We start from the raw sequence: 144,179 nt of genomic DNA, 5'->3' as shown, positions 1-144,179 counted from the left end.
TGTTGGATGTGTTCTTCCAGGTGGCGGGAGTAAATGAGGATGTCATCCAGGTAGACGAACACCCATCGTCCTAGGATGTCTTGGAGGACGTCATTAATTTTTTGTTGGAAGGCCGAGGATGCGTTGCAGAGTCCGAATGGTATGACCAGGCTCTCATAATGTCCGGTGGGTGTGATGAATGCAGTCTTCCACTCATCACCCTTTCTGATGCGCACCAAGTTGTAGGCGCTCCGGAGGTCCAACTTGGTGAACACGGTGGCACCAGAGAGGGTGTCCAGGGCTGAGTTGGTGAGTGGTAGTGGATGTCTGTTCTTAATTGTGATGTTGTTTAGCCTCCGATAGTCGACACATGGGCGAAGTTCGCCCCCCCTTTCTTCTTGACAAAGAAGAACCGTGCGGCGGCAGGCGAGGTGGAGGGCCGAATGGTCCCCTGACGGAGGACATTGGTGACGTATTCCTCCATCGCCTGCTTCTCCGAGGTGGATAACGAGTAGAGATGGCCGCGGGGAGGGACGGAACCCGGCTGAAGTTCTATCGCCAGGTCGTATAGGTGATGAGGTGTGAGGTGGGTAGCTCGTCTCTTACAAAAAACTTCAGCCAAGTCCCGATAGGCAACAGGGATGGCGTTGGTGTCGACGTCGGGGGCCTCGGACTCCCTGGAACACGTCCCAGTCCGTGCCTGTAGGCAGAGTTCGGTGCAGGTCGGCCCCCACTGGAGGATCCGGTTCCGGGTCCACGAAATGATCGGATCGTGCTGCAACAGCCAGGGATAGCCGAGGATGATGGGCGGTGATGAGATGGACGTGAGGTGGAATTGGACCTGCTCCTGGTGCTGGTCTATGGCAAGCGTGATGGGTTGGGTCTGATGGGTGATAGGGCTGGATGATAAGGGCTGACCGTCGACCGAAGTGATTTTTACCGGCTGGGATAATGCCTCAATTTTCACCTCCAAATCTTTGGCATAATTAGAGTCAATGATGTTACCAGCAGAGTCAATGAACGAGGTGCTTCGAACTCGTTTGTGGCCAATTTGGAGGTTTACCTGCACTGTGAAACGTGAGATGGTGGTGTCGGTTGTGGTGGAGAGGTGGAGGGGGCCCGGTGAGTCTTTCCTTGCACTCACCGGGGCTGCGCGTTTCCCGGGCGAATTGGGCAGATTGCCCGGTGGTGCGCCGCCGACCCACAGTAGGCACACAGACCCCCTCGATACCGTCGTTCGCGTTCCGCCACGGTCAGGGAGGCGCGTCCTAATTGCATGGGTTCCCCGGCTCCGGTGTCAACCACGGCAGGAGGTGGAGATCCGACAGATCCAGTAGTTGGGGTGGTCGTAGGTGTGGTGTAGGAGAAGGTGGGTGCAGGCGGCAGGGTCCTAGGGGCTGGCTTCGGGCGAGAGAGGATGCGCTGATGGATACGGAGGGCGAGCTGGATCATTCCCTCCAGGGTAGCAGGAAGCTCTCGCCCGGCAAGCTCGTCTTTGATTCGTGGAGCCAGTGCCTTGTAGAAGGATGTCCGGAGCGCGGCATCTCCCCAGTCAGTCTGCACAGCGAGGGTCCGGAACTTAGCAGCGTACTGGCTCACGGACGATCCTCCCTGCCGCAGATGGTAGAGTTTGGTGTCGGCCGAGACGGGAGACCGGCTAGCCGCGCCATCCACAGCCGCCCGGAGATCCGCGTACTCCTGCTGGAGCTCCGCAACCTCGTGGCGCAAGGCCGCGACATCTTGGAGGTCCCGGCGCAGATTAGCTATCTCCCCAGTTAGCGTGTTGATAAGCTTGGCGTGCTGATCTACCACATCGCAGAGGTGCGTGTAATCCGCTGGGTTTACCGCGGATGGCTCAGTCATTCTGTCAAGAACTAACCTGGGATGACCAGAAGACATAGCTTTAGCGGTTAGCCCTTTGTAGCGTGAATGGTAAACCCAAACGCAGAAGAACACGAGTAGGCAGGATAATCACGCTTTTTGGTCTAAGGACTCTCACAAATGGGGAGTAAGGGAAAGACACAATCTAACCCGAGTCCTATAAATACACACTCGATCAGGAAATTAAACCAAGAAGGTGAGTACTCACAGTTCGGTGAAGGATTCCGACGTAGCATGACTGAGCGAGGTGCTATGGTTTGTTTACCTCTTTTATACTTCCTGGTTCGCGACCGCTTAACTTCCGGGTCCTAGTGCCGGTCGCGTTCCGAGTGTGCATGACAATTTTTGACCTCTTTCAGTGCAGTTTTGACAATGAGGTTTAACATATGAGCAAAGCATGGTATGTGGTCCCAGAGGAGGTGTTCTCTCAGAGCTGAAACAATATTGCTGGCATTGTCAGTTACACAAGCTACAATTTTGTTATTCACATCCCATTCATTAGTAACTCTGGACAGCTCTCTTGCCAGGTGAGAGGCAGTGTGTCTTTCTGTCAAAACAAAGCAGTCATAAAGATAGGATGTCATCTGAAAATCTTCTATGAAATGACAAGTCACAGCCATATAACTTGTGGCATTCACAGAAGTCCAGCAGTCTGTTGTGAGACATACAGCAGAAAACCCTTGATTTTATCCTTTATTTCTGCCCTTAGCTTGTTATAGGCATAGGCAGTATGGTTTTTGACAAAGTTTTTCTACTTGGTAGAATGTATGATGGGTCCAAAAGATTAAAAAATTCTTTAAAGCCCTTATCCTCAACAACTGAAAATGGTAAAAAGTCACGAGCAATCATTTTGACCAAGGCCTCATCAAGTTTGCTCTTAATGGGTTCATCAGTCTCGTTATAAAACTGCCCATTAAGGTTTGATGATGTGGTCTCCGTGCCCGAACTGATTCTCGGATGGTGGTGGGTGCTGCGGGTAAATTGACAGGTGTGGACGCGGTCGATAAGTCAGTTGAGGGTCTGGCTGAGGTAATGCTGCTGGAAACCGTTCCAGCTGTAAAAGGACCACTCTCTGTTCTTACTTGTGCTAACAGCACAGTTGGGTGAATAGATTTCAGGTGTCTCCTCAAATTGGAAGTCCTTCCTCCTTTTGTGGAAAAAGTTTTCTTGCATAAATTACACTTTCCCTCTGTGGCTGAAGTTGCCAGAAAATGTGTCCAAATGTCACTCCTTTTTCTTCTGGCCAATATTTAGGTGACATTTGTTTGACCCAATCATTTCTAGTATTCAAATCTATGTTATTTAATTTTATATGACGGTGTCCCTTACAATTTTTTTTACAAAATTCAAATTCAAAAATATGAAGCAAACGTTATAAAGCAAATGTTTAGTTATTTGTAACGGTTAACCCCTAGAGGGCGCCAAAGCGCCTGGGTTTGTTTTGTTTTATGTTAGTTAGTGTTTTAGTTGGACTGCATGTCCCAGACTGCACCTCGGTCAGGTGACGTGGGAATTCACCTGAACCGAGGTGAGATAATTAAGTTGATTATAAAGAGCCTGACTGGAGCACAGTCAGGCGTCTAGCTTTTGTTGTCCTTATAGTTATTTTCCTTTGAGGTAACTTATGCCTGTGTTTATTTTATGTGCTTTATAAATAAAAGCCAATTACTAAACCGCCAGCTCGCCTCCTGCACATTATGCCACGCACACACAGACATCAGAGGAAGGTTCGTGACATTATTAATAGTATTATTATTTGCAACTAATTACTGTTTTCACCTAATACTATAACAAAGCACGTTTACACATTTTCCAAAATAAATAAATAAATAAATAAATAAATACTTTCTGGGTACATTGTATTTGTATAATATTTTTTAATAAATGCAAAAGTATACATCATTGACATCATTGACAAGAACATACACTCGATACACTTACTGTCATTTTTTTTGTGTGCTTTTTTTATTAGATCATGATAAACAATAATATCAATATTTGGAAAAAACCTGGGGCGTGTTTCAGAAAGGAGGTTAAGTAAAAACTCAGAGTTTGGTAACCCTGAGATAAGAGAAAGTCTGAGTTTTCCGTTTCAAAAAGGCAGGTTTGTCAAACCTGCGAAAGCAGGGTAACTCAAGCCTGTTTCTGAAAGAGAGGTTACTATTACTCAGAGTCAGTTACCATGGTAACTTACTCTGTGAACCTAACCTGGTTGGGATCAGGTTTTATTCTCTGAACTCGGAGTTTCTGTCGGTCTCCTCCCCTTTTTTAAAGACGCAGCGGTATTTCTCGCCGTAGCCTTAGTCATTCCTTGACCACATTTCGGACACAAACCGAGAAGACAGTCAGGAGAATGGCTTGTCCTTTTTTGGAGGATCCCATAGATAAGGAGGCTGCATTAATTTGAAGAGAATTACATTTACGTCGGGCAAGGATTTTGAGACCCAGAGTGGATTTTTTGTCTTTTCCCCATACATTTTGGTTTGAGCGTTACTGTTTTTGACCACCACAAAAAAAAATAAAAAATAAATGAAATAAACACAAGTCACAACACTTTATTTGGTCTTCTTTATTTCCTAAAAATTAAAAAGCAACTGGTAAATTGTTATATTCTTTAAAAACTTTTATATAATCCACAAATCACAATACACACCTTACCTGTAGCTTGTGTTTCAGGATCTCTATCTCTATATCGGACTTTAGGATCTGTCGATCCAAGTATATAATTTCTTTATTGTTTTTTTTAATCTGCTTAAGTAGATGCAGTCTATATAACTCCTTTACGGGTAACTGAAAATACAGTAGTTTAGGGTTACATCATGTTTTACATTAAATAAAACTCTGGCATTTACTGTACATCACTGAACTGTGTTCATCTGTGCAGAAGAAGTTGATGGACCCTCCTCCTCCACACTCTGGAGGGTGGTGATGGGGGAAGACAAGAATACGTTTATACTTGGATATACTTACATTCTATAGGTTACTGGACACAAAAATGTAAGGATTGCTTTATGTCTACAGACATAACATTAACTCTATAGGCCTCTCTGTATCAGCAGAAATAGTGTCATCATCCCCTACATCCTGAGAAGAAGAGCATTTGGTTGAGCACACTTTATAATATTACTTAGCCTACTCAATAGACCAGAAATTAGGACACTTACAACTGCCGGGGGTTCTGATAAGACAGGATGCTCCAAAACGCAGATATTGCCATCAGAATCTATTGACACCAATTTAAAAATAAAAGATATATATATATATATATATATATATATATATATATATATATATGTGTGTGTGTAGCCCTCATACAGTTTATGTAGTATGTAGGCACTTGTGTCCTGTGGAGTGACTGGCTCTGATGAACACCCTGCAGGAATTCCCTCAGCCACTGGCCTTCCAGTGTTCAAATTCAGGGCAATCTCCTCAGCATTTGTGAGTGGTGGTGGTGCAGGGCCTCCCCCGGTCTTGCGAGACTCTGCCTTCTTTCTGTTGGCTGAAGAGACGTCAAATAAAACAAAAAAGAGCACTGTAAAACAGCATTACACATGTATTGTCATGTACATACTAAATGTCATTTGTAAAGAAAAACTACATTAATCACATGCTCAAACCTTACCTGATTGAATTATGTTTTTATATTTCATTTTCAGCTGCTGCCATGTTCTTTTAATATCTGCAGGATTGCACCTACATGACAATTACAATTAGATTCAATAACAGTTTAGGTTGTACCTTTGATATAACTGAAAAAAAAAAATCTAAATTCACTGACCTTCAACAGGAACATGTACTGTAACTAGAGTAATAGGATTATTACTTGTTCTAAAAACTATTTTTTAGAACTGCTAATATTTTAAAGGTTATATGTTATATGCAGTCATATGCTATTTGTTTTTTCAAATTTGTTGTAGAAACTATGTAGTACCCTATTTTATGTAATTTAATGCAATTTCATCTGAAATTACTTTACAGTTATGGCCAGTTCCCAACATTTTCAAGTGAAAAGTCAATAAACATCACACATTACTTATTATCTATTATACTGAAATATTTAAATACTTTAAATGTAAACCTACGCATTAACTTTTTTCTGCTGTTGCCATGGTGACTCGTAATATCTGCGCTCCACTAATAATGGCTTTTTATAGTCGCGGTGTACACGCTTAACTCTGAGTTAGTCCACTCAGAGTTGATGACCTTACTCAGATCAGCTGTTCTGAAACCGAAAAGTTTTTAATCTCTGAGTCAATTAACTCAGAGTTCAAGTTTAAACTCCGAGTCGTTTGAACCTCCTTTCTGAAACAGGCCCCTGATATATTTCACTGCATAGAGCCTATGGGAGTCACGTGACAAAAGAACGAACGGTTCGGATCGGAAGATATGAGAGATGAGCTGCTTATTCTGTTTATCACATGTTTTTAGCTGCATTGTAATATTTTAATTACTGAGACTATAGCCAAATTGTGTGTACGTAGTTGTGTTCGGGGTCTGTTTATTGAAAATTTACCATGTTATATTTTGTTTTCTGATCAAAAGAACGAAATTAACTAAATGACTCAAAAAAAGATTCGTTCATTTTGATGAACGAGATTCAAAGAACCGAACTTCCCATCACTAGTACAAATAGTGCTTTTCTCCTTGAGGTGGTGGGCGTGACTAAACACATGACTAAACAGTAGTAATGGGAAGTTTAAATCATTTTAGTGACTCAGTTCTTTGAATCTCATTTATCAAAATGAACGAATCTTTTTTGAGTCATTTAGTTCATTTCGCTCTATATATTAATAATATAAAATGTTGCATTTTCAATAAACAGATCCCTAAAATGTCTACATACACAAATTTAGTCTATAGTTCCAATAATGAAAATATTACAATGTAGCTACTCTACCGTTTAAAAGTTTGGGGTCAATTGCAAATTTCTTTTTGTTTAGTGATTTATTTTCTACATTCTACAACAATACTAGGGATTTCAAAACTAAAAAATAACACATATGGGATTGTTGTGTAACAACAAGAAAAACAACAGTTAGTTGTTATTTTAAGACACAGAGGTCAGCCTTTCTGTAATAGTTCTTGCAAGAACAGTATTGTCAAGTGCATTTGCAAAGTCTGTCAAGCAATCAACCAATCAACATTTATTTATATAGCACTTTACAGCAACCTAAGTTGAACCAAAGTGCTTCACAGCACTAAAAATGACAATAAAATAGCAATAAAAATAGAAATAAAAATACAGGACCAAAAAAATACATATAGTTATAAATAAATAACTATATGTTGTAACACCTGTACCACCACGGTCCCGGGGAATAAGATCAGGTTCTCCGGATTACTGAGCCGCCGCTTTGTCTCCCCCTAATGTGTCTACATTGTTATATGTCTCACGAAAACACTAAATCAAGTTTACCTGTGTCATTCCCTGTGTGTCTATTTAAACCAGCCGAACCCATAGCTGCCTGTCCGTGCACTGTGATTTTCGTTGGTTTGAAAGGTGTTCTAATCCCCACTCTCTCTTTGTTTTGCTCAGGACTGAACGGTGTCTGCAGGGGTGAGGTCGGAATAGTATCCCATCCGTAAAGGTTGGAGTTCATTGCTGAGGAGTCCTCAGCTCGTTTGTTGCTGAGGCGCTGTTTGTAATTCTTTCGTTAAGCTCGCTTTTTTGTTTGTTACACCGACCACCTGCAGACCTAGTCTGAACACCTTTTTAAGTTGTGTTATTTTAAATAAAGCCTTGTTTAAAGCACCTCCTGCATCTGCGTCTGTCTCCTAGCACAGGAAATCATGACATATGTTATTTATTTTACTATAAATAAATTTATAGTAAAAGTAATAACAATAATAATAAAAATAAATAAAACAAAATGATAAAATTACAAAAAAGCATAAAATTATAAAATATTAAAAGCCATTTTAGATAAGTGGGTCTTTAGTTGTGCTTTAAACAAAGGGAGGTTCGTAATTTTGCGTAACTCCGGTGGAATGAAGTTCCAGAGTTTAGGACCAGCGACTGCAAAGGAGCGATCACCCCATTGTTTGCTGAGAAAAAGCGCCCCTGAGTGCAGCCAAATAGCCCGTCATGTACTGTTGCTAGGGTAAATTAATAAATATGCGGCCAATCAGGTTCTCAGAATTTTATGGTCTTGGGGCGCTGAAAATTCTGCCCCAAGCAGCAGAAAATACCGCGAGATTTAAGTTTTTTTTCTTTTAAAGCGCGGTCAATCAGAGTAATGATGGCGAACTTAACGAGCGAAGAGCAGTTTCCACCAAATTCGGTGAGATCCTTAATATACCCGTTTTAGACTGTTGTGTTAAATTGCATTTTTAAAACTGTTTTTCTTTGTGTGAACCACTTTGAGATGCAACTTTGCTTGAAAGGTGATCCAGCTGATCATACCCTTTGATGTTGATTATTGTATTTGATACTCTCTTAAGCATGCATGGCGTATTATACAATGGAAATTTGTTCATTTACTTTATCTGTGAAACTGGTGATTTTGAGAAGGAGATTAAATCATTACTGTTAATTGTAATCATCGTCTGACTGTTGATTTTAATTCTTATATTGGACTAAGCAAAGAAATATTTTGTCACATCAGCCCCACCAGGAAAAATTTTCACCAGCCGCCACTGACTAGCAGGTTTTGGTTTGCAGAACGTAAGGCTCTACTTTGGTGATAAAAGCTTATTGTCTCACACAAGTAGGACGGAGCCAGACCATTAATCACATTAAAAACAAACATCAAAAGTTTAAACTGAATCCGGAACTGTACCGGAAGCCAGTGAAGGGAATACAAGATTGGTGTGATGTGATCATTTTTACGATTATTGGTCAGCATACGAGCCGCAGCATTCTGCATAAGTTGCAGATGATGTAAACGAGCTTGAGTGATTCCCACATAAAGTGCGTTGCAGTAGTCTACCCGTGAATTAATGAAAGCATAAATGGCTTTCTCCAGGTCCCTCCGATTCAGAAAGGGTTTGACCTTTGCAATGAGACGAAGATGAAAAAATCCTGCCCTGACAACAGAGTCAATGTGAGTCTGAAAGTTTAAACTGCTGTCTAAAGTAACCCCCAAATTTTTGACTGCATGGCTCAAATGAGGAACTGGAGAATCGAGACCAGCAGTGATAAAACTAGAAAAATTTGGGGTCCCAAACATAATACATTCTGTTTTACTCTCATTCACATAGAGATAGTTTTGTGACAGCCAGAGTTTGTTGTCGTACTGTCACGAACTAGGTGTAGTGGCAGGTGTTGATCGCCGTGGGCAGAGAAAGCAGGCATAGAGGCAGGGGCAACAAACTCAAACAATACTTAATAGCTTGGTGCTAACAGGGGCTCTCTGGCAGGACACAGGCAGAGGGACACACGACACGCCCTGTGGCGAGACACAGGCAGAGGGACACACGACACGCCCTGTGGCAATACACAGGCAGAGGGACACATGACACGCCCTGTGGCGAGACACAGGCAGAGGGACACACGACACGCCCTGTGACGAGACACAGGCAGAAGGAGGACAAACACATAACAGGACACACAACCTATGCGTGGAGCTGAAACTGGACACTAGACGAAGACAGGAGACAGGAGACACTAGAGGGCGACAGGAGACACTAGAGGGCGACAGGAGACACTAGAGGGCGACAGGAGACACTAGAGGGCGACAGGAGACACTAGAGGGAGACACGAGACACTAGAGGGAGACACGTGACACTAGAGGGAGACACGTGACACTAGAGGGAGACACGTAACGACTAGACACCGGAGAGGGACGGGACTAGGGCTAAAGACATGGCAATCAGCTAGGCATGGCTTTTAGCTAAACATGGTTAAGCTGGACTTAACCATGGCAGCTAGCTACACATACACCTAGCTAAGCATGTCTTTAGCCCCAACATGCACTAAGCTACACTTACCTAATAGCTCGACACACATTAGGGAATGGGGGCACAGAAACACAGACAGAGGATACCCAGTGGTTAGGCGAGGCGGCCCTCCCAGGCTAGGCGAGGCGGCACTCTAATGCTAAGCGAGGCGGCACTAACAAGTTAGGCGGCACTCCAAAGCTAGGAGAGGCGGCACTCTAAGGCTAGGCGAGGCGGCACTCTACAGCTAATCGCACTGGGACACTAGGGGGATGGGAAACACAGAACAGCTAGAGACAGAAAGGGGCTATGGCTAGAAGCATGCTAGTTACTGTAACTCAACATAGATTTTAGCTAAACAGGCTCCTAGCCAAACACACACCTAACTACTTACCTGTCTCTAGCTAAACACACCAGAACACGGGAGGACAACAACCACAGTACTTACATAAATTTAGGACAGGACTGAATCAGCTCCACTAACACAGACACGGAACATACACAGAAACATTGCCAATAAGAGAGCCCAAGTCAACACAACTAAAATCAAAATACAAAAAAAACAAAGAACAAAACAGAAGAAAATGCCCACACAACTGACAGTGGTAAAACCAAAAATGCTCGACCCAGTTTCCCAGTCTAAACAGCTACTTATAGATGGATTGATGGCTACCTCGGTTCAGGTGTGCACTCGCATCACCTGACCGAGGTGCCTGCTGGGAAACTGAGTCAGCCAACAAAAACTACAAATAAAAAATAGTGACCTCTGGTAGTGGGCCCTTACACATACAGACAACTGTGAATTGATTTAAGTGCTTCATAAGAATTTGGCATACTTGGCAGATAGATTTGTAAATCGTCTGCATATAGATGAAAAGAAACATTGTGCTTTGAAATGATCGACTCTAATGGCAGCATGTACAAGGAAAATAAAGAAGCGCCCAAAATGGAACCCTGTGAAACACCAAAGGTCAAAGGGGCTGAGGAGGAAGAGAGATCATCAATCATGACTGAGAAAGTCCTATTTGTTAAATATAACCTAAACCATTGTAGTACAGAACCTTGAAGGCCAACTTCTTGAGCCAGACGTGTCAGGAGAGTTGAGTGATCAACAGTGTCAAAGGCTGCAGTGAGGTCCAACATCACAAGCAGCACAGGCTTTTTGGAATCAAGGGATAGGAGAATATCATTCTCTACCTTCAGGAAAGCGGATTCAGTGCTGTGACGAGTTCTAAAACCGGATTGACATTTCTCAAGAACATGATTTTTTTCTAGAAAGGACCGCAATGGATACAGACAACTTTTTCTAAGACCTCAGATAAAAAGGATAAATGAGATACAGATGTGGCCATTAAGACTGTGTGTGTTTTCCCGCGAGATGCCGCAATTTAGCATGCGGCGTGCCGCAACTTGCCGTAAGCAACATTCGGGAATTTAAATAAATGTGTTGTGCTTCACTGAATGTCCGCCGGATGGCGCATGGAAGAACTTTATCTAAAAGCCGGACCAAGTACTGTACAACAAAGAACTGTGTATAATTACTTATATACTTATTTATATATACTTTATGTATACTTATATACTTATTTATATATACTTTATGTATAATTACTTACTTACTTATTATAGCCTAAAACAATATTGTTTCCAATGCTGAAGCAAACATTAATTTTATTTTGTTTTACAACAGATCTTTTATGATGAATGTGTATATGTGCTTCATATTATTTTCACAATGATGAAATGAGATGCCCAAATTCGTGCTTTAAAAGTTTCTTATATAGTTTTTGTAATGTCTTAACAGGGACAAAACAGTAAAAAACATGGCAATGCCTTGGTTTAGATGGTGTTGAAATTAATTTAATTTCCTGATAGTGTTAACTATGCGAATGTCCTGATTCGTGAATATGCCAACATATCTTATTTGAAACGTAAAAATGTGTCGACATCATTAGAAAACATGACTAAACATATATATATATATATATATATATATATATATATTATCATAGTATGTAAATATTATTTTATGAATGTCACATCTGTGCCACCACAGTCCGGGGGAGTGAGATCCGGTTCCCCGGACTATTGAGCTGAAGCTTTCTCTCCCCCTAGTGTGTCTACGTTGGTATGTCTTCACTTAATCACAAATCATGTGCACCTGTGTCTCTCCCCTGTGTGTCCTTATTTAAGCCAGCCGAACCCGTAGTGTCTTGTCCGTTCACTGTTGTTCACGTTTATTTTTGTACGTGTTGTTCCCACCTCACCGCTTTCTCCTATCTCCTCCTCAGGAATAGACCGAGTCTGCAGGATCGGGGTAAGGCCTGTAGTGAACAGGCAGCAGGGCCAAGGTCACGGTTAAGTCGCCAGCCAAGCGCAGCACAGGACCCACGTGACAGTGCTATTAGTTTATAAATCTCAGTTTTGGTGTGTTCGTGCCCGCCTGCAGACCCAGCCTGAGGAGGCTGTCTTTTGTTGGTTTGTGTTTTATGTTTACTTTGTTTTGTTTCTATCTTCCTCACATAAGAAGAGATCGACATAAGTGGGAAAACTTTACCCCCAAAAGATAAAAATAAAAGACTCACGTGTGTTTTTAACTTATACCTGCATTTGCGTCCAATTCCTTGTCTAGAGATCATGACAGATGAACGGACCCGTCAGGACGCAGCAGGAGTTCCCCTGCCCGACGAAAACGCTCATCTGCATAGCTACCTGCGAGACCAGCAGCAGGAAATCGGGAGCCTGGCACGTGCCGTCCATGACCTCGCGTGCAGCGTTAGCCAGCTTGCAACGGCGAGAGTGCCCCCAGCTGCTCCCCAGCCACCTGTGGCATCATTGCTCCCGCGCCCCGCTCCTCCGGAGAGGTATGGAGGAGATCCGGAGGGCTGCCGACGGTTTCTGCTCGCCTGCGAGTTGTACTTAGCGGACTTTCCAAACATGACGGATCCGCAAAAGGTGAGCTTCGTCACTCAGCATCTCACAGGGCGCGCACTCGACTGGGCTACAGCCATATGGAGCACCAGGGGCACCATCACCACTCGCTACCGCCGCTACATCGAGGCCCTTCGCGCCGTCTTTGATCACCCCGACCAGGGAAGAACTGGTGAGCAGCAGCTGTTGAGGCTCAGGCAGGGAAACACACCGGTGGCGGAATATGCGGTGAAGTTTCAGGTGTTAGCGGCTGAAAGCGGTTGGTGTAAAAAAAAAAGGCTGCTGGCAAGATTTCGAGATGAACTCGCCCCGGACATCCAACTGGAGCTGGCGTGCCGAGACGCTGATTTGTCGCTCGAGGAATGCATCGCGCTAGCTGTCAAGCTGGACCAACACCTGCGCAGCCAGCAGCGCCGGCCGCTACTCCGACTGCCGAAACGTCCAGAGCCGCGCCGCAAAATGAGCCCTCATCAGCTGCAGCCAGCCGAGCATGAGGGGTCCTCCACCGAGGCCATTAACGTGGATTCATCACGTCTCCCCGCATCCGAGAAAACCCGGCGACTGACTGCGGGGCTGTGTTTGTACTGTGGGGGGGAAAAACATCGAGTCAGCTCCTGCCCTCTGCTGAAAGTAACTTGCCGCACCCCTCCACACACACACACACCTTTTTGTTTGCCAGCACAAATTTCATTTAATAATAACACTTTGTCTGTTTTACCCCTAATAGATTCCGGGTCGGCTGGTAATTTCATCTCAGCCTCTGTCCTTTCCATGCTGCAAGCTCCCGTGTCGAAGCTTCCGTGCCCGATATCTATTAAAGCTCTGGACGGTCATGCCCTCACCCACTCGCCACTTAAACTAATTACAGCGCCCCTCTGTTTAACTTTCCCCGGTCACTCTGAGGAGATAAAATTTTTTGTGCTTCCTCAGACAACCCATTCCATCGTACTGGGTCTGCCCTGGCTCAGTTTTCACAATCCTAATTTTGATTGGGCGAATGCGCGCATCCTCTCTTGGTCCCCACGATGCACCACACATTGTAAAACATTAGCTTTAACGGTCCAAACCACTACTATTGAGAGCCTGAGTCATAAAGTGTCCTGTAGTGTGCCGCCAGAGTACGCGGAATTTAAGGATGTGTTTAGTGTTAGGGCAGCAGCGAGACTTCCTCCCCATCGTCCGTGGGACTGTGCGATAGAGTTATTGCCGGGGAAAACACCGCCTTACTCACGTATTTATCCGTTGTCCCTGGAAGAAACCAGGGCAATGGAAGAATACGTGGATGAGGCTCTCAAGCAGGGACTTATCAGCAGGTCCATGTCGCCAGCTTCGGGCAGGTTTCTTTTTTATTGAAAAAAAAGGCGGAGGCTTAAGACCCTGTATTGATTATAGGGGACTCAATGCAGTCACAATAAAGTATAAGCACCCCCTGCCACTGGTTCCGGCCGCTATCGACCAACTCCGAGGTGCCTCCATCTTTACAAAACTCGACCTCCGCAGCGCTTACAACCTCGTTCGTGTGCGCAAGGGCGATGAGTGGAAGACGGCGTTTAGCACCTCATCTGGTCATTATCAGTACAACGTAATGTCATATGGGCTGGTAAACGCACATGCGGTGTTTCAGGGATTCATGAATGACGTGTTTCGGAAAATGTTTAACCGTTGTGTCATAGTATATTTAGATGACATTCTGATATACTCAAGGTCATATTCTGAGCATGTTAAGCATGTAATCGCCGTCCTGCATCGCCTGCGCGCACACAGGCTCTATGCGAAGGCTGAGAAATGCAAATTTCACCAACGTGAGATCGCATTCCTGGGCTATCGCATAGGGCCACAGGGGGTCGAGATGGAGAAGGCCAAGGTGGAGGCGGTAACTCAATGGCCAGTACCGAGGTCAGTGAAGGCACTACAAAGTTTTCTTGGGTTCGCCAACTTTTACCGCCGTTTCATTAGAAACTTTAGTGCGGTGGCGGCGCCTCTCACTTCGTTGCTGAAAGGCAAACCAAAGAGACTCAGCTAAAACTCAAAACAGCTTTCACCACAGCTCCTGTCTTACGGCTTCCCGATCCAGAGAAGCCGTTTGTAGTCGAAGTGGACGCTTCCGAGGTAGGGATAGGGGCGGTGCTGTCGCAGCGCCACGGTCAACCTGAGAAGCTCCATCCTTGCGCGGTTTTTTCACGTAAACTGACACCTGCCGAACAAAATTATGATATTGGCAATAGGGAGCTGCTGGCAGTTAAAGCGGCGTTAGGGGAGTGGAGACACTGGCTAGAGGGAGCCAAGCACCCTTTCGTAGTTCTTACCGATCACAAAAATTTAGAATACATCCAACAGGCGAAGAGGTTAAACACTAGACAAGCCCGATGGGCACTGTTTTTTACACGGTTCGCTTTCATATCACGTATCGGCCGGGATCTAAGAATAAAAAAGCAGATGCGTTGTCTCGGTTCTATCCGGCATCGATTCCCATTGAGAACCCTGAGCCCATTTTACCCGCGCCGCTCGTAGTCGCTCCGGTGATGTGGGACGTTGACACGGAGATCACTCAGTGGGCGCGACACAACTCCGTGCCCGGTGAGTGCCCTCCGGGGCAAACTTATGTCCCCGAAGCATTACGCAAACGGCTCACGATTGAAGCTCACACTAATCGGTCCTCAGGGCATCTGGGCGTGGCCCGCACGTATAAAATACTCGTGGCCGCGTATGAAGGAAACCGTAAAGACAGTAGTTTTATCTTGTGCCGTCTGCGCGAGTACGAAAAATCTGCGCAGTCTACCGGTTGGTAAATTAATGCCCCTACCGACGCCGAACAGACCGTGGTCACACATAGCAGTGGACTTCGTTACGGACCTGCCGGTGTCAAACGGGTACACTACTATTCTGGTCGTAGTAGATCGGTTCTCGAAGGGGTGTCGTTTCCTTCTGTTTGGCTCTCTCCCGTCAGCATTTCAAGTGGCCGAAGCCCTTTTTGAATCTGTGTTCCGATACTACGGCATACCCGAAGATATAGTTTCTGATCGTGGTCCCCAATTTATCGCCAAAGTCTGGAAAGCGTTCTTCCAGAAATCAGGAACCACTGTGAGCCTAACGTCGGGCTACCACCCCGAGTCTAATGGGCAGGCAGAGCGGACTGTCCAAGAACTCGGCAGATATCTTCGAGCATATTGTAGCAGTCAACAGCACGACTGGGCTCTCTGCCTACTATGGGCAGAATATGCCCAAAATTTATTAACCCAGTGTGTGCTAGGTTGTCAACCTCCGCTTTGTCCCTGGGATGACATGTTTTTCACCTTTCTCTGCTAAGGCCGGTGGTCCGGGGACCCCTTGACGAGGGCACGAGCGAACCCTCGCTCCCTGGGGCTGTGGAGATAGAGGGCGCCCCAGCGTTTAAGGTAACCAGGTTATTGGACTCACGGAGGAGAGGGGGGTCTCTCCAATATCTGGTCGACTGGGAGGGATACGGCCCAGAGGAAAGGAGTTGGGTGCCAGCTAAAGACATCTTAAGCCCCGAACTCGTCACAACTTTCCACAGGGAGCGGCCGGATCGCCCAGCGCCCCGACCTCCGGGCCGCCCCGCTCAGCGACCAACCCACCCAGGCCACAGGGCCCCCCTCCAGACTAATGACTAGTATACTTGAAGTTTGCTACTAATTTTGTACTAAGTTTATTTAAGTTGTAATTAAGTTGTACAAAAGTACAATTTTAAGTATATTAAGTATACTTTTTGTCACATCTGTGCCACCACAGTCCGGGGGAGTGAGATCCGGTTCCCCGGACTATTGAGCCGAAGCTTTGTCTCCCCCTAGTGTGTCTACGTTGGTATGTCTTCACTTAATCACAAATCATGTACACCTGTGTCTCTCCCCTGTGTGTCGTTATTTAAGCCAGCCGAACCCGTAGTGTCTTGTCCGTTCACTGTTGTTCACATGTTTATTTTTGTATGTGTTGTTCCCACCTCACCGCTTTCTCCTATCTCCTCCTCAGGAATAGACCGAGTCTGCAGGATCGGGGTAAGGCCTGTAGTGAACAGGCAGCAGGGCCAAGGTCACAGTTAAGTCGCCAGCCAAGCGCAACGCAGGACCCACGTGACAGTGCTATTAGTTTATAAATCTCAGTTTTGGTGTGTTCGTGCCCGCCTGCAGACCCAGCCTGAGAAGGCTGTCTTTTGTTGGTTTGTGTTTTATGTTTACTTTGTTTTGTTTCTATCTTCCTCACATAAGAAGAGATCGACATAAGTGGGAAAACTTTACCCCCAAAAGATAAAAATAAAAGACTCACGTGTGTTTTCAACTTATACCTGCATTTGCGTCTAATTCCTTGTCTAGAGATCATGACACTTTTGTGTGCTAAAGTGGAACAACTTTAAGTATACTTAGTACACTTAAAGTATATGCCTGTGTGTGTACTAATGTACATACCTGACAGTAATTAATACTATTTAAGTATATATTTAATATATTATAAGTACATTACAGCTATTTTACTGTGTTACAATACATGATTAATATACTATGAGTATATATTTTTATTACAGCAGTAGCTGTTATACTTCTGGTCAATTACAAATACTAAAAAAGTACACTTTGCGGTTAATACAAATATACTTTATTGTATCATACAGTACATAAAACCTTCTATATTACAGTATTGCAAATGTATTACCAGTACACTAAAGGTGTTTAGGATAATTTACAAATGCTGAATGTATTTTCTACACTATAACAGGTTTTTGAAACACATTACATTAGTACAGTAATTATGAGGGAGATTTGATTTATGAGTTCAACAGATTTAATTTGCACAAGGTTACAAAAAACAGTCCTATAGTTTATTTGTATTTAACAAACACACAAACTAAAAATTAAACTGTAGTCTGCAGACAGACATTAGTATTAGAGTATGCAGGTACAGTATTAGTTTAAACCTGGTGTGTGGACACAGACAGACATTAGTATTAGAGTATACAGGTACAGTATTGGTTTAAACCTGGTGTGTTGATTCTAGCTGTTACACGGAGACTGAAAACAGGCCAAGAGCTACGGAGCCATTATACCACAAGCAAAGTACATGAGATTTAGCAACAACACATTAGACAATACATTCCATAATTTAAAGTATGTACTTAATTACAAATTACCTAACAAAAAACGTTAAATTTACCTTATGCCAATGAAAATAAAATAATAACGATACGAACTAACGCACGCGATGATGCAGCTTTCAGCCGTTAATTCAAACTAGAAGTGGAGGACTGGGGAGCCAATGGTGGGGCGCCGAGTACTAGTCTATGGTTGGCTGGAATAGATACAAAGATATGTGTCACTATATCTGTGTGTGTCACTTCATTCTGTGAGCGCACAGAAGTGTGAGAGAGTGCAAACAAATTATCTTGAACAGGAAAAATTTTTTTTCAGCGCACAAAAACAAGTTTAACATCGCGCGCGCGAGAGAGAGATTCAGCGTGCAAAAATGAGTCTAAAAGCACGAGAGAGTAGTGCACTAAATATAAGTACATTTAAATTTAACTGATAATATACTGAGACTACCGAATATTAAAAATTGTATTCTAATGTATACTTTCTGTACATTTGTACAATGATTATTTCGAGCATATTTTTTAAAAATATACCAAAAATACATTGAAAAACAAGTTTAAATAAGTATACTTTGGAAATTAGACCAACATTTCACTTATATACAAGTATATTTTCCAATAATATATATTTTTGAAAAGTGTACTATAATACAATTATTTTTAAGTATATTAAAAATTTAATTACAAAATTTGGTAAAAGCATGATGTTAGTATACTTTTTATATATTAACTGATGGTACAATTTTTTGTTAGTATATTTGCTATACTTATATGTATATTTATATTTTAGTATATATGTACTATAGAGGATTTCAATATATTTGTAATAGACTAAAGTGTATTTTTTTTTCACTGGGGAAGTTGAAGGAAATAGGTGTCACATCTGGGCCACCTCAGTCCTGGGGAGTAAGATCGGGCTCACCGGATTACTGAGCCGTGGCTTTTGTCTCCCCCTAATGTGTCTGTGGCGGTATTGTTCCCCCATTGAGTTAATCAAACACTAAACAGATATCACCTGTGTCTACCTCCTGTGTCACAATATTTAACCCAGCCGAACCCATACCACCTCGTCTGGTCACTGATGTGCACGTTAAGTTTGTTTCTCACCCCGTTGTGTGTTTTCGCTCTCTCTCCCAGGACTGAGTGGCGTCTGCAGGAGGTGGCGGTGGAAAAGAAAGGACCTGCATTAAGGTTATACGTATGTTTTTGGAAAGTGATTCCGCTTTGTGGTTTATCTCCCGTGAAAGAAGGGAGTACACGCATTCTCAAGTGCGCTTTACACAGCCCCCTGCAGACCCAGCCTGGGAAAACGGTTGCTGAGCCGTTCAGATTTTCATTTTGTTTGGTTCTGTTTTAGTTTGTGCTTTTGTGTTCTTTTTTCCTCAAATAAACATCTGTTCTTCCTTAAACCTGCACCTGTGTTCGTCTCCTCCCTATGGAAGTCATGACAGATGACCAGACCTTTCAGAACGCAGCAGGGACCCCCCTCCCAGAAGATGAAGTCCCTATCCTTGATTACATCCGCCGGCAACAGGGGCAGATGGACAGTTTGGCCAGGGCAGTAAGCGACTTGGCTTGCAGCGTGCGAGACATCGCTGTCAACCGCCTTGCCCCTGCCTCTCCTCCACGGCGCTCCACACCATCACCACCTAGAGACACCCCCCTGGAACGATACGCCGGAGACCTGGAGGGATGCAAAAAGTTCCTCATGGCCTGTGAGCTGTACCTCGCTGACTACCCCGACCCATCAGATCAGAAAAAAATCAGCTTCATTATACAACAGCTCACCGGGCCAGCGATGGACTGGGCCACCACTGTGTGGAGCGCAGGTGGGATGGTGACGTCCCACTACGGCCCGTTCCTCCCCTTTCTAAAGGCGTAGGGGGAAATCCGACTTTTCACACAGGGACAGCCTCAATAAAACCCCCGTCGAACCGCGTGAGGGGAACGCGGTCGAAGCCATGGACATCAGCACCTCTCGCCTGTCGGCCCAGGAGAGACGCCGGAGGATTTCGTCAGGACTTTGTCTTTACTGCGGAGGGGGCACGCACCTCCTTAAGAACTGTCCCCTAATTCGAGTAACTGCACAAACACCCCCACGCACACATCATGCTTTTTGTTTACGTGCATCACTCTCATATCATAACCACTCTGTTTCTGTTTTCCCTTTAATAGATTCCGGTTCGGCTGGGAATTTCATTTCTTCTTCTCTCCTTTCCACGCTGCGAGCTCCTTTGTTGAAGCTTCCAAACCTGATTCAAATCAAAGCTCTAGATGGCAAACCATTAAAACAATCGCCAGTTAAACTTCTGTCCGTGCCCCTGCGGTTAACCTTCCCCGGTCACTCTGAGGAATTAAAATTCTTTGTAATTTCGCGGATGGACCAAGCCGTCGTGCTGGGTCTCCCAGGGCTCCCACAATCTAAATTTTGATTGGGCAGGTTCACGCATCATTTCTTGGTCCCCCAGGTGCGCAAAATTCTGTAAACCTTCCACGTTGAAGGTCCAAACTACCACCATTGAAAGCCCTATCGCCCTAATGTCTACCACGGTGCCATCTGAGTACGATAGTTTCAGTGACGTGTTTAGTATTAGGGCAGCTGCACGACTTCCTCCTCACCGTCCGTGGCACTGCGCGATTGAGCTCCTGCCGGGGAAAACACCACATTTATCCATTGTCTGTAGCAGAAACACGGGCAATGGAGGAATTTGTGAGTGAAGCTCTCTGGCAGGGACTCATCAGCAAGTTCATGTCTCCGGCGTTGGCAGGTTTTTTTTTTATCGAGAAAAAAGGGGGGGTCTTCGACCTTGTATTGATTATAGGGGACTCAATACTATTACAGTAAAATATAAGCACCCACTGCCCTTGGTACCGGCCGCTATTGACCAGCTCTGCGGCGCGTCCATCTTCACGAAACTCGACATCTGCAGCGCTTATAACCTCGTTCGTGTTCGCAAGGGCGTTGAGTGGAAGACTGCGTTTAGCACGACATCAGGTCATTACCAATATAACGTAATGGCTTATGGACTGGTAAACGCACCTGCGGTGTTTCAGGGGTTCATGAATGACGTGTTTCGTCATTTGTTAAACCGGTTTGTCATAGTATACTTAGATGATATCTTAGTATACTTTCGGTCATATAATGAGCACGTCCATCATGTAACCGCCGTTCTACGTCGACTGCGCGAACATGGGCTCTATGCGAAGGCAGAGAAATGTGAGTTCCATAAAACGGAGATCGCATTTCTCGGCTATCGCATAGGACCACAGGGGGTCGAAATGGACGTCGCCAAGGTAACTGCGGTGCAGTCATGGCCGGAACCCACATCAGTGAAGGCGCTACAGAGCTTCCTTGGGTTTGCTAACTTTTATCGGCGCTTCATTCTGGGCTTTAGTATGCTGGCAGCGCCGCTCACTAACTTGCTAAAGGGAAAACCCCAAAGGCTAGGTGCGCTCACGCTGGAAGCGCGCACCGCATTCCAGCGCCTAAAACGAGCTTTTACCTCCGCGCCTATCTTAAAACTGCCCGACCCCACCAAGCCTTTCGTAGTGGAGGTCGATGCGTCGGAGGTAGGACTTGGAGCGGTGCTGTCACAGCGCCATGGCCACCCAGAGAAACTCCACCCCTGCGCCTTCTTTTCTCGTAAACTAACACCTGCCGAGTGCAATTATGATATCGGTAATCGTGAACTGTTAGCAATAAAAGCGGCGTTAGAGGAGTGGAGGCATTGGTTGGAGGGAGCCGAACACCCTTTCACGGTGCTAACAGATCACCGGAACCTAGAGTACCTCCAACAAGCAAAAAGACTAAACTCTCGTCAAGCCCGATGGGCGCTGTTTTTCACGCGTTTCCACTTCATCATCACTTATCGTCCCGGTTCGAAGAATAAAAAAGCGGACGCGCTTTCCTGCTGCTTTCCCACACCGGACCGAGACCATGATCCGAAGCCGATACTGCCCTCGTCACTCGTAGTGTCTCCGATCGTATGGGACATCGACTCAGAGATCGCGCAGGCTACATGGTCCCAACTCGTGCCGCCTGGCTGCCCTCCGGGCCGAACATACGTACCGGAGACATTACGAGAACTTGGCTTCGGGTCACCCCGGTATATTAAAAACAGGGAAATTGCTAAAATCAAATAGGAGGAAAAGAGCTGTTCCATGGTGGAACGATGAATGTAGTAATTCAATTAAAAACAGAAATAAAGCATTTAGAGTGCCGAAAAAAACATTGACACCAGAAGCTGTAATAGGATATCAGAGGAAGAGAGCAAAAGCTAGAAGAACAATTAAGCAGGCAAAAAAATAAATATTGGAGAGATTATTATGATTCCATAGGGAAGGAAACTGAATTAGGGGAGGTATGGAGTATGTTGAAGAAGATGATTGGAATATATAAAACCAGAAACATGCCAGTAATCTTAGGAGAAGGGAGGAAATATAAGGCAGATATAATAAAGGCAGAAATATAAGTTAAAACCTTTCAGAAAGCTCATAGTAAAGAAAACCTACAGAATGAAAAGACAGAAAATTTTAAATCAAAATCAGGATATTTATCCTAAACGACCTGATGGAAAAGGAGCTTAAGATGCGGACTTTGAAATGTGGGAACTTAAAAGAGTACTACACAGGATAAAACAAACAGCACCTGGACAAGATAGAATTTGTTATATTATGCTTAAAAATGCAAATGATAGAATACTCAAAGTAGTATTAGATTTGTATAATAAGATATGGGTAGAGGGAACAATGCCAAAGTCATGGAAACATGCAATAGTAGTTGCGCTTACATCAAATTTATGTAAGCTGATGGAAAAAATGATTGTAAATAGATTAAATTATGTACTTGAGAGTAAGGGAGTGCTGGCACCTAATCAGTATGGTTTTAGAAAAGGCCGTTCAACATTGGATGCATTAGTAAAAATGGAAACAGATGTAAAGAAAGCTATAGCCGTTAAAGCGGGATTAGTGGCAGTTTATTTTGATATGGAGAAGGCATATGACATGCTATGGAAAGAAGGATTACTTATTAAAATGAAAGGAATTGGGATAGAAGGAAGAATGTTTAATTGGGTTTTAAGTTTTTATTTGACAGAACAATTCAAGTTCAAGTGGGTGGTGTAATGTCTCAAATTTTAAGTGTGGTAAATGGAACGCCTCAGGGAAGCGTGTTTAGTCCTATATTATTTAACATTATGATTAATGATATTTTTAAAGGAGTAGCCCTAGGAATTAACACTGGTTTATATACAGATGATGGAATAATGTGGAAAAGAGGAAGGAATATAACTTTTAATATGGATAAAATTCAAGAAGCTATAGAAGTGGTTGAAAAGTGGTCATTAGAATGGGGATTTAAATTTTCAATATCCAAAACATGTTACCAGATTTTCACGAGAAAAAAAATTAAAGAGAATAAAATGCTAAAATTAAATGGGTCTTCTTTAGAGAAAGTAACAAAATTTAAGTATCCAGGATTGTGGTTTGATGATAAATTAACCTGGAAGGACCATATAGAATATATATTAAAGAAATGTGGAAATTTTTTAAATTTAGGTAGAGCAGTAGCAGGACAAGATTGGGGAGCTGACAAACAGTCTTTAAAGGGCATTTATGTTTATGTTATGAGTCAGCATCATCAACTTTGTTAAAGAAACTAGATGTCATGCAAGCTAAGGCATTAAGACTTATTTCAGGAGCAGTTAGAAATACATCCATTGCAGCTTTGCAAGTGGAAACATCAGAAATGCCATTATTTGGATGGAAACTTATATGGAAACTAGCTATGGCATACTGGATAAACTTAAAGGGACAGAGAGATGATCATCCGGTAAGGGAAGTCTTGAATGACTGCTGGGAAATTTTAAATATACAACAGGTAAAGGCTTTGCATGGGAAATAAAGGGATGGGTTAATGAAGACGGACTAGATTCAATATCATTTATCCCAATAGTGGTATTATCCCCAATTCCACCTTGGATAATAGCTCATCCTGAAATAGACTTAAAATTGCACGAGAACAGAAGGGAAATGGGTGAAGCTGTTAGTTTAATTACATATGTAAACGATTATATTAAAAACTCACATTATTCATTTCTTCAAATATACACAGACGGGTCAAAGAATACAGATACTGGAAGGACAGGGGCTGCATTTTATGTTCCAGAGTTTATGGTGAGAAAGGCTGGAAGGATAACAGATGGTACATCAGTATATACAGGTGAGATGACAGCAATTCTAATCGCACTAGAGTGGGTTTATGAAATTAGACCTGATAAAGTGGTAATATGTTCTGACTCTATGGCAGCCCTTAGAAGTTTACAGTCAATGGAAACAAATAGAACTGATATTTTAACAGAAATCATGATCAGATTATTGTCATGATCGGGGTGTTGTGGCAGGTGTTGAACGCCGTGGGCGGAAGGAGCAGGCATCGAGGCAGAGGGGTTATGTAATCCAAAAGAGTCTATTTAATAATAGTTAAACTAAGTATAAATAAAGACACAAACAAAGGAACAAACAAACTCAAACAATACTTAACTCTGTGCTAACAGGGGCTCTCTGGCAAGACACACGCAGAGGGAGACACATAACACGCCCTGTGGCGAGACACAGGCAGGGGGAGACACATAGCACACCCTGTGGCGAGACACAGGCAGAGGGACAAACACAACAGGAAACACAATCTATGCGTGGAGCTGAGACTGGACACCAGAGGGAGACACCAGAGGGAGACACGTAGAGACACCAGAGGGAGACACGTAGAGACACCAGAGGGAGACACGTAGAGACACCAGAGGGAGACACGTAGAGACACCAGAGGGAGACGCGACGAGGACTAAAGACATGGCAATCAGCTAGGCATGGCTTTTAGCTAAACATGGTTAAGCTGTGCTTAACCATGGCAGTCAGCTACACATACACCTAGCTAAGCATGTCTTTAGTCCCAACATGCACTAAGCTACACTTACCTAATAGCTTAAACACACACTAGGGAATGGGGGCACAGAAACACAGACGAGGGATACCCAGTGGCTAGGCTAGGGGACACTCAAAGGCTAGGCTCACTGGGATCTAGGGAGGCAGGAAACACAGAAAAGCTAGCGAAACAGAGGGGCTATGGCTAGAAGCATGCTAGTTACTATAACTTAACATAGATTTTAGCTAAACAAGCTCCTAGCCAAACACACACCTAACTACTTACCTGCTCTAGCTAAACACAAGAACACAGGAGGACAGGACTGAATCAGCTCCACTAACACAGACACACACAAGATACACAGAAACATTGCCAATAAGAGAGCCCAAGTCAACACAACTAAAATCAAAGTACAAACTAAACAAATAAAACAGAGCAGAACAAAAAGCCCACACAAATGACAGTGGTGTTACCAAAAATGCTCGACCCAGTTTCCCAGTCTAAATAGCTATTTATAGATTGATTGATGGCTACCTCGGTTCAGGTGTGCACTCGCATCACCTGACCGAGGTGCCTGCTGGGAAACTGAGTCGGCCAACAAAAACTACAAAATAAAAACAGTGCCCTCTAGTGGCGGACCCTTACAATTATACAGTTTACAACAAGTGGGAATTATAATTAGATTTATGTGGGTCCTAGCACACGTGGGAATTCAAGGTAATGAGGAAGCAGATAAAATAGCCAAAGAATCATTAAAAATGGAAGAACCAAATATAAACCTTTTACTTAGTAGATTAGAGGGAAAACAGTTAATTTTAAAGGCATATAATAGGAAATGGCAGACATTTTGGGATTCATGTCATACAGGTCGGCACTTTTACAAGGTTAAAAAAACCATAAAGAAAAGCAAAATAGTTCACAACTTAAGTAGAAGAGAACAAGTTATCTTTACACGGTTATGAACTGGACATTCAAATCTAAATATTACTTTACACTTAATAGGGAAGCATAGTACAGGTTTATGTGAAGTCTGCTTGACAGAAGGGTCTATAGAACATGTGTTGAAGGAATGTAAGATATATGAAAAAGAAAGGAGGATTCTTAAGAAAGAATTACAAGCAGTAGGGTGCCAGGAATTCACCATAAACAGTTTTTTAAATGATGGTCTAAATTCTGGAAAACAAATAAATGCAGTCAGGAGATTTATTAAGAATAGTGGGTTATATAATAGGATTTAGAAGGAAGTAGCTCATTCTCTTCACACTCCATCACAGTAGGTGGCGGTATGCACCTTAAAGTTGGTTTGCAGCCCGCCATAAAACCAAAAGAAGAAGAAGAAAAAGAAGGAACTGGGTCAAGCATTATTGGTTTAACCAGTCATTTGTGTGGACATTTTGTTTTGTTCTTTGTTTAATTTATATTTTGATTTAAGTTGTGTTGAGTTGGGTTCTCAGTTTGGCAATGTTTTCTGTAGATGTTCTGTGTGTGTGTGTCATGTTCAGTCATGTCATAGGTGTAGGTATGTATTGTGGTTCTTGTCCCCTTGTTTTCATGTGTGTTTAGCTAGAACAGGTAAGTAGATAGGTGTGTGTTTGGCTAGGAGTGTGTTTAGCTAATACCTATGTTAAACTAACTAACATGCTTCTAGCCATAGCCCCTTTGTGTCTTTAGCTATTCTGTGTTTCCTGCTTCTCTAGTGTCCCAGTGAGCCCAGCCTTTGAGTGTCCCCTAGCCTAGCCACTGGGTATCCCTTGTCTCTGTGTTTCTGTGCCCCAATTCCCTAGTGTGTGTTGAGCTATTAGGTAAGTGTAGCTCAGTGCATGTTGGGGCTAGAGACATGCTTAGCTAGGTGAATGTGTAGCTAACTGCCATGGTTAAGTACAGCTTAACCATGTTTAGCTAAAAGCCATGCCTAGCTGATTGCCATGTCTTTAGCCCTAGTCCTGTGTCTCTCTGTGTCTCTCCGGTCTCTTGTCCCTCTGGTCTCTAGTCTCTTGTCCCTCTGGTCTCTTGTCCCTCCGGTCTCTGGTCTCTTGTCCCTCCGGTCTCTTTTGTTTGTTGAGTCTTTACTTATACTTTTGTGTTTACTGTCATTAAAAGACCTTTTTTTTGGTTACACAACCCCTCTGCCTCTATGCCTGCCCTCTACGCCCACGGCGATCAACACCAGCCATTACACCCCGATCGTGACACCGGGCCAACTCATGTCAGAAAGAATTTATAAACGGTTTCTTTTTTTTTTTTTTTCCCCGGCCTGTCAGTATCACAGATAACACATAGCAGAGAGTATGTGTAGCTGTTCTATCATCATTCACAGCCATTTAAAAAAAAATATATATTTATTTATTTATTTATTTATTTATTTTGTTTGTTTCCCATATTATAACAGACAAGACCGGGGACCAAAAAAAGAGAAGAGAGAGTAAAAAAAATTAAAAAAAAGAATAAAAATAAATAAACAAACACACATTTAAGGGAAAAAAAAAGGAGGGGGGAGAGAATATAGTCAAAATTCGCTTCCGCCCCTCCCGAAGAAAAAGAGAAAAAACAACAGCAGAGAAACCGCAGCCACAACCAACACCTGCACGACTCGCGGCAAACCACAAATCCCAAAACCTGTTGAGCCGCGCACATAATAAAATATTTTGAAATAAACATTTTGTTTTGAAGCAACAGCAAAGACAGTGTGTGTGTGAGCACCTGTTTGTACACCAGTGTGAACGTTTGTGCACACCTGTGTGTGTGAGCACGCTTGTTTTCATAGGGCTCCTCCATGTAAATGTTTAATAGTGTGTGTGGGGGACCACAGTCCCATCCCGCAAAGGCATGGAGCAGATACGGCGGAGACACGGGTCCTAGACATCCAGAGGCCCCCCAGAGCACAGGAGTCTCAGGAGAACCACCGCAGGGACAGCCCCCCCACCCCGAAAGGGGCAGCGGAGAGCCCAGAGGGGGGTCATCTAGCAGCCCCAGTGCAGACGCCCCAGGGGACCGTGGTGACATGACCGCAGGCTCCGCCGGTGGTCGTCCACTCCGAGGCAGTCCGGTCCCTGGGTCCAGATATCCCAGGGCCCCCCCCATCCACCAGCCGGTGCCCCGCCAAGCCAGGAGAGCCAGATCCCGCCCAGCGACCGCCGCGAGTGAGCCAGCGCTCATCCGAGCGCCCCGCCCCGGAGCGAGAAACCAACAACCCACCAGCGGCTGGGGGCACCCCACAGCAGTGCTTTAAAACAAGGGAGGGGCAAGAAACTAACCACCCTCCGGCAGCTCGTGTCAGCTCTGCCCCTCCCAAGAACCCTAAATGTCTACGTGCCACTTAAAATTGGGAAGTGGGCACTGGCACCAGAGGTAAGGCTGATTAAACAGCCCGCCCTCTGGACGCCATTTAGTGTGCCCACCCCCAAGGCCCTATATGTATGTGTAACATGACAGTAAGTAATGAGAGTGTCTAAGATGTGATATAAAATTGAGATGCAGGTGGTCACAAGGAGACAGGAAAGGAAAACCTCCCCTGCATCCCAGCAACACCCCCGCACCCCAAAGCCCTACCTGTATGGTGTTGTGATGGAGCGGGAAGAGGGAAGCATCGGGGATGGGGAGAAAATAATCAGAGGAGGCAAGTACCCCCCCCTTGGGACCAGCTCCCCTACTGACCCCCATAGGCACCCCCGTTGCCCAAAAAACAAAACAAAAAAAAAAACAGGCCCATCCAAACCAGGGCCCATGGCAGCGGCCCCACCGGCCACCGCAGAGCCCGGGGCAGCCCACCAGGCCCCACAACAGAGGGGAAGAAGAAGGAAAAAAAATAAATAAATTAATAAATGAATAAATAAAAAATAAATAAATAAATAAAAAAATACTCCCACCCCCACATTCAGTCGACTCCCAGACTACATAGAACAATAGACACCCAAGTTAGGCCCGTCCTCCTCCTGTAATGGACCCCCCCTGCAAAGAGGACACTTGCAGATGGTAGAAACACACCCACCAGCTGAAGAGGCCCCCCAGCTCCACCGATGCGTCGAAGGTCCCCGCCCAGGGCCGGGCACCAGGGCAAGCACCAACCCACACCCCGGCAGCACACCAGCCAGGACCCAGGCCCCCCAGGCCCAGCCGGAACCCCAGCCCAGAGGAAGAGCGCCCCCAGGACCCCAAACCCCCCCCCGGACCTATCTCGGAGCAGTACGGCCGCCAGGCCGGCAACCTACATCCGCCGACACAGCCCTCCCCAGCAGCGCCGCGTGCGGACGGTAGGGGAGGGGGGGAAGAAAAATAAATAAATAAAATAAATTATAGTAAATAAATAAATAAAAAAAAAACACCGCGCAGGAGCCACCCGCGCCCCCTCCAGGCCAGGACCGCAGCCCCAGCGCCGGACCCCCCAAGAAACCCACCCCGCGAGAACGCCTAGACGCCCCAGGCCAGCATGCCCCCCGCCGCATCAGCAACCAGGACCAAACCGGACAGAACTGCGGCCCCCAGCCACACTAGGTAATGGAGCCGATCAAAGGAGCCCAGAGAGATTAATCTAATGTGGCAGCAGACGCCGTGTCAAGACTAATATAGTCTAACAAACCATCTCTATATTGGTTGATATTAAGATTATTTCTATTTTTCCAGTTCATGAGGACATTCTTCTTAGCAATGCATAAGGCGGTGAAAGCCATGTGGATTGTGTTGACCTCTGTAGTGACACCCTCTAGGTCACCCAACAAGCAAACTGAAGGAGAGACTAGAATGGAACATTTAAGACACTTTGATAAGTCTTCACAAATCTCATACCAGAATTTCTGAACAGGTGGACAGAACCATAGAGCATGTATGTAATTGTCAGGTGTGTTGTTTTGGCAGTGTGAACAGTTGTTAGAAGCTGTAAGACCCATCCGGAACATCCGATGACCTGTGTAGTGCACTCTATGCAGAATTTTGTATTGTATTAATTGTAAACTGGGATTTCTAATCAGTTCAAAAGGTTTTAAACATATCTGAGACCAGAAATTGTGGTCCCAGCTGACTGATAAATCTGCCTCCCATTTTGCAAAAGGAATCGATACTGATTCATCTATTTTGGATAGTGTCCTGTATATTTTAAATAATAATTTGGGGGTCCTGAGGTCAAGGAATTCTGCCACTCTTGGTGGTATTTGTAATTTGATATGATCGGAATTAAATTTCTTTCTTATTATAGATTTAACTTGTTGATATTCTAAAAATTTGTTCTTGTTAATCCCATATTGATTGACCAATATATCAAAAGGAATAAAATCTGTCCCTTCGAATATATGTTCCAAGTATTTAATACCTTTATCACCCCAGTCCCTGAAGTTTATCATATTATTGTTTTGTACTATGTCAGGGTTGTTCCATATGGGAGTGCGTTTGCATGGGATTAGTGAAGACTCAGTCATTTTAAGAAACTCCCACCATGCTGTCAGAGAGGAGCTGATACTGATGCTTTTGAAGCAAACATGTCGTTTGATGTTTGAGCTAATGAATGGTAGATCTGAAATCTCTATATTATTGCATAGTGCCTGTTCTACATCTAGCCAAGGCTCATCTAAGAGGGTGTGTTTTAACCACCCTGATATGTGTTGAAGCCTGTTGGCTAAGAAATAGTGGTAAAAGTTCGGCAGATCTAGTCCTCCTTTGTCCTTGGTCTTTTGTAGTGTTTTTAAGCTAATACGCGGGGGTTTACCTTTCCAAAGGAATTTAGAGATGGAGGAGTCTAGAGATCTAAACCAGTCAGTTGACGGTTTGCTTGGGATCATTGCAAATAGGTAATTAATTCTTGGCAAAACCATCATTTTTATTGAAGCTACCCTTCCCATGAGTGATATGGGTAGAGACTTCCATCTGGTTAGATCATCTTCTATCGTCTTTGAAAGTGGGATGTGGTTTAATTTTGTTAAATCTGCGAGCCTAGGTGAGACATTAATACCTAAATACTTAATATTTCCAGATTGTAGTGGAGTGGAGGAGGAGGACTGAAAGGAGCAGTTAATCGGAAGAACAGTAGATTTTAACCAGTTTATTGAATAATCTGAGATTCTTGAAAAAGAGTTTATTAATGTAATTACCTCAGAGAGAGTGGTTTGTGAATGCTGGAGAAAAAGTAACACATCATCTGCGTAAAGACTAACTTTATGTTCTATATTCTTGCATTTAATGCCTTTAATCGCTATAGTCTGTCTAATAGCTGCTGCTAGTGGTTCAATAAAAATTGCAAAAAGTGAAGGGGAGAGAAGGCATCCCTGCCTGGTGCCCCTCTTAAGATGGAAGCTGGAGGATGTTTGGTCATTTGTACTGACACATGCTGTTGGAGAATTATATAATATTTTTAACCAGTTTATGAAGGAGTTTCCAAAACCAAATTTGTGTAAGGTTGCAAATAAAAAATTCCAATTAACCCTATCAAAAGCCTTTTCTGCATCTAGAGACAATATTGTAATTTGAAGGTTTTTATTACATGAATAGTCTATCAGGTTAAGTAATCTGCGCGTATTTGTTGAGGAGTGCCTTCCTTTTATGAAACCAGTTTGGTCTGGATGGATTATGAGAGGGGTTACCTTCTCTATTCTTTTTGAGAGCGCTTTGCAGATTATTTTAATGTCAACATTAATAAGTGATATTGGACGGTAGCTGTTAGGCAGTACCGGATCTTTACCTGGTTTTAGTAAGAGACTAATGTTAGCAGAATTCATATTTGGCGGGAGTCTACCATTTTCCTTAGATTCCTGCAACATTCTGTTGAATGTTGGTGCCAGAATTGTCCAGAATTCTTTATAGAATTCCGCTGGAAAGCCGTCTGGACCTGGAGCCTTTTTATTGGGCATACTGTTCAAGGCTTCCTGGAGTTTATCTGATGTCAGTGGAGAATCCAATGCCATCGCTTGGTTGTCCGATAATTTCGGAAGAGTTATATGATCAAGAAACTGGTCAACTTCTTCTTTAGACGGGTTCATCTGTGGTGAATAAAGAGATTCATAAAAGTCCCTGAAAGTATTGTTTATTCTTTCAGGGTCATATACTGTGTCCCCAGTTGAGTTTTTAACAGCATATATAGTTGTTTTTTCTTTATTTATTTTTAACTGGTTAGCTAGGAATTTACCAGATTTGTTACCATATTCAAAGTTTTGCCAACGGAGTCTTTGTGCTAAGAACTGAGTATTTTTATCAATAATTTCATTTAATTCTAGTTTTGCTTTACATATTTTCTTCAATATTTCCTTCTCGTGAGAGGATACATAAGCTTCTTCTAGAGATTTGATTGTTCCTTCTAATTCCTGAATATATTTATTTTCTCTTTTCTTTTTATGTGATGAGAATGAGATTATTCTACCTCTCATCACAGCTTTGCCTGCTTCCCAGAAAACAGATGCTGAAGTTCCAGGCTGGTCGTTATAGTCTAGATATAAAGCCCATTCTTTCTTAAAATAATTAATAAAATCTTCATCTTTAAGCAATGATGTATTAAATCTCCAGTTTTTACTTGGTGGAGTGTCCTTCTTGTTTTTTAAAGTTAAAGATACAGGAGCATGGTCACTGACAGCTATGGTGTGTATTTCTGTGTCTGAAATGTCACTCAGCAGTGAGCTGCTGACTAAAAAATAATCCAGACGAGAGTGACTGTGATGAACTTTTGAAAAAAAAGTATATTCTCTACAGTTGGGGTGAAGAGATCGCCATGCATCGCAAAGTCCGTAGTCGCTCATGTACTGTTTAACTATATTAGTGGATTCCCAATTACGCTGAGTTCCAGCTGTGCTAAGCCTGTCCCTTTCTTTATTTAGTCCAAAGTTGAGGTCTCCACCAGGAATCAGTGCACAGTCTAGATGTTCAGAAAGTGCAGTAAAAAAAGTGTGGAAAAAGGAGGGGTCATCAACATTTGGACCATATATACTGGCAATACATAACTTTTTATTAAATATAGATAATTTAATGATTAGATATCTACCCTCTGGGTCTATAACTGTGTTGAGTACTGTAAACGTAACATTTTTATGTAATAAAATTGCTACCCCCCTTTGCCTAGAGTTATAGCAGGCTGCGAACACATTAGGGAACTCAGCTGTTTTAAGTTCATCTATAGCTGTGGCAGGTCTATGAGTCTCTTGTAATAAAACAACGTCTGCTTGTAGTCTTTTAAGTTGGTAGAATATTTTTAATCTCTTCTCTCTGGAGCCAGCTCCATTCACATTCCATGTGACAAGCCTTAGTGCACCCATGGATGTGTGTATGTAGCTAGTATTGCCTGCTGTGTGTGAAGCTTAGATTAATGAAATATGAGCGAGCGTGTATGTGTGTGTGTGTGAATATGTCCTGTATGTCTGTGTGCGCTAAGAGTACGGTGTGGTAGTATTGACGCTGAGTGAATATATATTTGGTCGTGCTGTGCCGATGTGTAAAGTTATAAAGTGCTGTGTGTGTGTGTGTGTGTGTAAATAAGGCGGGTGATCAGTACAGTGAGAGAGGTTAGTATTAAGAAAGACAGCAGAAGAGGGAAAGAAGAAAACAGGAGGGGATGCATGAAAAATACTAAAAAAAAAAAAAAAAGAAAAATAATAATAAATAAAAAAAAAGAATAAGAAACTTGACAGAAAGAAAAATTCAATTCAATTCAATTCAATTTTATTTGTATAGCGCTTTTAGCAATTTTCATTGCCGCAAAGCAGCTTTACATAGTCAAAAGAATTATTTAGGTTTGTATGAAATGTGAATTTGTATGAATCAAAATGGTCAGTTTGTCCCTGGTGAGCAAGCCGAGGGCGACAGTGGCAAGGAAAAACTCCCTGAGATGGTAAGAGGAAGAAACCTTGAGAGGAACCAGACTCAACAGGGAACCCATCCTCATTTGGGTGAAACAAAAAGCAGTAAATGATCTGCATTTATACAGTGTGTAGGGTGGGAGGCAGTTCAGCTATAATAGCTGATGTTAATTGATGTTAATATGGAGTCCAGGTAGTTATTGAAGACCCAGGTAGACTTGTAAGAAGTTCCAGTCATGAACTATCGAACTGTCAAGTCCCCAGAGAAACAGTTGCCAACACCAGTCAAGGCCAGAACCATTTTCTAGGTAGAGAGAATCATTCCCAGACACCAGACGCATCCCAGAGAGACACACGGGGCATCCATGTGACGAGATCTTCAGCCAGAAGCGGGGCACCAGGATGGGTCAGACAGGTCCGGAGGGCAGAGGGAGTCTGGATCACTGGCAGCTCAGGAACGACATGTGTAGCTCGACAGAGAGAGAGAGAAAGAGTGAAAGGGGGGGACAGGAGGAGAGAGGAAAAAGAAAGAGGGGGGGAAAGAGAAGAAGAGGAGAGATGGCAGTTAGGTATGGTCACAGTCACACAATGTATAATGTGAATGTATATTAACTGTAGAGTGCAAGCAGAGACTCCGGCAGGACTAACTATGACATCATAACTAAAAGGGAGAGCCAGAAGGAAACACAAGCATGAGGGCTTCCTGACATGTAAAGCAAACAATCACCTCACCGTCAGCAAACCTGAGTGATCAATGAGAGTGAGGAAGACAGCATCCAAACATACCAGTTCACCATAATACTCTACGTCCATGAATCCCCCAGATCTGCTCCTTTACCTATGGCAAATCTATTTATAAAAATGCTCGGCTAAATAAATAGGTTTTTAGCCTGGACTTAAACACTGAGACTGTGTCTGAGTCCCGAACACTATTTGGAAGACTATTCCATAACTTTGGGGCTTTGTAAGAAAAAGCTCTGCCCCCAGCTGTATTTTTCATAATACGCGGTACTGACAAGCAGCCTGCATCCTTTGATCGAAGTAGGCGTGGCGGATCGTAAGACACTAGCAGTTCGCTCAGGTACTGCGGCGCGAGACCATTTAATGCTTTATATGTCAAGAGTAGTATTTTAAAATCAATGCGAAATTTCACAGGGAGCCAATGGAGTGAAGATAAGATAGGGGTGATGTGCTCATATCTTCTGGTTCTGGTGAGGACTCTCGCTGCTGCATTCTGGACTAGCTGAAGCTTATTTATGCATCTAGCTGAACAACCAGACAGTAAGGCATTACAATAGTCCAACCTAGAGGTGATAAAAGCATGAACTAGTTTTTCTGCGTCGTTTAGCGACAATAAATTTCTTATTCTGGCAATATTTCTGAGGTGAAAGAATGCTATCCTGGTAATATTATCTACATGTGCTTCAAATGAAAGGCTGGAATCAATAATCACACCAAGGTCTTTCACTGTTGCATTTGATGGAACAGAAAGGCCATCTAAAGTTACGGTATGATCTAAAATTTTACTCCTAGCTGTATGCGGTCCTATGACTAGAACTTCTGTCTTATCCGGATTTAGCAGAAGGAAGTTAGTTAGCATCCAATTTCTTATGTCCTGCACACATTGCTCAATTTTAGTAAGCTGTTTTTTCTCATCAGGTTTTGCTGAGACATATAACTGTGTATCATCAGCATAACAATGAAAACTAATACCATGCTTACGGATTATGTTGCCCAGAGGAAGCATGTAAAGGGAAAAAAGCAGTGGACCTAAAACTGAACCCTGCGGAACGCCAAACTCCACTAGAGAACATGCAGAATAATCACCATTTAAGTCTACATACTGATAACGATGGGTCAGATAGGATCTGAGCCAGGAGAGGGCTGTACCCTTAATTCCCACTACATTTTCTAATCTGTGAAGAAGAATAGCGTGATCAACAGTGTCAAAAGCTGCACTGAGGTCAAGTAATACAAGCATAGTTACACAACCCTGATCAGAGGCCAATAGAATGTCATTTACTACTTTAACGAGCGCTGTCTCTGTACTGTGATGAGGCCTAAATCCTGACTGATACAGTTCATGTATGCCATTCCTATGTATATATGAGCATAGCTGCTCCGCTACTATCTTTTCCAGGATCTTAGAGATAAAGGGGAGGTTTGATATTGGTCTGTAACTGGACAGCTGACAGGGGTCGAGGTCAGGTTTCTTAATTATTGGTTTGATAACTGCTAATTTAAAAGATTTTGGAACATATCCAATGCTGAGTGAAGAATTAATTATTCTCAACAGGGGTTCTATTATTGCTGGTACTATCTGTTTAAGAAAATGTGTCGGTACAGGATCTAATATACAGGTTGATGAATTTGAAGAAGAGATGAGTGAAATTAGTTCATTCTCTTCAAGGGGAGTAAAGTATTCTAGGTTCTGGTCTGACATGGCTAGATTAACATCTGCATCAATTACATTGTTCGGTTTCAAAACCTCAATTTTATGCCTAATATTTACAATTTTATTATTAAAAAAGTTCATGAAGTCCTCACTATTGCATGATGTTGTTGTGGAGATTTCTGCAGTGGTCTTATTTCTGGTTAATTTGGCTACAGCATTAAATAAGAATCTAGGATTATTTTTATTTTCTTCTATAAGAGTGGAGAGATATGTTGATCTAGCTACACTAAGAGCTTTTCTATAGTTCAGGATGCTCTCCTTCCATGCTATTTGAAATACTAGTAATTTAGTTTGACGCCATTTACGTTCTAATTTCCGAGCGGTCTGTTTTAAAGTGCGCGTGTGATCGTTATACCAGGGAGCAAGTTTTTTATCTCTAATAATTTTTCTTTTGACTGGAGCTACATTATCTAGGGTATAGCGAAATGTCGACTCTAAATATTCAGTCGCCTGATCGAGTTCTGTGGGGTCAGACGGTGATCTAATCGAAGTTGGGAACTCTGGGAGATTACTGATAAAACTCTGTTTGGTAGTTGATGTGAATGTACGTTTCATACGGTAGCGTGGCGCTGTGTGTACATTATTATTGTGACACACTTGCAATGAGACAAGATAGTGATCTGAGATAACTTCAGATAGTGGTATTGTGAATAAATTTCTTATACTTAATCCAAATAATATTATTAAATCTAAAGTGTGACCTGCTTTATGAGTGGGTCCTACTACACACTGATTTACTCCTACCGAGTCCAGTATAGACATAAATGCAGTTCTCAGAGGGTCTTCTGGGTTTTCAAAATGAATATTAAAATCTCCAGCAATTAACACTTTGTCTACAGAAATGACTAGGTTTGAGAGGAAATCTGCAAATTCACTAAGAAATTCCGAGTACGGCCCTGGAGGTCTGTAAATGACAATTAGCGGGATCGACTGAGCTGACTTAATATAGTTAAATACACTTATGTTACTATAAAGAATTTCAAATGAATTAAATTTGTGTTCGTGTTTTTGTACAATAGTCAAATTATCATTGTGAATAACTGCGACGCCTCCTCCTCTACCAGTTAACCGAGGCTGGTGTATGTAGCTGTATCCAGGAGGACTAGCTTCATTTAGAGCTACATACTCGTCCTGTTTAATCCAGGTTTCTGTTAAACAGAGTATATCACACTCCTGATCTGTGATAATTTCATTAACTATAACTGCTTTAGATGCGAGAGATCTAATATTTAACAGTCCTAGCTTCAGATCAGAGGTGCCGGCTGCGCATTCAGTCTGATCCAAGTTTGTGGTCTTTATGCTAATTAAATTACTAAAACAGACTTTCTGAGTCTTTCTAAATTTGTTTTTAGCTCGGGGAACAGACACAGTCTCAATAGAGTGAACCCTGAGTGACGACTCTATGCAGCTAGCAGACGGTTGGTTTAGCGTAAGGGATCTAATGTTGAGAAGTCCAAACTTTAGAGGTAGACTTCGATTACTTATTTGGGCTTTTTCTGGTTTAATGGTTACCAGATTGTTTCGGCTGGATTTAACGAATTTATTCTTTTTTCTCACTAATCGGGGAATAGACACAGTTTCTATAGTACGAGCTATGTGTGTGCGTCTATTAGTATGGTGAGTTGTATTGTGGCTGATATCTAAAGAATCTGAGGTATGACTTACCGCAAGTCAGATGGTTCGTAATGTCCTGGAGATGTTGTCAGAGAGGACCGCTGCTCCAGCTCTGCTAGGGTGCAGGCCATCTGTGCGGTAGAGCCTAGGACGCTCCCAGAAAACATTCCAGTTATCAACAAAGGGTAATCTCTGTTGTTGACACCAAGATTGTAACCATTCATTAAAGGCAAATAATCTACTGAACCTCTCGATTCCTCTCTGAAATGTCGGAAGTGGTCCAGATACGACGATCTTTGTCGTGGGTGATGTGCTGCGGACCTTCTCAACCAGGCTCCTGAAGTCCTTCTTTAGGATCTCCGTCTGCCTCAGCCTGATGTCGTTGGTGCCAGCATGGAGAACCACAGCTCGAATGTTCTTCGAGCATTGCCCACACAAATGACAGTGATAAAAAACATTTATATAACCACATTTAAACGCTGTAGAGACTGACGGTATCGTGGTAACATATCAAATTCGATTACTGGAAGAAAAACGAAGAAATATAAGAAATAAAGCGGATTCTTATCTGGAATGGTGTTAGTAAAGCCAGGGAGTTGTACTGGAGTCGCGGTAGAGCTGGCCGTTCACGTAGAGACGATCCACGGCGATGACCGCTCGGGAGCCCTTCTGGATTAGAGAGCGTCGAATTAAAACAGAATTTTGCGCTGTTCCAGGATCTCTTTGGGAAACTGGTCGTTTACGCTAAAGTCCGTTCCTTTTAACTCCCTGCCGCGACTTTTTACCTGATCTTTCTGTTTGAAGAATCCAAATTTGGCCACGATAGGACGCGGCCTCGGAGCTCCAGGTCTCTTCGCACCCAGCCGATGGACTCTTTCGAGGGTGATGTTTTCCACGGTGTCTTCCGGAAGCTTCAGATACATTTTCATTAAGGTTTTAATCGTAGCTTCTGCGTTTTCTTCAGCAGATTCTGGGATACCGGAAAACACCAAGTTTTCTCTCATGCTGCGAGACTGAAGATTTATGACGGTTTCTTTTATTTTTTTATTTTCCTCGTTCAGATGGGTTACGTTATCAGTTAGAGACTTGACCGAGTCCCGCAGCAGTGCGTTTTCAGCAGCGAGTGTAGAAACCTGCTGCTGGCTGAATTCCAGTGATTCTTTCAGGGCCTGGAATTCACGGTGCAGGATCTCGACCAGGGACAACCTCGCGTCGAAGCTGGACAACCGCTTGTCGATTGAATCCAAGATGTCAGTAAAACTTTTCCCTGTCGGCGATGCCGTTTCAGGAGAGTCTGCCGGCCGAATTCTTTTAGAAGACGGCGTCTCGCTTTTAGCTGGGGAACCTACAATTTGTGCTTTCTTCATGACTATGCTATCGTAGCACAGGTCGATGTAACCCAGGAGAGTTTCTAAATCTTCCTCGTTGTCCTCGCTGTTCATTCAGTTTTTCCGCCAAGTCTCCGGGGTCTGACGTCACCTACAGCATTTCCGGTCCTATAAACGGTTTCTTAACGTGGGCATTTTTTTTTTTTACTTATAATATTTGTTAATTTAATTTAAATGAGGTTTGGGCTCAGGACTTCGATTCGGCATCGTGATTCTCCTCTTTAATTTATTACATAGTTTTAATCAGCGCTCAGCCGCATGGATAAAGTTTTCTACAGCGAACCGGCAGAAGTAGACTAATGATTATAAACGTGTCGGGAAAACAGCAAGCAGACTGAGTCCGACCATTTAAAAAAACGTTTGCGTTTATTTTCTGACGCGCTCAGGTTCACCAAAAACAATACAGAACATCGCACCTTATTTGCTTTCAACCATTTACAAAATCACAACGTTTTTTCGTTATTGTGAGTGCGCTTAAATAACATTTGAGTCTTATATAGTTTGCACATTAATCTGAGTCCTCATCTGTTACATTTTTGAGGACAATAGTTTTTTCAGCCTGTCACAACGTGCGCCCAAATCAATATCGCTCCTCGCTCACTAGTTAGGCGGCCTCCCCTTCAGATATGCGAAGAAGCGGGGCCGCAGAATTAGGCATGGATGGTAATGTAAGGGTCCACCACCAGAGGTCACTGTTTTTTATTTTGTAGTTTTTGTTGGCTGACTCAGTTTCCCAGCAGGCACCTCGGTCAGGTGGTGCAAGTACACACCTGAGCCGAGGTTTCCATTAAGCCATCTATAAATAGCTGTTTAGTCTGGGAAACTGGGTCGAGCATTTTTTGGTATCACCACTGTCATTTGTGTGGGCATTTTGTTTTAGTTTGTTTTTGTTCTTTGTTTAGTTTATATTTTGATTTAAATTGTGTTGACTTGGGCTCTCTTATTGGCAATGTTTCTGTGTATGTTCTGTGGGTCTTTGTGTGTGGAGCTGATTCAGTCCTGTCCTAGGTGTATGTATGTACTGTTTCTTGTGCCCTTGTTTTCATGTGTGTTTAGCTAGAACAGGTAAGTAGATAGGTGTGTGTTTGGCTAGAAGTGTGGGTAGCTAAAATCTATGTTAAGTTAACTAGCATGCTTCTAGCCATAGCCCCTTTGTGTCTCTAGCTATTCTGTGTTACCTGCCTCCCTAGTGTCCCAGTGAGCTTGGCCTTGGAATATCTCCTCGCCTAGCCACTGGGTATCCCTTGTCTCTCATTTGTCCCCCTGCCTGTGTCTCGCCACACGACGTGTCATTTGTCCCCCTGCCTGTGTAAAAATAATCCTAGATTCTTATTTAATGCTGTAGCCAAATTAACCAGAAATAAGACCACTGCAGAAATCTCCACAACAACATCATGCAATAGTGAGGACTTCATGAACTTTTTTAATAATAAAATTGTAAATATTAGGCATAAAATTGAGGTTTTGAAACCGAACAATGTAATTGATGCAGATGTTAATCTAGCCATGTCAGACCAGAACCTAGAATACTTTACTCCCCTTGAAGAGAATGAACTAATTTCACTCATCTCTTCTTCAAATTCATCAACCTGTATATTAGATCCTGTACCGACACATTTTCTTAAACAGATAGTACCAGCAATAATAGAACCCCTGTTGAGAATAATTAATTCTTCACTCAGCATTGGATATGTTCCAAAATCTTTTAAATTAGCAGTTATCAAACCAATAATTAAGAAACCTGACCTCGACCCCTGTCAGCTGTCCAGTTACAGACCAATATCAAACCTCCCCTTTATCTCTAAGATCCTGGAAAAGATAGTAGCGGAGCAGCTATGCTCATATATACATAAAAATGGCATACATGAACTGTATCAGTCAGGATTTAGGCCTCATCACAGTACAGAGACAGCGCTCGTTAAAGTAGTAAATGACATTCTATTGGCCTCTGATCAGGGTTGTGTAACTATGCTTGTATTACTTGACCTCAGTGCAGCTTTTGACACTGTTGATCACGCTATTCTTCTTCACAGATTAGAAAATGTAGTGGGAATTAAGGGTACAGCCCTCTCCTGGCTCAGATCCTATCTGACCCATCGTTATCAGTATGTAGACTTAAATGGTGATTATTCTGCATGTTCTCTAGTGGAGTTTGGCGTTCCGCAGGGTTCAGTTTTAGGTCCACTGCTTTTTTCCCTTTACATGCTTCCTCTGGGCAACATAATCCGTAAGCATGGTATTAGTTTTCATTGTTATGCTGACGATACACAGTTATATGTCTCAGCAAAACCTGATGAGAAAAAACAGCTTACTAAAATTGAGCAATGTGTGCAGGACATAAGAAATTGGATGCTAATTAACTTCCTTCTGCTTAATCCGGATAAGACAGAAGTTCTAGTCATAGGACCGCATACAGCTAGGAGTAAAATTTTAGATCACACCGTAACTTTAGATGGCCTTTCTGTTCCATCAAATGCAACAGTGAAAGACCTTGGTGTGATTATTGATTCCAGCCTTTCATTTGAAGCACATGTAGATAATATTACCAGGATAGCATTCTTTCACCTCAGAAATATTGCCAGAATAAGAAATTTATTGTCGCTAAACGACGCAGAAAAACTAGTTCATGCTTTTATCACCTCTAGGTTGGACTATTGTAATGCCTTACTGTCTGGTTGTTCAGCTAGATGCATAAATAAGCTTCAGCTAGTCCAGAATGCAGCAGCGAGAGTCCTCACCAGAACCAGAAGATATGAGCACATCACCCCTATTTTATCTTCACTCCATTGGCTCCCTGTGAAATTTCGCATTGATTTTAAAATACTACTTTTGACATATAAAGCATTAAATGGTCTCGCGCCGCAGTACCTGAGCGAAATGCTAGTGTCTTACGATCCGCCAGGCCTACTTCGATCAAAGGATGCAGGCTGCTTGTCAGTACCGCGTATTATGAAAAATACAGCTGGGGGCAGAGCTTTTTCTTACAAAGCCCCAAAGTTATGGAATAGTTTTCCAAATAGTGTTCGGGACTCAGACACAGTCTCAGTGTTTAAGTCCAGGCTAAAATCTATTTATTTAGCCAAGCATTTTTATAAATAGATTTGCCATAGGTAAAGGAGCAGATCTGGGGGACTCATGGACGTAGAGTATTATGGTGAACTGGTATGTTTGGATGCTGTCTTCCTCACTCTCATTGATCACTCAGGTTTGCTGACGGTGAGGTGATTGTTTGCTTTACATGTCAGGAAGCCCTCATGTTTGTGTTTCCTTCTGGCTCTCCCTTTTAGTTATGCTGTCATAGTTAGTCCTGCCGGAGTCTCTGCTTGCACTCTACAGTTAATATACATTCACATTATACATTGTGTGACTGTGACCATACCTAACTGCCATCTCTCCTCTTCTTCTCTTTCCCCCCCCCCCTTTCTTTTTCCTCTCTCCTCCTGTCCCCCCCCTTTCACTCTTTCTCTCTCTCTCTGTCGAGCTACACATGTCGTTCCTGAGCTGCCAGTAATCCAGACTCCCTCTGCCCTCTGGACCTGTCTGACCCATCCTGGTGCCCCGCTTCTGGCTGAAGATCTCGTCACATGGATGCCCCGTGTGTCTCTCTGGGATGCGTCTGGTGTCTGGGAATGATTCTCTCTACCTAGAAAATGGTTCTGGCCTTGACTGGTGTTGGCAACTGTTTCTCTGGGGACTTGACAGTTCGATAGTTCATGACTGGAACTTCTTACAAGTCTACCTGGGTCTTCAATAACTACCTGGACTCCATATTAACATCAATTAACATCAGCTATTATAGCTGAACTGCCTCCCACCCTACACACTGTATAAATGCAGATCATTTACTGCTTTCTGTTTCACCCAAATGAGGATGGGTTCCCTGTTGAGTCTGGTTCCTCTCAAGGTTTCTTCCTATTACCATCTCAGGGAGTTTTTCCTTGCCACTGTCGCCCTCGGCTTGCTCACCAGGGACAAACTGACCATTTTGATTCATACAAATTCACATTTCTTACAAACTTAAATAATTCTTTTGACTATGTAAAGCTGCTTTGCGGCAATGAAAATTGCTAAAAGCGCTATACAAATAAAATTGAATTGAATTGAATTGAATTGAACTGTGTCTCGCCACAGGACGTGTCATTTGTCCCCCTGCCTGTGTCTCGCCACAGGACGTGTCATTTGTCCCCCTGCCTGTGTCTCGCCACAGGACGTGTCATTTGTCCCCCTGCCTGTGTCTCGCCACAGGACGTGTCATTTGTCCCCCTGCCTGTGTCTCGCCACAGGACGTGTCATTTGTCCCCCTACCTGTGTCTCACCACAGGACGTGTCATTTGTCCCCCTACCTGTGTCTCATCACAGGATGTATGTTTGTCCTCCTTTTGCCTGTGTCTCGTCACAGGATGTATGTTTGTCCTCCTTTTGCCTGTGTCTCGCCACAGGGTGTGTTTGTCCTCCCTTTGCCTGTGTCTCGCCACAGGGTGTGTTTGTCTTCCCCCTGCCTGTGTTATGTCACAGGACGTGTTTATCCTCCAATCTGTGTCCTGCCAGAGAGTACTTGTTAGCACAGAGTTCAGTATTGTTTGAGTTTGGTTGTTCCTTTGTTTGTGTCTTTATTTATACTTTGTGTTGACTGTTCATTAAAGACTCTTTTTTGATTACACAACCCCTCTGCCTCTATGCCTGCTCTCTCGGCCCACGGCCATCAACACCTGCCTTTACACACAGTTCGTGACAGGTTATAGTTAAAATATTAACAAGGGGAATGTTTGATGTCATGTGGGCATTATAATATTTGTACTGATAACTTTTACCCAAAAGGTGGCAAAAAATAAAAATAGACGCTAGCTAATTTTTTATAGTCTAAATAAAAATCCTTCTCTTAATGCCACCTATTCCTATTAATCCTAAGTTGTTGTTCTTTTAGGGCCTGTCCACAAAGAGACGCGTTTCGCTGTATACGTATAAATTTTTCATCGTATTGGCGTTTCGTCCACACGGATCTGGCGTTTTAGGAGACTGAAACCGCTATTTTTTGAAACCGGGTCCCAAAGTGGATAAATCTGAAAATGACACCCTTGCTGTTTCATGTGTACAGCCAATCCGTATATTTTGTGAAACGATGATGTCATCACATCACATGTCGGCTGCGTCACACGTAACAGCAACAATAGTGGCGGACTACATGATTGTGTTTGTGTTGCTACAAAGCCTACTAGCTTTATTACAGCAAAATCTATTGCTTCTATGCAACTGTTATGAGCAACAAGCGATAATGGACAACACCATCTTGGTTCGTATACAGCGCGAAGGTTATGCGCATGCTCAAAGTCTTTTTCTCTGTGTATAGTGTATCTCTATGTTTGCAGATGACATTGTGCTCTGTAGCGAGAGCAGGAAACAGGTGGAGGAAAATTTGGAGAGGTGGAGGTATGCTCTGGAAAGCAGAGGAATGAAGGTTAGCCGCAGCAAGACGGAATACATGTGTGTAAATGAGAGGGACCCAGGAGGATCGGTGAGGCTACAGGGAGCAGAGGTAAAGAAGGTGCAGGATTTTAAGTACTTAGGGTCAACAGTCCAGAGCAACGGAGAGTGTTCAAAGGAGGTAAAGAGGTGGGTGCAGGCAGGTTGGAATGGATGGAGAAAAGTGTCAGGTGTGTTGTGCGATAAAAGAGTATCAGCGAGAATGAAAGGAAAGGTGTACAGGACAGTGGTGAGACCAGCAATGCTCTACGGCTTAGAAACAGTGGCGCTGAAGAAAAGACAGGAAGCAGAGTTGGAGGTAGCAGAGCTGAAGATGTTAAGGTTCTTTTTGGGAGTGACAAGGATGGATAGGATCAAGAATGAGTTTATCAGAGAGATAACCCACGTTAGATGTTTTGGAGATAATGTCAGAGAGGCCAGATTGAGGTGGTTTGGACATGTTTAGAGGAGAGATTGTGAATATATCGGTAAAAGGATGCTGGGGTTGGAACTGCCAGGCAGGAGGTCTAGAGGAAGACCAAAGAGGAGATTTATGAATGCAGTAAGAGAGGACATGAAGTTAGTTGGTGTGAGAGAAAAGGATGCAGAGGATAGGGTTAGATGGAGGCAAATGATTCGCTGTGGCGACCCCTGAAAGGGAACAGCCCAAAGACAAAGAAGAAGAAGATAGTGTATCTCTATGGCAGAATTACAGCGCCCCATACTGGTCTGGCATATATACTACACCGTTTTCAGTGGTTTTGTGTGTACGCAGATATTTCCTGAGACGAGGCCGTGTTTACGAAAAAAAATTATCGGATAGGGAACGCACCGGCTTCGTGTGGACTAACCCTTAGTGTCACTGCGCTTTACAATGCCAGACAACATTTAAATGCAAATTATTCACTCTCCCCAAGTGTGAATCAGCTGTTCTCACCTATACATTCAGACGAACTGGAATTTACCTCTCCACACTTTAAAAACCTCTTGAATCTAAAGCTCTTCTGAAGACTTTAAGTGGTTAAGGCCTCTTTTTAAAATTGTGTAAATTTTATCTTTCTAGATTCTAAAGTTGACATTGTTACCGTTTTTAATCCTTGGAATGTAACAAATTGATATTTTCCTTATGATAGCATAAATTGCATTGTTTTTAATCAAAAAGGCCAATTTGTCTTTTCCTCATAAAGTGTTTAGGTGAAATTCCACCTATACAAGTGTGACAAATATGCAAAGAAAAAAATTAGGAAGGGGCAAATACTTTTTCATGGCACTGCACATTGTTCCACTGGGATCCGCGTTAACAAACACGCGCTCTTTGTCGGCGGCGCACTTGCGCATCCAGGAAGTCCAGGGCCACTTTTTGGTCCCAGTCCGCCCCTGGTAATAACAAATGGAGAAAGCGCAGTCAAAGCCTGGAGGTTTTGCGTTCCGTGGGGGCCAGTCGTAAATAGCTGACACTCAGTGACAGCCAATGAAATTAAAGCATTTTTGCCGCTTTCCACGTGGTGTGGCATTGCTTAAATAATAGTATAAAATCGTCCAGATTCTGGTTTGAATCCCGCTCTGGGTGAAATTGTAAAAAATGTGAATCCTTTGTTTTACACTTTTTGCTTATGATTATCATTAAATTATAATAATTTAAAAATTAATTAAATTAATTTTATAGCTTCAGAAAAAAAAAACCCAATTGCAAACATGCATTTAGTACTAAGGCATAACTTGATAATGTAATGGCTATATCATGGCATTTTAGCAACACCAGCATTTTGGGGAATCAAACCCAGGCCTTCCGCATGACAGGCGAATCACCTACCACTGAGCCACCAGTGCACATGTATAGTTAAAGTTTCTAAGTCTGACCTCCAGGCTGTGACAGCGGGTGAGGGTGACCCATGTTACCCAGGGGAGGGTGCCTCTGGCTGGGGAAGATCCCATTCCTCCAGAAGGATTTGGCCTGTGTAATTATTTCTAAGTCTGACCTCCAGGCTGTGACAGGGGGTGAGGGTGACCCATGTTACCCAGGAGAGGGTGCCTCTGGCTGGGGAAGATCCCATTCCTCCAGGATGATTCAGCCTGTGTTGATAACTCCAAGGGCTGTGACCATGGATGAAAGTACAAGTGGCCGCCCTAAGGTGACTAGGGCTGGGTAAAATCCCATTCCTACAGGAGGATTTGGCCTGTAAGAAATAAAGCTGACCTCCAGGGTGTGACCGCGGGTGAGGGTGACCCATGTGGCCCAGGAGAGGGTGCTTAGGGCTGGGGAGAACCCCAATCCTCCAGGACGATTCAGCCTGTGATGACCTCCAGGCTGGGACCGCGGGCGGAGGTGACTAGGGTGGCCGCCCTAAAGTGCCCCTTGGGCGGGCTAACCCTAGGGTGTCCCAGGGCCTGGGGACCTCCAGGGGACCCGGCGCACCATCCGGGCCGGGCCCCCACACTTAAGCCCCCCTACACGGACTAAGCACCAGTGGTTTGCCCCTTGGATCCCCATATCCCTGGGAAACCCAAGGACTTGGAAAAATTTCGAAAAAAGTCCTCGGGTATCCCAGGGGCCTGTAATAAAAAATTCGGAGGTATCCCAGGGGCCCGGTTCTTTAAAGGGACTTTGGGAAGGGTTTAGTCCGTATAGGGGGGCTTAAGTGTGGGTGCCCGGGGCCCCCTGGTGCGCCAGGTCCCCTGGGGCTATGATCCAAGGGGATAGGCTGGTTCTGGGGCCCCGGGTAGGGGTGCCTGTAGGCCGGGCAGTGGAGGGCGCTATTCCCCCTTAGAGTTGGGCGGGTGTAGCTCCGCGACCGTTGGGGCTACGGGGCTGGGGGAGGGCTCCTTGGATAGGGCCGGGCGAGCCCTACGAGGCTGGCTAGGTTTGGCGGATCTGGGTTGCTCAGGGCGCCCGCTAGTGGCCGGCAAGTCCCGGGGCTCATCGGATCCGTCTCGGGCTGCCGTACAACAGGGTTATGGGCTGCGGGGATGGGGTGCTTTGCCGGGCCGGTAGGTCGCGTACAATGACTAGGGGTCTGAGCTCCCAGGGTTTTTCGGGCATATCTCCCCAGCCCCTAGGGCTAGAAGGCTGGTGGTGGTAGGTAGAAGGTGAGGGCTCCTTGGATTCCCCCTGGGGAGCACTACGAGGCTGGGCCGGTAGCCCGGAGGGGAAACGCTCGAGCCGGCCGGGAGTGGCGCTATTTCCAGCTTAGGGTTTGAACCTCCATATCTCAGCGGTTCTTGGGGCTAGAGAGCTGGGGGAGGGCTTGTTGAATGCAATAGGGCCTGCCCCAAAAGTGTGTTAAGTTTGGCAGGGGTGGTTCGCTCAGGGCCAGCGTGAGGGGCACACAAAGTCCCGGGGTTTTTCAATTCAGGCCAAAGAGCCCTGCTAGGGTGGCCGACCTGAGGTGTCTGGGGCTGGGGGAAGGTGGTGAACCCCAATATTGAGCAGAGGGAAAGTCCCAAACCCCAGCCCACTCAACCTGTGCTTCATTTGGGAGCCCTAATGTGCTACAACCCTAAAATGTCCAAGCCCCATAGAGGCTAAGCCCTAGGGGGTGTGGGTGAATAGTATGGCCGCCCTAAGTGAGCCTGGGGCTGGGTAAAGTCCCAAGCCCCAGGCTGGGGCTGGGGAAGGACCCAAACCCTAAGAGCTGGAAGCCCTAATATGCCAGAACCCTAAAATGTCCAAGCCCCATGGAGGCTGAGCCCTAGGGGGTTGTGGGTAACCAGTGTGGCCGACCCAGGGGTGCCTGGGGCTGGGTAAGGTCCAAATCCCTAGGCTGGGGCTGGGGAAGGTGGAGAACCCCAAGCCGATAAAGCCTGTGCATGGGCTTGGGCCCCTGATCTGCTCCATCCCCTGAATGGGCAAAGTCCCATAGCGTTAACCCCCCAGCGGGTGTGGGTGGCTGGGGTGGGTTAGGTTGGGAGAAATAGCCGCAACGCAAGGCCATGCCCGCTCACATGCCGGAAATAAAAGGTAAGATTTGGGGTTAGGGTTGGGGTTTAAGGCTAGCGGTTAAGGGTTATGGGTAAGTTTTAGGGGTTAAGTTATAGGGTTTAGGGAGGGTAGGGGTCAGAGGTTAAGGGGTTTAGGCAGGCTAGGTTTAAGATAAGAAGGGCTAGGGGTCAGAGGTTAAGGTTAGGGGTGTAGGGTTAGGTTAGGTTAGGGGCAATTGGCCGAGGTCCCAAACAATCCAAGTCCGGGCCAGAGGATAGCGATTAGGGTTAGGTTAGGGTAAAATAATCCGCTGCCCCGGGAAGAACCCGGAACCAGCGTTGTGCACGGGCCAGCCACTCAGGCCTCATTTTCAGCCTCCTCCACTATGACGGTCGACCGGTGTCGCCTGTTTAAATTTTAAGAGCTAAAGACTTTGCTTTTAGCTAAATTGTTGTAAAGACCCTCCATGAGCCGAGATACCCGCTTAAGGGTTAAGATTTAAATCAGGGCCTGGGGGTTGAGATTCGGGGTCATTTCTAGTTAAAGTTAGGCCATTGTACGACGAAGGCTAACGACCGTGTAATAACCTATGTTAGTGTAAATGCCTGTGACTTTCAGGTCAAACATGGGCACCGAGTAAGGTAAGGGTTATGGAAAATAGGTAGGGTTAAAGACAATAAGGGTAACGGTCCCGGGACAGGGTCCAAGGCAAGGAACTTTGGGGTTAGGATAGGTTTGGGGAGAGGTTGGGAAGACTCGGTTCCCTGCAGACCTAAAACCTAAAGTTAAAGGTCAGAGGTCAAATACATTTAAGGTTAATGTTGAGACTTAAAGCATTAGATTTAAAGCTGATAGGGTTCTAAGAGTTTAGGGTTAAAACTGACGGTTATGCTAAGAGTTAAGGTTTAGGCCTAGGGTTCAAAACTGATGGTTATATTTAGGGTTAAAGGTTTAGGCTTAGAGTTCTTAATAAGCAGCTGAAGACACTGACGGTTATGTTTAGGTTCAGGGAGAGGAAACGCATTAAATCCTACTTAAGGTTAAGGGTATGAGCTAAGATTAAAGTTCCCTTTAACCCAACGATATCCTAAATTGTGAGACACGTCATCAGTAGTAAACCATAGAGTCACAGGGTGTTTCGGCCTTTCATTACTATACACCCTCATCCATGGCGGCCAGCCGTAGGTGGATCAGTCCTCGGCTCGTGTCCCATAGCCAATTGAAAAAATAATTCATGTTTATTTATTTATTGATTTAAAATTTTAATTTTAATAAATAAACCTTTTTAAAGTCCTATTTAAAATACTGGTATAATTAAAGACTATAGAACTAAGGTTTAAATGTATTGCAATTATGCTAATACAACCTGAACCATCATACAATCACTTTAAAATATTTTTTGTTTATTTGATAATGATTTAAAGAAATGAACTTTAATAAAGTCCTATTTATGATACCAATGTAATTAAAGATTAGGTTTAAATTCACTGCAAAGATCCTAATACAGCCTAAACCATCATACAGTAACACTCCTAAATATACCAAACACAGTGAAGACTGGTAGAAGACCATGACTCACCTCTCTGCCAAAGGCCCTTTTGTTAACACCGCAAGGTTTCCGGAACCATTTAGGCAGAGTGCTGCACCGGGAAGCGAGTGGAGACCGTCTCATCCCAGCGGATGACCCCGAAATCAGATCAATCAAGCTTCTACTGGAATGGCCTCCTGAGGAAAATTCTATCAGAATGATAGTAAAATCCCCAGCCAAGTAAAGCCTTAATGGAAGGCCAATCCAGGTTCTTAATCGGCATATTTTTCACACTGATGGTAGATTAAATATTTTTTTGGTATTAATCAGTTATTTATTGTTTCCATTCAGTGTTTCACAAAGATCACGTTGCAAAAAACGGCACGATTCTATCTTTTGTGGTTTAGGAGTTATTTGTTAAAATATACTCCAGATTTAGGTGGCCCATGATGCTTAGGGGCACAGTCGGTTACGGAACGCCAATAGGGTAAAAAATCTTATAGTTTAAAATATCTAATAAATATCTTTAATTTAATGTTTAGGCCACAGTTGCAGCCTAAATATTTTATATCAGAGTGGATCACAGTTGCAATCACCCTCCTTTATATAATTAGCAAGTTTATACCTATTTAAAAATAATAGAATATGATTTTGTAATTATTTCAATCTAAAGTCTAATAACCTATGATACATTTCACCTTTAAAAATCAATATTTCAGATCGCTGCTAAAGTAAGAATTGTATATTTTTATATTTTTAAATTAAAATATCTACTAAACGTCTCTAATTTGTGATTCAGGCCACAGTTGCAGCCCAAATATTTTATATCAGAGTGAATACAGTTGCAATCACCTCTGTTTCCCTACTCAGCGATGTTTTAGCCTATTTAATAAATAAATAACATCAAGTATTAAGATTATACAAAGGCCTAATAACCTACGACGCATGTTAAATCACTCATGCCTGAGCTTTAACGCTCTGAGTGGGACAGATTGGACCTGCAGGCGCCTATTTAGGGGTCCCAGAAGGCCGACGGGGATCAATTAAGGATGCCCCAGGACAGCATTGGGCGACAGGTTGAGGCACGCAACCAGAGCCTAAGCTAAGAGATTGCCTATCGGCTCGGGGTGGACTGGACCTCCGAGGATGGCACGAGATCGCGGGTCGTGATCGGCCTACCCGTTCCTTCCGAGGGTGGCACGGACCCCTACACTAGATTCGGGCTAATCCCAAATCGTGCTCCGGAGCACGCCTGATAAACCTTGACGCCGTATGCGCTTACGCCCGAGGTCTAACGTCCCGTCCTATCTCCCCTGCCGACGCATTCGAGCCCGTTTGTTCGGCCGCCCTAAACAACGGATCACCCGTGTCTCTCAGTCCAATCATCACAGCATGTGCTCGTGAATAAGCAGCAAAACTGTTGTCCCCAGCTAATAGGGTGCCTAGGTGGGTATCTATATTAAAATGGTATTATCTAGGGTTAGGGTTAGGGTTAGGGTAAAATAATCCGCTGCCCCGGGAAGAACCCGGAACCAGCGTTGTGCACGGGCCAGCCAGGGTTAGGGTTAGGGTTTAGGGTTAGGTTAGGGTGAAGACCGTGGTTCCAGAAATCCGCAAAGAACCCAAGTGAGGTTATGTTTAGGGAAAGAGGGGGGTAGGGGTTAAGACAATTAGGTTAACGGTCCCGGGGCAGGGTCCAAGGCAAGGAACTTTGGGGATAGGGTGGGGTTTGGGGATAGGATAGGGAAACTCGGGTCTCTGCAGGCCCAGAACCAACGTTGTGCGCGGGCCTACCACGATTTCAAAGGTCTCAGACACCTAAAATCTCCCCTGTAGCTTTGAAAAACATCCCTCCCCTTGGTTAACACTTTGAGCTCTTCATTGCAAGTCTATTTGGCGCTACGTTTCGGTTTGACTTAACCTTCATCAGGCACAGACTTGCATTTTAATGTTTCTCCTGGCTGCTTCGATGCTAGAGTGATGAAAACTTTGTTCAACTGACCCTTTAAATACATGGGATACACCCCCTTATTGAAAAAATTGTTCCTTAAATAACAACCAAGGAAAAATAATTAGCTTTTTCATTTTTCTGGAAGTTATTTTCTTCTCCAAATTATTTAACTTCAGAAAATAAGTGTACCAGGTAATTAATAAACTTTTTCCAAGTTTTCAAAAATTGTCCCATGATTTTTTTCATGTGTTTGATGGTTCTTTTTTCCTTTTTTCAGGATTTTTGACCATCTGGACAGTGTTTTTGACTTCCTTTCAACTTACCAAAAATTGTCCCTCAATTTTTATGGTTCTTTTTACCTTGTTTCAGGATTTTTGACCATCAGGACAGGTAAGTGCAGCAGGTAAGTATTATCTTTGATTAATTTTTGTTGTTTTTCAGGCTATTTGGAAGACAAAAAGATGGTCCAAGTCCAACTCCATCGGGTGGCACTGGCTGGGTTAGGTTAGGGTGAAGACCGTGGTTCCAGAAATCCGCAAAGAACCCAAGTGAGGTTATGTTTAGGGAAAGAGGGGGGTAGGGGTTAAGACAATTAGGTTAACGGTCCCGGGGCAGGGTCCAAGGCAAGGAACTTTGGGGATAGGGTGGGGTTTGGGGATAGGATAGGGAAACTCGGGTCTCTGCAGGCCCAGAACCAACGTTGTGCGCGGGCCTACCACGATTTCAAAGGTCTCAGACACCTAAAATCTCCCCTGTAGCTTTGAAAAACATCCCTCCCCTTGGTTAACACTTTGAGCTCTTCATTGCAAGTCTATTTGGCGCTACGTTTCGGTTTGACTTAACCTTCATCAGGCACAGACTTGCATTTTAATGTTTCTCCTGGCTGCTTCGATGCTAGAGTGATGAAAACTTTGTTCAACTGACCCTTTAAATACATGGGATACACCCCCTTATTGAAAAAATTGTTCCTTAAATAACAACCAAGGAAAAATAATTAGCTTTTTCATTTTTCTGGAAGTTATTTTCTTCTCCAAATTATTTAACTTCAGAAAATAAGTGTACCAGGTAATTAATAAACTTTTTCCAAGTTTTCAAAAATTGTCCCATGATTTTTTTCATGTGTTTGATGGTTCTTTTTTCCTTTTTTCAGGATTTTTGACCATCTGGACAGTGTTTTTGACTTCCTTTCAACTTACCAAAAATTGTCCCTCAATTTTTATGGTTCTTTTTACCTTGTTTCAGGATTTTTGACCATCAGGACAGGTAAGTGCAGCAGGTAAGTATTATCTTTGATTAATTTTTGTTGTTTTTCAGGCTATTTGGAAGACAAAAAGATGGTCCAAGTCCAACTCCATCGGGTGGCACTGGCTGGGTTAGGTTAGGGTGAAGACCGTGGTTCCAGAAATCCGCAAAGAACCCAAGTGAGGTTATGTTTAGGGAAAGAGGGGGGTAGGGGTTAAGACAATTAGGTTAACGGTCCCGGGGCAGGGTCCAAGGCAAGGAACTTTGGGGATAGGGTGGGGTTTGGGGATAGGATAGGGAAACTCGGGTCTCTGCAGGCCCAGAACCAACGTTGTGCGCGGGCCTACCACGATTTCAAAGGTCTCAGACACCTAAAATCTCCCCTGTAGCTTTGAAAAACATCCCTCCCCTTGGTTAACACTTTGAGCTCTTCATTGCAAGTCTATTTGGCGCTACGTTTCGGTTTGACTTAACCTTCATCAGGCACAGACTTGCATTTTAATGTTTCTCCTGGCTGCTTCGATGCTAGAGTGATGAAAACTTTGTTCAACTGACCCTTTAAATACATGGGATACACCCCCTTATTGAAAAAATTGTTCCTTAAATAACAACCAAGGAAAAATAATTAGCTTTTTCATTTTTCTGGAAGTTATTTTCTTCTCCAAATTATTTAACTTCAGAAAATAAGTGTACCAGGTAATTAATAAACTTTTTCCAAGTTTTCAAAAATTGTCCCATGATTTTTTTCATGTGTTTGATGGTTCTTTTTTCCTTTTTTCAGGATTTTTGACCATCTGGACAGTGTTTTTGACTTCCTTTCAACTTACCAAAAATTGTCCCTCAATTTTTATGGTTCTTTTTACCTTGTTTCAGGATTTTTGACCATCAGGACAGGTAAGTGCAGCAGGTAAGTATTATCTTTGATTAATTTTTGTTGTTTTTCAGGCTATTTGGAAGACAAAAAGATGGTCCAAGTCCAACTCCATCGGGTGGCACTGGCTGGGTTAGGTTAGGGTGAAGACCGTGGTTCCAGAAATCCGCAAAGAACCCAAGTGAGGTTATGTTTAGGGAAAGAGGGGGGTAGGGGTTAAGACAATTAGGTTAACGGTCCCGGGGCAGGGTCCAAGGCAAGGAACTTTGGGGATAGGGTGGGGTTTGGGGATAGGATAGGGAAACTCGGGTCTCTGCAGGCCCAGAACCAACGTTGTGCGCGGGCCTACCACGATTTCAAAGGTCTCAGACACCTAAAATCTCCCCTGTAGCTTTGAAAAACATCCCTCCCCTTGGTTAACACTTTGAGCTCTTCATTGCAAGTCTATTTGGCGCTACGTTTCGGTTTGACTTAACCTTCATCAGGCACAGACTTGCATTTTAATGTTTCTCCTGGCTGCTTCGATGCTAGAGTGATGAAAACTTTGTTCAACTGACCCTTTAAATACATGGGATACACCCCCTTATTGAAAAAATTGTTCCTTAAATAACAACCAAGGAAAAATAATTAGCTTTTTCATTTTTCTGGAAGTTATTTTCTTCTCCAAATTATTTAACTTCAGAAAATAAGTGTACCAGGTAATTAATAAACTTTTTCCAAGTTTTCAAAAATTGTCCCATGATTTTTTTCATGTGTTTGATGGTTCTTTTTTCCTTTTTTCAGGATTTTTGACCATCTGGACAGTGTTTTTGACTTCCTTTCAACTTACCAAAAATTGTCCCTCAATTTTTATGGTTCTTTTTACCTTGTTTCAGGATTTTTGACCATCAGGACAGGTAAGTGCAGCAGGTAAGTATTATCTTTGATTAATTTTTGTTGTTTTTCAGGCTATTTGGAAGACAAAAAGATGGTCCAAGTCCAACTCCATCGGGTGGCACTGGCTGGGTTAGGTTAGGGTGAAGACCGTGGTTCCAGAAATCCGCAAAGAACCCAAGTGAGGTTATGTTTAGGGAAAGAGGGGGGTAGGGGTTAAGACAATTAGGTTAACGGTCCCGGGGCAGGGTCCAAGGCAAGGAACTTTGGGGATAGGGTGGGGTTTGGGGATAGGATAGGGAAACTCGGGTCTCTGCAGGCCCAGAACCAACGTTGTGCGCGGGCCTACCACGATTTCAAAGGTCTCAGACACCTAAAATCTCCCCTGTAGCTTTGAAAAACATCCCTCCCCTTGGTTAACACTTTGAGCTCTTCATTGCAAGTCTATTTGGCGCTACGTTTCGGTTTGACTTAACCTTCATCAGGCACAGACTTGCATTTTAATGTTTCTCCTGGCTGCTTCGATGCTAGAGTGATGAAAACTTTGTTCAACTGACCCTTTAAATACATGGGATACACCCCCTTATTGAAAAAATTGTTCCTTAAATAACAACCAAGGAAAAATAATTAGCTTTTTCATTTTTCTGGAAGTTATTTTCTTCTCCAAATTATTTAACTTCAGAAAATAAGTGTACCAGGTAATTAATAAACTTTTTCCAAGTTTTCAAAAATTGTCCCATGATTTTTTTCATGTGTTTGATGGTTCTTTTTTCCTTTTTTCAGGATTTTTGACCATCTGGACAGTGTTTTTGACTTCCTTTCAACTTACCAAAAATTGTCCCTCAATTTTTATGGTTCTTTTTACCTTGTTTCAGGATTTTTGACCATCAGGACAGGTAAGTGCAGCAGGTAAGTATTATCTTTGATTAATTTTTGTTGTTTTTCAGGCTATTTGGAAGACAAAAAGATGGTCCAAGTCCAACTCCATCGGGTGGCACTGGCTGGGTTAGGTTAGGGTGAAGACCGTGGTTCCAGAAATCCGCAAAGAACCCAAGTGAGGTTATGTTTAGGGAAAGAGGGGGGTAGGGGTTAAGACAATTAGGTTAACGGTCCCGGGGCAGGGTCCAAGGCAAGGAACTTTGGGGATAGGGTGGGGTTTGGGGATAGGATAGGGAAACTCGGGTCTCTGCAGGCCCAGAACCAACGTTGTGCGCGGGCCTACCACGATTTCAAAGGTCTCAGACACCTAAAATCTCCCCTGTAGCTTTGAAAAACATCCCTCCCCTTGGTTAACACTTTGAGCTCTTCATTGCAAGTCTATTTGGCGCTACGTTTCGGTTTGACTTAACCTTCATCAGGCACAGACTTGCATTTTAATGTTTCTCCTGGCTGCTTCGATGCTAGAGTGATGAAAACTTTGTTCAACTGACCCTTTAAATACATGGGATACACCCCCTTATTGAAAAAATTGTTCCTTAAATAACAACCAAGGAAAAATAATTAGCTTTTTCATTTTTCTGGAAGTTATTTTCTTCTCCAAATTATTTAACTTCAGAAAATAAGTGTACCAGGTAATTAATAAACTTTTTCCAAGTTTTCAAAAATTGTCCCATGATTTTTTTCATGTGTTTGATGGTTCTTTTTTCCTTTTTTCAGGATTTTTGACCATCTGGACAGTGTTTTTGACTTCCTTTCAACTTACCAAAAATTGTCCCTCAATTTTTATGGTTCTTTTTACCTTGTTTCAGGATTTTTGACCATCAGGACAGGTAAGTGCAGCAGGTAAGTATTATCTTTGATTAATTTTTGTTGTTTTTCAGGCTATTTGGAAGACAAAAAGATGGTCCAAGTCCAACTCCATCGGGTGGCACTGGCTGGGTTAGGTTAGGGTGAAGACCGTGGTTCCAGAAATCCGCAAAGAACCCAAGTGAGGTTATGTTTAGGGAAAGAGGGGGGTAGGGGTTAAGACAATTAGGTTAACGGTCCCGGGGCAGGGTCCAAGGCAAGGAACTTTGGGGATAGGGTGGGGTTTGGGGATAGGATAGGGAAACTCGGGTCTCTGCAGGCCCAGAACCAACGTTGTGCGCGGGCCTACCACGATTTCAAAGGTCTCAGACACCTAAAATCTCCCCTGTAGCTTTGAAAAACATCCCTCCCCTTGGTTAACACTTTGAGCTCTTCATTGCAAGTCTATTTGGCGCTACGTTTCGGTTTGACTTAACCTTCATCAGGCACAGACTTGCATTTTAATGTTTCTCCTGGCTGCTTCGATGCTAGAGTGATGAAAACTTTGTTCAACTGACCCTTTAAATACATGGGATACACCCCCTTATTGAAAAAATTGTTCCTTAAATAACAACCAAGGAAAAATAATTAGCTTTTTCATTTTTCTGGAAGTTATTTTCTTCTCCAAATTATTTAACTTCAGAAAATAAGTGTACCAGGTAATTAATAAACTTTTTCCAAGTTTTCAAAAATTGTCCCATGATTTTTTTCATGTGTTTGATGGTTCTTTTTTCCTTTTTTCAGGATTTTTGACCATCTGGACAGTGTTTTTGACTTCCTTTCAACTTACCAAAAATTGTCCCTCAATTTTTATGGTTCTTTTTACCTTGTTTCAGGATTTTTGACCATCAGGACAGGTAAGTGCAGCAGGTAAGTATTATCTTTGATTAATTTTTGTTGTTTTTCAGGCTATTTGGAAGACAAAAAGATGGTCCAAGTCCAACTCCATCGGGTGGCACTGGCTGGGTTAGGTTAGGGTGAAGACCGTGGTTCCAGAAATCCGCAAAGAACCCAAGTGAGGTTATGTTTAGGGAAAGAGGGGGGTAGGGGTTAAGACAATTAGGTTAACGGTCCCGGGGCAGGGTCCAAGGCAAGGAACTTTGGGGATAGGGTGGGGTTTGGGGATAGGATAGGGAAACTCGGGTCTCTGCAGGCCCAGAACCAACGTTGTGCGCGGGCCTACCACGATTTCAAAGGTCTCAGACACCTAAAATCTCCCCTGTAGCTTTGAAAAACATCCCTCCCCTTGGTTAACACTTTGAGCTCTTCATTGCAAGTCTATTTGGCGCTACGTTTCGGTTTGACTTAACCTTCATCAGGCACAGACTTGCATTTTAATGTTTCTCCTGGCTGCTTCGATGCTAGAGTGATGAAAACTTTGTTCAACTGACCCTTTAAATACATGGGATACACCCCCTTATTGAAAAAATTGTTCCTTAAATAACAACCAAGGAAAAATAATTAGCTTTTTCATTTTTCTGGAAGTTATTTTCTTCTCCAAATTATTTAACTTCAGAAAATAAGTGTACCAGGTAATTAATAAACTTTTTCCAAGTTTTCAAAAATTGTCCCATGATTTTTTTCATGTGTTTGATGGTTCTTTTTTCCTTTTTTCAGGATTTTTGACCATCTGGACAGTGTTTTTGACTTCCTTTCAACTTACCAAAAATTGTCCCTCAATTTTTATGGTTCTTTTTACCTTGTTTCAGGATTTTTGACCATCAGGACAGGTAAGTGCAGCAGGTAAGTATTATCTTTGATTAATTTTTGTTGTTTTTCAGGCTATTTGGAAGACAAAAAGATGGTCCAAGTCCAACTCCATCGGGTGGCACTGGCTGGGTTAGGTTAGGGTGAAGACCGTGGTTCCAGAAATCCGCAAAGAACCCAAGTGAGGTTATGTTTAGGGAAAGAGGGGGGTAGGGGTTAAGACAATTAGGTTAACGGTCCCGGGGCAGGGTCCAAGGCAAGGAACTTTGGGGATAGGGTGGGGTTTGGGGATAGGATAGGGAAACTCGGGTCTCTGCAGGCCCAGAACCAACGTTGTGCGCGGGCCTACCACGATTTCAAAGGTCTCAGACACCTAAAATCTCCCCTGTAGCTTTGAAAAACATCCCTCCCCTTGGTTAACACTTTGAGCTCTTCATTGCAAGTCTATTTGGCGCTACGTTTCGGTTTGACTTAACCTTCATCAGGCACAGACTTGCATTTTAATGTTTCTCCTGGCTGCTTCGATGCTAGAGTGATGAAAACTTTGTTCAACTGACCCTTTAAATACATGGGATACACCCCCTTATTGAAAAAATTGTTCCTTAAATAACAACCAAGGAAAAATAATTAGCTTTTTCATTTTTCTGGAAGTTATTTTCTTCTCCAAATTATTTAACTTCAGAAAATAAGTGTACCAGGTAATTAATAAACTTTTTCCAAGTTTTCAAAAATTGTCCCATGATTTTTTTCATGTGTTTGATGGTTCTTTTTTCCTTTTTTCAGGATTTTTGACCATCTGGACAGTGTTTTTGACTTCCTTTCAACTTACCAAAAATTGTCCCTCAATTTTTATGGTTCTTTTTACCTTGTTTCAGGATTTTTGACCATCAGGACAGGTAAGTGCAGCAGGTAAGTATTATCTTTGATTAATTTTTGTTGTTTTTCAGGCTATTTGGAAGACAAAAAGATGGTCCAAGTCCAACTCCATCGGGTGGCACTGGCTGGGTTAGGTTAGGGTGAAGACCGTGGTTCCAGAAATCCGCAAAGAACCCAAGTGAGGTTATGTTTAGGGAAAGAGGGGGGTAGGGGTTAAGACAATTAGGTTAACGGTCCCGGGGCAGGGTCCAAGGCAAGGAACTTTGGGGATAGGGTGGGGTTTGGGGATAGGATAGGGAAACTCGGGTCTCTGCAGGCCCAGAACCAACGTTGTGCGCGGGCCTACCACGATTTCAAAGGTCTCAGACACCTAAAATCTCCCCTGTAGCTTTGAAAAACATCCCTCCCCTTGGTTAACACTTTGAGCTCTTCATTGCAAGTCTATTTGGCGCTACGTTTCGGTTTGACTTAACCTTCATCAGGCACAGACTTGCATTTTAATGTTTCTCCTGGCTGCTTCGATGCTAGAGTGATGAAAACTTTGTTCAACTGACCCTTTAAATACATGGGATACACCCCCTTATTGAAAAAATTGTTCCTTAAATAACAACCAAGGAAAAATAATTAGCTTTTTCATTTTTCTGGAAGTTATTTTCTTCTCCAAATTATTTAACTTCAGAAAATAAGTGTACCAGGTAATTAATAAACTTTTTCCAAGTTTTCAAAAATTGTCCCATGATTTTTTTCATGTGTTTGATGGTTCTTTTTTCCTTTTTTCAGGATTTTTGACCATCTGGACAGTGTTTTTGACTTCCTTTCAACTTACCAAAAATTGTCCCTCAATTTTTATGGTTCTTTTTACCTTGTTTCAGGATTTTTGACCATCAGGACAGGTAAGTGCAGCAGGTAAGTATTATCTTTGATTAATTTTTGTTGTTTTTCAGGCTATTTGGAAGACAAAAAGATGGTCCAAGTCCAACTCCATCGGGTGGCACTGGCTGGGTTAGGTTAGGGTGAAGACCGTGGTTCCAGAAATCCGCAAAGAACCCAAGTGAGGTTATGTTTAGGGAAAGAGGGGGGTAGGGGTTAAGACAATTAGGTTAACGGTCCCGGGGCAGGGTCCAAGGCAAGGAACTTTGGGGATAGGGTGGGGTTTGGGGATAGGATAGGGAAACTCGGGTCTCTGCAGGCCCAGAACCAACGTTGTGCGCGGGCCTACCACGATTTCAAAGGTCTCAGACACCTAAAATCTCCCCTGTAGCTTTGAAAAACATCCCTCCCCTTGGTTAACACTTTGAGCTCTTCATTGCAAGTCTATTTGGCGCTACGTTTCGGTTTGACTTAACCTTCATCAGGCACAGACTTGCATTTTAATGTTTCTCCTGGCTGCTTCGATGCTAGAGTGATGAAAACTTTGTTCAACTGACCCTTTAAATACATGGGATACACCCCCTTATTGAAAAAATTGTTCCTTAAATAACAACCAAGGAAAAATAATTAGCTTTTTCATTTTTCTGGAAGTTATTTTCTTCTCCAAATTATTTAACTTCAGAAAATAAGTGTACCAGGTAATTAATAAACTTTTTCCAAGTTTTCAAAAATTGTCCCATGATTTTTTTCATGTGTTTGATGGTTCTTTTTTCCTTTTTTCAGGATTTTTGACCATCTGGACAGTGTTTTTGACTTCCTTTCAACTTACCAAAAATTGTCCCTCAATTTTTATGGTTCTTTTTACCTTGTTTCAGGATTTTTGACCATCAGGACAGGTAAGTGCAGCAGGTAAGTATTATCTTTGATTAATTTTTGTTGTTTTTCAGGCTATTTGGAAGACAAAAAGATGGTCCAAGTCCAACTCCATCGGGTGGCACTGGCTGGGTTAGGTTAGGGTGAAGACCGTGGTTCCAGAAATCCGCAAAGAACCCAAGTGAGGTTATGTTTAGGGAAAGAGGGGGGTAGGGGTTAAGACAATTAGGTTAACGGTCCCGGGGCAGGGTCCAAGGCAAGGAACTTTGGGGATAGGGTGGGGTTTGGGGATAGGATAGGGAAACTCGGGTCTCTGCAGGCCCAGAACCAACGTTGTGCGCGGGCCTACCACGATTTCAAAGGTCTCAGACACCTAAAATCTCCCCTGTAGCTTTGAAAAACATCCCTCCCCTTGGTTAACACTTTGAGCTCTTCATTGCAAGTCTATTTGGCGCTACGTTTCGGTTTGACTTAACCTTCATCAGGCACAGACTTGCATTTTAATGTTTCTCCTGGCTGCTTCGATGCTAGAGTGATGAAAACTTTGTTCAACTGACCCTTTAAATACATGGGATACACCCCCTTATTGAAAAAATTGTTCCTTAAATAACAACCAAGGAAAAATAATTAGCTTTTTCATTTTTCTGGAAGTTATTTTCTTCTCCAAATTATTTAACTTCAGAAAATAAGTGTACCAGGTAATTAATAAACTTTTTCCAAGTTTTCAAAAATTGTCCCATGATTTTTTTCATGTGTTTGATGGTTCTTTTTTCCTTTTTTCAGGATTTTTGACCATCTGGACAGTGTTTTTGACTTCCTTTCAACTTACCAAAAATTGTCCCTCAATTTTTATGGTTCTTTTTACCTTGTTTCAGGATTTTTGACCATCAGGACAGGTAAGTGCAGCAGGTAAGTATTATCTTTGATTAATTTTTGTTGTTTTTCAGGCTATTTGGAAGACAAAAAGATGGTCCAAGTCCAACTCCATCGGGTGGCACTGGCTGGGTTAGGTTAGGGTGAAGACCGTGGTTCCAGAAATCCGCAAAGAACCCAAGTGAGGTTATGTTTAGGGAAAGAGGGGGGTAGGGGTTAAGACAATTAGGTTAACGGTCCCGGGGCAGGGTCCAAGGCAAGGAACTTTGGGGATAGGGTGGGGTTTGGGGATAGGATAGGGAAACTCGGGTCTCTGCAGGCCCAGAACCAACGTTGTGCGCGGGCCTACCACGATTTCAAAGGTCTCAGACACCTAAAATCTCCCCTGTAGCTTTGAAAAACATCCCTCCCCTTGGTTAACACTTTGAGCTCTTCATTGCAAGTCTATTTGGCGCTACGTTTCGGTTTGACTTAACCTTCATCAGGCACAGACTTGCATTTTAATGTTTCTCCTGGCTGCTTCGATGCTAGAGTGATGAAAACTTTGTTCAACTGACCCTTTAAATACATGGGATACACCCCCTTATTGAAAATATTGTTCCTTAAATAACAACCAAGGAAAAATAATTAGCTTTTTCATTTTTCTGGAAGTTATTTTCTTCTCCAAATTATTTAACTTCAGAAAATAAGTGTACCAGGTAATTAATAAACTTTTTCCAAGTTTTCAAAAATTGTCCCATGATTTTTTTCATGTGTTTGATGGTTCTTTTTTCCTTTTTTCAGGATTTTTGACCATCTGGACAGTGTTTTTGACTTCCTTTCAACTTACCAAAAATTGTCCCTCAATTTTTATGGTTCTTTTTACCTTGTTTCAGGATTTTTGACCATCAGGACAGGTAAGTGCAGCAGGTAAGTATTATCTTTGATTAATTTTTGTTGTTTTTCAGGCTATTTGGAAGACAAAAAGATGGTCCAAGTCCAACTCCATCGGGTGGCACTGGCTGGGTTAGGTTAGGGTGAAGACCGTGGTTCCAGAAATCCGCAAAGAACCCAAGTGAGGTTATGTTTAGGGAAAGAGGGGGGTAGGGGTTAAGACAATTAGGTTAACGGTCCCGGGGCAGGGTCCAAGGCAAGGAACTTTGGGGATAGGGTGGGGTTTGGGGATAGGATAGGGAAACTCGGGTCTCTGCAGGCCCAGAACCAACGTTGTGCGCGGGCCTACCACGATTTCAAAGGTCTCAGACACCTAAAATCTCCCCTGTAGCTTTGAAAAACATCCCTCCCCTTGGTTAACACTTTGAGCTCTTCATTGCAAGTCTATTTGGCGCTACGTTTCGGTTTGACTTAACCTTCATCAGGCACAGACTTGCATTTTAATGTTTCTCCTGGCTGCTTCGATGCTAGAGTGATGAAAACTTTGTTCAACTGACCCTTTAAATACATGGGATACACCCCCTTATTGAAAAAATTGTTCCTTAAATAACAACCAAGGAAAAATAATTAGCTTTTTCATTTTTCTGGAAGTTATTTTCTTCTCCAAATTATTTAACTTCAGAAAATAAGTGTACCAGGTAATTAATAAACTTTTTCCAAGTTTTCAAAAATTGTCCCATGATTTTTTTCATGTGTTTGATGGTTCTTTTTTCCTTTTTTCAGGATTTTTGACCATCTGGACAGTGTTTTTGACTTCCTTTCAACTTACCAAAAATTGTCCCTCAATTTTTATGGTTCTTTTTACCTTGTTTCAGGATTTTTGACCATCAGGACAGGTAAGTGCAGCAGGTAAGTATTATCTTTGATTAATTTTTGTTGTTTTTCAGGCTATTTGGAAGACAAAAAGATGGTCCAAGTCCAACTCCATCGGGTGGCACTGGCTGGGTTAGGTTAGGGTGAAGACCGTGGTTCCAGAAATCCGCAAAGAACCCAAGTGAGGTTATGTTTAGGGAAAGAGGGGGGTAGGGGTTAAGACAATTAGGTTAACGGTCCCGGGGCAGGGTCCAAGGCAAGGAACTTTGGGGATAGGGTGGGGTTTGGGGATAGGATAGGGAAACTCGGGTCTCTGCAGGCCCAGAACCAACGTTGTGCGCGGGCCTACCACGATTTCAAAGGTCTCAGACACCTAAAATCTCCCCTGTAGCTTTGAAAAACATCCCTCCCCTTGGTTAACACTTTGAGCTCTTCATTGCAAGTCTATTTGGCGCTACGTTTCGGTTTGACTTAACCTTCATCAGGCACAGACTTGCATTTTAATGTTTCTCCTGGCTGCTTCGATGCTAGAGTGATGAAAACTTTGTTCAACTGACCCTTTAAATACATGGGATACACCCCCTTATTGAAAAAATTGTTCCTTAAATAACAACCAAGGAAAAATAATTAGCTTTTTCATTTTTCTGGAAGTTATTTTCTTCTCCAAATTATTTAACTTCAGAAAATAAGTGTACCAGGTAATTAATAAACTTTTTCCAAGTTTTCAAAAATTGTCCCATGATTTTTTTCATGTGTTTGATGGTTCTTTTTTCCTTTTTTCAGGATTTTTGACCATCTGGACAGTGTTTTTGACTTCCTTTCAACTTACCAAAAATTGTCCCTCAATTTTTATGGTTCTTTTTACCTTGTTTCAGGATTTTTGACCATCAGGACAGGTAAGTGCAGCAGGTAAGTATTATCTTTGATTAATTTTTGTTGTTTTTCAGGCTATTTGGAAGACAAAAAGATGGTCCAAGTCCAACTCCATCGGGTGGCACTGGCTGGGTTAGGTTAGGGTGAAGACCGTGGTTCCAGAAATCCGCAAAGAACCCAAGTGAGGTTATGTTTAGGGAAAGAGGGGGGTAGGGGTTAAGACAATTAGGTTAACGGTCCCGGGGCAGGGTCCAAGGCAAGGAACTTTGGGGATAGGGTGGGGTTTGGGGATAGGATAGGGAAACTCGGGTCTCTGCAGGCCCAGAACCAACGTTGTGCGCGGGCCTACCACGATTTCAAAGGTCTCAGACACCTAAAATCTCCCCTGTAGCTTTGAAAAACATCCCTCCCCTTGGTTAACACTTTGAGCTCTTCATTGCAAGTCTATTTGGCGCTACGTTTCGGTTTGACTTAACCTTCATCAGGCACAGACTTGCATTTTAATGTTTCTCCTGGCTGCTTCGATGCTAGAGTGATGAAAACTTTGTTCAACTGACCCTTTAAATACATGGGATACACCCCCTTATTGAAAAAATTGTTCCTTAAATAACAACCAAGGAAAAATAATTAGCTTTTTCATTTTTCTGGAAGTTATTTTCTTCTCCAAATTATTTAACTTCAGAAAATAAGTGTACCAGGTAATTAATAAACTTTTTCCAAGTTTTCAAAAATTGTCCCATGATTTTTTTCATGTGTTTGATGGTTCTTTTTTCCTTTTTTCAGGATTTTTGACCATCTGGACAGTGTTTTTGACTTCCTTTCAACTTACCAAAAATTGTCCCTCAATTTTTATGGTTCTTTTTACCTTGTTTCAGGATTTTTGACCATCAGGACAGGTAAGTGCAGCAGGTAAGTATTATCTTTGATTAATTTTTGTTGTTTTTCAGGCTATTTGGAAGACAAAAAGATGGTCCAAGTCCAACTCCATCGGGTGGCACTGGCTGGGTTAGGTTAGGGTGAAGACCGTGGTTCCAGAAATCCGCAAAGAACCCAAGTGAGGTTATGTTTAGGGAAAGAGGGGGGTAGGGGTTAAGACAATTAGGTTAACGGTCCCGGGGCAGGGTCCAAGGCAAGGAACTTTGGGGATAGGGTGGGGTTTGGGGATAGGATAGGGAAACTCGGGTCTCTGCAGGCCCAGAACCAACGTTGTGCGCGGGCCTACCACGATTTCAAAGGTCTCAGACACCTAAAATCTCCCCTGTAGCTTTGAAAAACATCCCTCCCCTTGGTTAACACTTTGAGCTCTTCATTGCAAGTCTATTTGGCGCTACGTTTCGGTTTGACTTAACCTTCATCAGGCACAGACTTGCATTTTAATGTTTCTCCTGGCTGCTTCGATGCTAGAGTGATGAAAACTTTGTTCAACTGACCCTTTAAATACATGGGATACACCCCCTTATTGAAAAAATTGTTCCTTAAATAACAACCAAGGAAAAATAATTAGCTTTTTCATTTTTCTGGAAGTTATTTTCTTCTCCAAATTATTTAACTTCAGAAAATAAGTGTACCAGGTAATTAATAAACTTTTTCCAAGTTTTCAAAAATTGTCCCATGATTTTTTTCATGTGTTTGATGGTTCTTTTTTCCTTTTTTCAGGATTTTTGACCATCTGGACAGTGTTTTTGACTTCCTTTCAACTTACCAAAAATTGTCCCTCAATTTTTATGGTTCTTTTTACCTTGTTTCAGGATTTTTGACCATCAGGACAGGTAAGTGCAGCAGGTAAGTATTATCTTTGATTAATTTTTGTTGTTTTTCAGGCTATTTGGAAGACAAAAAGATGGTCCAAGTCCAACTCCATCGGGTGGCACTGGCTGGGTTAGGTTAGGGTGAAGACCGTGGTTCCAGAAATCCGCAAAGAACCCAAGTGAGGTTATGTTTAGGGAAAGAGGGGGGTAGGGGTTAAGACAATTAGGTTAACGGTCCCGGGGCAGGGTCCAAGGCAAGGAACTTTGGGGATAGGGTGGGGTTTGGGGATAGGATAGGGAAACTCGGGTCTCTGCAGGCCCAGAACCAACGTTGTGCGCGGGCCTACCACGATTTCAAAGGTCTCAGACACTTAAAATCTCCCCTGTAGCTTTGAAAAACATCCCTCCCCTTGGTTAACACTTTGAGCTCTTCATTGCAAGTCTATTTGGCGCTACGTTTCGGTTTGACTTAACCTTCATCAGGCACAGACTTGCATTTTAATGTTTCTCCTGGCTGCTTCGATGCTAGAGTGATGAAAACTTTGTTCAACTGACCCTTTAAATACATGGGATACACCCCCTTATTGAAAAAATTGTTCCTTAAATAACAACCAAGGAAAAATAATTAGCTTTTTCATTTTTCTGGAAGTTATTTTCTTCTCCAAATTATTTAACTTCAGAAAATAAGTGTACCAGGTAATTAATAAACTTTTTCCAAGTTTTCAAAAATTGTCCCATGATTTTTTTCATGTGTTTGATGGTTCTTTTTTCCTTTTTTCAGGATTTTTGACCATCTGGACAGTGTTTTTGACTTCCTTTCAACTTACCAAAAATTGTCCCTCAATTTTTATGGTTCTTTTTACCTTGTTTCAGGATTTTTGACCATCAGGACAGGTAAGTGCAGCAGGTAAGTATTATCTTTGATTAATTTTTGTTGTTTTTCAGGCTATTTGGAAGACAAAAAGATGGTCCAAGTCCAACTCCATCGGGTGGCACTGGCTGGGTTAGGTTAGGGTGAAGACCGTGGTTCCAGAAATCCGCAAAGAACCCAAGTGAGGTTATGTTTAGGGAAAGAGGGGGGTAGGGGTTAAGACAATTAGGTTAACGGTCCCGGGGCAGGGTCCAAGGCAAGGAACTTTGGGGATAGGGTGGGGTTTGGGGATAGGATAGGGAAACTCGGGTCTCTGCAGGCCCAGAACCAACGTTGTGCGCGGGCCTACCACGATTTCAAAGGTCTCAGACACCTAAAATCTCCCCTGTAGCTTTGAAAAACATCCCTCCCCTTGGTTAACACTTTGAGCTCTTCATTGCAAGTCTATTTGGCGCTACGTTTCGGTTTGACTTAACCTTCATCAGGCACAGACTTGCATTTTAATGTTTCTCCTGGCTGCTTCGATGCTAGAGTGATGAAAACTTTGTTCAACTGACCCTTTAAATACATGGGATACACCCCCTTATTGAAAAAATTGTTCCTTAAATAACAACCAAGGAAAAATAATTAGCTTTTTCATTTTTCTGGAAGTTATTTTCTTCTCCAAATTATTTAACTTCAGAAAATAAGTGTACCAGGTAATTAATAAACTTTTTCCAAGTTTTCAAAAATTGTCCCATGATTTTTTTCATGTGTTTGATGGTTCTTTTTTCCTTTTTTCAGGATTTTTGACCATCTGGACAGTGTTTTTGACTTCCTTTCAACTTACCAAAAATTGTCCCTCAATTTTTATGGTTCTTTTTACCTTGTTTCAGGATTTTTGACCATCAGGACAGGTAAGTGCAGCAGGTAAGTATTATCTTTGATTAATTTTTGTTGTTTTTCAGGCTATTTGGAAGACAAAAAGATGGTCCAAGTCCAACTCCATCGGGTGGCACTGGCTGGGTTAGGTTAGGGTGAAGACCGTGGTTCCAGAAATCCGCAAAGAACCCAAGTGAGGTTATGTTTAGGGAAAGAGGGGGGTAGGGGTTAAGACAATTAGGTTAACGGTCCCGGGGCAGGGTCCAAGGCAAGGAACTTTGGGGATAGGGTGGGGTTTGGGGATAGGATAGGGAAACTCGGGTCTCTGCAGGCCCAGAACCAACGTTGTGCGCGGGCCTACCACGATTTCAAAGGTCTCAGACACCTAAAATCTCCCCTGTAGCTTTGAAAAACATCCCTCCCCTTGGTTAACACTTTGAGCTCTTCATTGCAAGTCTATTTGGCGCTACGTTTCGGTTTGACTTAACCTTCATCAGGCACAGACTTGCATTTTAATGTTTCTCCTGGCTGCTTCGATGCTAGAGTGATGAAAACTTTGTTCAACTGACCCTTTAAATACATGGGATACACCCCCTTATTGAAAAAATTGTTCCTTAAATAACAACCAAGGAAAAATAATTAGCTTTTTCATTTTTCTGGAAGTTATTTTCTTCTCCAAATTATTTAACTTCAGAAAATAAGTGTACCAGGTAATTAATAAACTTTTTCCAAGTTTTCAAAAATTGTCCCATGATTTTTTTCATGTGTTTGATGGTTCTTTTTTCCTTTTTTCAGGATTTTTGACCATCTGGACAGTGTTTTTGACTTCCTTTCAACTTACCAAAAATTGTCCCTCAATTTTTATGGTTCTTTTTACCTTGTTTCAGGATTTTTGACCATCAGGACAGGTAAGTGCAGCAGGTAAGTATTATCTTTGATTAATTTTTGTTGTTTTTCAGGCTATTTGGAAGACAAAAAGATGGTCCAAGTCCAACTCCATCGGGTGGCACTGGCTGGGTTAGGTTAGGGTGAAGACCGTGGTTCCAGAAATCCGCAAAGAACCCAAGTGAGGTTATGTTTAGGGAAAGAGGGGGGTAGGGGTTAAGACAATTAGGTTAACGGTCCCGGGGCAGGGTCCAAGGCAAGGAACTTTGGGGATAGGGTGGGGTTTGGGGATAGGATAGGGAAACTCGGGTCTCTGCAGGCCCAGAACCAACGTTGTGCGCGGGCCTACCACGATTTCAAAGGTCTCAGACACCTAAAATCTCCCCTGTAGCTTTGAAAAACATCCCTCCCCTTGGTTAACACTTTGAGCTCTTCATTGCAAGTCTATTTGGCGCTACGTTTCGGTTTGACTTAACCTTCATCAGGCACAGACTTGCATTTTAATGTTTCTCCTGGCTGCTTCGATGCTAGAGTGATGAAAACTTTGTTCAACTGACCCTTTAAATACATGGGATACACCCCCTTATTGAAAAAATTGTTCCTTAAATAACAACCAAGGAAAAATAATTAGCTTTTTCATTTTTCTGGAAGTTATTTTCTTCTCCAAATTATTTAACTTCAGAAAATAAGTGTACCAGGTAATTAATAAACTTTTTCCAAGTTTTCAAAAATTGTCCCATGATTTTTTTCATGTGTTTGATGGTTCTTTTTTCCTTTTTTCAGGATTTTTGACCATCTGGACAGTGTTTTTGACTTCCTTTCAACTTACCAAAAATTGTCCCTCAATTTTTATGGTTCTTTTTACCTTGTTTCAGGATTTTTGACCATCAGGACAGGTAAGTGCAGCAGGTAAGTATTATCTTTGATTAATTTTTGTTGTTTTTCAGGCTATTTGGAAGACAAAAAGATGGTCCAAGTCCAACTCCATCGGGTGGCACTGGCTGGGTTAGGTTAGGGTGAAGACCGTGGTTCCAGAAATCCGCAAAGAACCCAAGTGAGGTTATGTTTAGGGAAAGAGGGGGGTAGGGGTTAAGACAATTAGGTTAACGGTCCCGGGGCAGGGTCCAAGGCAAGGAACTTTGGGGATAGGGTGGGGTTTGGGGATAGGATAGGGAAACTCGGGTCTCTGCAGGCCCAGAACCAACGTTGTGCGCGGGCCTACCACGATTTCAAAGGTCTCAGACACCTAAAATCTCCCCTGTAGCTTTGAAAAACATCCCTCCCCTTGGTTAACACTTTGAGCTCTTCATTGCAAGTCTATTTGGCGCTACGTTTCGGTTTGACTTAACCTTCATCAGGCACAGACTTGCATTTTAATGTTTCTCCTGGCTGCTTCGATGCTAGAGTGATGAAAACTTTGTTCAACTGACCCTTTAAATACATGGGATACACCCCCTTATTGAAAAAATTGTTCCTTAAATAACAACCAAGGAAAAATAATTAGCTTTTTCATTTTTCTGGAAGTTATTTTCTTCTCCAAATTATTTAACTTCAGAAAATAAGTGTACCAGGTAATTAATAAACTTTTTCCAAGTTTTCAAAAATTGTCCCATGATTTTTTTCATGTGTTTGATGGTTCTTTTTTCCTTTTTTCAGGATTTTTGACCATCTGGACAGTGTTTTTGACTTCCTTTCAACTTACCAAAAATTGTCCCTCAATTTTTATGGTTCTTTTTACCTTGTTTCAGGATTTTTGACCATCAGGACAGGTAAGTGCAGCAGGTAAGTATTATCTTTGATTAATTTTTGTTGTTTTTCAGGCTATTTGGAAGACAAAAAGATGGTCCAAGTCCAACTCCATCGGGTGGCACTGGCTGGGTTAGGTTAGGGTGAAGACCGTGGTTCCAGAAATCCGCAAAGAACCCAAGTGAGGTTATGTTTAGGGAAAGAGGGGGGTAGGGGTTAAGACAATTAGGTTAACGGTCCCGGGGCAGGGTCCAAGGCAAGGAACTTTGGGGATAGGGTGGGGTTTGGGGATAGGATAGGGAAACTCGGGTCTCTGCAGGCCCAGAACCAACGTTGTGCGCGGGCCTACCACGATTTCAAAGGTCTCAGACACCTAAAATCTCCCCTGTAGCTTTGAAAAACATCCCTCCCCTTGGTTAACACTTTGAGCTCTTCATTGCAAGTCTATTTGGCGCTACGTTTCGGTTTGACTTAACCTTCATCAGGCACAGACTTGCATTTTAATGTTTCTCCTGGCTGCTTCGATGCTAGAGTGATGAAAACTTTGTTCAACTGACCCTTTAAATACATGGGATACACCCCCTTATTGAAAAAATTGTTCCTTAAATAACAACCAAGGAAAAATAATTAGCTTTTTCATTTTTCTGGAAGTTATTTTCTTCTCCAAATTATTTAACTTCAGAAAATAAGTGTACCAGGTAATTAATAAACTTTTTCCAAGTTTTCAAAAATTGTCCCATGATTTTTTTCATGTGTTTGATGGTTCTTTTTTCCTTTTTTCAGGATTTTTGACCATCTGGACAGTGTTTTTGACTTCCTTTCAACTTACCAAAAATTGTCCCTCAATTTTTATGGTTCTTTTTACCTTGTTTCAGGATTTTTGACCATCAGGACAGGTAAGTGCAGCAGGTAAGTATTATCTTTGATTAATTTTTGTTGTTTTTCAGGCTATTTGGAAGACAAAAAGATGGTCCAAGTCCAACTCCATCGGGTGGCACTGGCTGGGTTAGGTTAGGGTGAAGACCGTGGTTCCAGAAATCCGCAAAGAACCCAAGTGAGGTTATGTTTAGGGAAAGAGGGGGGTAGGGGTTAAGACAATTAGGTTAACGGTCCCGGGGCAGGGTCCAAGGCAAGGAACTTTGGGGATAGGGTGGGGTTTGGGGATAGGATAGGGAAACTCGGGTCTCTGCAGGCCCAGAACCAACGTTGTGCGCGGGCCTACCACGATTTCAAAGGTCTCAGACACCTAAAATCTCCCCTGTAGCTTTGAAAAACATCCCTCCCCTTGGTTAACACTTTGAGCTCTTCATTGCAAGTCTATTTGGCGCTACGTTTCGGTTTGACTTAACCTTCATCAGGCACAGACTTGCATTTTAATGTTTCTCCTGGCTGCTTCGATGCTAGAGTGATGAAAACTTTGTTCAACTGACCCTTTAAATACATGGGATACACCCCCTTATTGAAAAAATTGTTCCTTAAATAACAACCAAGGAAAAATAATTAGCTTTTTCATTTTTCTGGAAGTTATTTTCTTCTCCAAATTATTTAACTTCAGAAAATAAGTGTACCAGGTAATTAATAAACTTTTTCCAAGTTTTCAAAAATTGTCCCATGATTTTTTTCATGTGTTTGATGGTTCTTTTTTCCTTTTTTCAGGATTTTTGACCATCTGGACAGTGTTTTTGACTTCCTTTCAACTTACCAAAAATTGTCCCTCAATTTTTATGGTTCTTTTTACCTTGTTTCAGGATTTTTGACCATCAGGACAGGTAAGTGCAGCAGGTAAGTATTATCTTTGATTAATTTTTGTTGTTTTTCAGGCTATTTGGAAGACAAAAAGATGGTCCAAGTCCAACTCCATCGGGTGGCACTGGCTGGGTTAGGTTAGGGTGAAGACCGTGGTTCCAGAAATCCGCAAAGAACCCAAGTGAGGTTATGTTTAGGGAAAGAGGGGGGTAGGGGTTAAGACAATTAGGTTAACGGTCCCGGGGCAGGGTCCAAGGCAAGGAACTTTGGGGATAGGGTGGGGTTTGGGGATAGGATAGGGAAACTCGGGTCTCTGCAGGCCCAGAACCAACGTTGTGCGCGGGCCTACCACGATTTCAAAGGTCTCAGACACCTAAAATCTCCCCTGTAGCTTTGAAAAACATCCCTCCCCTTGGTTAACACTTTGAGCTCTTCATTGCAAGTCTATTTGGCGCTACGTTTCGGTTTGACTTAACCTTCATCAGGCACAGACTTGCATTTTAATGTTTCTCCTGGCTGCTTCGATGCTAGAGTGATGAAAACTTTGTTCAACTGACCCTTTAAATACATGGGATACACCCCCTTATTGAAAAAATTGTTCCTTAAATAACAACCAAGGAAAAATAATTAGCTTTTTCATTTTTCTGGAAGTTATTTTCTTCTCCAAATTATTTAACTTCAGAAAATAAGTGTACCAGGTAATTAATAAACTTTTTCCAAGTTTTCAAAAATTGTCCCATGATTTTTTTCATGTGTTTGATGGTTCTTTTTTCCTTTTTTCAGGATTTTTGACCATCTGGACAGTGTTTTTGACTTCCTTTCAACTTACCAAAAATTGTCCCTCAATTTTTATGGTTCTTTTTACCTTGTTTCAGGATTTTTGACCATCAGGACAGGTAAGTGCAGCAGGTAAGTATTATCTTTGATTAATTTTTGTTGTTTTTCAGGCTATTTGGAAGACAAAAAGATGGTCCAAGTCCAACTCCATCGGGTGGCACTGGCTGGGTTAGGTTAGGGTGAAGACCGTGGTTCCAGAAATCCGCAAAGAACCCAAGTGAGGTTATGTTTAGGGAAAGAGGGGGGTAGGGGTTAAGACAATTAGGTTAACGGTCCCGGGGCAGGGTCCAAGGCAAGGAACTTTGGGGATAGGGTGGGGTTTGGGGATAGGATAGGGAAACTCGGGTCTCTGCAGGCCCAGAACCAACGTTGTGCGCGGGCCTACCACGATTTCAAAGGTCTCAGACACCTAAAATCTCCCCTGTAGCTTTGAAAAACATCCCTCCCCTTGGTTAACACTTTGAGCTCTTCATTGCAAGTCTATTTGGCGCTACGTTTCGGTTTGACTTAACCTTCATCAGGCACAGACTTGCATTTTAATGTTTCTCCTGGCTGCTTCGATGCTAGAGTGATGAAAACTTTGTTCAACTGACCCTTTAAATACATGGGATACACCCCCTTATTGAAAAAATTGTTCCTTAAATAACAACCAAGGAAAAATAATTAGCTTTTTCATTTTTCTGGAAGTTATTTTCTTCTCCAAATTATTTAACTTCAGAAAATAAGTGTACCAGGTAATTAATAAACTTTTTCCAAGTTTTCAAAAATTGTCCCATGATTTTTTTCATGTGTTTGATGGTTCTTTTTTCCTTTTTTCAGGATTTTTGACCATCTGGACAGTGTTTTTGACTTCCTTTCAACTTACCAAAAATTGTCCCTCAATTTTTATGGTTCTTTTTACCTTGTTTCAGGATTTTTGACCATCAGGACAGGTAAGTGCAGCAGGTAAGTATTATCTTTGATTAATTTTTGTTGTTTTTCAGGCTATTTGGAAGACAAAAAGATGGTCCAAGTCCAACTCCATCGGGTGGCACTGGCTGGGTTAGGTTAGGGTGAAGACCGTGGTTCCAGAAATCCGCAAAGAACCCAAGTGAGGTTATGTTTAGGGAAAGAGGGGGGTAGGGGTTAAGACAATTAGGTTAACGGTCCCGGGGCAGGGTCCAAGGCAAGGAACTTTGGGGATAGGGTGGGGTTTGGGGATAGGATAGGGAAACTCGGGTCTCTGCAGGCCCAGAACCAACGTTGTGCGCGGGCCTACCACGATTTCAAAGGTCTCAGACACCTAAAATCTCCCCTGTAGCTTTGAAAAACATCCCTCCCCTTGGTTAACACTTTGAGCTCTTCATTGCAAGTCTATTTGGCGCTACGTTTCGGTTTGACTTAACCTTCATCAGGCACAGACTTGCATTTTAATGTTTCTCCTGGCTGCTTCGATGCTAGAGTGATGAAAACTTTGTTCAACTGACCCTTTAAATACATGGGATACACCCCCTTATTGAAAAAATTGTTCCTTAAATAACAACCAAGGAAAAATAATTAGCTTTTTCATTTTTCTGGAAGTTATTTTCTTCTCCAAATTATTTAACTTCAGAAAATAAGTGTACCAGGTAATTAATAAACTTTTTCCAAGTTTTCAAAAATTGTCCCATGATTTTTTTCATGTGTTTGATGGTTCTTTTTTCCTTTTTTCAGGATTTTTGACCATCTGGACAGTGTTTTTGACTTCCTTTCAACTTACCAAAAATTGTCCCTCAATTTTTATGGTTCTTTTTACCTTGTTTCAGGATTTTTGACCATCAGGACAGGTAAGTGCAGCAGGTAAGTATTATCTTTGATTAATTTTTGTTGTTTTTCAGGCTATTTGGAAGACAAAAAGATGGTCCAAGTCCAACTCCATCGGGTGGCACTGGCTGGGTTAGGTTAGGGTGAAGACCGTGGTTCCAGAAATCCGCAAAGAACCCAAGTGAGGTTATGTTTAGGGAAAGAGGGGGGTAGGGGTTAAGACAATTAGGTTAACGGTCCCGGGGCAGGGTCCAAGGCAAGGAACTTTGGGGATAGGGTGGGGTTTGGGGATAGGATAGGGAAACTCGGGTCTCTGCAGGCCCAGAACCAACGTTGTGCGCGGGCCTACCACGATTTCAAAGGTCTCAGACACCTAAAATCTCCCCTGTAGCTTTGAAAAACATCCCTCCCCTTGGTTAACACTTTGAGCTCTTCATTGCAAGTCTATTTGGCGCTACGTTTCGGTTTGACTTAACCTTCATCAGGCACAGACTTGCATTTTAATGTTTCTCCTGGCTGCTTCGATGCTAGAGTGATGAAAACTTTGTTCAACTGACCCTTTAAATACATGGGATACACCCCCTTATTGAAAAAATTGTTCCTTAAATAACAACCAAGGAAAAATAATTAGCTTTTTCATTTTTCTGGAAGTTATTTTCTTCTCCAAATTATTTAACTTCAGAAAATAAGTGTACCAGGTAATTAATAAACTTTTTCCAAGTTTTCAAAAATTGTCCCATGATTTTTTTCATGTGTTTGATGGTTCTTTTTTCCTTTTTTCAGGATTTTTGACCATCTGGACAGTGTTTTTGACTTCCTTTCAACTTACCAAAAATTGTCCCTCAATTTTTATGGTTCTTTTTACCTTGTTTCAGGATTTTTGACCATCAGGACAGGTAAGTGCAGCAGGTAAGTATTATCTTTGATTAATTTTTGTTGTTTTTCAGGCTATTTGGAAGACAAAAAGATGGTCCAAGTCCAACTCCATCGGGTGGCACTGGCTGGGTTAGGTTAGGGTGAAGACCGTGGTTCCAGAAATCCGCAAAGAACCCAAGTGAGGTTATGTTTAGGGAAAGAGGGGGGTAGGGGTTAAGACAATTAGGTTAACGGTCCCGGGGCAGGGTCCAAGGCAAGGAACTTTGGGGATAGGGTGGGGTTTGGGGATAGGATAGGGAAACTCGGGTCTCTGCAGGCCCAGAACCAACGTTGTGCGCGGGCCTACCACGATTTCAAAGGTCTCAGACACCTAAAATCTCCCCTGTAGCTTTGAAAAACATCCCTCCCCTTGGTTAACACTTTGAGCTCTTCATTGCAAGTCTATTTGGCGCTACGTTTCGGTTTGACTTAACCTTCATCAGGCACAGACTTGCATTTTAATGTTTCTCCTGGCTGCTTCGATGCTAGAGTGATGAAAACTTTGTTCAACTGACCCTTTAAATACATGGGATACACCCCCTTATTGAAAAAATTGTTCCTTAAATAACAACCAAGGAAAAATAATTAGCTTTTTCATTTTTCTGGAAGTTATTTTCTTCTCCAAATTATTTAACTTCAGAAAATAAGTGTACCAGGTAATTAATAAACTTTTTCCAAGTTTTCAAAAATTGTCCCATGATTTTTTTCATGTGTTTGATGGTTCTTTTTTCCTTTTTTCAGGATTTTTGACCATCTGGACAGTGTTTTTGACTTCCTTTCAACTTACCAAAAATTGTCCCTCAATTTTTATGGTTCTTTTTACCTTGTTTCAGGATTTTTGACCATCAGGACAGGTAAGTGCAGCAGGTAAGTATTATCTTTGATTAATTTTTGTTGTTTTTCAGGCTATTTGGAAGACAAAAAGATGGTCCAAGTCCAACTCCATCGGGTGGCACTGGCTGGGTTAGGTTAGGGTGAAGACCGTGGTTCCAGAAATCCGCAAAGAACCCAAGTGAGGTTATGTTTAGGGAAAGAGGGGGGTAGGGGTTAAGACAATTAGGTTAACGGTCCCGGGGCAGGGTCCAAGGCAAGGAACTTTGGGGATAGGGTGGGGTTTGGGGATAGGATAGGGAAACTCGGGTCTCTGCAGGCCCAGAACCAACGTTGTGCGCGGGCCTACCACGATTTCAAAGGTCTCAGACACCTAAAATCTCCCCTGTAGCTTTGAAAAACATCCCTCCCCTTGGTTAACACTTTGAGCTCTTCATTGCAAGTCTATTTGGCGCTACGTTTCGGTTTGACTTAACCTTCATCAGGCACAGACTTGCATTTTAATGTTTCTCCTGGCTGCTTCGATGCTAGAGTGATGAAAACTTTGTTCAACTGACCCTTTAAATACATGGGATACACCCCCTTATTGAAAAAATTGTTCCTTAAATAACAACCAAGGAAAAATAATTAGCTTTTTCATTTTTCTGGAAGTTATTTTCTTCTCCAAATTATTTAACTTCAGAAAATAAGTGTACCAGGTAATTAATAAACTTTTTCCAAGTTTTCAAAAATTGTCCCATGATTTTTTTCATGTGTTTGATGGTTCTTTTTTCCTTTTTTCAGGATTTTTGACCATCTGGACAGTGTTTTTGACTTCCTTTCAACTTACCAAAAATTGTCCCTCAATTTTTATGGTTCTTTTTACCTTGTTTCAGGATTTTTGACCATCAGGACAGGTAAGTGCAGCAGGTAAGTATTATCTTTGATTAATTTTTGTTGTTTTTCAGGCTATTTGGAAGACAAAAAGATGGTCCAAGTCCAACTCCATCGGGTGGCACTGGCTGGGTTAGGTTAGGGTGAAGACCGTGGTTCCAGAAATCCGCAAAGAACCCAAGTGAGGTTATGTTTAGGGAAAGAGGGGGGTAGGGGTTAAGACAATTAGGTTAACGGTCCCGGGGCAGGGTCCAAGGCAAGGAACTTTGGGGATAGGGTGGGGTTTGGGGATAGGATAGGGAAACTCGGGTCTCTGCAGGCCCAGAACCAACGTTGTGCGCGGGCCTACCACGATTTCAAAGGTCTCAGACACCTAAAATCTCCCCTGTAGCTTTGAAAAACATCCCTCCCCTTGGTTAACACTTTGAGCTCTTCATTGCAAGTCTATTTGGCGCTACGTTTCGGTTTGACTTAACCTTCATCAGGCACAGACTTGCATTTTAATGTTTCTCCTGGCTGCTTCGATGCTAGAGTGATGAAAACTTTGTTCAACTGACCCTTTAAATACATGGGATACACCCCCTTATTGAAAAAATTGTTCCTTAAATAACAACCAAGGAAAAATAATTAGCTTTTTCATTTTTCTGGAAGTTATTTTCTTCTCCAAATTATTTAACTTCAGAAAATAAGTGTACCAGGTAATTAATAAACTTTTTCCAAGTTTTCAAAAATTGTCCCATGATTTTTTTCATGTGTTTGATGGTTCTTTTTTCCTTTTTTCAGGATTTTTGACCATCTGGACAGTGTTTTTGACTTCCTTTCAACTTACCAAAAATTGTCCCTCAATTTTTATGGTTCTTTTTACCTTGTTTCAGGATTTTTGACCATCAGGACAGGTAAGTGCAGCAGGTAAGTATTATCTTTGATTAATTTTTGTTGTTTTTCAGGCTATTTGGAAGACAAAAAGATGGTCCAAGTCCAACTCCATCGGGTGGCACTGGCTGGGTTAGGTTAGGGTGAAGACCGTGGTTCCAGAAATCCGCAAAGAACCCAAGTGAGGTTATGTTTAGGGAAAGAGGGGGGTAGGGGTTAAGACAATTAGGTTAACGGTCCCGGGGCAGGGTCCAAGGCAAGGAACTTTGGGGATAGGGTGGGGTTTGGGGATAGGATAGGGAAACTCGGGTCTCTGCAGGCCCAGAACCAACGTTGTGCGCGGGCCTACCACGATTTCAAAGGTCTCAGACACCTAAAATCTCCCCTGTAGCTTTGAAAAACATCCCTCCCCTTGGTTAACACTTTGAGCTCTTCATTGCAAGTCTATTTGGCGCTACGTTTCGGTTTGACTTAACCTTCATCAGGCACAGACTTGCATTTTAATGTTTCTCCTGGCTGCTTCGATGCTAGAGTGATGAAAACTTTGTTCAACTGACCCTTTAAATACATGGGATACACCCCCTTATTGAAAAAATTGTTCCTTAAATAACAACCAAGGAAAAATAATTAGCTTTTTCATTTTTCTGGAAGTTATTTTCTTCTCCAAATTATTTAACTTCAGAAAATAAGTGTACCAGGTAATTAATAAACTTTTTCCAAGTTTTCAAAAATTGTCCCATGATTTTTTTCATGTGTTTGATGGTTCTTTTTTCCTTTTTTCAGGATTTTTGACCATCTGGACAGTGTTTTTGACTTCCTTTCAACTTACCAAAAATTGTCCCTCAATTTTTATGGTTCTTTTTACCTTGTTTCAGGATTTTTGACCATCAGGACAGGTAAGTGCAGCAGGTAAGTATTATCTTTGATTAATTTTTGTTGTTTTTCAGGCTATTTGGAAGACAAAAAGATGGTCCAAGTCCAACTCCATCGGGTGGCACTGGCTGGGTTAGGTTAGGGTGAAGACCGTGGTTCCAGAAATCCGCAAAGAACCCAAGTGAGGTTATGTTTAGGGAAAGAGGGGGGTAGGGGTTAAGACAATTAGGTTAACGGTCCCGGGGCAGGGTCCAAGGCAAGGAACTTTGGGGATAGGGTGGGGTTTGGGGATAGGATAGGGAAACTCGGGTCTCTGCAGGCCCAGAACCAACGTTGTGCGCGGGCCTACCACGATTTCAAAGGTCTCAGACACCTAAAATCTCCCCTGTAGCTTTGAAAAACATCCCTCCCCTTGGTTAACACTTTGAGCTCTTCATTGCAAGTCTATTTGGCGCTACGTTTCGGTTTGACTTAACCTTCATCAGGCACAGACTTGCATTTTAATGTTTCTCCTGGCTGCTTCGATGCTAGAGTGATGAAAACTTTGTTCAACTGACCCTTTAAATACATGGGATACACCCCCTTATTGAAAAAATTGTTCCTTAAATAACAACCAAGGAAAAATAATTAGCTTTTTCATTTTTCTGGAAGTTATTTTCTTCTCCAAATTATTTAACTTCAGAAAATAAGTGTACCAGGTAATTAATAAACTTTTTCCAAGTTTTCAAAAATTGTCCCATGATTTTTTTCATGTGTTTGATGGTTCTTTTTTCCTTTTTTCAGGATTTTTGACCATCTGGACAGTGTTTTTGACTTCCTTTCAACTTACCAAAAATTGTCCCTCAATTTTTATGGTTCTTTTTACCTTGTTTCAGGATTTTTGACCATCAGGACAGGTAAGTGCAGCAGGTAAGTATTATCTTTGATTAATTTTTGTTGTTTTTCAGGCTATTTGGAAGACAAAAAGATGGTCCAAGTCCAACTCCATCGGGTGGCACTGTCTGGGTTAGGTTAGGGTGAAGACCGTGGTTCCAGAAATCCGCAAAGAACCCAAGTGAGGTTATGTTTAGGGAAAGAGGGGGGTAGGGGTTAAGACAATTAGGTTAACGGTCCCGGGGCAGGGTCCAAGGCAAGGAACTTTGGGGATAGGGTGGGGTTTGGGGATAGGATAGGGAAACTCGGGTCTCTGCAGGCCCAGAACCAACGTTGTGCGCGGGCCTACCACGATTTCAAAGGTCTCAGACACCTAAAATCTCCCCTGTAGCTTTGAAAAACATCCCTCCCCTTGGTTAACACTTTGAGCTCTTCATTGCAAGTCTATTTGGCGCTACGTTTCGGTTTGACTTAACCTTCATCAGGCACAGACTTGCATTTTAATGTTTCTCCTGGCTGCTTCGATGCTAGAGTGATGAAAACTTTGTTCAACTGACCCTTTAAATACATGGGATACACCCCCTTATTGAAAAAATTGTTCCTTAAATAACAACCAAGGAAAAATAATTAGCTTTTTCATTTTTCTGGAAGTTATTTTCTTCTCCAAATTATTTAACTTCAGAAAATAAGTGTACCAGGTAATTAATAAACTTTTTCCAAGTTTTCAAAAATTGTCCCATGATTTTTTTCATGTGTTTGATGGTTCTTTTTTCCTTTTTTCAGGATTTTTGACCATCTGGACAGTGTTTTTGACTTCCTTTCAACTTACCAAAAATTGTCCCTCAATTTTTATGGTTCTTTTTACCTTGTTTCAGGATTTTTGACCATCAGGACAGGTAAGTGCAGCAGGTAAGTATTATCTTTGATTAATTTTTGTTGTTTTTCAGGCTATTTGGAAGACAAAAAGATGGTCCAAGTCCAACTCCATCGGGTGGCACTGGCTGGGTTAGGTTAGGGTGAAGACCGTGGTTCCAGAAATCCGCAAAGAACCCAAGTGAGGTTATGTTTAGGGAAAGAGGGGGGTAGGGGTTAAGACAATTAGGTTAACGGTCCCGGGGCAGGGTCCAAGGCAAGGAACTTTGGGGATAGGGTGGGGTTTGGGGATAGGATAGGGAAACTCGGGTCTCTGCAGGCCCAGAACCAACGTTGTGCGCGGGCCTACCACGATTTCAAAGGTCTCAGACACCTAAAATCTCCCCTGTAGCTTTGAAAAACATCCCTCCCCTTGGTTAACACTTTGAGCTCTTCATTGCAAGTCTATTTGGCGCTACGTTTCGGTTTGACTTAACCTTCATCAGGCACAGACTTGCATTTTAATGTTTCTCCTGGCTGCTTCGATGCTAGAGTGATGAAAACTTTGTTCAACTGACCCTTTAAATACATGGGATACACCCCCTTATTGAAAAAATTGTTCCTTAAATAACAACCAAGGAAAAATAATTAGCTTTTTCATTTTTCTGGAAGTTATTTTCTTCTCCAAATTATTTAACTTCAGAAAATAAGTGTACCAGGTAATTAATAAACTTTTTCCAAGTTTTCAAAAATTGTCCCATGATTTTTTTCATGTGTTTGATGGTTCTTTTTTCCTTTTTTCAGGATTTTTGACCATCTGGACAGTGTTTTTGACTTCCTTTCAACTTACCAAAAATTGTCCCTCAATTTTTATGGTTCTTTTTACCTTGTTTCAGGATTTTTGACCATCAGGACAGGTAAGTGCAGCAGGTAAGTATTATCTTTGATTAATTTTTGTTGTTTTTCAGGCTATTTGGAAGACAAAAAGATGGTCCAAGTCCAACTCCATCGGGTGGCACTGGCTGGGTTAGGTTAGGGTGAAGACCGTGGTTCCAGAAATCCGCAAAGAACCCAAGTGAGGTTATGTTTAGGGAAAGAGGGGGGTAGGGGTTAAGACAATTAGGTTAACGGTCCCGGGGCAGGGTCCAAGGCAAGGAACTTTGGGGATAGGGTGGGGTTTGGGGATAGGATAGGGAAACTCGGGTCTCTGCAGGCCCAGAACCAACGTTGTGCGCGGGCCTACCACGATTTCAAAGGTCTCAGACACCTAAAATCTCCCCTGTAGCTTTGAAAAACATCCCTCCCCTTGGTTAACACTTTGAGCTCTTCATTGCAAGTCTATTTGGCGCTACGTTTCGGTTTGACTTAACCTTCATCAGGCACAGACTTGCATTTTAATGTTTCTCCTGGCTGCTTCGATGCTAGAGTGATGAAAACTTTGTTCAACTGACCCTTTAAATACATGGGATACACCCCCTTATTGAAAAAATTGTTCCTTAAATAACAACCAAGGAAAAATAATTAGCTTTTTCATTTTTCTGGAAGTTATTTTCTTCTCCAAATTATTTAACTTCAGAAAATAAGTGTACCAGGTAATTAATAAACTTTTTCCAAGTTTTCAAAAATTGTCCCATGATTTTTTTCATGTGTTTGATGGTTCTTTTTTCCTTTTTTCAGGATTTTTGACCATCTGGACAGTGTTTTTGACTTCCTTTCAACTTACCAAAAATTGTCCCTCAATTTTTATGGTTCTTTTTACCTTGTTTCAGGATTTTTGACCATCAGGACAGGTAAGTGCAGCAGGTAAGTATTATCTTTGATTAATTTTTGTTGTTTTTCAGGCTATTTGGAAGACAAAAAGATGGTCCAAGTCCAACTCCATCGGGTGGCACTGGCTGGGTTAGGTTAGGGTGAAGACCGTGGTTCCAGAAATCCGCAAAGAACCCAAGTGAGGTTATGTTTAGGGAAAGAGGGGGGTAGGGGTTAAGACAATTAGGTTAACGGTCCCGGGGCAGGGTCCAAGGCAAGGAACTTTGGGGATAGGGTGGGGTTTGGGGATAGGATAGGGAAACTCGGGTCTCTGCAGGCCCAGAACCAACGTTGTGCGCGGGCCTACCACGATTTCAAAGGTCTCAGACACCTAAAATCTCCCCTGTAGCTTTGAAAAACATCCCTCCCCTTGGTTAACACTTTGAGCTCTTCATTGCAAGTCTATTTGGCGCTACGTTTCGGTTTGACTTAACCTTCATCAGGCACAGACTTGCATTTTAATGTTTCTCCTGGCTGCTTCGATGCTAGAGTGATGAAAACTTTGTTCAACTGACCCTTTAAATACATGGGATACACCCCCTTATTGAAAAAATTGTTCCTTAAATAACAACCAAGGAAAAATAATTAGCTTTTTCATTTTTCTGGAAGTTATTTTCTTCTCCAAATTATTTAACTTCAGAAAATAAGTGTACCAGGTAATTAATAAACTTTTTCCAAGTTTTCAAAAATTGTCCCATGATTTTTTTCATGTGTTTGATGGTTCTTTTTTCCTTTTTTCAGGATTTTTGACCATCTGGACAGTGTTTTTGACTTCCTTTCAACTTACCAAAAATTGTCCCTCAATTTTTATGGTTCTTTTTACCTTGTTTCAGGATTTTTGACCATCAGGACAGGTAAGTGCAGCAGGTAAGTATTATCTTTGATTAATTTTTGTTGTTTTTCAGGCTATTTGGAAGACAAAAAGATGGTCCAAGTCCAACTCCATCGGGTGGCACTGGCTGGGTTAGGTTAGGGTGAAGACCGTGGTTCCAGAAATCCGCAAAGAACCCAAGTGAGGTTATGTTTAGGGAAAGAGGGGGGTAGGGGTTAAGACAATTAGGTTAACGGTCCCGGGGCAGGGTCCAAGGCAAGGAACTTTGGGGATAGGGTGGGGTTTGGGGATAGGATAGGGAAACTCGGGTCTCTGCAGGCCCAGAACCAACGTTGTGCGCGGGCCTACCACGATTTCAAAGGTCTCAGACACCTAAAATCTCCCCTGTAGCTTTGAAAAACATCCCTCCCCTTGGTTAACACTTTGAGCTCTTCATTGCAAGTCTATTTGGCGCTACGTTTCGGTTTGACTTAACCTTCATCAGGCACAGACTTGCATTTTAATGTTTCTCCTGGCTGCTTCGATGCTAGAGTGATGAAAACTTTGTTCAACTGACCCTTTAAATACATGGGATACACCCCCTTATTGAAAAAATTGTTCCTTAAATAACAACCAAGGAAAAATAATTAGCTTTTTCATTTTTCTGGAAGTTATTTTCTTCTCCAAATTATTTAACTTCAGAAAATAAGTGTACCAGGTAATTAATAAACTTTTTCCAAGTTTTCAAAAATTGTCCCATGATTTTTTTCATGTGTTTGATGGTTCTTTTTTCCTTTTTTCAGGATTTTTGACCATCTGGACAGTGTTTTTGACTTCCTTTCAACTTACCAAAAATTGTCCCTCAATTTTTATGGTTCTTTTTACCTTGTTTCAGGATTTTTGACCATCAGGACAGGTAAGTGCAGCAGGTAAGTATTATCTTTGATTAATTTTTGTTGTTTTTCAGGCTATTTGGAAGACAAAAAGATGGTCCAAGTCCAACTCCATCGGGTGGCACTGGCTGGGTTAGGTTAGGGTGAAGACCGTGGTTCCAGAAATCCGCAAAGAACCCAAGTGAGGTTATGTTTAGGGAAAGAGGGGGGTAGGGGTTAAGACAATTAGGTTAACGGTCCCGGGGCAGGGTCCAAGGCAAGGAACTTTGGGGATAGGGTGGGGTTTGGGGATAGGATAGGGAAACTCGGGTCTCTGCAGGCCCAGAACCAACGTTGTGCGCGGGCCTACCACGATTTCAAAGGTCTCAGACACCTAAAATCTCCCCTGTAGCTTTGAAAAACATCCCTCCCCTTGGTTAACACTTTGAGCTCTTCATTGCAAGTCTATTTGGCGCTACGTTTCGGTTTGACTTAACCTTCATCAGGCACAGACTTGCATTTTAATGTTTCTCCTGGCTGCTTCGATGCTAGAGTGATGAAAACTTTGTTCAACTGACCCTTTAAATACATGGGATACACCCCCTTATTGAAAAAATTGTTCCTTAAATAACAACCAAGGAAAAATAATTAGCTTTTTCATTTTTCTGGAAGTTATTTTCTTCTCCAAATTATTTAACTTCAGAAAATAAGTGTACCAGGTAATTAATAAACTTTTTCCAAGTTTTCAAAAATTGTCCCATGATTTTTTTCATGTGTTTGATGGTTCTTTTTTCCTTTTTTCAGGATTTTTGACCATCTGGACAGTGTTTTTGACTTCCTTTCAACTTACCAAAAATTGTCCCTCAATTTTTATGGTTCTTTTTACCTTGTTTCAGGATTTTTGACCATCAGGACAGGTAAGTGCAGCAGGTAAGTATTATCTTTGATTAATTTTTGTTGTTTTTCAGGCTATTTGGAAGACAAAAAGATGGTCCAAGTCCAACTCCATCGGGTGGCACTGGCTGGGTTAGGTTAGGGTGAAGACCGTGGTTCCAGAAATCCGCAAAGAACCCAAGTGAGGTTATGTTTAGGGAAAGAGGGGGGTAGGGGTTAAGACAATTAGGTTAACGGTCCCGGGGCAGGGTCCAAGGCAAGGAACTTTGGGGATAGGGTGGGGTTTGGGGATAGGATAGGGAAACTCGGGTCTCTGCAGGCCCAGAACCAACGTTGTGCGCGGGCCTACCACGATTTCAAAGGTCTCAGACACCTAAAATCTCCCCTGTAGCTTTGAAAAACATCCCTCCCCTTGGTTAACACTTTGAGCTCTTCATTGCAAGTCTATTTGGCGCTACGTTTCGGTTTGACTTAACCTTCATCAGGCACAGACTTGCATTTTAATGTTTCTCCTGGCTGCTTCGATGCTAGAGTGATGAAAACTTTGTTCAACTGACCCTTTAAATACATGGGATACACCCCCTTATTGAAAAAATTGTTCCTTAAATAACAACCAAGGAAAAATAATTAGCTTTTTCATTTTTCTGGAAGTTATTTTCTTCTCCAAATTATTTAACTTCAGAAAATAAGTGTACCAGGTAATTAATAAACTTTTTCCAAGTTTTCAAAAATTGTCCCATGATTTTTTTCATGTGTTTGATGGTTCTTTTTTCCTTTTTTCAGGATTTTTGACCATCTGGACAGTGTTTTTGACTTCCTTTCAACTTACCAAAAATTGTCCCTCAATTTTTATGGTTCTTTTTACCTTGTTTCAGGATTTTTGACCATCAGGACAGGTAAGTGCAGCAGGTAAGTATTATCTTTGATTAATTTTTGTTGTTTTTCAGGCTATTTGGAAGACAAAAAGATGGTCCAAGTCCAACTCCATCGGGTGGCACTGGCTGGGTTAGGTTAGGGTGAAGACCGTGGTTCCAGAAATCCGCAAAGAACCCAAGTGAGGTTATGTTTAGGGAAAGAGGGGGGTAGGGGTTAAGACAATTAGGTTAACGGTCCCGGGGCAGGGTCCAAGGCAAGGAACTTTGGGGATAGGGTGGGGTTTGGGGATAGGATAGGGAAACTCGGGTCTCTGCAGGCCCAGAACCAACGTTGTGCGCGGGCCTACCACGATTTCAAAGGTCTCAGACACCTAAAATCTCCCCTGTAGCTTTGAAAAACATCCCTCCCCTTGGTTAACACTTTGAGCTCTTCATTGCAAGTCTATTTGGCGCTACGTTTCGGTTTGACTTAACCTTCATCAGGCACAGACTTGCATTTTAATGTTTCTCCTGGCTGCTTCGATGCTAGAGTGATGAAAACTTTGTTCAACTGACCCTTTAAATACATGGGATACACCCCCTTATTGAAAAAATTGTTCCTTAAATAACAACCAAGGAAAAATAATTAGCTTTTTCATTTTTCTGGAAGTTATTTTCTTCTCCAAATTATTTAACTTCAGAAAATAAGTGTACCAGGTAATTAATAAACTTTTTCCAAGTTTTCAAAAATTGTCCCATGATTTTTTTCATGTGTTTGATGGTTCTTTTTTCCTTTTTTCAGGATTTTTGACCATCTGGACAGTGTTTTTGACTTCCTTTCAACTTACCAAAAATTGTCCCTCAATTTTTATGGTTCTTTTTACCTTGTTTCAGGATTTTTGACCATCAGGACAGGTAAGTGCAGCAGGTAAGTATTATCTTTGATTAATTTTTGTTGTTTTTCAGGCTATTTGGAAGACAAAAAGATGGTCCAAGTCCAACTCCATCGGGTGGCACTGGCTGGGTTAGGTTAGGGTGAAGACCGTGGTTCCAGAAATCCGCAAAGAACCCAAGTGAGGTTATGTTTAGGGAAAGAGGGGGGTAGGGGTTAAGACAATTAGGTTAACGGTCCCGGGGCAGGGTCCAAGGCAAGGAACTTTGGGGATAGGGTGGGGTTTGGGGATAGGATAGGGAAACTCGGGTCTCTGCAGGCCCAGAACCAACGTTGTGCGCGGGCCTACCACGATTTCAAAGGTCTCAGACACCTAAAATCTCCCCTGTAGCTTTGAAAAACATCCCTCCCCTTGGTTAACACTTTGAGCTCTTCATTGCAAGTCTATTTGGCGCTACGTTTCGGTTTGACTTAACCTTCATCAGGCACAGACTTGCATTTTAATGTTTCTCCTGGCTGCTTCGATGCTAGAGTGATGAAAACTTTGTTCAACTGACCCTTTAAATACATGGGATACACCCCCTTATTGAAAAAATTGTTCCTTAAATAACAACCAAGGAAAAATAATTAGCTTTTTCATTTTTCTGGAAGTTATTTTCTTCTCCAAATTATTTAACTTCAGAAAATAAGTGTACCAGGTAATTAATAAACTTTTTCCAAGTTTTCAAAAATTGTCCCATGATTTTTTTCATGTGTTTGATGGTTCTTTTTTCCTTTTTTCAGGATTTTTGACCATCTGGACAGTGTTTTTGACTTCCTTTCAACTTACCAAAAATTGTCCCTCAATTTTTATGGTTCTTTTTACCTTGTTTCAGGATTTTTGACCATCAGGACAGGTAAGTGCAGCAGGTAAGTATTATCTTTGATTAATTTTTGTTGTTTTTCAGGCTATTTGGAAGACAAAAAGATGGTCCAAGTCCAACTCCATCGGGTGGCACTGGCTGGGTTAGGTTAGGGTGAAGACCGTGGTTCCAGAAATCCGCAAAGAACCCAAGTGAGGTTATGTTTAGGGAAAGAGGGGGGTAGGGGTTAAGACAATTAGGTTAACGGTCCCGGGGCAGGGTCCAAGGCAAGGAACTTTGGGGATAGGGTGGGGTTTGGGGATAGGATAGGGAAACTCGGGTCTCTGCAGGCCCAGAACCAACGTTGTGCGCGGGCCTACCACGATTTCAAAGGTCTCAGACACCTAAAATCTCCCCTGTAGCTTTGAAAAACATCCCTCCCCTTGGTTAACACTTTGAGCTCTTCATTGCAAGTCTATTTGGCGCTACGTTTCGGTTTGACTTAACCTTCATCAGGCACAGACTTGCATTTTAATGTTTCTCCTGGCTGCTTCGATGCTAGAGTGATGAAAACTTTGTTCAACTGACCCTTTAAATACATGGGATACACCCCCTTATTGAAAAAATTGTTCCTTAAATAACAACCAAGGAAAAATAATTAGCTTTTTCATTTTTCTGGAAGTTATTTTCTTCTCCAAATTATTTAACTTCAGAAAATAAGTGTACCAGGTAATTAATAAACTTTTTCCAAGTTTTCAAAAATTGTCCCATGATTTTTTTCATGTGTTTGATGGTTCTTTTTTCCTTTTTTCAGGATTTTTGACCATCTGGACAGTGTTTTTGACTTCCTTTCAACTTACCAAAAATTGTCCCTCAATTTTTATGGTTCTTTTTACCTTGTTTCAGGATTTTTGACCATCAGGACAGGTAAGTGCAGCAGGTAAGTATTATCTTTGATTAATTTTTGTTGTTTTTCAGGCTATTTGGAAGACAAAAAGATGGTCCAAGTCCAACTCCATCGGGTGGCACTGGCTGGGTTAGGTTAGGGTGAAGACCGTGGTTCCAGAAATCCGCAAAGAACCCAAGTGAGGTTATGTTTAGGGAAAGAGGGGGGTAGGGGTTAAGACAATTAGGTTAACGGTCCCGGGGCAGGGTCCAAGGCAAGGAACTTTGGGGATAGGGTGGGGTTTGGGGATAGGATAGGGAAACTCGGGTCTCTGCAGGCCCAGAACCAACGTTGTGCGCGGGCCTACCACGATTTCAAAGGTCTCAGACACCTAAAATCTCCCCTGTAGCTTTGAAAAACATCCCTCCCCTTGGTTAACACTTTGAGCTCTTCATTGCAAGTCTATTTGGCGCTACGTTTCGGTTTGACTTAACCTTCATCAGGCACAGACTTGCATTTTAATGTTTCTCCTGGCTGCTTCGATGCTAGAGTGATGAAAACTTTGTTCAACTGACCCTTTAAATACATGGGATACACCCCCTTATTGAAAAAATTGTTCCTTAAATAACAACCAAGGAAAAATAATTAGCTTTTTCATTTTTCTGGAAGTTATTTTCTTCTCCAAATTATTTAACTTCAGAAAATAAGTGTACCAGGTAATTAATAAACTTTTTCCAAGTTTTCAAAAATTGTCCCATGATTTTTTTCATGTGTTTGATGGTTCTTTTTTCCTTTTTTCAGGATTTTTGACCATCTGGACAGTGTTTTTGACTTCCTTTCAACTTACCAAAAATTGTCCCTCAATTTTTATGGTTCTTTTTACCTTGTTTCAGGATTTTTGACCATCAGGACAGGTAAGTGCAGCAGGTAAGTATTATCTTTGATTAATTTTTGTTGTTTTTCAGGCTATTTGGAAGACAAAAAGATGGTCCAAGTCCAACTCCATCGGGTGGCACTGGCTGGGTTAGGTTAGGGTGAAGACCGTGGTTCCAGAAATCCGCAAAGAACCCAAGTGAGGTTATGTTTAGGGAAAGAGGGGGGTAGGGGTTAAGACAATTAGGTTAACGGTCCCGGGGCAGGGTCCAAGGCAAGGAACTTTGGGGATAGGGTGGGGTTTGGGGATAGGATAGGGAAACTCGGGTCTCTGCAGGCCCAGAACCAACGTTGTGCGCGGGCCTACCACGATTTCAAAGGTCTCAGACACCTAAAATCTCCCCTGTAGCTTTGAAAAACATCCCTCCCCTTGGTTAACACTTTGAGCTCTTCATTGCAAGTCTATTTGGCGCTACGTTTCGGTTTGACTTAACCTTCATCAGGCACAGACTTGCATTTTAATGTTTCTCCTGGCTGCTTCGATGCTAGAGTGATGAAAACTTTGTTCAACTGACCCTTTAAATACATGGGATACACCCCCTTATTGAAAAAATTGTTCCTTAAATAACAACCAAGGAAAAATAATTAGCTTTTTCATTTTTCTGGAAGTTATTTTCTTCTCCAAATTATTTAACTTCAGAAAATAAGTGTACCAGGTAATTAATAAACTTTTTCCAAGTTTTCAAAAATTGTCCCATGATTTTTTTCATGTGTTTGATGGTTCTTTTTTCCTTTTTTCAGGATTTTTGACCATCTGGACAGTGTTTTTGACTTCCTTTCAACTTACCAAAAATTGTCCCTCAATTTTTATGGTTCTTTTTACCTTGTTTCAGGATTTTTGACCATCAGGACAGGTAAGTGCAGCAGGTAAGTATTATCTTTGATTAATTTTTGTTGTTTTTCAGGCTATTTGGAAGACAAAAAGATGGTCCAAGTCCAACTCCATCGGGTGGCACTGGCTGGGTTAGGTTAGGGTGAAGACCGTGGTTCCAGAAATCCGCAAAGAACCCAAGTGAGGTTATGTTTAGGGAAAGAGGGGGGTAGGGGTTAAGACAATTAGGTTAACGGTCCCGGGGCAGGGTCCAAGGCAAGGAACTTTGGGGATAGGGTGGGGTTTGGGGATAGGATAGGGAAACTCGGGTCTCTGCAGGCCCAGAACCAACGTTGTGCGCGGGCCTACCACGATTTCAAAGGTCTCAGACACCTAAAATCTCCCCTGTAGCTTTGAAAAACATCCCTCCCCTTGGTTAACACTTTGAGCTCTTCATTGCAAGTCTATTTGGCGCTACGTTTCGGTTTGACTTAACCTTCATCAGGCACAGACTTGCATTTTAATGTTTCTCCTGGCTGCTTCGATGCTAGAGTGATGAAAACTTTGTTCAACTGACCCTTTAAATACATGGGATACACCCCCTTATTGAAAAAATTGTTCCTTAAATAACAACCAAGGAAAAATAATTAGCTTTTTCATTTTTCTGGAAGTTATTTTCTTCTCCAAATTATTTAACTTCAGAAAATAAGTGTACCAGGTAATTAATAAACTTTTTCCAAGTTTTCAAAAATTGTCCCATGATTTTTTTCATGTGTTTGATGGTTCTTTTTTCCTTTTTTCAGGATTTTTGACCATCTGGACAGTGTTTTTGACTTCCTTTCAACTTACCAAAAATTGTCCCTCAATTTTTATGGTTCTTTTTACCTTGTTTCAGGATTTTTGACCATCAGGACAGGTAAGTGCAGCAGGTAAGTATTATCTTTGATTAATTTTTGTTGTTTTTCAGGCTATTTGGAAGACAAAAAGATGGTCCAAGTCCAACTCCATCGGGTGGCACTGGCTGGGTTAGGTTAGGGTGAAGACCGTGGTTCCAGAAATCCGCAAAGAACCCAAGTGAGGTTATGTTTAGGGAAAGAGGGGGGTAGGGGTTAAGACAATTAGGTTAACGGTCCCGGGGCAGGGTCCAAGGCAAGGAACTTTGGGGATAGGGTGGGGTTTGGGGATAGGATAGGGAAACTCGGGTCTCTGCAGGCCCAGAACCAACGTTGTGCGCGGGCCTACCACGATTTCAAAGGTCTCAGACACCTAAAATCTCCCCTGTAGCTTTGAAAAACATCCCTCCCCTTGGTTAACACTTTGAGCTCTTCATTGCAAGTCTATTTGGCGCTACGTTTCGGTTTGACTTAACCTTCATCAGGCACAGACTTGCATTTTAATGTTTCTCCTGGCTGCTTCGATGCTAGAGTGATGAAAACTTTGTTCAACTGACCCTTTAAATACATGGGATACACCCCCTTATTGAAAAAATTGTTCCTTAAATAACAACCAAGGAAAAATAATTAGCTTTTTCATTTTTCTGGAAGTTATTTTCTTCTCCAAATTATTTAACTTCAGAAAATAAGTGTACCAGGTAATTAATAAACTTTTTCCAAGTTTTCAAAAATTGTCCCATGATTTTTTTCATGTGTTTGATGGTTCTTTTTTCCTTTTTTCAGGATTTTTGACCATCTGGACAGTGTTTTTGACTTCCTTTCAACTTACCAAAAATTGTCCCTCAATTTTTATGGTTCTTTTTACCTTGTTTCAGGATTTTTGACCATCAGGACAGGTAAGTGCAGCAGGTAAGTATTATCTTTGATTAATTTTTGTTGTTTTTCAGGCTATTTGGAAGACAAAAAGATGGTCCAAGTCCAACTCCATCGGGTGGCACTGGCTGGGTTAGGTTAGGGTGAAGACCGTGGTTCCAGAAATCCGCAAAGAACCCAAGTGAGGTTATGTTTAGGGAAAGAGGGGGGTAGGGGTTAAGACAATTAGGTTAACGGTCCCGGGGCAGGGTCCAAGGCAAGGAACTTTGGGGATAGGGTGGGGTTTGGGGATAGGATAGGGAAACTCGGGTCTCTGCAGGCCCAGAACCAACGTTGTGCGCGGGCCTACCACGATTTCAAAGGTCTCAGACACCTAAAATCTCCCCTGTAGCTTTGAAAAACATCCCTCCCCTTGGTTAACACTTTGAGCTCTTCATTGCAAGTCTATTTGGCGCTACGTTTCGGTTTGACTTAACCTTCATCAGGCACAGACTTGCATTTTAATGTTTCTCCTGGCTGCTTCGATGCTAGAGTGATGAAAACTTTGTTCAACTGACCCTTTAAATACATGGGATACACCCCCTTATTGAAAAAATTGTTCCTTAAATAACAACCAAGGAAAAATAATTAGCTTTTTCATTTTTCTGGAAGTTATTTTCTTCTCCAAATTATTTAACTTCAGAAAATAAGTGTACCAGGTAATTAATAAACTTTTTCCAAGTTTTCAAAAATTGTCCCATGATTTTTTTCATGTGTTTGATGGTTCTTTTTTCCTTTTTTCAGGATTTTTGACCATCTGGACAGTGTTTTTGACTTCCTTTCAACTTACCAAAAATTGTCCCTCAATTTTTATGGTTCTTTTTACCTTGTTTCAGGATTTTTGACCATCAGGACAGGTAAGTGCAGCAGGTAAGTATTATCTTTGATTAATTTTTGTTGTTTTTCAGGCTATTTGGAAGACAAAAAGATGGTCCAAGTCCAACTCCATCGGGTGGCACTGGCTGGGTTAGGTTAGGGTGAAGACCGTGGTTCCAGAAATCCGCAAAGAACCCAAGTGAGGTTATGTTTAGGGAAAGAGGGGGGTAGGGGTTAAGACAATTAGGTTAACGGTCCCGGGGCAGGGTCCAAGGCAAGGAACTTTGGGGATAGGGTGGGGTTTGGGGATAGGATAGGGAAACTCGGGTCTCTGCAGGCCCAGAACCAACGTTGTGCGCGGGCCTACCACGATTTCAAAGGTCTCAGACACCTAAAATCTCCCCTGTAGCTTTGAAAAACATCCCTCCCCTTGGTTAACACTTTGAGCTCTTCATTGCAAGTCTATTTGGCGCTACGTTTCGGTTTGACTTAACCTTCATCAGGCACAGACTTGCATTTTAATGTTTCTCCTGGCTGCTTCGATGCTAGAGTGATGAAAACTTTGTTCAACTGACCCTTTAAATACATGGGATACACCCCCTTATTGAAAAAATTGTTCCTTAAATAACAACCAAGGAAAAATAATTAGCTTTTTCATTTTTCTGGAAGTTATTTTCTTCTCCAAATTATTTAACTTCAGAAAATAAGTGTACCAGGTAATTAATAAACTTTTTCCAAGTTTTCAAAAATTGTCCCATGATTTTTTTCATGTGTTTGATGGTTCTTTTTTCCTTTTTTCAGGATTTTTGACCATCTGGACAGTGTTTTTGACTTCCTTTCAACTTACCAAAAATTGTCCCTCAATTTTTATGGTTCTTTTTACCTTGTTTCAGGATTTTTGACCATCAGGACAGGTAAGTGCAGCAGGTAAGTATTATCTTTGATTAATTTTTGTTGTTTTTCAGGCTATTTGGAAGACAAAAAGATGGTCCAAGTCCAACTCCATCGGGTGGCACTGGCTGGGTTAGGTTAGGGTGAAGACCGTGGTTCCAGAAATCCGCAAAGAACCCAAGTGAGGTTATGTTTAGGGAAAGAGGGGGGTAGGGGTTAAGACAATTAGGTTAACGGTCCCGGGGCAGGGTCCAAGGCAAGGAACTTTGGGGATAGGGTGGGGTTTGGGGATAGGATAGGGAAACTCGGGTCTCTGCAGGCCCAGAACCAACGTTGTGCGCGGGCCTACCACGATTTCAAAGGTCTCAGACACCTAAAATCTCCCCTGTAGCTTTGAAAAACATCCCTCCCCTTGGTTAACACTTTGAGCTCTTCATTGCAAGTCTATTTGGCGCTACGTTTCGGTTTGACTTAACCTTCATCAGGCACAGACTTGCATTTTAATGTTTCTCCTGGCTGCTTCGATGCTAGAGTGATGAAAACTTTGTTCAACTGACCCTTTAAATACATGGGATACACCCCCTTATTGAAAAAATTGTTCCTTAAATAACAACCAAGGAAAAATAATTAGCTTTTTCATTTTTCTGGAAGTTATTTTCTTCTCCAAATTATTTAACTTCAGAAAATAAGTGTACCAGGTAATTAATAAACTTTTTCCAAGTTTTCAAAAATTGTCCCATGATTTTTTTCATGTGTTTGATGGTTCTTTTTTCCTTTTTTCAGGATTTTTGACCATCTGGACAGTGTTTTTGACTTCCTTTCAACTTACCAAAAATTGTCCCTCAATTTTTATGGTTCTTTTTACCTTGTTTCAGGATTTTTGACCATCAGGACAGGTAAGTGCAGCAGGTAAGTATTATCTTTGATTAATTTTTGTTGTTTTTCAGGCTATTTGGAAGACAAAAAGATGGTCCAAGTCCAACTCCATCGGGTGGCACTGGCTGGGTTAGGTTAGGGTGAAGACCGTGGTTCCAGAAATCCGCAAAGAACCCAAGTGAGGTTATGTTTAGGGAAAGAGGGGGGTAGGGGTTAAGACAATTAGGTTAACGGTCCCGGGGCAGGGTCCAAGGCAAGGAACTTTGGGGATAGGGTGGGGTTTGGGGATAGGATAGGGAAACTCGGGTCTCTGCAGGCCCAGAACCAACGTTGTGCGCGGGCCTACCACGATTTCAAAGGTCTCAGACACCTAAAATCTCCCCTGTAGCTTTGAAAAACATCCCTCCCCTTGGTTAACACTTTGAGCTCTTCATTGCAAGTCTATTTGGCGCTACGTTTCGGTTTGACTTAACCTTCATCAGGCACAGACTTGCATTTTAATGTTTCTCCTGGCTGCTTCGATGCTAGAGTGATGAAAACTTTGTTCAACTGACCCTTTAAATACATGGGATACACCCCCTTATTGAAAAAATTGTTCCTTAAATAACAACCAAGGAAAAATAATTAGCTTTTTCATTTTTCTGGAAGTTATTTTCTTCTCCAAATTATTTAACTTCAGAAAATAAGTGTACCAGGTAATTAATAAACTTTTTCCAAGTTTTCAAAAATTGTCCCATGATTTTTTTCATGTGTTTGATGGTTCTTTTTTCCTTTTTTCAGGATTTTTGACCATCTGGACAGTGTTTTTGACTTCCTTTCAACTTACCAAAAATTGTCCCTCAATTTTTATGGTTCTTTTTACCTTGTTTCAGGATTTTTGACCATCAGGACAGGTAAGTGCAGCAGGTAAGTATTATCTTTGATTAATTTTTGTTGTTTTTCAGGCTATTTGGAAGACAAAAAGATGGTCCAAGTCCAACTCCATCGGGTGGCACTGGCTGGGTTAGGTTAGGGTGAAGACCGTGGTTCCAGAAATCCGCAAAGAACCCAAGTGAGGTTATGTTTAGGGAAAGAGGGGGGTAGGGGTTAAGACAATTAGGTTAACGGTCCCGGGGCAGGGTCCAAGGCAAGGAACTTTGGGGATAGGGTGGGGTTTGGGGATAGGATAGGGAAACTCGGGTCTCTGCAGGCCCAGAACCAACGTTGTGCGCGGGCCTACCACGATTTCAAAGGTCTCAGACACCTAAAATCTCCCCTGTAGCTTTGAAAAACATCCCTCCCCTTGGTTAACACTTTGAGCTCTTCATTGCAAGTCTATTTGGCGCTACGTTTCGGTTTGACTTAACCTTCATCAGGCACAGACTTGCATTTTAATGTTTCTCCTGGCTGCTTCGATGCTAGAGTGATGAAAACTTTGTTCAACTGACCCTTTAAATACATGGGATACACCCCCTTATTGAAAAAATTGTTCCTTAAATAACAACCAAGGAAAAATAATTAGCTTTTTCATTTTTCTGGAAGTTATTTTCTTCTCCAAATTATTTAACTTCAGAAAATAAGTGTACCAGGTAATTAATAAACTTTTTCCAAGTTTTCAAAAATTGTCCCATGATTTTTTTCATGTGTTTGATGGTTCTTTTTTCCTTTTTTCAGGATTTTTGACCATCTGGACAGTGTTTTTGACTTCCTTTCAACTTACCAAAAATTGTCCCTCAATTTTTATGGTTCTTTTTACCTTGTTTCAGGATTTTTGACCATCAGGACAGGTAAGTGCAGCAGGTAAGTATTATCTTTGATTAATTTTTGTTGTTTTTCAGGCTATTTGGAAGACAAAAAGATGGTCCAAGTCCAACTCCATCGGGTGGCACTGGCTGGGTTAGGTTAGGGTGAAGACCGTGGTTCCAGAAATCCGCAAAGAACCCAAGTGAGGTTATGTTTAGGGAAAGAGGGGGGTAGGGGTTAAGACAATTAGGTTAACGGTCCCGGGGCAGGGTCCAAGGCAAGGAACTTTGGGGATAGGGTGGGGTTTGGGGATAGGACAGGGAAACTCGGGTCTCTGCAGGCCCAGAACCAACGTTGTGCGCGGGCCTACCACGATTTCAAAGGTCTCAGACACCTAAAATCTCCCCTGTAGCTTTGAAAAACATCCCTCCCCTTGGTTAACACTTTGAGCTCTTCATTGCAAGTCTATTTGGCGCTACGTTTCGGTTTGACTTAACCTTCATCAGGCACAGACTTGCATTTTAATGTTTCTCCTGGCTGCTTCGATGCTAGAGTGATGAAAACTTTGTTCAACTGACCCTTTAAATACATGGGATACACCCCCTTATTGAAAAAATTGTTCCTTAAATAACAACCAAGGAAAAATAATTAGCTTTTTCATTTTTCTGGAAGTTATTTTCTTCTCCAAATTATTTAACTTCAGAAAATAAGTGTACCAGGTAATTAATAAACTTTTTCCAAGTTTTCAAAAATTGTCCCATGATTTTTTTCATGTGTTTGATGGTTCTTTTTTCCTTTTTTCAGGATTTTTGACCATCTGGACAGTGTTTTTGACTTCCTTTCAACTTACCAAAAATTGTCCCTCAATTTTTATGGTTCTTTTTACCTTGTTTCAGGATTTTTGACCATCAGGACAGGTAAGTGCAGCAGGTAAGTATTATCTTTGATTAATTTTTGTTGTTTTTCAGGCTATTTGGAAGACAAAAAGATGGTCCAAGTCCAACTCCATCGGGTGGCACTGGCTGGGTTAGGTTAGGGTGAAGACCGTGGTTCCAGAAATCCGCAAAGAACCCAAGTGAGGTTATGTTTAGGGAAAGAGGGGGGTAGGGGTTAAGACAATTAGGTTAACGGTCCCGGGGCAGGGTCCAAGGCAAGGAACTTTGGGGATAGGGTGGGGTTTGGGGATAGGATAGGGAAACTCGGGTCTCTGCAGGCCCAGAACCAACGTTGTGCGCGGGCCTACCACGATTTCAAAGGTCTCAGACACCTAAAATCTCCCCTGTAGCTTTGAAAAACATCCCTCCCCTTGGTTAACACTTTGAGCTCTTCATTGCAAGTCTATTTGGCGCTACGTTTCGGTTTGACTTAACCTTCATCAGGCACAGACTTGCATTTTAATGTTTCTCCTGGCTGCTTCGATGCTAGAGTGATGAAAACTTTGTTCAACTGACCCTTTAAATACATGGGATACACCCCCTTATTGAAAAAATTGTTCCTTAAATAACAACCAAGGAAAAATAATTAGCTTTTTCATTTTTCTGGAAGTTATTTTCTTCTCCAAATTATTTAACTTCAGAAAATAAGTGTACCAGGTAATTAATAAACTTTTTCCAAGTTTCCAAAAATTGTCCCATGATTTTTTTCATGTGTTTGATGGTTCTTTTTTCCTTTTTTCAGGATTTTTGACCATCTGGACAGTGTTTTTGACTTCCTTTCAACTTACCAAAAATTGTCCCTCAATTTTTATGGTTCTTTTTACCTTGTTTCAGGATTTTTGACCATCAGGACAGGTAAGTGCAGCAGGTAAGTATTATCTTTGATTAATTTTTGTTGTTTTTCAGGCTATTTGGAAGACAAAAAGATGGTCCAAGTCCAACTCCATCGGGTGGCACTGGCTGGTTAGGTTAGGGTGAAAACCGTGGTTCCAGAAATCCGCAAAGAACCCAAGTGAGGTTATGTTTAGGGAAAGAGGGGGGTAAGGGTTAAGACAATTAGGTTAATGGTCCCGGGGCAGGGTCCAAGGCAAGGAACTTTGGGGATAGGGTGGGGTTTGGGGATAGGATAGGGAAACTCGGGTCTCTGCAGGCCCAGAACCAACGTTGTGCGCGGGCCTACCACGATTTCAAAGGTCTCAGACACCTAAAATCTCCCCTGTAGCTTTGAAAAACATCCCTCCCCTTGGTTAACACTTTGAGCTCTTCATTGCAAGTCTATTTGGCGCTACGTTTCGGTTTGACTTAACCTTCATCAGGCACAGACTTGCATTTTAATGTTTCTCCTGGCTGCTTCGATGCTAGAGTGATGAAAACTTTGTTCAACTGACCCTTTAAATACATGGGATACACCCCCTTATTGAAAAAATTGTTCCTTAAATAACAACCAAGGAAAAATAATTAGCTTTTTCATTTTTCTGGAAGTTATTTTCTTCTCCAAATTATTTAACTTCAGAAAATAAGTGTACCAGGTAATTAATAAACTTTTTCCAAGTTTCCAAAAATTGTCCCATGATTTTTTTCATGTGTTTGATGGTTCTTTTTTCCTTTTTTCAGGATTTTTGACCATCTGGACAGTGTTTTTGACTTCCTTTCAACTTACCAAAAATTGTCCCTCAATTTTTATGGTTCTTTTTACCTTGTTTCAGGATTTTTGACCATCAGGACAGGTAAGTGCAGCAGGTAAGTATTATCTTTGATTAATTTTTGTTGTTTTTCAGGCTATTTGGAAGACAAAAAGATGGTCCAAGTCCAACTCCATCGGGTGGCACTGGCTGGGTTAGGTTAGGGTGAAAACCGTGGTTCCAGAAATCCGCAAAGAACCCAAGTGAGGTTATGTTTAGGGAAAGAGGGGGGTAGGGGTTAAGACAATTAGGTTAACGGTCCCGGGGCAGGGTCCAAGGCAAGGAACTTTGGGGATAGGGTGGGGTTTGGGGATAGGATAGGGAAACTCGGGTCTCTGCAGGCCCAGAACCAACGTTGTGCGCGGGCCTACCACGATTTCAAAGGTCTCAGACACCTAAAATCTCCCCTGTAGCTTTGAAAAACATCCCTCCCCTTGGTTAACACTTTGAGCTCTTCATTGCAAGTCTATTTGGCGCTACGTTTCGGTTTGACTTAACCTTCATCAGGCACAGACTTGCATTTTAATGTTTCTCCTGGCTGCTTCGATGCTAGAGTGATGAAAACTTTGTTCAACTGACCCTTTAAATACATGGGATACACCCCCTTATTGAAAAAATTGTTCCTTAAATAACAACCAAGGAAAAATAATTAGCTTTTTCATTTTTCTGGAAGTTATTTTCTTCTCCAAATTATTTAACTTCAGAAAATAAGTGTACCAGGTAATTAATAAACTTTTTCCAAGTTTCCAAAAATTGTCCCATGATTTTTTTCATGTGTTTGATGGTTCTTTTTTCCTTTTTTCAGGATTTTTGACCATCTGGACAGTGTTTTTGACTTCCTTTCAACTTACCAAAAATTGTCCCTCAATTTTTATGGTTCTTTTTACCTTGTTTCAGGATTTTTGACCATCAGGACAGGTAAGTGCAGCAGGTAAGTATTATCTTTGATTAATTTTTGTTGTTTTTCAGGCTATTTGGAAGACAAAAAGATGGTCCAAGTCCAACTCCATCGGGTGGCACTGGCTGGGTTAGGTTAGGGTGAAAACCGTGGTTCCAGAAATCCGCAAAGAACCCAAGTGAGGTTATGTTTAGGGAAAGAGGGGGGTAGGGGTTAAGACAATTAGGTTAACGGTCCCGGGGCAGGGTCCAAGGCAAGGAACTTTGGGGATAGGGTGGGGTTTGGGGATAGGATAGGGAAACTCGGGTCTCTGCAGGCCCAGAACCAACGTTGTGCGCGGGCCTACCACGATTTCAAAGGTCTCAGACACCTAAAATCTCCCCTGTAGCTTTGAAAAACATCCCTCCCCTTGGTTAACACTTTGAGCTCTTCATTGCAAGTCTATTTGGCGCTACGTTTCGGTTTGACTTAACCTTCATCAGGCACAGACTTGCATTTTAATGTTTCTCCTGGCTGCTTCGATGCTAGAGTGATGAAAACTTTGTTCAACTGACCCTTTAAATACATGGGATACACCCCCTTATTGAAAAAATTGTTCCTTAAATAACAACCAAGGAAAAATAATTAGCTTTTTCATTTTTCTGGAAGTTATTTTCTTCTCCAAATTATTTAACTTCAGAAAATAAGTGTACCAGGTAATTAATAAACTTTTTCCAAGTTTCCAAAAATTGTCCCATGATTTTTTTCATGTGTTTGATGGTTCTTTTTTCCTTTTTTCAGGATTTTTGACCATCTGGACAGTGTTTTTGACTTCCTTTCAACTTACCAAAAATTGTCCCTCAATTTTTATGGTTCTTTTTACCTTGTTTCAGGATTTTTGACCATCAGGACAGGTAAGTGCAGCAGGTAAGTATTATCTTTGATTAATTTTTGTTGTTTTTCAGGCTATTTGGAAGACAAAAAGATGGTCCAAGTCCAACTCCATCGGGTGGCACTGGCTGGTTAGGTTAGGGTGAAAACCGTGGTTCCAGAAATCCGCAAAGAACCCAAGTGAGGTTATGTTTAGGGAAAGAGGGGGGTAAGGGTTAAGACAATTAGGTTAACGGTCCCGGGGCAGGGTCCAAGGCAAGGAACTTTGGGGATAGGGTGGGGTTTGGGGATAGGATAGGGAAACTCGGGTCTCTGCAGGCCCAGAACCAACGTTGTGCGCGGGCCTACCACGATTTCAAAGGTCTCAGACACCTAAAATCTCCCCTGTAGCTTTGAAAAACATCCCTCCCCTTGGTTAACACTTTGAGCTCTTCATTGCAAGTCTATTTGGCGCTACGTTTCGGTTTGACTTAACCTTCATCAGGCACAGACTTGCATTTTAATGTTTCTCCTGGCTGCTTCGATGCTAGAGTGATGAAAACTTTGTTCAACTGACCCTTTAAATACATGGGATACACCCCCTTATTGAAAAAATTGTTCCTTAAATAACAACCAAGGAAAAATAATTAGCTTTTTCATTTTTCTGGAAGTTATTTTCTTCTCCAAATTATTTAACTTCAGAAAATAAGTGTACCAGGTAATTAATAAACTTTTTCCAAGTTTCCAAAAATTGTCCCATGATTTTTTTCATGTGTTTGATGGTTCTTTTTTCCTTTTTTCAGGATTTTTGACCATCTGGACAGTGTTTTTGACTTCCTTTCAACTTACCAAAAATTGTCCCTCAATTTTTATGGTTCTTTTTACCTTGTTTCAGGATTTTTGACCATCAGGACAGGTAAGTGCAGCAGGTAAGTATTATCTTTGATTAATTTTTGTTGTTTTTCAGGCTATTTGGAAGACAAAAAGATGGTCCAAGTCCAACTCCATCGGGTGGCACTGGCTGGTTAGGTTAGGGTGAAAACCGTGGTTCCAGAAATCCGCAAAGAACCCAAGTGAGGTTATGTTTAGGGAAAGAGGGGGGTAAGGGTTAAGACAATTAGGTTAACGGTCCCGGGGCAGGGTCCAAGGCAAGGAACTTTGGGGATAGGGTGGGGTTTGGGGATAGGATAGGGAAACTCGGGTCTCTGCAGGCCCAGAACCAACGTTGTGCGCGGGCCTACCACGATTTCAAAGGTCTCAGACACCTAAAATCTCCCCTGTAGCTTTGAAAAACATCCCTAGGGTTAGGGTTAGGGTTAGGGTTAGGTTAGGGGAAATAGCCGCAACGCCAGGTCATGCCCGCTCCCACGCCGGAAACAAAAGGAAAGATTTGGGATTAGGGGTAGGGAGAATTAGGGTTGGGTAAATTAGGGTTAAGGTTAGGGTTAGGAAAAGATAGGGTTAGAAAGCTAAAAGTAGGAAAGGTTATGGTTAGGGGAAGGTTAAGATTAGGGATAGGTAAGGGTGGGGGCTAGAAAGCGCAGAGTGGGCAATCTCCAGCGTCCACGTTGTGCACTGGCCTACCTCACAGTCACCAAGCACCGACACCTCCGCCACTGGTTGTCCTGAACATGAGTCTTAAACTACTCTAGATTGTTCATTCAAACCCCATGGATGCATGGAACTTAAATTGTTAATCCATGTTCTTTCTGCCTTTTTTCTATCTTGGTGGGACCACCATCTGTTATATTGTAATCCCATAAACCTTAGGGATTCAATACCGTGTTTTATAAAGTGTTGGACAACCACAGTGTGTGAATCTTTTTTATGTTTAATATTATATCTATGTTGTGTCAACCTCACCGCCAAAGTGTTTCTGGTCTCCCCCACATACTGTTTATTGCACTTTGTGCAATAAATTAAATAGACACAATTGCTTGTGTCATGTTTCAAGGCCGGGGAAATCTCATAGATGGTTTTATTTTGTGGATTCTGGATCCATCGTTTTGGCCTGTATTCTCCCGGTGGGACAGGTTTCCTTTTTTCCTCTCCCGAGGGAGGCAACCTGCTTCGGACCAGAATATCCTTGAGATTTTGATTTTTGCGGTAGGCTGAAATGATTTTGTGGTCGTCCAACACTTTATTTTGCATATGAAATTGATGGAAATTAGATTTCATCAACTTGTTAAGATGGACGCTTCCTTTAGAGAAGGTTGTGATTAATGGAATCATTTTTTTATTATCGCTTTTCCTCTTTTCGAGAAATCGACTCTCACAGCTTCTCAGGAAGGAACGGGAATAACCTCGTTTCCGGAGTGCAGAAAAGAGAATGCTTTTCGCCTCCAGGAAATCCTCGGGCTGGGTACATATTCTGTGAAATCTCTGTATCTGAGATTTCACGATACCCCTGAAAGTATGTTTAGGATGGAAGCTTGATTTGTGGAGAAGTGCATGAGTGTCCGTGTCTTTAAAATAGACTCTAACATCTAATTTGCCCGTCTCCACAAACCCTTTGCCCTTGTAGGTTACTGTGTCCAAAAAGTTGACCCCCGCTCTGTCCAGTGTGTATTTTATTTTTATAGAACGGTGAAAATTATTTAGGTGGTCCGCAAATTGTTTAAATTGAACCTCTGTACCGGTCCAGACACCCCAAATGTCATCGAGGAACCTATAATAACTGAAAGGTTTAAATTCCCAAGCAGCCAGGGCCCTTTCCTCCCATCTTGCCATAAATATGTTGGCATAGGAAGGGGCGAATTTTTTGCCCATGGCTGTGCCTTTGACCTGAAGGTAATGCTTGGAATTAAACTCAAAATCATTTTTTGTAAGGTTAATATCCAGCAATTTCAAAATCGCTTCCTCAGGTCTGTTTTTATCAGGGAATTTAATAAACCACTCTCTGACCGCTTCCATACCAGCTGGTGTTTCAATGTTGGTATATAAACTATCAATATCGATAGTGAACAGGAAACAGTCAGGCGGGAGAGAAAGATTTTTTATCTTTTCAATGAAGTCATAGGTATCCTTAATGTAGCTGGGGTGTCTGGTACTTATCGGGTTAAGGAAATATTCGATATACTCTGCTGTGGCCTGTGTTTCACTGCCACAGTCAGAGACAATGGGGCGGCCTGGGGGCATCTCAAAGGGAACACTCCAAGTGTGTGGTTCCTTATGAATTTTAGGGAGGAGGTAGAAATACCTGGGGCGTGGATCATCAGGGCCCATCAGGTAAATTTCTTGTTTTTTGTTTATGAAACCCTCCTCCCTTAATTTAATAAGAATGTCCCGCACGACAGGAACCGTTTTAAGGAAGATAGGTTCTGTGAGTTTTTTATAGTATTCTTCCAGGTTCAACTGCCGTTCCGCCTCCATTATGTATGCATATCTATCCATTATGACCACAGCACTGCCTTTGTCGGCCGGCTTGATCACAATGGATCTGTTATTTTTTAATTGTTGTAAGGCCTGTCTTTCATCCCGACTCAGATTTGGAACTACCCTGTAATTCCAGGGTATATTTCTGATTGCATATTTGTCCGCTCTAATTATTTGTCTGATGGTATTTGGGACTTGGGATAATTTGGGAGTCCAACTGGATTTCCCTACAAATGGAAGGATTTCTCCCTCCTTCTCATATCTATAGAAGGCTGCCAGAAGCAGTCTTCTATGATATTGTTGTATATCAGCAATCAGTAGTTTTTTTGTGTTTATGTTAATTTTGGGTGTGGGGATGAAAGTAAGGCCCTTGCTCAATAATTGAATTTGCCCTTTTGTAGGTGTGAAGTGTTTAGATAAATTTAAAACTTCACTCTTCCTATCTGATAATCCCGGTTTTGGGTTTATAGGGCAGCTAAGTTTAAGTGCTCGACCCATTGTTCGAATATGGCGCGAGCACAATTTAATGTCCAGTGAATTTGATCATCACCTACTTTAAATTGCGCTTTGGGCAATAATGGCAGGTGAGACATGTTTCTCTGGATGTGGCTATTTAGGTTATCCAGGATCACCTGTTCATCTCTCTTTAATGTCCTGGAGAAATTAATAAGCGGGATTATGATATCGGCATTGGGGAATTTCTCCCTTGCTGCCTTTAAAGCCCGCTGCATTTCTTTAATAGCCGTTAACTTAGCTTTTTGACCACGGTGATTTATCCCGAAGGATAAGATCACTTTCTCTACAGCCACGTGCACCTGTGCTTTTTTAATCAGGTTTTCTGCATGTCGGAATGTAGCACCCGGGTAGCTGTCAATTTGGACATCAGCAAAGGAGTGATGAGGAAATCTACTCACATTGGAGTCCCCCAGAATGCAATATTTTTTCCGTACACTAAGACCCCAATCAACCAGTTTCCTAACTGTGCGCAGGTGTCTAATGGGCTTGTACGCTTTTGGTGACTCAGACGGTGTGCTTGTGAACACATTAGACTGATCTAGAGGGGGTTCGGGTAAAAGACATCCCCCCACCCGGAACCCCAGTGAACAAGGGGAATCCATAAGTGGGAGGGTGTCTAACTCTCCCCGATCATCCTCAAAATTGATAAGAGGCTCTAGTTCAGTATCGCTTACATCGGATGAACTACTACTGCACTGAATTGCATGTATCTGAACCACTGGCAAGGAGAACTCCTCACGTGTATCTACGTGTGAGAGAACCTCCTCATGTTGTGTATGAGACACATCATCCTGTGTTCGTGACCTTTCTATGGGAACTGGCATATCTGTGGATGTTTTTTGAGTTCCCGGGTCACTATGAACTTCCAGTAGTTCTGGATGTTCATCCTGATGTGCGACCGCCGGATTTTTCGGGGAAGACACTTGCACTGTGATCCGCTGCCTAGGCCGCGGGATCCTACGTGGCAGTGCAATGGGAAAAGGGGTAAGGGACGGAGGAGGTGTTCTCTCTCTAGTTGCAGTAGGTACAGGAGAAGGGGGTTCTGGGGCCTGTGACAGGGGTGGGAAATCTTCCTCTGTGATAACAGAGGTGACCCTATCCCTTTCTGTGTCCCTATCCCTTCGTCCTTCAATCCGATCAAAAGACAGCAGGAGTGCCTCTACTTTCTTTATAGGCTCCTGCATATGTCTTTTGGGATATCTCCTTCTGTACCACTTAATTGCAACCTTCAGGGCTGTGTCCCAATCCCCAATCAGTGTTTTCTGCAAGATTTCACTCTCTTTCTCAATGAAATTTATGTAGTGATCTTGCAGGATTAGGCGTGTGGTGTATGCCCAATTTTTGGCATTACCTTCTAGGAGGGTTTTTGTTTCTGGTGTCAGATTAGCCGGTTTTACTACATCGCCCAGAAAATATGTGAGCTTAGTAAAAGAAGGAGGTTCCTCCTCCGCATGTATAGAGATCTTCTCAAGATGATGGAAGGATCTCAGTAATTCTAATAATTGTTTAACTAAGCTTCTAAATTTTTTATCTTGGGCTTCTGCAGTTTGTTTTTTATTTTTATTTTTACCCCTCCTATTTTGTTTGGGCTGTTTTTTCTGTTTTTTGCCCTGTTTTTGTTTAGACTTTTTGTCATTTGTAGTGCCCCGTTGTTTGCCACTAGTGGATCGTGGTCTTTGCTGAGGGCTCTTACGTCTTGGAGCACGTCCCCACTGTCTCCAGTAGGGGTCATAATCGCTCCATTCAGGAATTTGTCTAGGGTAATTCTGAGTGAATCTGGGGTACAGTTTACTATTTCTGAACTCCCTAGTGTTTTGGGGAACTCTGTATTCCTGGTATCTGACGTTGTGATACCATTCCTCAGGACAGGGATACCTGTCTCTCCATCCCCAATCATCAGGATGGGAGTAGGGTCGCCCCCGTCCCGAATAGAATGGACCACGGTATGACATATTCAAAGTAAAACAAAATAGAATTCTTTAAACAATATGGCAAGTCTGTTGCTGCTCAAAATAAAATGAAATAAATTGATTTAAACAAATGGCAAGTCCGTTGCTGCAACGTTTCGGCTTGCTTAAGCCTTCATCAGGCATAGACTTGCCGAAAATAATTAAATTCAAAAGATGGGAAAAGGGAAAAGGGAAGAGAAAAAGAAAAACAATGAATACAGAAGAAAATAAATTATAGTGAGTTCAATAAAGAACTGAAACAGGGAGGAAAAGAGTTTGCTAGGAAAAAAAGCTATGCTAAGCAAAAGCTAATTAGCCAAACAAACTCAAGAAAATTGAGGAAAAATATATATACACAAAAGAGAGAAAAGTTTTGTCCTCTTGAATAAAGAGTTCAAACTGGCTATTAAGGGAAGAAAGACTAAGGTCTTTTAACAATCCTTCACCAGTTCTGAACAATTTTTTTCAAAGAAATAGGCTCTAAAACTCAACAATAGCTCGTGTTGCTGCTATAGCTCTCTGTCTCCAACTGAGAGGCTGCTTGCCTGTGAGTCACACACAGAGGCTAAGCTCCGCCCCCTTGTAAAAAAGGAAAAAGGAAAATAACAAGAAACTTTTTCAGTGTGGAGCTTATTTTTATTTTCCTCAGTGGTTTTTTCCTCTCCCCGATAATCTCTAATATGGTCTCCTTGTATTCAAAAAATATATATAAAAAATATATATAAAAATAATAATAATTATTATAATTATCTCTTCCTTTGTTTTTCCATTTTTTTCATTTCCCAATCTTTTTGAATTGTATTTAATGAAAACAGGTAAGTAAATCCAGGTAAGTAAAATAGATTATTATTTTGAATGTCCAAGTATAATTATTATATTTTCTATTCATTATTTATAATCATTTTATGAAATATTATTCTTTTTGACAGGTTCCATGGATAATGCGGATACATCGGTAGCTCAACTATCGGAGGTGGCACTGGCTAGGTTAGGTTAGGGGAAATAGCCGCAACGCCAGGTCATGCCCGCTCCCACGCCGGAAACAAAAGGAAAGATTTGGGATTAGGGGTAGGGAGAATTAGGGTTGGGTAAATTAGGGTTAAGGTTAGGGTTAGGGACTTACACGGAGAAGTTGGCCCCAAGTCAATTGGGTTTTTGAGTTAGTGGTCCCCAAAGAGCGCTTTCGCTATGTTGGGCCCGCCGCCCATTCATTTCCAATGGGGGCCAACATGCCCGGGGCCAACTTGTCGGGCCTCGGGGCCAACTTAGAGGGCCAGGTTCTAGGTCCTTAAATCCCTTTGTGCCATTACACTTTTGGCCATTGAGGGGCGCTAGATTGAGTCCCTGGTGGGGTGGGGTCGCACAAGTTGGGCCCTAGAAGACCCAGGATCACAATATTAGACCCTTACTTTTCAACATTGGCCCCGGGTTCGAACATAGCCCAGATGGATAGCCCATGGGTGCCCGCTGGCTCCCAGGGGCCCCCAGGGGCCCCAGGGGCCCCAAACTCCAAATTGCCTCCAAAGCGAAATCTAGTATATCTATGAGGTCCCAAGGGCCCTCGGGTACTACCCGGGGGCCCCGGAGGCCCCCGGGGGCCCCCAAATTTTTTTTTGTTTTTATGTGATTTCTAGCATGTCTGAGGTCTCCTGAGTGGCCCCTGAAGACCCCAGGGGCCCCTGGGGGCCCGTGACCAAAAAAGCTTTATAATGGCAATATAATATGTTTTTTGGGGTCGGTGGCGGATGCCGAGATGAGTCCAGGTGGTTTCGGGCCCCTACGGGGCCCCTGAAGAGAACGGGCTCCAGGAAGGTGCTACGGCCTCGGGATTCGGGATCCCGGATCCGATGGCCTCCCTGAGCCTCCTGGTTAAATTTGGAGTCACAACTCCAAATGTAAAGATTTTACATTGAAGGGTCTCTTACTGAGAAGTCGGTCCTATTAACATTGCTGTACTGAGATCCTGGTCTCGAATGACTGGGGGCCCCAGGTGCTCCGACACTCAAATTTTTTCACAAAGTGAAATCCGGTCAGTCCGAGTGGACAGTGTAGACACGGGAGCCTCCAGGTTAAATTTGAAGCCTCAACACCATTTTCTTGGCAAATCCAAGGTTTTTTTACACTGAAGGGTCTGGAAAGGCAAAGTTGGTCCGATTAACATCGCTGTACTGAGATCCTGGTCTCGACTGAGCGGGGGCCTCCGGGGCCCCGATGCAAAAATTTAATCGTAAAAAATAAAGAAAGCTTTATAAGGGCAATATAATATGTTTTCTGCGGTCTGTGGCATATGCCGAGGTGAGTCCAGGTGGTTTCGGGCCCCTACGTGGCCCCTGAAGAGAACGGGCTCCAGGAAGGTGCTACGGCCTCGGGATTCGGGATTCCGGATCCGATGGCCTCCCTGAGCCTCCTGGTTAAATTTGGAGTCACAACTCCATTCTTTGGGAAAATCCCAGATTTTACGTTGAAGGGTCTCGTACTGAGACGTCGGTCCCATCAACATTGCTGTACTGAGATCCTGGTCTCCAATGAGTTGGGGCCTCAGGTGCTCCGACTCAAATTTTTTCACAAAGTGAAATGCGGTCAGTCCGAGTGGACAGTGTAGACACGGGAGCAACCACGCTAGCGTGAGTAGGCAGATTCGGCCCCCAGGGACCCCAAAATGAAAAATTTGTAAGACGTCGATACGAGAGCACCTCCGTGATCCGTGGCAGACGCCGAATCGAGCGTGCTCGGTTCGGGGCCCCCACGTGGCCCCTGAAGAGGACCGGCTTCAGGAAGGGCCTACGAGTCTAAGATTCCGGAGGCTTCATGCCATGGCCTCCGTGAGCCTCCAGGTTAAATTTGGAGCCTCAACACCATTTTCTTGGCAAATCCAAGGTTTTTTTACACTGAAGGGTCTGGAAAGGAGAAGTTGGTCCTATTAACATCGCTGTACTGAGATCCTGGTCTCGACTGAGCGGGGGCCCCCTGGGCCCCGATGCAAAAATTTAATCGTAAAAAATAAAGAAAGCTTTATAATGGCAATATAATATGTTTTCTGCGGTCTGCGGCATATGCCGAGGTGAGTCCAGGTGGTTTCGGGCCCCTACGTGGCCCCTGAAGAGAACGGGCTCCAGGAAGGTGCTACGGCCTCGGGATTCGGGATCCCGGATCCGATGGCCTCCCTGAGCCTCCTGGTTAAATTTGGAGTCACAACTCCATTCTTTGGGAAAATCCCAGATTTTACGTTGAAGGGTCTCGTACTGAGACGTCGGTCCTATCAACATTGCTGTACTAAGATCCTGGTCTCCAATGAGTGGGGGCCTCAGGTGCTCCGACTCTCAAATTTTTTCACAAAGTGAAATCCGGTCAATCCGAGTGGACAGTGTAGACACGGGAGCAACCACGATAGCGTGAGTAGGCAGATTCGCCCCCCAGGGACCCCAAAATGCAAAATGTGATACGAGAGAACCTCCGTGATCCGTGGCAGAAGCCGAATCTTGGGTTACCTCACATTAACAGCACCTGGGATTAGAGCCATTATGATGCGAATACAGTTAATGGGTAGCAGTTACATCTAAACAGAAACTGTTCAAAGGACAATTTTGCATATTTGGGACACCTGCGGCATGGCTTTACAATGTAGAAAGAATCAGGAATGACCAAGGAGGTAGGATGTGATCCCAAACTTGAGTGTAGTGCATACTTTTCTACAACACATCAGTAATAACAAAAACTCAGTTGTGTCAATATGAATTTTTATTCAACAAAAGACCGTAGAGGCCTCATAAAACAAAGGAATAAACTTTTTCTCAAATGAAAGCTCAGAGTGCCACCTTTAGATCGTGGTATAACACAAGTTAGTCATACATTCTGTTCCATCAAAATAGGCCCAAACGTCCAGTGCATGTTTGACCTTTGACCCAGATTTACAGGCTTTGAATAGCTTTATGTAAAATGTACTGTTGTACAAGATCTCATTATACTGGGATTATGACATGAAGGATTCTGCTCTATTCGAGAAGTATGCTTTACAATGTTCATAGAGTATGTTAAAAGTTCCTACAAAATAGGCCTGATTACCAGTGCAGGATTGACCTTTGAGTCTGTGTGTAAAATGTACCGTTGCACAAAAGCTCATTGTAGTGGAATTATGATTAAATTCTGCTCTTTCTGAAAGGTCTGTTTTACAATGATATACAGTATGTTAAAATGGTGAAGGATGATTAATGAGAGAGTGGAAGGTTAACCTTTGACCCTGCTGTACAGGCCTTCAATAAGAGTGTACCATGTTCTCACAGTGTAGTGCATAAAACCTACTGAACACCTTTAGTCATACATGTACAGTAACCTTCATCATGCATTGTTAACTTTTTATTCACTGGCTTTTATAGTTAAGGGACTTAAGTCTAGAAGTTGGGTCTTTTAACCATCATATACTGAGAAGTTGGTCTCAACGAACTGCTGAAACTTGGAGTCATATTTAGGGCCTTTGCTGTTGTTTAAGAAAGACAAAACCAAGGATCTTAGTCCTTGGCTACACAGCAAACGTCATTGCGATTTGAAATGAGTCGTCAACCGGCTCGACCTCAATAACCTCACATTAACATCTTGGTGAAACACAAGGATTTAGATATTCTGTTTCACCAATACAGGCCTGAACGTCTAATGCACATTTGACCTCTAAAACAGATTTATCGGCCTAAAATCAGCATAAAAACGCACGTGTTCATAAGCATTCCAATCAAATACTTTAAAAGACATACAGATCATTCTGATCACAAATAAAAGCTTAGAATGCCCCCTTTACATCTTGGTATAACACAAGTTAGTCAGACATTCTGTTCCTCCGATACAGGCCTGAACGTCTAATGCACATTTAAGCTCTGAACTAGATTTATCGGCCTAAAAGCAGGATGAAAACGCACGTATTCATAAGCATCCTGATCAAATTCTTTAAAAGATACATTAATCATTTAGAGCTAAACTAAAAGCTTAAAATGCCACCTTTACATCTTGGCATAACACAAGTTAGTCAGACATTCTGTTCCTCCGATACAGGCCTGAACGTCTAATGCACATTTGAGCTTTGAACCAGGTTTATCGGCCTAAAAGGAGCATAAAAACGCACGTATTCATAAGCATCCTAATTAAATTCTTTAAAAGATACATTAATAATTTAAAGCTGAACTGAAAGCTTAGAATGCCATCTTTAGATCAAGGCATAACCCAAGTTAGTCAGACATTCTGTTCCTCCGATACAGGCCTGAACGTCCAGTGCACATTTAAGCTCTGAACCAGATTTATCGGCCTAAAAAGCAGCATTAAACGCACGTCTTTATAAGCGTCCCAAACAAATACTTTAAAAGATATACAGATCATTCTGATCAGAAATAAAAGCTTAGATTGCCCTCTTTACATCTTGGTATAACACAAGTTAGTCAGACATTCTGTTCCTCCGATACAGGCCTGAACGTCTAATGCACATTTGAGCTCTGAACCAGATTTATTGCCCTAAAGCAGCATAAAACGCACGTATTCATAAGCATCCCGATCAAATACTTTATAAGAAACATAAATCATATAGAACTAACATGAACGCTTAGAATGCCACCTTTGGATCAAGGCATAACACAAGTTAGTCAGACATTCTGTTCCTCAGATACAGGCCTGAACGTCCAATGTACATTTAAGCTCTGAACCAGATTTATCGGCCTAAAAAGCAGCATTAAACGCACGTATTTATAAGCGTCCCAATCAAATACTTTAAAAGATATACAGATCATTCTGATCAGAAATAAAAGCTTAGAATGCCCACTTTACATCTTGGCATAACACAAGTTAGTCAGACATTCTGTTCCTCCGATACAGGCCTGAACGTCCAGTGCACATTTGAGCTCTGAACCAGATTTATCGGCCTAAAGGCAGCATTAAACACACGTATTTATAAGCGTCCCAATCAAATACTTTAAAAGATATATGAATCATTTAGAACACACATGAAAGCTTAGAATGCCACCTTTACATCTTGGTATAACACAAGTTAGTCAGACATTCTGTTCCTACAAAATAGGCCTGATTACCAGTGCAGGATTGACCTTTGAGTCTGTGTGTAAAATGTACCGTTGTACAAGAGCTCATTGTAGTAGGATTATGATTAGATTTAGCTCTTTCTGAAAGGTCTGTTTAACAATGATATACAGTATGTTAAAATGCTAAAGTATGATTTATAAGAGAGTGGAAGGTTAACCTTTGACCCTGCTGTACAGGCCTGTAATAAGGGTGTACCATGTTCTCACAGTGTAGTGCATAATCCCTACTGAACACCTTTAGTCATACGTGTACAGTGACCTTCATCATGCATGGTTAACTTTTTATTCACTGGCTTTTATGGTTAAGGGACTTAAGTCTAGAAGTTGGGTCTTTTAACCATCATATACTGAGAAGTTGGGCTCAACGAACTGCTGAAACTTGGAGTCATATTTAGGGCCTTTGCTGTTGTTTAAGAAAGACAAAACCAAGGATCTTAGTCCTTGGCTACACAGCAAACGTCATTGCGATTCGAAATGAGTCGTCAACCGGCTCGACCTCAATAACCTCACATTAACATCTTGGTGAAACACAAGGATTTAGATATTCTGTTCCTCCGATACAGGCCTGAACGTCTAATGCACATTTGACCTCTAAAACAGATTTATCGGCCTAAAATCAGCATAAAAACGCACGTGTTCATAAGCATTCCAATCAAATACTTTAAAAGATATACAGATCATTCTGATCACAAATAAAAGCTTAGAATGCCCCCTTTACATCTTGGTATAACACAAGTTAGTCAGACATTCTGTTCCTCCGATACAGGCCTGAACGTCTAATGCACATTTGAGCTCTGAACTAGATTTATCGGCCTAAAAGCAGGATGAAAACGCACGTATTCATAGGCATCCTGATCAAATTCTTTAAAAGATACATTAATCATTTAGAGCTAAACTAAAAGCTTAAAATGCCACCTTTACATCTTGGCATAACACAAGTTAGTCAGACATTTTGTTCCTCCGGAATAGCCGTGAATGTCCAGTGCACTTTTGAGCTCTGAAACAGATTTATTGGCCTAAAAGCAGCATTAAAACGCACGTATTCATAAGCCTCCTCATCAAATTCTTTAAAAGATACATTAATCATTTAAAGCTAAACTGAAAGCTTAGAATGCCATCTTTACATCATGGCATAAAACAAGTTAGTCAGATTTTCTGTTCCTCCGATACAGGCCTGAACGTCCAATGTACATTTAAGCTCTGAACCAGATTTATCGGCCTAAAAAGCAGCATTAAACGCACGTCTTTATAAGCGTCCCAATGAAATACTTTAAAAGATATACAGATCATTCTAATCAAAAATAAAAGCTTAGAATGCCCTCTTAACATCTTTGTATAACACAAGTTAGTCAGACATTCTGTTCCTCCGATACAGGCCTGAACGCCTAATGCACATTTGAGCTTTGAACCAGATTTATTGGCCTAAAAGGAGCATAAAAACGCACGTATTCATAAGCCTCCTCATCAAATACTTTAAAAGATATACAGATCATTCTGATCAGAAATAAAAGCTGAGATTGCCCTCTTTACATCTTGGTATAACACAAGTTAGTCAGACATTCTGTTCCTCCGATACAGGCCTGAACGTCTAATGCACATTTGAGCTCTGAACCAGATTTATTGCCCTAAAGCAGCATAAAACGCACGTATTCATAAGCATCCCGATCAAATACTTTATAAGAAACATAAATCATATAGAACTAACATGAACGCTTAGAATGCCACCTTTGGATCAAGGCATAACACAAGTTGGTCAGACATTCTGTTCCTCAGATACAGGCCTGAACGTCCAGTGCACATTTGAGCTCTGAACCAGATTTATCGGCCTAAAGGCAGCATTAAACACACGTATTTATAAGCGTCCCAATCAAATACTTTAAAAGATATATGAATCATTTAGAACACACATGAAAGCTTAGAATGCCACCTTTACATCTTGGTATAACACAAGTTAGTCAGACATTCTGTTCCTCTGAAATAGGCCTGATTACCAGTGCAGGATTGACCTTTGACCTTTGAGTCTGTGTGTAAAATGTACCGTTGCACAAAAGCTCATTGTAGTGGAATTATGATTAAATTCTGCTCTTTCTGAAAGGTCTGTTTTACAATGATATACAGTATGTTAAAATGGTGAAGGATGATTAATGAGAGAGTGGAAGGTTAACCTTTGACCCTGCTGTACAGGCCTGTAATAAGGGTGTACCATGTTCTCACAGTGTAGTGCATAAAACCTACTGAACACCTTTAGTCATATGTGTACAGTGACCTTCATCATGCACTGTTAACTTTTTATTCACTGGCTTTTATAGTTAAGGGACTTAAGTCTAGAAGTTGGGTCTTTTAACCATCATATACTGAGAAGTTGGTCTCAACAAACTGCTGAAACTTGGAATCATATTTAGGGCCTTTGCTGTTGTTTAAGAAAGACAAAACCAGGGATCTTAGTCCTTGGCTACAGAGCAAACGTCATTGCGATTCAAAATGAGTCGTCAGCCGGTTCGACCTCAATAACCTCACATTAACATCTTGGTAAAACACAAGGATTTAGATATTATGTTCCTCCGAAATAGGCCTGAACGTCCCGTGCACATTTGAGCTCTGAACCAGATTTATCGGCCTAAAAGCAGGATAAAAACGCACGTATTCATAAGCGTCCTAATCAAATTCTTTAAAAGATACATTAATCATTTAGAGCTAAACTAAAAGCTTAAAATGCCACCTTTACATCTTGGCATAACACAAGTTAGTCAGACTGTCATGGATCTTCAGTCGGCGTGTGTGTGTGCGTGGCATAATTGCAGGAGGCGAGCTGGCGGTTCAATATCGGCTTTTATTATTAAAGCAACACAAAGAAAACACCGACTTAAATCATACACTAAATAACGACAACAAAAGCTAGACGCCTGACTGTGCTCCAGTCAGGCTCTTTATAATCAACTTAATTACCTTACCTCGGTTCAGGTGAACTCCCACGTCACCTGACCGAGGTGCTGTCTGGGACATGCAGTCCAGCTTAAACATAACTCCAAAATATAACAAACAAACCCAGGCGCTTTGGCGCCCTCTAGGGGCTAACCGTTACACAGACATTCTGTTCCTCCGATACAGGCCTGAACGTCTAATGCACATTTGAGCTCTGAACCAGATTTATCGGCCTAAAAGCAGGATAAAAACGCACGTATTTATAAGCGTCCTAATCAAATTCTTTAAAAGATATACAGATCATTCTGATCACAAATAAAAGCTTAGAATGCCACCTTTACATCTTGGTATAACACAAGTTAATCAGACATTCTGTTCCTACAAAATAGGCCTGATTACCAGTGCAGGATTGACCTTTGAACTTTGAGTCTGTGTGTAAAATGTACCGTTGTACAAGAGCTCATTGTAGTAGGATTATGATTAGATTCTGCTCTTTCTAAAAGGTCTGTTTAACAATGATATACAGTATGTTAAAATGCTGAAGTATGATTTATGAGAGAGTGGAAGGTTAACCTTTGACCCTGCTGTACAGGCCTGTAATAAGGGTGTACCATGTTCTCACAGTGTAGTGCATAAAACCTACTGAACACCTTTAGTCATACATGTACAGTGACCTTCATCATGCATTGTTAACTTTTTATTCACTGGCTTTTATAGTTAAGGGACTTAAGTCTAGAAGTTGGGTCTTTTAACCATCATATACTGAGAAGTTGGTCTCAACGAACTGCTGAAACTTGGAGTCATATTTAGGGCCTTTGCTGTTGTGTAGGAAAGACAAAACCAAGGATCTTAGTCCTTGGCTACACAGCAAACGTCATTGCGATTCGAAATGAGTCGTCAACCGGCTCGACCTCAATAACCTCACATTAACATCTTGGTGAAACACAAGGATTTAGATATTCTGTTCCACCAATACAGGCCTGAACGTCTAATGCACATTTGAGCTCTGAACTAGATTTATCGGCCTAAAAGCAGCATAAAAACGCACGTGTTCATAAGCATTCCAATCAAATACTTTAAAAGATATACAGATTATTCTGATCACAAATAAAAGCTTAGAATGCCCCCTTTACATCTTGGTATAACACAAGTTAGTCAGACATTCTGTTCCTCCGATACAGGCCTGAACGTCTAATGCACATTTGAGCTCTGAACTAGATTTATCGGCCTAAAAGCAGGATAAAAACGCACGTATTCATAAGCATCCTAATCAAATTCTTTAAAAGATACATTAATCATTTAAAGCTGAACTGAAAGCTTAGAATGCCCCCTTTACATCTTGGTATAACACAAGTTAGTCAGACTGTCATGGATCTTCAGTCGGCGTGTGTGTGTGCGTGGCATAATTGCAGGAGGCGAGCTGGCGGTTCAATATCGGCTTTTATTATTAAAGCAACACATAAAGAAAACACCGACTTAAATCATACACTAAATAACGACAACAAAAGCTAGACGCCTGACTGTGCTCCAGTCAGGCTCTTTATAATCAACTTAATTACCTTACCTCGGTTCAGGTGAACTCCCACGTCACCTGACCGAGGTGCTGTCTGGGACATGCAGTCCAGCTTAAACATAACTCCAAAATAAAACAAACAAACCCAGGCGCTTTGGCGCCCTCTAGGGGCTAACCGTTACACAGACATTCTGTTCCTCCGCTACAGGCCTGAACGTCTAATGCGCATTTGAGCTTTGAACCAGATTTATCGGCCTAAAAGCAGCATAAAAACGCACGTATTTATAAGCGTCCTAATCAAATTCTTTAAAAAATATACAGATCATTCTGATCACAAATAAAAGCTTAGAATGCCACCTTTACATCTTGGTATAACACAAGTTAGTCAGACATTCTGTTCCTCTGAAATTGGCCTGATTACCAGTGCAGGATTGACCTTTGACCTTTGAGTCTGTGTGTAAAATGTACCGTTGTACAAGAGCTCATTGTAGTGGAATTATGATTAGATTCTGCTCTTTCTGAAAGGTCTGTTTTACAATGATATACAGTATGTTAAAATGGTGAAGGATGATTAATGAGAGAGTGGAAGGTTAACCTTTGACCCTGCTGTACAGGCCTGTAATAAGGGTGTACCATGTTCTCACAGTGTAGTGCATAATCCCTACTGAACACCTTTAGTCATACATGTACAGTAACCTTCATCATGCATTGTTAACTTTTTATTCACTGGCTTTTATGGTTAAGGGACTTAAGTCTAGAAGTTGGGTCTTTTAACCATCATATACTGAGAAGTTGGTCTCAACGAACTGCTGAAACTTGGAGTCATATTTAGGGCCTTTGCTGTTGTTTAAGAAAGACAAAACCATGGATCTTAGTCCTTGGCTACACAGCAAACGTTATTGCGATTCGAAATGAGTCGTCAACCGGCTCGACCTCAATAACCTCACATTAACATCTTGGTATAACACAAGTTAGTCAGACATTCTGTTCCTCCGATACAGGCCTGAACGTCTAATGCACATTTGAGCTCTGAACTAGATTTATCGGCCTAAAAGCAGGATAAAAACGCACGTATTCATAAGCATCCTAATCAAATTCTTTAAAAGATACATTAATCATTTAGAGCTAAACTAAAAGCTTAAAATGCCAACTTTACATCTTGGCATAACACAAGTTAGTCAGACATTCTGTTCCTCCGATACAGGCCTGAACGTCTAATGCGCATTTGAGCTCTGAACCAGATTTATCGGCCTAAAAGCAGGATAAAAAACACGGTGTTCATAAGCATCCCAATCAAATTCCTTAAAAGATATATAAAACATTTAGAACAGACATGAAAGCTTAGAATTTAACCTTTACATCTTGGTATAGCATAATTTATTCAGACATTCTTTTCCTTTAACATAGGCCTGACTATGCAATGCACATTTAACCTCAGATCCATGGGCCTAGGAGCAACTGAAAAACATTAATTCATCAGGCTGCCAATTTAATTCTTTAAAAGATATATTAACCATGGATGAACCACTAGAGCTCAGATTAACACTTAGAAGATTACCTTTACATCTTTTTTTATAGCAGAGGGGATTTTGATGTTCTTTTCCTCCAAAATATGCCTAATTCCCTAGTGCATGTTCAACCTCAGCTCCATGGCCTCAAGAACAGCTGAACATCATCAATTCATCAGGCTGCCCCTCAAATCCCTTAAATGATACATGAATCATTTAGAGTTCAAATGAAAGCTCAAAATGGAGTCTTTACAACAAACAAACAAAAAAAAACCCACACAAAACAAAACACAAGATAATAAAATTAAAAACAAAACACAAAAGCTAAAAATATCAAAAGCCATTAAAAAATTACAGTGCACATTTGACCTCTGAACTAGGTCCATGGGCCTAAGAGCAGCTGAAAAACACATTAATTCATAAGCCTTAAAAAGTAGAAAAAAAATCTGAAAAGTTCTGCTTTACAATGATATACAGCATGTTAAAAGACCCCCCTAGGTGCAGATGCTGAAGGATAATTCATGAGACAGTGCAAGGTTAACCTTTGACCCTGCTGTACAGGCCTGTAATAAGGGTGTACCATGTTCTCACAGTGTAGTGCATAATCCCTACCGAACATCTTAAGCCTAATGTGTGCATGGCAACCTGGTCATGCATTGTTAACTTTTTATTTACTGGCTTTTATAGTTAAGGGACTTAAGTCTAGAAGTTGGGTCTTTTAAACATCATATACTGAGAAGTTGGTCTCAATGAACTGCTGAAACTTGGAGTCATATTTAGGGCCTTTGCTGTTGTGTAGGAGAGACAAAACCAAGAATCTTAGTCCCCGGCTACAGAGCAAACGTCATTGCGATTCGAAATGAGTCGTCAGCCAGCTATGCACTGAAATGCTTAAACAACCTCCCGTGACATAAAATTAACAATAAATAAATAAAACAAAATATAAAACACTTCAAAAAATATATAAGATTAAAAAAAAAAAAACATCTATACAACGGGATAAAAATATAAAGAAGAATTTAGATGGAAATACAGTAACTGGAAATGACCAGGAAGTGTGCAAATGTGCATGTGTACGTAGATGTGTGTCCGTGGTCCATAAATGTCCATCATCTGTGCAAAAGTGCAAATGTGCATGAATGTGAAATGTGCCATGAATGTCCAGGGTTTGTGCAACTGTGCATGAGTGTCCATTACGATGTATCGTGCAAAAATGCAGAGAGGTTACTGTAGATCCCGTAAAATGTCCATAACTGTGAATTGTGCAATGTGCAAGGATGCAGAGATTGTTTAGTCCTGAGTATTGATCTGGTTGAGAGACCGTATCGCCTGCGGGAAGAAGCTCCTTCTCAGTCTCTCTGTGTTGGCCTTCAGGGAGCGGAATCGCAACAGAGAGAACAGTCCATTGTTGGTCCTTCACAATCTTCCTGGCCTTGGTCCAGCACTGCTTGGTGTAGATCGAGTGCAGGTCAGGGAGCTCGGTGCGGATGATGCGCTCGGCTGATCGCACCATCCTCTGTAGAGCTCGTCTGTCCTGCATGGTGCCGTTTCCAAACCAGGCCTAGGTGAAGCAGATAATACAAAATCATGTATTAATAGGCGTCCCAACGCAAATGAAAATGAATGAATGTTTATTCAAAAACAATACTACCCACTACATACTACCCAGGGATTTCTCCGGCTTATATATATATATATATATATATATATATATATATATATATAATGTAATCTACAAAACAAGACAGTGAACACAAAAACAACACAGCAAAGACCAATAATACTAAAGAGTATATATACATCATAAATAACATTCAGAGCACCTTAAAAAAAATAAATCCACCCACATTGCGGCAAGACACGACCCACTTCCGCCATTCGCAGCGAGGCTTCAAACGTCATCCATGACGTCGGACGCCGTAAACACTTCCGGGATTTCTACACACACGGCGCGCTTCGTCCCAGCATTAGTTTCTATTTCCGCCAGCGCTGTGCACGCGCGCATGCGTTGTTAACACATTAACTCCGGAGTTGGTAATAGATTATTTCCCATGTATATCAGAAACATGCTTTACATACTGTAATCTTGGAATTAGAATTAAATGTACTGGACAAAAATAAAATATGGTCATGTGATGCAGCATTTCTAAAAATGTTTGTTCTGTGATTAATGTTTCCATGATCAAGTGGTGGATGTAGGAGTGTTATATATATATATATATATATATATATATATATATATATATATATATATATAAATATATATAATTATAATACTAAAGAGAATATATACATCATAAATAACATTCAGAGCACCTTAAAAAAATAAAAAATGAAAAAATAATAAATCCACCCACATTGCGGCAAGACACGACCCACTTCCGCCATTCGCAGCGAGGCTTCAAACGTCATCCATGACGTCGGATGCCGTAAACACTTCCGGGATTTCTACACACACGGCGCGCTTCGGTCTGTCACTAGTTTCTATTTCCGCTCCGTTGTTGTTGTTTTTATTATCATTATTATGCACTTTCACTACTTGTGTATTTACACAGAAGTCCATGCACTGAGCAAAACAGTGTAAATGCAACCGACTCCCCACAGTTTTTACAGCCTACAGTTCTACAGGAAAGTGTAAGTGTGAGACTTGGATTTATGACTGTTCAGTTGTAGAATAAATTAATGGTCTGTGAAAGCAGGAAAAAATAGTTTCTATTTCCGCCATCGCTGTGCACGCGCGCATGCGTCATTAACACATTAACTCCGGAGTGACGCGTTTGATTTTTTCCCGACACTCTTTGTTACACATGGTCTTTCTACTTTAATAGCTGGTAATAGATTATTTCCCATGTATATCAGAAACATGCTTTACATACTGTAATCTTGGAATTAGGATTAAATGTACTGGACAAAAATAAAATATGGTCATGTGATGCAGCATTTCTGTGATTAATGTTTCCATGATCAGGTGGTGGATGTAGGAGTGTTGGGTCAGAGGCTGATGAAAAACCAACTCATGAAGGTTTGGGAGAAAAAACTAGCCATTGATCGTCAAACATCTAAAAAAAGTGCAGTTACTATGATTGCATATATTAAAGTTGCTGCATTTAAAATGCTTTTAGCTGGACTCTGAGTAGTGCAGTGGTAAAGTGCTCCCTAGTTCGGTTCCCTGGTGATGCTGTAACCTCTCGCAGCCAGAGATCCAGACAGAGCTGATCGGCCGAGCTCGCTCAGCGGGGAGGGATGAGAGGTACTTAGTACTTATATATATATATATATATATATATATATATACTTTTTTTCATACAGTGAAGGTTGCATGTATTTTCAGTCTTTTTTTTTGTGTTTTTAATTTGACCAGACCTGCAGGAGTTTGAAGGAGGATGCATGTTTTTCAGTGAGCAGCTTGAAGTTTCATCCATCTCCCTCCTAATCCCCTCTTCAACTGCTGTCTTGAACCTCATCAAGATGGGAGATCATTCCTGGTGTGCTTGTCTAGTCTGTTAATGTTAAGCCTTACAGAAGTTTATATGTAAATAGTTGCATACCGCTGACTGTTGTAACTCACATGTATGCCTAGGGTTAGGGTTAGGGTTAGGGTTAGGGTTAGGGTTAGGGTTAGGGTTAGGGTTAGGGTTAGGGTTAGGGTTAGGGTTAGGGTTAGGGTTAGGGTTAGGGTTAGGGTTAGGGTAAAATAATCCGCTGCCCCGGGAAGAACCCGGAACCAGCGTTGTGCACGGGCCAGCCACTCAGGCCTCATTTTCAGCCTCCTCCACTATGACGGTCGACCGGTGTCGCCTGTTTAAATTTTAAGAGCTAAAGACTTTGCTTTTAGCTAAATTATTGTAAAGACCCTCCATGAGCCGAGATACCCGCTTAAGGGTTAAAATTTAAATCAGGGCCTGGGGGTTGAGATTCGGGGTCATTTCTAGTTAAAGTTAGGCCATTGTACGACGAAGGCTAACGACCGTGTAATAACCTATGTTAGTGTAAATGCCTGTGACTTTAAGGTCAAACATGGGCACCGAGTAAGGTAAGGGTTATGGAAAATAGGTAGGGTTAAAGACAATAAGGGTAACGGTCCCGGGACAGGGTCCAAGGCAAGGAACTTTGGGGTTAGGATAGGTTTGGGGAGAGGTTGGGAAGACTCGGTTCCCTGCAGACCTAAAACCTAAAGTTAAGGGTCAGAGGTCAAATACATTTAAGGTTAATGTTAAGACTTAAAACATTATATTTAAAGCTAATAGGGTTCTAAGAGTTTAGGGTTGAAACTAACGGTTATGCTAAGAGTTAAGGTTTAGGCCTAGGGTTCGAAACTGACGGTTATATTTAGGGTTAAAGGTTTAGGCTTAGAGTTCTTAATAAGCAGCTGAAGACACTGACGGTTATGTTTAGGTTCAGGGAGAGGAAACGCATTAAATCCTACTTAAGGTTAAGGGTATGAGCTAAGATTAAAGTTCCCTTTAACCCAACGATATCCTAAATTGTGAGACACGTCATCAGTAGTAAACCATAGAGTCACAGGGTGTTTCGGCCTTTCATTACTATACACCCTCATCCATGGCGGCCAGCCGTAGGTGGATCAGTCCTCGGCTCGTGTCCCATAGCCAATTGAAAAAATGATTAATCTTCATTTATTTATTGATTTAAAATTTTAATTTTAATAAATAAACCTTTTTAAAGTCCTATTTAGAATACTGGTATAATTAAAGACTATAGAACTAAGGTTTAAATGTATTGCAATTATGCTAATACAACCTGAACCATCATACAATCACTTTAAAATATTTTTTGTTTATTTGAAAATGATTTAAAGAAATGAACTTTAATAAAGTCCTATTTATGATACCAATGTAATAAAGGATTAGGTTTAAATTCACTGCAATGATCCTAATACAGCCTAAACCATCATACAGTAACACTCCTAAATATACCAAACACAGTGAAGACTGGTAGAAGACCATGACTCACCTCTCTGCCAAAGGCCCTTTTGTTAACACCGCAAGGTTTCCGGAACCATTTGGGCAGAGTGCTGCACCGGGAAGCGAGTGGAGACCGTCTCATCCCAGCGGATGACCCCGAAATCAGATCAATCAAGCTTCTACTGGAATGGCCTCCTGAGGAAAATTCTATCAGAATGATAGTAAAATCCCCAGCCAAGTAAAGCCTTAATGGAAGGCCAATCCAGGTACTTAATCGGCATATTTTTCACATTGATGGTGGATTAAATATTTTTGGGGTATTAATCAGTTATTTATTGTTTCCATTCAGTGTGTCACAAAGATCACGTTGCAAAAAACGGCACGATTCTATCTTTTGTGGTTTAGGAGTTATTTGTTAAAATATACTCCAGATTTAGGTTGCCCATGATGCTTAGGGGCACAGTCAGTTACGGAACGCCAATAGGGTAAAAAATCTTATAGTTTAAAACATCTAAAAAATATCTTTAATTTAATGTTTAGGCCACAGTTGCAGCCTAAATATTTTATATCAGAGTGGATCACAGTTGCAATCACCCTCATTTATATATTTAGCAAGTTTGTGCCTATTTAAAAATAATAGAATATGATTTTGTAATTATTTTAATCTAAAGTCTAATAACCTATGATACATTACACATTTAAAAATCAATATTTCAGATCGCTGCTAAAGTAAGAATTATATATTTTTATATTTTTTAATTAAAATATCTACTAAAAGTCTCTAATTTGTGATTCAGGCCACAGTTGCAGCCCAAATATTTTATATCAGAGTCAATTACAGTTGCAATCACCTCTGTTTCCCTACTCAGCGATGTTTGGCCTATTTAATAAATAAATAACATCAAGTATTAAGATTATACACAGGCCTAATAACCTACGACGCATGTTAAATCACTCATGCCTGAGCTTTAACGCTCTGAGTGGGACAGATTGGACCTGCAGGCGCCTATTTAGGGGTCCCGGAGGGCCGACGGGGATCAATTAAGGATGCCCCAGGACAGCATTGGGCGACAGGCTGAGGCACGCAACCAGAGCCTAAGCTAAGAGATCGCCTATCGGCTCGGGGTGGACTGGACCTCCGAGGATGGCATGAGATCGCGGGTCGTGATCGGCCTACCCGTTCCTTCCGAGGGTGGCACGGACCCCTACACTAGATTCGGGCTAATCCCAAATCATGCTCCAGAGCACGCCAACTGAACCTTGACGCCGTATGCGCTTACGCCCGAGGTCTAACGTCCCGTCCTATCTCCCCTGCCGACGCATTCGAGCCCGTTTGTTCGGCCGCCCTAAACAACGGATCACCCGTGTCTCTCAGTCCAATCATCACAGCATGGGCTTGTGAATAAGCCGCAAAACTGTTGTCCCCAGCTAATAGGGTGCCTAGGTGGGTATCTATATTAAAATGGTATTATCTTTTACATAGTGAGGTTAACAATTAAGATAATGTTTTAACCTCTACCCACTAGGACATGGAGATAGCTTCCAACAAGGTGACCGAGGGCGGCACTGGCTGGGTTAGGTTAGGGTAAAATAATCCGCTGCCCCGGGAAGAACCCGGAACCAGCGTTGTGCACGGGCCAGCCACTCAGGCCTCATTTTCAGCCTCCTCCACTATGACGGTCGACCGGTGTCGCCTGTTTAGAGTTTAAGAGCTAAAGACTTTGCTTTTAGCTAAGTTGTTGTAAAGACCCTCCATGAGCCGAGATACCCGCTTAAGGGTTAAAATTTAAATCAGGGCCTGGGGGTTGAGATTCGGGGTCATTTCTAGTTAAAGTTAGGCCATTGTACGACGAAGGCTAACGACCGTGTAATAACCTATGTTAGTGTAAATGCCTGTGACTTTAAGGTCAAACATGGGCACCGAGTAAGGTAAGGGTTATGGAAAATAGGTAGGGTTAAAGACAATAAGGGTAACGGTCCCGGGACAGGGTCCAAGGCAAGGAACTTTGGGGTTAGGATAGGTTTGGGGAGAGGTTGGGAAGACTCGGTTCCCTGCAGACCTAAAACCTAAAGTTAAAGGTCAGAGGTCAAATACATTTAAGGTTAATGTTAAGACTTAAAACATTATATTTAAAGCTAATAGGGTTCTAAGAGTTTAGGGTTAAAACTGACGGTTATGCTAAGAGTTAAGGTTTAGGCCTAGGGTTCGAAACTGACGGTTATATTTAGGGTTAAAGGTTTAGGCATAGAGTTCTTAATAAGCAGCTGAAGACACTGACGGTTATGTTTAGGTTCAGGGAGAGGAAATGCATTAAATCCTATTTAAGGTTAAGGGTGTGAGCTAAGATTAAAGTTCCCTTTAACCCAACGATATCCTAAATTGTGAGACACGTCATCAGTAGTAAACCATAGAGTCACAGGGTGTTTCGGCCTTTCATTACTATACACCCTCATCCATGGCGGCCAGCCGTAGGTGGATCAGTCCTCGGCTCGTGTCCCATAGCCAATTGAAAAAATAATTCATGTTTATTTATTTATTGATTTAAAATTTTAATTTTAATAAATAAACCTTTTTAAAGTCCTATTTAAAATACTGGTATAATTAAAGACTATAGAATTAAGGTTTAAATGTATTGCAATTATGCTAATACAACCTGAACCATCATACAATCACTTTAAAATATTTTTTGTTTATTTGAAAATGATTTAGAGAAATGAAGTTTAATAAAGTCCTATTTATGATACCAATGTAATTAAAGATTAGGTTTAAATTCACTGCAATGATCCTAATACAGCCTAAACCATCATACAGTAACACTCCTAAATATACCAAACACAGTGAAGACTGGTAGAAGACCATGACTCACCTCTCTGCCAAAGGCCCTTTTGTTAACACCGCAAGGTTTCCGGAACCATTTGGGCAGAGTGCTGCACCGGGAAGCGAGTGGAGACCGTCTCATCCCAGCGGATGACCCCGAAATCAGATCAATCAAGCTTCTACTGGAATGGCCTCCTGAGGAAAATTCTATCAGAATGATAGTGAAATCCCCAGCCAAGTAAAGCCTTAATGGAAGGCCAATCCAGGTTCTTAATCGGCATGTTTTTCACACTGATGGTAGATTAAATATTTTTTTGGTATTAATCAGTTATTTATTGTTTCCATTCAGTGTGTCACAAAGATCACGTTGCAAAAAACGGCACGATTCTATCTTTTGTGGTTTAGGAGTTATTTGTTAAAATATACTCCAGATTTAGGTTGCCCATGATGCTTAGGGGCACAGTCAGTTACGGAACGCCAATAGGGTAAAAACTCTTATAGTTTAAAACATCTAAAAAATATCTTTAATTTAATGTTTAGGCCACAGTTGCAGCCTAAATATTTTATATCAGAGTGGATCACAGTTGCAATCACCCTCATTTATATAATTAGCAAGTTTATTCCTATTTAAAAATAATTGGATATGATTTTGTAATTATTTTAATCTAAAGTCTAATAACCTATGATACATTACACATTTAAAAATCAATATTTCAGATCGCTGCTAAAGTAAGAATTATATATTTTTATATTTTTAAATTAAAATATCTACTAAACGTCTCTAATTTGTGATTCAGGCCACAGTTGCAGCCCAAATATTTTATATCAGAGTGAATTACAGTTGCAATCACCTCTGTTTCCCTACTCAGCGATGTTTAGCCTATTTAATAAATAAATAACATCAAGTATTAAGATTATACAAAGGCCTAATAACCTACGACGCATGTTAAATCACTCATGCCTGAGCTTTAACGCTCTGAGTGGGACAGATTGGACCTGCAGGCGCCTATTTAGGGGTCCCGGAGGGCCGACGGGGATCAATTAAGGATGCCCCAGGACAGCATTGGGCGACAGGCTGAGGCACGCAACCAGAGCCTAAGCTAAGAGATCGCCTATCGGCTCGGGGTGGACTGGACCTCCGAGGATGGCATGAGATCGCGGGTCGTGATCGGCCTACCCGTTCCTTCCGAGGGTGGCACGGACCCCTACACTAGATTCGGGCTAATCCCAAATCATGCTCCAGAGCACGCCAACTGAACCTTGACGCCGTATGCGCTTACGCCCGAGGTCTAACGTCCCGTCCTATCTCCCCTGCCGACGCATTCGAGCCCGTTTGTTCGGCCGCCCTAAACAACGGATCACCCGTGTCTCTCAGTCCAATCATCACAGCATGGGCTTGTGAATAAGCCGCAAAACTGTTGTCCCCAGCTAATAGGGTGCCTAGGTGGGTATCTATATTAAAATGGTATTATCTTTTACATAGTGAGGTTAACAATTAAGATAATGTTTTAACCTCTACCCACTAGGACATGGAGATAGCTTCCAACAAGGTGACCGAGGGCGGCACTGGCTGGGTTAGGTTAGGGTAAAATAATCCGCTGCCCCGGGAAGAACCCGGAACCAGCGTTGTGCACGGGCCAGCCACTCAGGCCTCATTTTCAGCCTCCTCCACTATGACGGTCGACCGGTGTCGCCTGTTTAGAGTTTAAGAGCTAAAGACTTTGCTTTTAGCTAAGTTGTTGTAAAGACCCTCCATGAGCCGAGATACCCGCTTAAGGGTTAAAATTTAAATCAGGGCCTGGGGGTTGAGATTCGGGGTCATTTCTAGTTAAAGTTAGGCCATTGTACGACGAAGGCTAACGACCGTGTAATAACCTATGTTAGTGTAAATGCCTGTGACTTTAAGGTCAAACATGGGCACCGAGTAAGGTAAGGGTTATGGAAAATAGGTAGGGTTAAAGACAATAAGGGTAACGGTCCCGGGACAGGGTCCAAGGCAAGGAACTTTGGGGTTAGGATAGGTTTGGGGAGAGGTTGGGAAGACTCGGTTCCCTGCAGACCTAAAACCTAAAGTTAAAGGTCAGAGGTCAAATACATTTAAGGTTAATGTTAAGACTTAAAACATTATATTTAAAGCTAATAGGGTTCTAAGAGTTTAGGGTTAAAACTGACGGTTATGCTAAGAGTTAAGGTTTAGGCCTAGGGTTCGAAACTGACGGTTATATTTAGGGTTAAAGGTTTAGGCATAGAGTTCTTAATAAGCAGCTGAAGACACTGACGGTTATGTTTAGGTTCAGGGAGAGGAAATGCATTAAATCCTATTTAAGGTTAAGGGTGTGAGCTAAGATTAAAGTTCCCTTTAACCCAACGATATCCTAAATTGTGAGACACGTCATCAGTAGTAAACCATAGAGTCACAGGGTGTTTCGGCCTTTCATTACTATACACCCTCATCCATGGCGGCCAGCCGTAGGTGGATCAGTCCTCGGCTCGTGTCCCATAGCCAATTGAAAAAATAATTCATGTTTATTTATTTATTGATTTAAAATTTTAATTTTAATAAATAAACCTTTTTAAAGTCCTATTTAAAATACTGGTATAATTAAAGACTATAGAATTAAGGTTTAAATGTATTGCAATTATGCTAATACAACCTGAACCATCATACAATCACTTTAAAATATTTTTTGTTTATTTGAAAATGATTTAGAGAAATGAATTTTAATAAAGTCCTATTTATGATACCAATGTAATTAAAGATTAGGTTTAAATTCACTGCAATGATCCTAATACAGCCTAAACCATCATACAGTAACACTCCTAAATATACCAAACACAGTGAAGACTGGTAGAAGACCATGACTCACCTCTCTGCCAAAGGCCCTTTTGTTAACACCGCAAGGTTTCCGGAACCATTTGGGCAGAGTGCTGCACCGGGAAGCGAGTGGAGACCGTCTCATCCCAGCGGATGACCCCGAAATCAGATCAATCAAGCTTCTACTGGAATGGCCTCCTGAGGAAAATTCTATCAGAATGATAGTGAAATCCCCAGCCAAGTAAAGCCTTAATGGAAGGCCAATCCAGGTTCTTAATCGGCATGTTTTTCACACTGATGGTAGATTAAATATTTTTTTGGTATTAATCAGTTATTTATTGTTTCCATTCAGTGTGTCACAAAGATCACGTTGCAAAAAACGGCACGATTCTATCTTTTGTGGTTTAGGAGTTATTTGTTAAAATATACTCCAGATTTAGGTTGCCCATGATGCTTAGGGGCACAGTCAGTTACGGAACGCCAATAGGGTAAAAACTCTTATAGTTTAAAACATCTAAAAAATATCTTTAATTTAATGTTTAGGCCACAGTTGCAGCCTAAATATTTTATATCAGAGTGGATCACAGTTGCAATCACCCTCATTTATATATTTAGCAAGTTTGTGCCTATTTAAAAATAATAGAATATGATTTTGTAATTATTTTAATCTAAAGTCTAATAACCTATGATACATTACACATTTAAAAATCAATATTTCAGATCGCTGCTAAAGTAAGAATTATATATTTTTATATTTTTAAATTAAAATATCTACTAAACGTCTCTAATTTGTGATTCAGGCCACAGTTGCAGCCCAAATATTTTATATCAGAGTGAATTACAGTTGCAATCACCTCTGTTTCCCTACTCAGCGATGTTTAGCCTATTTAATAAATAAATAACATCAAGTATTAAGATTATACAAAGGCCTAATAACCTACGACGCATGTTAAATCACTCATGCCTGAGCTTTAACGCTCTGAGTGGGACAGATTGGACCTGCAGGCGCCTATTTAGGGGTCCCGGAGGGCCGACGGGGATCAATTAAGGATGCCCCAGGACAGCATTGGGCGACAGGCTGAGGCACGCAACCAGAGCCTAAGCTAAGAGATCGCCTATCGGCTCGGGGTGGACTGGACCTCCGAGGATGGCATGAGATCGCGGGTCGTGATCGGCCTACCCGTTCCTTCCGAGGGTGGCACGGACCCCTACACTAGATTCGGGCTAATCCCAAATCATGCTCCAGAGCACGCCAACTGAACCTTGACGCCGTATGCGCTTACGCCCGAGGTCTAACGTCCCGTCCTATCTCCCCTGCCGACGCATTCGAGCCCGTTTGTTCGGCCGCCCTAAACAACGGATCACCCGTGTCTCTCAGTCCAATCATCACAGCATGGGCTTGTGAATAAGCCGCAAAACTGTTGTCCCCAGCTAATAGGGTGCCTAGGTGGGTATCTATATTAAAATGGTATTATCTTTTACATAGTGAGGTTAACAATTAAGATAATGTTTTAACCTCTACCCACTAGGACATGGAGATAGCTTCCAACAAGGTGACCGAGGGCGGCACTGGCTGGGTTAGGTTAGGGTAAAATAATCCGCTGCCCCGGGAAGAACCCGGAACCAGCGTTGTGCACGGGCCAGCCACTCAGGCCTCATTTTCAGCCTCCTCCACTATGACGGTCGACCGGTGTCGCCTGTTTAGAGTTTAAGAGCTAAAGACTTTGCTTTTAGCTAAGTTGTTGTAAAGACCCTCCATGAGCCGAGATACCCGCTTAAGGGTTAAAATTTAAATCAGGGCCTGGGGGTTGAGATTCGGGGTCATTTCTAGTTAAAGTTAGGCCATTGTACGACGAAGGCTAACGACCGTGTAATAACCTATGTTAGTGTAAATGCCTGTGACTTTAAGGTCAAACATGGGCACCGAGTAAGGTAAGGGTTATGGAAAATAGGTAGGGTTAAAGACAATAAGGGTAACGGTCCCGGGACAGGGTCCAAGGCAAGGAACTTTGGGGTTAGGATAGGTTTGGGGAGAGGTTGGGAAGACTCGGTTCCCTGCAGACCTAAAACCTAAAGTTAAAGGTCAGAGGTCAAATACATTTAAGGTTAATGTTAAGACTTAAAACATTATATTTAAAGCTAATAGGGTTCTAAGAGTTTAGGGTTAAAACTGACGGTTATGCTAAGAGTTAAGGTTTAGGCCTAGGGTTCGAAACTGACGGTTATATTTAGGGTTAAAGGTTTAGGCATAGAGTTCTTAATAAGCAGCTGAAGACACTGACGGTTATGTTTAGGTTCAGGGAGAGGAAATGCATTAAATCCTATTTAAGGTTAAGGGTGTGAGCTAAGATTAAAGTTCCCTTTAACCCAACGATATCCTAAATTGTGAGACACGTCATCAGTAGTAAACCATAGAGTCACAGGGTGTTTCGGCCTTTCATTACTATACACCCTCATCCATGGCGGCCAGCCGTAGGTGGATCAGTCCTCGGCTCGTGTCCCATAGCCAATTGAAAAAATAATTCATGTTTATTTATTTATTGATTTAAAATTTTAATTTTAATAAATAAACCTTTTTAAAGTCCTATTTAAAATACTGGTATAATTAAAGACTATAGAATTAAGGTTTAAATGTATTGCAATTATGCTAATACAACCTGAACCATCATACAATCACTTTAAAATATTTTTTGTTTATTTGAAAATGATTTAGAGAAATGAAATTTAATAAAGTCCTATTTATGATACCAATGTAATTAAAGATTAGGTTTAAATTCACTGCAATGATCCTAATACAGCCTAAACCATCATACAGTAACACTCCTAAATATACCAAACACAGTGAAGACTGGTAGAAGACCATGACTCACCTCTCTGCCAAAGGCCCTTTTGTTAACACCGCAAGGTTTCCGGAACCATTTGGGCAGAGTGCTGCACCGGGAAGCGAGTGGAGACCGTCTCATCCCAGCGGATGACCCCGAAATCAGATCAATCAAGCTTCTACTGGAATGGCCTCCTGAGGAAAATTCTATCAGAATGATAGTGAAATCCCCAGCCAAGTAAAGCCTTAATGGAAGGCCAATCCAGGTTCTTAATCGGCATGTTTTTCACACTGATGGTAGATTAAATATTTTTTTGGTATTAATCAGTTATTTATTGTTTCCATTCAGTGTGTCACAAAGATCACGTTGCAAAAAACGGCACGATTCTATCTTTTGTGGTTTAGGAGTTATTTGTTAAAATATACTCCAGATTTAGGTTGCCCATGATGCTTAGGGGCACAGTCAGTTACGGAACGCCAATAGGGTAAAAACTCTTATAGTTTAAAACATCTAAAAAATATCTTTAATTTAATGTTTAGGCCACAGTTGCAGCCTAAATATTTTATATCAGAGTGGATCACAGTTGCAATCACCCTCATTTATATATTTAGCAAGTTTGTGCCTATTTAAAAATAATAGAATATGATTTTGTAATTATTTTAATCTAAAGTCTAATAACCTATGATACATTACACATTTAAAAATCAATATTTCAGATCGCTGCTAAAGTAAGAATTATATATTTTTGTATTTTTAAATTAAAGTATCTACTAAACGTCTCTAATTTGTGATTCAGGCCACAGTTGCAGCCCAAATATTTTATATCAGAGTGAATTACAGTTGCAATCACCTCTGTTTCCCTACTCAGCGATGTTTAGCCTATTTAATAAATAAATAACATCAAGTATTAAGATTATACAAAGGCCTAATAACCTACGACGCATGTTAAATCACTCATGCCTGAGCTTTAACGCTCTGAGTGGGACAGATTGGACCTGCAGGCGCCTATTTAGGGGTCCCGGAGGGCCGACGGGGATCAATTAAGGATGCCCCAGGACAGCATTGGGCGACAGGCTGAGGCACGCAACCAGAGCCTAAGCTAAGAGATCGCCTATCGGCTCGGGGTGGACTGGACCTCCGAGGATGGCATGAGATCGCGGGTCGTGATCGGCCTACCCGTTCCTTCCGAGGGTGGCACGGACCCCTACACTAGATTCGGGCTAATCCCAAATCATGCTCCAGAGCACGCCAACTGAACCTTGACGCCGTATGCGCTTACGCCCGAGGTCTAACGTCCCGTCCTATCTCCCCTGCCGACGCATTCGAGCCCGTTTGTTCGGCCGCCCTAAACAACGGATCACCCGTGTCTCTCAGTCCAATCATCACAGCATGGGCTTGTGAATAAGCCGCAAAACTGTTGTCCCCAGCTAATAGGGTGCCTAGGTGGGTATCTATATTAAAATGGTATTATCTTTTACATAGTGAGGTTAACAATTAAGATAATGTTTTAACCTCTACCCACTAGGACATGGAGATAGCTTCCAACAAGGTGACCGAGGGCGGCACTGGCTGGGTTAGGTTAGGGTAAAATAATCCGCTGCCCCGGGAAGAACCCGGAACCAGCGTTGTGCACGGGCCAGCCACTCAGGCCTCATTTTCAGCCTCCTCCACTATGACGGTCGACCGGTGTCGCCTGTTTAGAGTTTAAGAGCTAAAGACTTTGCTTTTAGCTAAGTTGTTGTAAAGACCCTCCATGAGCCGAGATACCCGCTTAAGGGTTAAAATTTAAATCAGGGCCTGGGGGTTGAGATTCGGGGTCATTTCTAGTTAAAGTTAGGCCATTGTACGACGAAGGCTAACGACCGTGTAATAACCTATGTTAGTGTAAATGCCTGTGACTTTAAGGTCAAACATGGGCACCGAGTAAGGTAAGGGTTATGGAAAATAGGTAGGGTTAAAGACAATAAGGGTAACGGTCCCGGGACAGGGTCCAAGGCAAGGAACTTTGGGGTTAGGATAGGTTTGGGGAGAGGTTGGGAAGACTCGGTTCCCTGCAGACCTAAAACCTAAAGTTAAAGGTCAGAGGTCAAATACATTTAAGGTTAATGTTAAGACTTAAAACATTATATTTAAAGCTAATAGGGTTCTAAGAGTTTAGGGTTAAAACTGACGGTTATGCTAAGAGTTAAGGTTTAGGCCTAGGGTTCGAAACTGACGGTTATATTTAGGGTTAAAGGTTTAGGCATAGAGTTCTTAATAAGCAGCTGAAGACACTGACGGTTATGTTTAGGTTCAGGGAGAGGAAATGCATTAAATCCTATTTAAGGTTAAGGGTGTGAGCTAAGATTAAAGTTCCCTTTAACCCAACGATATCCTAAATTGTGAGACACGTCATCAGTAGTAAACCATAGAGTCACAGGGTGTTTCGGCCTTTCATTACTATACACCCTCATCCATGGCGGCCAGCCGTAGGTGGATCAGTCCTCGGCTCGTGTCCCATAGCCAATTGAAAAAATAATTCATGTTTATTTATTTATTGATTTAAAATTTTAATTTTAATAAATAAACCTTTTTAAAGTCCTATTTAAAATACTGGTATAATTAAAGACTATAGAATTAAGGTTTAAATGTATTGCAATTATGCTAATACAACCTGAACCATCATACAATCACTTTAAAATATTTTTTGTTTATTTGAAAATGATTTAGAGAAATGAAGTTTAATAAAGTCCTATTTATGATACCAATGTAATTAAAGATTAGGTTTAAATTCACTGCAATGATCCTAATACAGCCTAAACCATCATACAGTAACACTCCTAAATATACCAAACACAGTGAAGACTGGTAGAAGACCATGACTCACCTCTCTGCCAAAGGCCCTTTTGTTAACACCGCAAGGTTTCCGGAACCATTTGGGCAGAGTGCTGCACCGGGAAGCGAGTGGAGACCGTCTCATCCCAGCGGATGACCCCGAAATCAGATCAATCAAGCTTCTACTGGAATGGCCTCCTGAGGAAAATTCTATCAGAATGATAGTGAAATCCCCAGCCAAGTAAAGCCTTAATGGAAGGCCAATCCAGGTTCTTAATCGGCATGTTTTTCACACTGATGGTAGATTAAATATTTTTTTGGTATTAATCAGTTATTTATTGTTTCCATTCAGTGTGTCACAAAGATCACGTTGCAAAAAACGGCACGATTCTATCTTTTGTGGTTTAGGAGTTATTTGTTAAAATATACTCCAGATTTAGGTTGCCCATGATGCTTAGGGGCACAGTCAGTTACGGAACGCCAATAGGGTAAAAACTCTTATAGTTTAAAACATCTAAAAAATATCTTTAATTTAATGTTTAGGCCACAGTTGCAGCCTAAATATTTTATATCAGAGTGGATCACAGTTGCAATCACCCTCATTTATATATTTAGCAAGTTTGTGCCTATTTAAAAATAATAGAATATGATTTTGTAATTATTTTAATCTAAAGTCTAATAACCTATGATACATTACACATTTAAAAATCAATATTTCAGATCGCTGCTAAAGTAAGAATTATATATTTTTGTATTTTTAAATTAAAGTATCTACTAAACGTCTCTAATTTGTGATTCAGGCCACAGTTGCAGCCCAAATATTTTATATCAGAGTGAATTACAGTTGCAATCACCTCTGTTTCCCTACTCAGCGATGTTTTAGCCTATTTAATAAATAAATAACATCAAGTATTAAGATTATACAAAGGCCTAATAACCTACGACGCATGTTAAATCACTCATGCCTGAGCTTTAACGCTCTGAGTGGGACAGATTGGACCTGCAGGCGCCTATTTAGGGGTCCCAGAAGGCCGACGGGGATCAATTAAGGATGCCCCAGGACAGCATTGGGCGACAGGCTGAGGCACGCAACCAGAGCCTAAGCTAAGAGATTGCCTATCGGCTCGGGGTGGACTGGACCTCCGAGGATGGCACGAGATCGCGGGTCGTGATCGGCCTACCCGTTCCTTCCGAGGGTGGCACGGACCCCTACACTAGATTCGGGCTAATCCCAAATCATGCTCCGGAGCACGCCTGCTGAACCTTGACGCCGTATGCGCTTACGCCCGAGGTCTAACGTCCCGTCCTATCTCCCCTGCCGACGCATTCGAGCCCGTTTGTTCGGCCGCCCTAAACAACGGATCACCCGTGTCTCTCAGTCCAATCATCACAGCATGTGCTCGTGAATAAGCAGCAAAACTGTTGTCCCCAGCTAATAGGGTGCCTAGGTGGGTATCTATATTAAAATGGTTTTATCTTTTACATAGTGAGGTTAACAATTAAGATAATGTTTTAACCTCTACCCACTAGGACATGGAGATAGCTTCCAACAAGGTGACCGAGGGCGGCACTGGCTGGGTTAGGTTAGGGTAAAATAATCCGCTGCCCCGGGAAGAACCCGGAACCAGCGTTGTGCACGGGCCAGCCACTCAGGCCTCATTTTCAGCCTCCTCCACTATGACGGTCGACCGGTGTCGCCTGTTTAAATTTTAAGAGCTAAAGACTTTGCTTTTAGCTAAATTGTTGTAAAGACCCTCCATGAGCCGAGATACCCGCTTAAGGGTTAAAATTTTAATCAGGGCCTGGGGGTTGAGATTCGGGGTCATTTCTAGTTAAAGTTAGGCCATTGTACGACGAGGCTAACGACCGTGTAATAACCTATGTTAGTGTAAATGCCTGTGACTTTAAGGTCAAACATGGGCACCGAGTAAGGTAAGGGTTATGGAAAATAGGTAGGGTAAAAGACAATAAGGGTAACGGTCCCGGGACAGGGTCCAAGGCAAGGAACTTTGGGGTTAGGATAGGTTTGGGGAGAGGTTGGGAAGACTCGGTTCCCTGCAGACCTAAAACCTAAAGTTAAAGGTCAGAGGTCAAATACATTTAAAGTTAATGTTAAGACTTAAAACATTATATTTAAAGCTAATAGGGTTCTAAGAGTTTAGGGTTAAAACTAACGGTTATGCTAAGAGTTAAGGTTTAGGCCTAGGGTTCGAAACTGACGGTTATATTTAGGGTTAGAGGTTTAGGCTTAGAGTTCTTAATATGCAGCTGAAGACACTGACGGTTATGTTTAGGTTCAGGGAGAGGAAACGCATTAAATCCTACTTAAGGTTAAGGGTATGAGCTAAGATTAAAGTTCCCTTTAACCCAACGATATCCTAAATTGTGAGACACGTCATCAGTAGTAAACCATAGAGTCACAGGGTGTTTCGGCCTTTCATTACTATACACCCTCATCCATGGCGGCCAGCCGTAGGTGGATCAGTCCTCGGCTCGTGTCCCATAGCCAATTGAAAAAATGATTCATGTTAATTTATTTATTGATTTAAAATTTTAATTTTAATAAATAAACCTTTTTAAAGTCCTATTTAAAATACTGGTATAATTAAAGACTATAGAACTAAGGTTTAAATATATTGAAATTATGCTAATACAACCTGAACCATCATACAATCACTTTAAAATATTTTTTATTTATTTGAAAATGATTTAAAGAAATGAACTTTAATAAAGTCCTATTTATAATACCAATGTAATTAAAGATTATGGAGCTAAGGTTTAAATTCACTGCAATGATCCTAATACAGCCTAAACCATCATACAGTAACACTCCTAAATATACCAAATACAGTGAAGACTGGTAGAAGACCATGACTCACCTCTCTGCCAAAGGCCCTTTTGTTAACACCGCAAGGTTTCCGGAACCATTTGGGCAGAGTGCTGCACCGGGAAGCGAGTGGAGACCGTCTCATCCCAGCGGATGACCCCGAAAATCAGATCAACAACCTTCTACTGGAATGGCCTCCTGAGGAAAATTCTATCAGGATGACAGGAAAATCCCCAGCCAAGTAAAGCCTTAATGGAAGGCCAATCCAGGTTCTTAATCGGCATATTTTTCACACTGATGGTAGATTAAATATTTTTGTGGTATTATTCAGTTATTTATTGTTTCCATTCAGTGTGTCACAAAGATCACGTTGCCAAAAACGGCACGATTCTATCTTTTGTGGTTTAGGAGTTATTTGTTAAAATATACTCCAGATTTAGGTGGCCCATGATGCTTAGGGGCACAGTCGGTTACGGAACGCCAATAGGGTAAAAAATCTTATAGTTTAAAATATCTAATAAATATCTTTAATTTAATGTTTAGGCCACAGTTGCAGCCTAAATATTTTATATCAGAGTGGATCACAGTTGCAATCACCCTCATTTATGTAATTAGCAAGTTTATACCTATTTAAAAATAATAGAATATGATTTTGTAATTATTTCAATCTAAAGTCTAATAACCTATGATACATTTCCCATTTAAAAATCAATATTTCAGATCGCTGCTAAAGTAAGAATTATATATTTTTATATTTTTAAATTAAAATATCTACTAAACGTCTCTAATTTGTGATTCAGGCCACAGTTGCAGCCCAAATATTTTATATCAGAGTGAATACAGTTGCAATCACCTCTGTTTCCCTACTCAGCGATGTTTTAGCCTATTTAATAAATAAATAACATCAAGTATTAAGATTATACAAAGGCCTAATAACCTACGACGCATGTTAAATCACTCATGCCTGAGCTTTAACGCTCTGAGTGGGACAGATTGGACCTGCAGGCGCCTATTTAGGGGTCCCAGAAGGCCGACGGGGATCAATTAAGGATGCCCCAGGACAGCATTGGGCGACAGGCTGAGGCACGCAACCAGAGCCTAAGCTAAGAGATTGCCTATCGGCTCGGGGTGGACTGGACCTCCGAGGATGGCACGAGATCGCGGGTCGTGATCGGCCTACCCGTTCCTTCCGAGGGTGGCACGGACCCCTACACTAGATTCGGGCTAATCCCAAATCATGCTCCGGAGCACGCCTGCTGAACCTTGACGCCGTATGCGCTTACGCCCGAGGTCTAACGTCCCGTCCTATCTCCCCTGCCGACGCATTCGAGCCCGTTTGTTCGGCCGCCCTAAACAACGGATCACCCGTGTCTCTCAGTCCAATCATCACAGCATGTGCTCGTGAATAAGCAGCAAAACTGTTGTCCCCAGCTAATAGGGTGCCTAGGTGGGTATCTATATTAAAATGGTTTTATCTTTTACATAGTGAGGTTAACAATTAAGATAATGTTTTAACCTCTACCCACTAGGACATGGAGATAGCTTCCAACAAGGTGACCGAGGGCGGCACTGGCTGGGTTAGGTTAGGGTAAAATAATCCGCTGCCCCGGGAAGAACCCGGAACCAGCGTTGTGCACGGGCCAGCCACTCAGGCCTCATTTTCAGCCTCCTCCACTATGACGGTCGACCGGTGTCGCCTGTTTAAATTTTAAGAGCTAAAGACTTTGCTTTTAGCTAAATTGTTGTAAAGACCCTCCATGAGCCGAGATACCCGCTTAAGGGTTAAAATTTAAATCAGGGCCTGGGGGTTGAGATTCGGGGTCATTTCTAGTTAAAGTTAGGCCATTGTACGACGAGGCTAACGACCGTGTAATAACCTATGTTAGTGTAAATGCCTGTGACTTTAAGGTCAAACATGGGCACCGAGTAAGGTAAGGGTTATGGAAAATAGGTAGGGTAAAAGACAATAAGGGTAACGGTCCCGGGACAGGGTCCAAGGCAAGGAACTTTGGGGTTAGGATAGGTTTGGGGAGAGGTTGGGAAGACTCGGTTCCCTGCAGACCTAAAACCTAAAGTTAAAGGTCAGAGGTCAAATACATTTAAAGTTAATGTTAAGACTTAAAACATTATATTTAAAGCTAATAGGGTTCTAAGAGTTTAGGGTTAAAACTAACGGTTATGCTAAGAGTTAAGGTTTAGGCCTAGGGTTCGAAACTGACGGTTATATTTAGGGTTAGAGGTTTAGGCTTAGAGTTCTTAATATGCAGCTGAAGACACTGACGGTTATGTTTAGGTTCAGGGAGAGGAAACGCATTAAATCCTACTTAAGGTTAAGGGTATGAGCTAAGATTAAAGTTCCCTTTAACCCAACGATATCCTAAATTGTGAGACACGTCATCAGTAGTAAACCATAGAGTCACAGGGTGTTTCGGCCTTTCATTACTATACACCCTCATCCATGGCGGCCAGCCGTAGGTGGATCAGTCCTCGGCTCGTGTCCCATAGCCAATTGAAAAAATGATTCATGTTAATTTATTTATTGATTTAAAATTTTAATTTTAATAAATAAACCTTTTTAAAGTCCTATTTAAAATACTGGTATAATTAAAGACTATAGAACTAAGGTTTAAATATATTGAAATTATGCTAATACAACCTGAACCATCATACAATCACTTTAAAATATTTTTTATTTATTTGAAAATGATTTAAAGAAATGAACTTTAATAAAGTCCTATTTATAATACCAATGTAATTAAAGATTATGGAGCTAAGGTTTAAATTCACTGCAATGATCCTAATACAGCCTAAACCATCATACAGTAACACTCCTAAATATACCAAATACAGTGAAGACTGGTAGAAGACCATGACTCACCTCTCTGCCAAAGGCCCTTTTGTTAACACCGCAAGGTTTCCGGAACCATTTGGGCAGAGTGCTGCACCGGGAAGCGAGTGGAGACCGTCTCATCCCAGCGGATGACCCCGAAAATCAGATCAACAACCTTCTACTGGAATGGCCTCCTGAGGAAAATTCTATCAGGATGACAGGAAAATCCCCAGCCAAGTAAAGCCTTAATGGAAGGCCAATCCAGGTTCTTAATCGGCATATTTTTCACACTGATGGTAGATTAAATATTTTTGTGGTATTATTCAGTTATTTATTGTTTCCATTCAGTGTGTCACAAAGATCACGTTGCCAAAAACGGCACGATTCTATCTTTTGTGGTTTAGGAGTTATTTGTTAAAATATACTCCAGATTTAGGTGGCCCATGATGCTTAGGGGCACAGTCGGTTACGGAACGCCAATAGGGTAAAAAATCTTATAGTTTAAAATATCTAATAAATATCTTTAATTTAATGTTTAGGCCACAGTTGCAGCCTAAATATTTTATATCAGAGTGGATCACAGTTGCAATCACCCTCATTTATGTAATTAGCAAGTTTATACCTATTTAAAAATAATAGAATATGATTTTGTAATTATTTCAATCTAAAGTCTAATAACCTATGATACATTTCCCATTTAAAAATCAATATTTCAGATCGCTGCTAAAGTAAGAATTATATATTTTTATATTTTTAAATTAAAATATCTACTAAACGTCTCTAATTTGTGATTCAGGCCACAGTTGCAGCCCAAATATTTTATATCAGAGTGAATACAGTTGCAATCACCTCTGTTTCCCTACTCAGCGATGTTTTAGCCTATTTAATAAATAAATAACATCAAGTATTAAGATTATACAAAGGCCTAATAACCTACGACGCATGTTAAATCACTCATGCCTGAGCTTTAACGCTCTGAGTGGGACAGATTGGACCTGCAGGCGCCTATTTAGGGGTCCCAGAAGGCCGACGGGGATCAATTAAGGATGCCCCAGGACAGCATTGGGCGACAGGCTGAGGCACGCAACCAGAGCCTAAGCTAAGAGATTGCCTATCGGCTCGGGGTGGACTGGACCTCCGAGGATGGCACGAGATCGCGGGTCGTGATCGGCCTACCCGTTCCTTCCGAGGGTGGCACGGACCCCTACACTAGATTCGGGCTAATCCCAAATCATGCTCCGGAGCACGCCTGCTGAACCTTGACGCCGTATGCGCTTACGCCCGAGGTCTAACGTCCCGTCCTATCTCCCCTGCCGACGCATTCGAGCCCGTTTGTTCGGCCGCCCTAAACAACGGATCACCCGTGTCTCTCAGTCCAATCATCACAGCATGTGCTCGTGAATAAGCAGCAAAACTGTTGTCCCCAGCTAATAGGGTGCCTAGGTGGGTATCTATATTAAAATGGTTTTATCTTTTACATAGTGAGGTTAACAATTAAGATAATGTTTTAACCTCTACCCACTAGGACATGGAGATAGCTTCCAACAAGGTGACCGAGGGCGGCACTGGCTGGGTTAGGTTAGGGTAAAATAATCCGCTGCCCCGGGAAGAACCCGGAACCAGCGTTGTGCACGGGCCAGCCACTCAGGCCTCATTTTCAGCCTCCTCCACTATGACGGTCGACCGGTGTCGCCTGTTTAAATTTTAAGAGCTAAAGACTTTGCTTTTAGCTAAATTGTTGTAAAGACCCTCCATGAGCCGAGATACCCGCTTAAGGGTTAAAATTTAAATCAGGGCCTGGGGGTTGAGATTCGGGGTCATTTCTAGTTAAAGTTAGGCCATTGTACGACGAGGCTAACGACCGTGTAATAACCTATGTTAGTGTAAATGCCTGTGACTTTAAGGTCAAACATGGGCACCGAGTAAGGTAAGGGTTATGGAAAATAGGTAGGGTAAAAGACAATAAGGGTAACGGTCCCGGGACAGGGTCCAAGGCAAGGAACTTTGGGGTTAGGATAGGTTTGGGGAGAGGTTGGGAAGACTCGGTTCCCTGCAGACCTAAAACCTAAAGTTAAAGGTCAGAGGTCAAATACATTTAAAGTTAATGTTAAGACTTAAAACATTATATTTAAAGCTAATAGGGTTCTAAGAGTTTAGGGTTAAAACTAACGGTTATGCTAAGAGTTAAGGTTTAGGCCTAGGGTTCGAAACTGACGGTTATATTTAGGGTTAGAGGTTTAGGCTTAGAGTTCTTAATATGCAGCTGAAGACACTGACGGTTATGTTTAGGTTCAGGGAGAGGAAACGCATTAAATCCTACTTAAGGTTAAGGGTATGAGCTAAGATTAAAGTTCCCTTTAACCCAACGATATCCTAAATTGTGAGACACGTCATCAGTAGTAAACCATAGAGTCACAGGGTGTTTCGGCCTTTCATTACTATACACCCTCATCCATGGCGGCCAGCCGTAGGTGGATCAGTCCTCGGCTCGTGTCCCATAGCCAATTGAAAAAATGATTCATGTTAATTTATTTATTGATTTAAAATTTTAATTTTAATAAATAAACCTTTTTAAAGTCCTATTTAAAATACTGGTATAATTAAAGACTATAGAACTAAGGTTTAAATATATTGAAATTATGCTAATACAACCTGAACCATCATACAATCACTTTAAAATATTTTTTATTTATTTGAAAATGATTTAAAGAAATGAACTTTAATAAAGTCCTATTTATAATACCAATGTAATTAAAGATTATGGAGCTAAGGTTTAAATTCACTGCAATGATCCTAATACAGCCTAAACCATCATACAGTAACACTCCTAAATATACCAAATACAGTGAAGACTGGTAGAAGACCATGACTCACCTCTCTGCCAAAGGCCCTTTTGTTAACACCGCAAGGTTTCCGGAACCATTTGGGCAGAGTGCTGCACCGGGAAGCGAGTGGAGACCGTCTCATCCCAGCGGATGACCCCGAAAATCAGATCAACAACCTTCTACTGGAATGGCCTCCTGAGGAAAATTCTATCAGGATGACAGGAAAATCCCCAGCCAAGTAAAGCCTTAATGGAAGGCCAATCCAGGTTCTTAATCGGCATATTTTTCACACTGATGGTAGATTAAATATTTTTGTGGTATTATTCAGTTATTTATTGTTTCCATTCAGTGTGTCACAAAGATCACGTTGCCAAAAACGGCACGATTCTATCTTTTGTGGTTTAGGAGTTATTTGTTAAAATATACTCCAGATTTAGGTGGCCCATGATGCTTAGGGGCACAGTCGGTTACGGAACGCCAATAGGGTAAAAAATCTTATAGTTTAAAATATCTAATAAATATCTTTAATTTAATGTTTAGGCCACAGTTGCAGCCTAAATATTTTATATCAGAGTGGATCACAGTTGCAATCACCCTCATTTATGTAATTAGCAAGTTTATACCTATTTAAAAATAATAGAATATGATTTTGT

General features: G+C 41.9%; 1 long non-coding RNA gene across 1 annotated transcript; it reads left to right on the top strand.

Annotated features, from left to right (window-relative positions):
• The first annotated feature begins 121,303 nt into the window (after positions 1-121,303).
• On the top strand, positions 121,304-122,328 carry LOC128517104 (uncharacterized). Its single transcript, XR_008356791.1, has 3 exons — positions 121,304-121,487; positions 121,822-122,103; positions 122,215-122,328. It is a non-coding gene; the product is annotated as an uncharacterized LOC128517104 (long non-coding RNA).
• Positions 122,329-144,179: the final 21,851 nt, after the last annotated feature.

Source organism: Clarias gariepinus, unplaced genomic scaffold (genome assembly GCF_024256425.1).
Source record: "Clarias gariepinus isolate MV-2021 ecotype Netherlands unplaced genomic scaffold, CGAR_prim_01v2 scaffold_34, whole genome shotgun sequence".
Taxonomy (NCBI): domain Eukaryota; kingdom Metazoa; phylum Chordata; class Actinopteri; order Siluriformes; family Clariidae; genus Clarias; species Clarias gariepinus.
The sequence above is the reverse complement of the archived record's forward strand: the minus strand, read 5'-3'. Positions and strand labels throughout refer to the sequence as shown.